This window comes from Urocitellus parryii, chromosome 12, assembly GCF_045843805.1.
Source record: "Urocitellus parryii isolate mUroPar1 chromosome 12, mUroPar1.hap1, whole genome shotgun sequence".
In the NCBI taxonomy this organism is placed as follows: Eukaryota; Metazoa; Chordata; class Mammalia; order Rodentia; family Sciuridae; genus Urocitellus; species Urocitellus parryii.
Window position 1 is genome coordinate 60,741,755 of NC_135542.1, and position 144,179 is coordinate 60,885,933.

A 144,179-nucleotide genomic window follows, 5' to 3' on the forward strand; every position below is an offset into this window, starting at 1 on the left:
AGCCCTTTCTAACTCCAAGTCTGTGAATTTACATACACTATAGAATCTTAAAGCATAGATGGGAACAAACTGCATCTCCTATAAAAGCAGTGGACTGAACATAATTGGAGGTAAATTGAAATGCATGCTAAACAAAGATGGAAATGAAAATGCGTAAGTTCAAAAGTTTGAAGACATTTCACAAAAACTTCGCATCTCTACAAGCAACCAGTGTTTTTCTAATTATTTATTAATAAAGGATAACATTTTTATTCTTTAATATTTTAAAAGTTTTATTTTCCAAGTTAAATAAATAATGCACAATGAGGAAACTGAAACTGAACTTCTTATTTTGTGCATTAAAAATTAATTAGCAGTGTCTTACCTTTCTGGGCCCTCACTGTCTGAGCCTAAGCTTGCTACCTTGAACATCAGAAATGAGCATCCTGAATGGTTTAATCCGTACTTTACAGCAGAGCCTTATGATTGAGAAGTAGATAGTCCACCTCTTAATACCTCACAATGAGGATTAAATTTCAATGTGAGTTTTGGTGGGGAAATTCAAACCATAACACTCTATTTGGGAGGAAAAAAAATTGTTGGAAGAACTCTAATAAAGTTCCAAAATTAGAACTGCATTTGTCCCTTCAACGTGAACTTTTAACTATTTTTTTTATAAAAACGCTAAAAATGAATGAAGAACATATTCAACAGCGAACCCTCCTGATTTCCTTTTTACTTTAGAAATTCATCAGTAGATCACCAACTACATGGTTACATGCAATGTTTCTCAAAGAGTGGCCCATGCAGCATCTGTTCGGGACACTCTTGAACTGAAATTTCTTGGGCCCCATCTCATTACTAAAAATCCAAGGCTTGGTGGTCAAAGGAGCTAACAATCAGCAATCAATCCAGTTGGTTTATATGCACAGAAATACCCCATCTTTTAGTTTGCCATCTTGATTACAAATACTCTCTAAAATATTTAGTAGACCTTGCAAAGCAGAACTTGTGACACGAAAACATTTTAAAGTACTGTATACATATTGAGAAATAATTCCAAATACTAGATAATAAATTCTGATGAGAAAAGTTAGCTTAATAAACAGGACTGGCTTTAGCAAAATTTAGATTGCAAATGTGAAGTCAAAAGTTTCTGTTTATTCTTGGAAACTTCATTTCTCCTTTCTCAGCTTCCTTACAATTCCATGTTCTCCAATGAATGGGTCTTCTTCCTCTGTAAGCTATCTTATGCAACATCAGCCAATTAAAAATAAATGTAATCATATAGGCTGGTCACATTTGGGAAACTTGCCAAACCTTCTAGTTGAAAAGTGATGAATGTCAAATACTGAGGTCAAAAAAGAGTAAGATATGGCCCATGCTTTTAAGAAAAATTAGACACTTAGAAATTAAGAACTGCAGCATATTCTTCCAAAACTAAAGCATCATTTAATTATTTAATTATCTGTCCTACCCAAGCATTATCTCATTTTCTAGAAGAATGGACCTGTGTTTATACTATTGACTGTTACTTATGGATTCAGCTTCTCTGAAGTTACATGTTGACTTATAGCTCTGTCAGCAACTGATGGGTAGAGGCCAAGAATGCTACTAAACATTTGACAGCACAGAATTTGCCTTTCAGCAAATAATTTTCTGGTTGAAAAAGGTCAAGAGCACTGAGATTGAGAAATGCCGATTCGAAGAGATCAAAGCCTAGTTTGGGAAACCAGGAGACTTTGACCTTTAGTAGTTAGAGCAGCTTTAGTAGTTTCTGTTCAAGGGTAGAACGTCAGGGAGTGAATCCTGAGAGAGGAAACTCTTCAAGCTTTTGGTAGGGAAGGATGTTAGAAACACAAAAGAGGAGGCAGCATTACTGGAAGTGTTTTTAGTAAGGATATTTGGTGATACTAGAGTATTTGAATTACTAATTCCATTTTTTTCATTTAGATGTTTGATGCCTTGAAACTTTAACCCCAGCCATAGTTGAGAATGTATTCTAATACATTGTATTATTTTATAATTTCTACATCTTCAAAAGGGGAGAAAATATTGCTGCCTATTTGTGATCATATCTCATAATTGCAAACATTTAGAGCAAAGGAAAACGAAAGCATTTTGATGTCTAAAGCTGTATTCTCATAGATAACTATTTTATGAACATCATTGAAATTATTGTACTGTCACTCTCATAAAGTCTTACTGCATTTCTGTACATAAATATCCAAATTATTCAAACTAGATTATTAACAGTTTCCCATTTCTTAAATAAGATACTCCTGAGGTTACACTGCTTGTGCTGCAAGAAAGATTTCTTCTTAACCTCTCTGTTTGAGAAATGTGAGGATTCTGATGCTAAGAGAAATAATGTAAAGTCATTACAAGAAAAGCCCTTGTTCTAAACAAAAATACTAGAACTATGTTGGATCTCTCTCTCTCTCTCTCTCCATATATATACATATATATAATTAAAGAACATCATTTTATGAACATCATTTAAACTATTGTACTATCACTCCATAAAGTCTTACTGCATTTCTGTATATAAATATCCAAATTATTCAAACTTAATTATTATATATATCCATCTGTAATAGATTAATATATATCCATACATATATGTAGATAGATACATACATAGATAGATATAGATATAAAGATATAGTTTTATGAGACAGGCTTTCTTCTAAAATCATTATAGTGGTGAATTTCAGTTTCTATCTTTTTCTAGATTCATTTCTCCCAAGGAGGATCTAAATACATGTCTTAATTATAATGATAGGAATGCAGTTTTAGAAAATGCAAAAAGTTTTAACAATGGTTAGTTAGTTAATGTGTTTCTATAGCAACATTGAAAGTGGATTTACTGTATAGATTTATTTATATACCAAGAGGCTCTATCTACAAATAATTTCTTAAATTTTAACTAATTTTTGCTTACATGTATTATAACAACAGTTTGTCTGATGAACATTCCATTTTACTTTTAATTTGCTATAAAATTGACCTAGTTTGTGAAGTTAATGTGTATACTGTCAAGGATGTCCTTGAACATTTTCTCTCAAGATAAAGAAAGAATGAGGGAGGGGCAAAGTTACTCTTTACTCTGCATCTGTTGAATTTCATTTTGGAGTGTATCCAAGGCTGTTCTTTGAACAGACTACCAAAACTCAATGTAAGAATGTGACTTCTGCGATTTCTGAAGAAACTTTGTTCTTGTCTTGAAATGTCACAGAAAAACTGTTGATAACCATTGAGCAAGATTAGTATCAATCCGAGAAGGTACTATATATGCTTTTCTAAAAGTGACTACTTCTTCATCAAACACAGCCAGAATTTTTAACAAAATAGAAAGTTCCTAACAATTCTATACCTTAATAAGATAGCTGTATTTGTAATAAATTGATTTAACTTTCAACTGCTAAGTAATATTGCATACATATTGTTACTAACTTATCTTTCATATATATCTTTCTAAATTACCATTTTTATTTATTTAGTTTAGGGCAAACAATTTTATCATATTTAAGTGATTAATAATTTCTTGCACTAATTGGTCTTACAGAAATATTCAACAATAAGCATATCCTCATATGTTTTTCATATAAAGCATTTTTCTCTTATAAGGTCCAATTTAGTCATGATAATCTTTTCAGAAAAAAATAATTTGTAATTTTCTTGTATTTTAGAGATCTCCTAATTTTTTAAACAATTTTCCCCCAAACTCTTTGCCTAGCCAAACCTGAATATGGCGGGCACAGAGTGGCTTAGAAAGCATGGCCCTGAGGATTATGCTCCATGAAGTAAGTACTCTGAGCTGAAGGTCTGGTTCCTCTTCCAACCGAAGCAGTGAAGGCTGAGTCCTTGGTAGTTGAAGTGGAAGACACAGACATGTGTGTCATGTGAGGGAAATAGTCCCTTCGGGTGCTCCATCAAAGATGGAAAGGGCTGGCTGCGTAGGCGGAGCTTGCTGGGAGTGGTGAAAGGTTTTCAGACACAGTTGTTTACTAATTGCCTCTAAAACTGGTTCACTGCTTGGTGTGGGACTCGTTTTTCACCTCTCAAAGCCTCCATTTCCTTACCAGTCATGTTATTCTCCTCATTGGACTATTGAGAAGATGGAGTAGACTGATTCATATAGATGAAGTGGGAGAAGTGGGAATAAGACTCAGATGTTCTTGCTATGGCTGTTGCTACTGTTGTTTGCAGGCCTGACTGTGGCTTCAGTTACACCTGATTGACTCCTACTCCTCCCTGGTTCTTTGCCTGTACATTCAGCCTGTGGATACCCCGCCACCAGCACATCTCTTTGAAACTCTCTCAATAGAGAGGTTATGCTGTTCTAATTAATTTTAAAAATAATTTCTTCACCTGTTTAGCAATAAAGTAGTTCCTTAAGATAAATTGAGTTAATTTTGCTGTTTTGAGGTAGGAGTTTGTGGTTACATAGTGGTGCTAATTATATTCAGGGTTCATCCCTTAGCTTTCAAATTAAGAAATTCGGGCTATAAATTTAAAAATCTGGAAGGCAAAAGAAATAAATAAATCACCCTGGATTGTAAGTTGTATTATCCGACCATTACCAATCCTTAAGCTTTAAAGTAAAACTCATATCAAATTTCTAACAAAAAGAAGACTATCTTCTCAAGGAAGTGGAGAAAAAAACTTTGGATTGCCTTCAAACTAAACAATTCATTTTCCCTTAATCTGTTCACTTGGTCATTTGATAGGTGATTAAAGGATTTAGAAATAAACAAGGAATTATAATACAGAAAGTTAACTATGTGGTATATTGGGAGCTGTTGGAGGTCAAAAACTAAATTAATTGCCTCCTAGAAATAGAACTATTCAGATACAACCCCAGAAACAAAAACATAACAAAGCAAAATGTAAGTCGTTGACACACTACTACTACCTGAAGGACTATGAATTTTCTGAGTGTTTTCCCCTCAAGAGTATATATTACTTTCAAAGAAATGTTTTCAAATATTTACCCACTACAAAGAGAATACAGGTTGTGCCAAAGCGCTGGGAAGATAAAGTTAAATATTGCCTCCTTCCTTGCCTTGAAGATGGGCACAGTGTCATGGACATAGTAGTCACTGGTGAGCAGAAATTACACAGTGTATGTGACGCATGCTGAAGAACAGTATGTGTGGGGGCGTTGCATTTGTTTAAATTCCATATCTTTGCACAAAAGTTTCAATGAGGCATGAATAAATACTTCTTAAGGGGCCAAGGGAAATGTGCACAGTACCTTCTCCAGGGAAGCAGATCAAAGTAGATGAATTAACAGGTGGCAAGGAGCAGGGTATTCCAAGCACAAAGGACAGTATGAAAAGGACACAGCTTGTGAAGGGAAGATCAGGTAGCTTGGTTGTAGGTACAGGATATAGGCTGGCGGAAATGGAAGGGGGAAAATTAGACGTGGAGGTGAGACAAACTCAGAAGGGCCAGTAGTCATTCCTGACAAATGTTTGTAATGCTGTGTTGGTTGTGATGAGTAACAGCAACCTGAGATTCTTAGTGTTTTGTTTTTATTTTTCTTTAGATGTTCCTTTTAGATCAAATACTCCTGTTAGGGGTAGAGTCATATTTTGTCACTCCTACTACAGTGCCTGACCAAGACAATGACTCTTTGCTATTTAACTTTGCCATGTATAATGGCTATCAGTTTCTGAGTTTCTACCCCTCAGATAATTTTACTGCTTAAGGAATAGAATCATAGGTATTTAGGAGGCAGGAACAGATGTTATATAGGAAAAGAGGAAAACTCCAATTATTTCTCCATACTTGAAGATCAAGTATCAGCTGGCATCCCTATTTCCCTCTCAGAGAAGAGTTGACACAATCCCTCAGCCTGCACTCCATATTTTTGTTATAAGCCTCTTTTGTGCTGTGTGAGAGGCTGCAGCAGTGACCTGGAAATGCTTAAATTGTCTTTTAAGTCTTTAAAACAAAACAAAACAAACAAACAAACAAAAAAAAAAAACCATCCTAGTATTACTGAAGAGAGAGTACAGTTTCTTTTGTATTTAAATCTCTAAAGAAGAAACTATCACTCCACACAGGTTTACATTATACTGTACTCTGGTTAAATAAAGAAAATACTGACATTAGATGGAAATTTTCTTTGCAAACCATAATAAAACAGGAGTTAAAGTGGTTCCCTGTAAAGAAATGTTTTACTAGTTTGGAATCTGAGAGCATAAATATTAGCCTGCTCTTTAAATAAAATGTGGCTAGGCTTCAATGCAGTTTGCTTAAAGCTAAAAAATAAATTACATAAACATACAATCCCCAATTTCCATCTGTGAATACGGATTGTACAATCAGTCTTCTGAAGAATCCTTATGGGGAAGTTTGGATTTTGTTTTTATAAACAGGAGTGTACCCATTTTTTATTCTGTTCAGTATATTGGTGGGGGATTTAGTAATTAAAATAAGTTTTCAATACAAGTCTAAGCTTAAATCAATAATGCTGAAGGTTGAGGGCAATACAAAAGGGGCGTGTGAGCAATATTTAACAGTTTGCCATATTATTCTCATTTTACAAACCACAGAAACTGAAGTTGGGCAGAACCTTGAACCATGGTCATTTGAGAAGATAAGTGATTTTTATCTAAAGGCGACTTGGACTGGTGCAAGGACGAAGAGATTGGGAATTTTGCTCATTAAAAAAGAATGTGAGTTACAGTGAAGTTAAGGAAAAGGGGCTGTGGACACCATTTGCAATAGATGCAAACTGTGACGTTTGTTTGCCATGCAGAATAGGGTTCAAGGTTATGCCAAAAAGGGGACAACACCGGGGAGAGGGGGGAAGGTTTGGGAGTTGGAAGGAAGCAGAGTCGGGGTGAGTTTGGAGGCAGTGATGGCAGAAGGGGACGCCGGGGAGCAGGCGCGGTGGCCCTGAACTCGGGTGGCAAGTCAGGAGAGGGGACGAAGTGACTGGAGCCGCAAGGTACTGTGCGGGTGAAGGCTGGGCGGAGCGCCACTTTCCACTCTGGTGGAAAGCACGCGGGGCGCCCGTCCCGGGTGAGAAGTCCGGGCGGGCGGAGGCGGGAGCCGCGGGCCGAGCAGCCACGGACTCCTCCCCCGGCGCCTAGACTTTCTGGGTCAGGACACGGCGGCGCGGTGCTGAACCGTGGGACCCACGGGCGCCGCCGTCTGCCGGCTGCTCCCCACCCGCCCGCAGGCCCGGGTAGGCGGCCGGCGGACCGCAGACAGCTCCGCGTAGCGAACGCAGGTGCGTACGGAAGAGGGGAAGGGGCAACTGGGCGGACCGGGGCCGACGCTGTCGGGGACGTGGGGAGGCAGCGGCAGTACTTCCGGCAGCGGCGACTGCACTTCCGGGGTCGCTATTTTGGGCCTGGCTGCTGTCTGTTCCTGAAGCAGGAGAACCTTGGGCTCGGGTTTCCAAACGCAGTTTTTGCGGAGCTCATGCCTCAGAAGCGGCGTCCTGGAAGTGGCCGGCCTTTCCACGCATTAACCCCAGGGTCGGGGGAGTGGGCACCATTTCCCCGCAGCCCGGCGGGTCCCTGCGAGCCGCCAAGTTCCAGCAGAGACAAGCCGGGCGCTCAACGCGGTGGCGGATCTTTCCTCGCCGCCTAGCGCCAGCGTTGCGTTTTGTTTGCGTTTCTTTCCCCCCCTGAAATGCAGATTCTTTGCCTGTTTGGCACAAAAACGAAGGCCAGGATATCAGTACTGACATTTGCAAATAAGCCAAACGCCAGGGATCCCTAAATTTAAAATAAATTCTAACTAAGTAAAACCATGAAAAGGTGATGACAATGAGTAGTAGAATTCACTTTGAAAGTAAACCGAGTTTTCTGGGTCGCATCAGAATCTGATCACTTATTCAAGGTCTCAGGACAGTTCCCTTGGGAAACTTAAACCTCAGGTTGGTCTATAAGACATTAATTTTTCTTTAACCTTACTGCAAAAGTCTTCATTGATATTCCGAGTTTATCAGGACATTTTATACTTTTTCCACTAAGGATCAGCTGATGAATTACAGGAATATATATACATATATATATATATATATATATATATATATATACACACACACACACACACACACACACACTAGATATGTACTGTAAGCATTATTATAGTTATGTGGTAAAGCATAATTTTCATGTCTAAAAATTAAAATTTGAAAATGAAATAATTTTATTCAGAAAGTATATTTTCATGTTCTAGTTTTCTTTAGCAACATTATGATTTATCTTTTCACTAGAATTCTCATTTTACTAGACGATTCTGTAACCTTGGATTAAGTACTAATTTTAGATGCCAGTAATTTATATTAAAATAAGTCTAATTTTCTGGTATTACTGCCTTAAAATTTTAACATTGTAACATTAACAGTACTTTGCACTGAGTATTAAAATATTAGAGCTCTGAAGTTTGCTCAGTGAAATTCTTAATTATTGTATTTTTATTCTATAATAGAAGTAATTACACTGACGAAAATTAAAAAGATATGTAAATGACTTCATACAATCTTTGAAATTATACTTAAGGCAAGAAGTATTCTGGTTATTACTTTTGTATTTCAATATTTTTAATTAGTGTCATTTTTCAAATTATTGGTGTAAAAGCACATTGATTTTATAGTGATATAAAATTCAAACATAGCCTAAACTATTTGTTTATAATTGTAGTTATTTAAAACAAATACCAGCTCCATTGATTCTAGTTTTTTCCGCAGCTAAATTTCATGATTCTGAAGTCATATTTCACCTATGGACATCTCTGCCCAGTCAGCATTCTCCTTCATGTCCTTGTTGATGCTTTCTGAATCTTTAGCATTCAGCTAGGTGCATCCAGGGAGTTTCCTCACAGGATGTTAAGGGTGACATTTTCCACTTCCTAGTTGGATGACCCTCAGGGTAAATGACTTGGTAGTTGCTGGTGCCTCAGCTTGCTTATCAGCAAAATAATAATAGTACTATTATTATTTATATATTTTTGTAGTTACTGAAGATTGAGCCAAAGGTATTTTATATACTGAGCTACATCTCCAGACCTTTTTATTGTTTATTTAAGACAAGGTGTCACTGAATTACTCAGGCTGGACTTGAATTTGTGATCCTCCTGTTTCAACCTCCTGAAGTCATTGAGATTACAGGTGTGTACCACCACTCCTGGCAGGACTTGACTTTTGTTTTACTCTGCCTCCAGCAGATAATTTGAAAGTGGTGTAATTACTAAAGAAAGGTTAAGCAAAGTATATTCCTCATATGTTTAAAGGTGGTTCTGTCTCAGGGATAAGGTTTTTACCCTAGGGAGATTTTCACATCTAGTTACTTATGAAATGAAAAAAAAAAAACTTTTAAAACCAAACTGTTTATTAATGTAAAGTTCAAAGAAACAATAGAGGAATGGACAAAAAAAAATGCAGTAAGTATAGATCTTTTTAGTAGTCATCTAGACCAGCATATGGATCCTAACTTTATCTTGTATGTAGTTTGGGGGTGGGGCTCTAACCCAGGATCTTGTACATGCTAAGTATGCACTGTACTAGTGAACTACATCACCACCATTGATCTTTTTATTGAAAAAAAAAGATGATCAACCTTGATACATTATTATTAACTGTGATGTAAATGTAAGTTGTAGGTATATAGTGGCTTTTCTTAGATCTATTGCTTTTTTGCAATAATCTTCCAAGTAAATTTCTGATACAGTATAATGTTTTGTGGAAATAACAACTAATAATTACCTATAATTTCAGCTGAAGTTACAGATTGATTGAAATATGCTGTTGGCATTTCTTCTTGATATTATGGGAATAGGCAGATAGTTAGATTTATAAATTCCCAATTATACTGTTAGGGGACAGATAGATGCAAATGACAGGAACATGAGGTTAAGGGAAAAAAAGCTATAAAATGGGTCCACTGTGCTAACCCCCACATGCTTTCTTTTCCAAGAAGCAATTTACCTGCAACTCTTCCTGGTCTGAGTGGACAGGTTATGTCACATTCCTCACCAAACTACCTGTTAACTACAGGAGAATTGCAGGCCCATGGTAATGTTGATAAGAGGAACTCAAATTACCTTGAATGGAGAGACTTTTGTGACTAGATACTGAAACTCAGGAGATGGTTAGGGTAATTCCTTCTAACCATAAGAATTTAAGGTTAAGAATCCAATTAGGACTGGTCAGCATGGGCCAAGGTGACCTACAGTTGTCCTGGCAGTGGGGATTTGAAAGTCTTGATGTCATCCTAATGTGGGACTCTGTAGAAACTTCTATGGAAACCCCAATAAAACTGAAGTGCAAGAGAGACACATTGTTCCTCGCCTATCTGAGACGACCCATTCTCCTTTTACAGTGATCCCTTTCCCTTTGCCTATTCTTTAAATAAATTCATTCCTGTTTCTCTGAGTGACATTTCTGAAATCTTTCTGAGTTGATCACAAGAATCAGGGTTTGAACAGGAGTCTTCACGTTGCCTTAGTTTCCAGGAAGTCCCCAGCTCTGTAACAATACCAAGTAGGTAAATGTATCTAATCCCAGGCAAAATAATCTGTCATTCAGGCCAGCTTAAAGTTGCAAGACTTTCTCTGGAATTCTTGATTTAGGAGATAAACCTAAAACCTCTTCAAGATAATATTCACTGACATCTGAAGTAATTTCTAGAATACTATTTTACAGTTGGTCCTTCTCATTAACCTTTCAGCCAATAATGAGGTAGAACATCTAAATAGGGCAATTGCTGTAATCATGTATGTAGTGCAGTATAACAAATCTAAAAAGAGCCATTCTTTTAAGTAGTCTTCTCAGAATAGATTCTTGTTCCTTATTCTTTGAGAACCTCTTTAATAGGTCATATGACACATTATATTAAATTGGCCATTTAGTGTTTAAGGAACAACGATTTGCTAGAATATGTGGAATCATAGAATATAAACTCTAGAAAGTCAAGTTTTTGGTATACAACCTAATTTAGAATTTGCATATTTCCAATATTTCTGCCTGGATTCTTAATCCTAGCTGTTTTACTATTTCACTTAAGAAGCAATCAAAGAGAACCTCCATCAATTTTCACCACAACATCTACCCACATACCTGAATCTCTGCTCACATAATCTGCCTTGTTTTTGTTACTGTGAATGAGTGGTTTGTGTTCCCATCAAAGGTCAACCCTTGAACTTTTGCACTAGAGCCCACCCCATTGGCTTTCTCAAGTTTATTGTTGTACAGTTCTCTAACATTTCTTCCACTTTTCCTTTTTAATTGGGTTTTTTTGATTGGCAAATAAAAATACTGTTATTTCTTCATTTCTTAATAGAGTTACGGCATCATTTCTCTTTTCCTGGTTGTTTTCTGTTTGTCTGTTCTGTTTTCCCCCTTTCCTTGAACTAATAAATATCTTCAGTATTACATTTTTGTCTCCACTACTTGCTTATCTATATCTTTGCATTTTTCCCTTTATTCTTGTAGTAGCTATTCTAGAATTTATAACTGTGCATCTTTAACTTGATAACACTATTATAATTTAAGATATTTACAAACACTTTTACTTATATGTACATTATAAACCCTATGGTACATTATTGTCATCTTTGATTTAATAAGCAAACATTTTATAAAGAAATTTTAAAATGAGAAAAATGACTTTGGGGTGGCGTAGCAGGACTTGAACTCAGGGGCTTTGGACCACTGAGCCACATCTCCAGCCCTATTTTGTATTTTATTTAGAGACAGTGTCTTACTGAGTTGTTCAGTGCCTTGCTTTTTGCTGAGGCTGGCTTTTAACTGAGATCTTCCTGCCTCAGCCTCCTGAGCTGCTGGGATTACAGGCATGTACCACCTTGCCTACCTAGAAAATGACTTTTATATTTATCCATGTGTATTTTCCACAGCAGGATTTTTGTTTTGTTTTTGTTTTTGAGAGAGAGAGAGAGAGAGAGAGAGAGAGAGAGAGAGAATATGAATGAATGAATGAATCTTTTTTGTAGATAGACACAACATAATGCCTTTATTTTTATGTAGTGCTGAGAATCGAACCCAGGTCCTGCCCATGCTAAGCGAGCGCTCTACCTCTGAGCCACAGTCCCAGCCTACAGCAGGTATTCTTCATCCTTCAAACTTTTCATTTTTCTTCTGCTTTAAGAACTTCTGCTAGCATTTCTTTCTCTCTCTCTCTTTTTTTTTTTTTTTTTTTTTTTTTTTTTGGTAAAAGAGATTGAACCCAGGGGGATTCAACCACTACATCCTCAGCTCATTATTTTTATTTTTTATTTTTTATTTTGAGACAGGGTCTCACAAAATTGCTTAGATCCTTACTAAATTGCTGAGGGTGGCCTTGAATTTATGATCCTCCTGACTCAGCCTCCTGAGGTGCTGGGAGTACAGGTATGTGTCACCACGCCTGGTTGTTAGTGTTTCTTATGTCTGAATTGGTGATGAATTCCCTCAGCTTTCCTTTGTCTAAAAAAAAAAATTAAATGTTTATTTTGCTTTCAATTTTGACAAGATATTTCACTGGGTATAGTAAGTTGACAGTTCTTTCACCATTTTAAATATGTCACTTCATTGTTTTCTTGCTTAAACAGTACCTGAGGTTTATATACAATGTGTCTTTTTCTCTGATGACTTTTTATTTATTTGTTTATTTATTTATTTATTTTGGTACCAGGACTTGAACTCAGGGGCATTGGACCACTGAGCCACATCCCTAGCCCTATTTTGTATTTTATTTAGAGACAGGGTCTCACTGAGTTGTCCAACACCTTGCTTTTGCTAAGGCTGGCTTCGAACTCCCGAGCCTCCTGCCTCAGCCTCCCAAGCCGTTGGGATTACAGGCATGTGCCACCCTGGTTGGCCTCTGATGACTTTTAAGATATTCTTTTTGTCACTAATTTTTATCAGTCTAATAATGTTATGCCTTATTTTTGTTTTCTTATTCTACTTGGATTATGTTGACCTTGGATATGAGTTTGTGTGTTTTCTCTAATTTGGGAATGTTTTTGGTCACCTTTTCCCCCCTCTAACTTCATGTGTTTTTTCAGACTGCTTGATATTGCCCCCTGGCTACTATTTTTCTGCTTAGTTGCCTGTTTAGTAATTTTTATTGGTATTGAGCATTTTAATTTTACATGGTTTTATATTTTGATCTGTTATATGTTTATCTAACTTGGGAATTTTAGGTCACTGTTCCCCCTCTAATTTGATATATTTTTTAGACTGCTTGATATTGTTCCATAAGTTTTGTTTGTTTTGTTTGTGTACTTTATTTAGAATGGCTGTTTTTGCTATGTCTTCAGGATCACTGATTTTGTTTTTTGTTCCATGGTGATTTTTCTATTAATCCCATTTAGTACAATTGTTTTCAGACATTTTATTTTTCATGTCTAGAAATTCCTTTTGGTTTGGATTGATACCTTCTTTTTCTTTCCCCGTGATGTTTATGTTTTCTGTTAATGTATTTGTATATGTAATAAATAGCAAACACATTTGTAATCATTCTAACACCTTTGTCTTCTAATTATCTCTGTCAGTGTCCTGTGTCTTTCCATGTCTAATAATTTTTATTGGATATTAGACATTTGATTTTATGCTGTTGAATTCTGGATTTTCTGATTTTTCAAGTATTGGACTTTCATCATCATGGCAGTTAAAGTATTGTTGAATCAGTTTAATCCTTTGGAGGCATATTTTTAAGTCTATTTTAGGGAAAGCTTAAATAGCCTTAACTCTAGAGTTACTTTAGTCCCACTACTCCCTATGTTACCCATCTGGGGTAACTGCTGAAAGCTTCATGTATTCTATAGGAATTCTTGGGAACTTGAATACTTCCCAGTTCTGTGTAATCTAAAGGAGTAGTTCAGTTTATAGCTTCCTGGTGATTGTTTTCTCCGTACAAATTGTTCTTTGCCAGTCCTGATGGGGTTTCAATGTGTATTTCTAGAGCTCTTTCTCTGAATATACCTCCCTCATCTCAGTACTCTGACACACAAATTCTGGGTGCTTCAGTTTGTATGAATTCAGATCTCTGTCCATTCTGTCCATTTAAACTCACTGAGACTATCAGTCTGTTGGTTTTCTCCTCTTTGTGCCATGGCCCAGAAATTGCCTCCAGGTGGAAATCAAGGAACAGTATAGGACTTTCTCCTAACCCCTTTTCTCAGGGCTCTAGGTGGCAATGCTGTAATTATCTGCTCCTTGATAAAGTTTCAGGAAAAATGAATCCAAAAAAATTACAAATTTCATTTACTATATTGAACAACTTATTACTATTTGTAACATTTCTCCAAAGTCATTAGTAAAAATTTTTTTTCAAAGAGAGAGAGAGAGAGAGAGAGAGAGAGAGAGAGAGAGAGAGAGAATTTTTAATATTTATTTTTTAGTTTTCGGTGGACACAACATCTTTGTTTATATGTGGTGCTGAGGATCGAACCCGGGCCGCATGCATGCCAGGTGAGCGCGCTACCGCTTGAGCCACATCCCCAGCCCAGTAAAATTTAATATGGGTTTTTACCTGTTATAAAATGGGTTTCACTAAAGGTAAAACAATTGGGGGAACTTTGAATTTATAGGATTTTTTAAAAAAACTTCAGTATACTTTACTATAGTTTCAAAAGTTTAGTAGAGCACTAACATATTTATTGCCATTTTAAGTCTCAGATAAAAGCATATATCAATGGTTTCCTTTACTTGTCTTGTGATTTTAAGAGTAGGGATAAGCCATAGAACTACTGAAGTGAGATTTACTAGAGAATAATTTTATGTATTTAGTTCAAGTAGCTGAGTTTATGTGGAATGAGGTGGGGGATAGCTTGTGCCTTGAATGCAAAAAGGTAAAAGGTCAGAAAGAAAAAGGAATCAAATCAAAATATTTTTAAAAGTGAAAATATAAAATAAAACAAAAACATTAAGACTTCAGATATAAGCAGAAATATAAGGAGAGAGAAATTCTGGGTTAGAAGATGAACAATACTTACATATATGTTAGTGAGTCAGAAAGATAGACCACTATAGGCAGCCAGGAAAAGGGTCTCAGAGAAGAAAAGGAGGAAGACACCATGCTATCTTAGTCTGGAGAACATTCTATTGCTTCCCCTGACAACTTCAACCACAAGGGCTCTTCCTTAGTTACCCCTACCCCTACCCTTAGCAACAGCCAACCACAAAATCTGTATCTACCCCAAGCACTTCCTCTTGAGCCAACAAACCCGACCCCCCACCCCGTGCCAATAAAGGCCTAAAAAACACTTTTCTCCAGATTTGCTGAAGAAGACAAAATAAAGAGAGCTGATTGGCCCCTTTCTGAATCCTGTATTTACATATCATCCAACCAATCACCTATAGGGACATATGAAACCATAAAAACCCTAGACAACAGAAGTGCATTGGCAGCCGTCTCTTGGGACCCCTCCCTCTTCAGGAGCTCTGCTTTCTCTCTCTTATTCTAATAAATCCTGTTACTTTGCTCTCTCTCTTGTGTCTGGAGATTTCATTTTTCAAATTTGTGGGATAACCCACCCATCCATGCTGTATGTTACATTATCACTTCTGCTTTCCATGTTGAATAAACCAGAGATGAGGTGAGTTATAAACTTACCAAAACTCTCTAATGTATTTTTTTTTCTTTAAGTCCTGGACTTTAAAAACTGTATTGTTAATCACTCTAAATTTAAGTCCTAATATGAGTTAGGTGCCAGGGAAGAGCTTCTTGGCCTTCTTTAAAAACTAGATAAGACCAAGAAATCCATCAAATTCATTATGTATAAATAAAATTTCAGAGAAAGTTAATAATAACTTGAATTCACAAATAATTTTCTCAGAAATTTATAATGTAACTTTTGCTTCTATTTATCAAATCCTTTACAAATATAAATAAAAGGTGAATTTCAAATAGGTCATGCAGAATACAAATTCTGGATTAGAGTCCATACTTTACACTAGATTTCAGTAATTTTTCTTAAAGTAAATATTTCCATTGGGTCATATGTATTATTGAGGTACTTACTCATAATACACATTAGATTATGATTTCTGAAGATTTTTTTTATAATGTAGACTTGTCTTTTATTGATTGCAAATGCACTAATATTTTTGTCTTGGACAAAGACAAACAACATTCATTTACATTTATGCTTTTAATTTTAGAAACAAAACCCAAGAAATGCTTCATTCCACAAATAAGGAACTGATACTTGGCGTCATGGTGGGAACTGCTGGGATTAGCTTGCTGGTTTTGTGGTATCACAAGGTCCGTAAACCAACTACAACATTGAATTTACCTAAATTTCTTTCTCTGGGTAATATGTGTAATTCAATAACTCTGCAAGATGAAATGCATACTGGCCAAGGAACAGCAATAATTGTCCAACGAAGACAAATTCAGATACTGGAGAAGTTAAATGAATTACTGACAAATATGGAAGAACTCAAAGAGGAAATCAGATTTCTTAAGGAAACCATTCCAAAGCTGGAGGAATATATACAAGATGAATTTGGAGGGAAGATAACAGTTCATAAGATAAGTCCTCAGCACAGAGCTAGAAAAAGAAGGCTGACTACAGTTCAAAGTACAGCAACAAGTAACAGTTCTGAGGAAGCAGAAAGTGAAGGAGGGTAAGTTTCCATAAGATGTTTCCCATCTTGAATTATTTTTTGTATTATTGCTATTATTTAGGTATTTATATATTTCCAGTCATATATTATGATAGTAACAAGAAATGAAAAGGAATTATTATTTTGAATGAGATTATAATTAAAACCATATTCAGTATTGTCATTATTTTAGGCTGTTTAGATCACATTAACAAAAGGAATGTAAGTAATTAGTAGTAGGTGACATTATGTAAGTATTGAGAAAGATATAATTGTTTGCTGAAATGGATAACCTATTTTTTAATGTGGTCACTGTGTGATCTTGTATGTAAGAACTCTCTAGATAGTGCTATCTAATAGAGCATCTGTGTTGATGGAAATATACTATATCTATGCTGCCCAATATGGTAGCCACTAACCACATGTGGCTCTTAAGCACTTAAAATGTGGCTGGTGAAAGTGAAAAACTGAATTTTAAATTTTATTTCATTGTACTTATAATATTTTTTAATCAAATTTGAATACCTCTTGATGATAGTGGCTACTGAATTTTAGTGCAGTTCTAAAAAAATTTGAGAATGTGTGATTCAGTTTCATCCTTACACAGATTAATTTATTGAATTCTAACACCAAAAACATAATATTCTTTAAGGAAGACACAAATAATTTATAAATTAAAAAATTGTGCCTGACTAGTGTTTTTAAGAGTAAAGTAAATAGGTTAAAATTTTAAAAATCACTGGATATGGTACAGTTTATAATTCTTTTTTAAAATTTCTTACATACATGACAATAGTGTAATGCATTACATTCATAATCACAGCACAATTTTTCGTAACTCTATGTCAGGGCCACTGGGTTTCATTGTTGTATTTCTAACACCTTACTTCAGTACCTCACACAGAATAGATTCCAGTAAAGAGTTCTTGAATGAATGAGTGTTTCCAAAGTTGCCATGGAATTGAGAGGAGGGATATGAAGGGAAGAAACAAAGAGTAGGGTATGGATAAAAGGGTGATTTCATAGAAAGAAGTATAAATAGTTGAGAGATCAATGCCAGGACTGAATTTGTTTAGCACCTTTTATATGAACTTGGGGAAATGACTATGAAAAGTTTTTCAGATTGGGAAGAGCCACAAATGATGGATCTAGATAATAAGAAGGTCTGAAAAATTTGTGTCCCTGAACACAAAAAACAAACAGTTTTAAAACAGGCAAGTGAAATGTTTAGAAAGAATCTAAAATAGTTCTAAATCACAAAACTATAACTCATAAAAGAGACCTGTTAGTTACTATAGGAATAGGTCATATCGGTTTAGTACTCTGATAAAGACAAAAATTCCACCATAACATGGAACATCATTGAGAATTATTAAATACAAATCATCTGGTTATTCTGCCTGCATATAAAGCTGTGGTATTTCCTCATCAGGAGTCCTATGTTCATTTTTTGACAAACACGTCATAGGAAGAACATAACAGAACTAGGAACTAGCCAGAGAAGAACTTCTAGGCCAAGAGGAAGATTGAAAGTCTAGGCCCAAAGCATGAGTGGACCTTTGCTAAGTGAGCATAAGCTTATTCAAGAAATGATAACACTCTAGAATTTAGGAAAGATAGAAATAAGATAATTACAGGACTTATAACTTCAAATAATGTCATAGGCATACATTTTTAATGTGGGTTCAAGAAGGATTTGTGAAATTTATGAGTGACAGTCACATGCAGCTAGTGTGGAAAAGTAAGCATATGACAACTGATAGGAAGTAAGACATTCCCTCTCTTGTTTGATCCTGGTGTCTTTGTTAGTAATAAAATACTAGAGTAAATTAATGCAGCCCTAATGGCAGAGTAAGCTACAGTAAATGGTACCAAATATAGTAGAGGGAAAGTCATTTTTCCTATTTTCTCCACATTTAAAAAATTTTTAAATAAGTTAACCCATACTGAATTTGATATATTTGGGGGGAAAGGAATAAGATATAGAAAAATTTAACACATTTCTGAATAAATACCAAGAAACTAACCTTATAAATAAAATAGAATAATTTTTAGAAACAAAGTCTTTATGAACTATGTTATAGATTGCCTGTTCTTTTATAAATTCTTATGTGTCTGAGATGATTATTGGTGGTGAGATGTAGTCAATATCCCTTTAGCACTTTAAGATGGGATGCATCCTACATACACTATGTCCTTGATGACAGAATTAAAACATCAAATGACAATTACATATTCCATATGGAAAACTGATCTTTTATGAGAGGTGCCTAGAAATTTTTACTACTTTTAGCAAAATAGATACCAGCTACAATTTTCTAATGCTTTTAGTTTTACAAAAGAAGGGAAAATATAATCTTAAGATTAGTTGCTGATTAAAACTCAGTGTTAGTACTCGTAAAATCTGTATTCAGAACAGCTCTGTAGTTTAAAGGTCTTACAGTCTAGGTGCCACAGGGTGAGGGTAGGGTTTTAGCTTCTATGTGAGTGGGCTCTTACAGGAGAAGGGGTCAATTCCACACAGTGTCTCTTCTATATGAGTGGGCTCTTATAGGAAAAGGGTTAACTCTGTAAGGGTCTAAGCAAAATGGAGACAACTTGACTTAATTTTTCAAATCAGCACATAACATTACATGGGCCTTCTATTAGGACAAAATTTTCACTTGCCAAAGTGTCCTAGAGTGAGCTAGATTGAGACTCCCTTGAAGGTGTAGTATCCATACCCTTTGTGTTAGTTCTGTTTTTGCTGTAGCAGTGGATGTCTGAAGGTAGGACCTGGAGGCCTATCCATAGCTGTTTCTACTTGGGGCCTGGTCATTAGTTTGGGGTTTTGTTTCTCCTGTATTCTTTGCATACAGTATAGCTGAAGATTGCATGGGGAGCAAGATGTGCTGTCTTTTGATTGAATTTAGTTGAGCAGCAGAGTCTCTACCCTATAAACTTATAATATGTCCCTGTAGGTTCCCAGTATACCTCACAGAATAGGGGGAAACAAACAATAACAAAAACTTATATAAACAGTGTATAGTCTTAAAATAAATACCTGGTACTTAACATGATATATACAATGTTAATTTCCACACAAAACAAATGGTGGGGTCAGCAATTACCAACAGCTAAAACAGTAAGTAACCATAAACTAGACATGGCATTAAAGCAAATAACAGCTGTCAACCATGTCATCCATAGCAGTAATAATTGCAACATTACTGTGGGGGCAGGAATTATATAAACCAATTATTTCTAAGAGATGGCAAAAATACAGTTAATTTAAAGAAAAGAAAATGTGATAGGAAAATAGAAAAGAGTTTACAATTTCAAAAAATGAGCAGAGGGAATGTAGAAGATATGGACCAGTGATGATTATAAGGAAAGAAAAGGAAAAAATGGGAGAAAAAAGTGACGGGAGAGAGAAAGAACAATATAATTTGGGTGTTAGCAGAAGAGAGAAAGAGGAAGAAACAAATGAAACCATACAAAACAAAACCAATATATACAAACCAAAAATCCTAACCCTCAAAAGACAAGGTAAAGAAAAATAACTACATTTTTAAAATGTTAAAAATGAGAAACAAATATGTACAAATTTAAGAATGTTCATATCAGCATAGCACAACAAAGGGGGGAGAAAAGAAAGAAAGAAAAAAGGAAAATAAAAAAGTATTCTTATTGGAAAATGAAGGAATTTTTTCCATGAGTGAGGTGGTCAAAATTTTTGATGAGAATGAATGATCAATTTCTATATCTGACTATTTCCTTTGTTTCTTGATCTATGTACTGAGAGCAAGAGTGAGGGCTGGAGGTTGTTAACCCTTTCCTCTTTTTGAGTTGCCATCCAAGCTGTCAGTTGGAGTGACCTAAGACTAGAGCTGGTTGAAATAAGTCCCTTTTCACCAGTATGAGATAGGATGGAATGGGAAGTTGGAGTTTTGTCTCTACAGACCAGACCTATGTACTCCCAGGGTAGGGCTGCTGCAGAATTCTATGAGGGAAGTTATAGAGGATAGGTTTTAGGGGCTTTGCTGGGTAGTATCTGCTCTGAGATTAGAGCAACATACTGGTAGGGCCTGGCAGTTGCTGAGCTCTATTGGTAGTCTGGATTTCAGGAGCCTCCCAAGAATTCTACTCATGAAGTAGGAGAGCCAATTCTCCATATGCTCTGCTGCCCATGAACACAGCCTTCCCAAGCTTAGTCCCTGAATGTATTCATCCTTCCTGTCACACTTCTGACTCACTTCAGCTGGTCTCATAAGCCACCAGACTCAAAAGGAGAAGTCATTTGGGCTCCCTTTCACTTTTCTGACTTGAATCCTCCAAAATAAAATCTTCTCTGTGCCTGTTTCACTCTTGTTCTGCTAGGTAAACCCTAGGCCACCTGATAGGGGCTTGGCAGAACAGAGTGGCAGTGTTTTCTCTGATCTCTGGCTCCTGCAGCAGCAGCTACAGTGTGGCTACCTCAAGATGGCTCCTGTCTCAGCTCTCCATGGCCAGCTAAGAGAGAGCACTTTTCAAGTATCAGTGCACAGTGCAGCCTCTGGGTCACCTAAGTTCAGGCTACTTTTCTGATTTCAGGTTTTTATCTGAAACAAACCTATCTGTTGTGTTTCTCTATGTGTTCTCCTTCCCTCTCTGGTGAACCAGTGCCACTACCACTGCAGCTGCTGCTACTGCAACTGGCATGGCTCCAAAGTAGTCTGTCCAATATTAAATTTTAGTGAAATCTCTCTTTCACCCACCATGCTGAGAAGCAGTACTCCCACTACTTGAATTCTTAGCCATGGAGCCTTCCTCAAATCTGCCATCGTGAGTCTCCCATGTATGAGAATTCTTATAGCCCTATTCAAAATCTGATGCTATCAGACTTTTTTTCATTTTATGACTCACATGAACTGTTAAATAATAATTTTTTAATTTGCATTTACTTAAACACAAATTAAGCCTGGTCTTCTCTTCCAATACAGAAGAAGAAGGACATCATTGACAAATGAAACTGCTTTATTGATTGAATGTGTGTCTACACTGTGCCAGGCATTGTTTGGGTCCTGGAGAAACAGCCAGGAACAAAATAAAGTTTGAAAAATTGAAAAAATTTTAAAGAAATGTGACAGGATATTAAAGAGGGATGCTCTCAGCATGTTTTAAAGCCAGATCCTCAAAGGCCAGGAACAAAGTACAAAAGTGCCAAATACATTAGCATCCTTCAGTCAGGTGCTCTAGCACCTTCTTGGCAAGAACCTGCCAAGAGACTGCCATTACCATCTTGGGCACTCACCCATCTGTAGCCTACATATGAAAGGAGGTTGCTGAGAGACACATTCCTTCAGGGAAAGTTATTCATGTTTTGGGCATCCCACCAGTATGTGTACAAAGCTGGATGCTGTGGGAATTAATGTCATTGTTCAAGCAGAATGTGTAATGTGGGAAGTGAAAACATAGCCTTCTAGAACTAGTACTGACAGAGTGGGTGGAGATTGGATGAGCCTGCAAAAGAAGAATGATGACTGGTTAAAGTGAGAAAAGAACCAGAGGCCAAAGGTATCACAGAAACTAAGAAAGGACGAGGTTTTGAGAACAGTGATTAAGTCCACAGGTTTATGGATTTAACTAGCTGTGTAATATCAGTTCTCTTAACCTGAATTGTTTATATTAAAATGTGGTGCATGTCTCATGTTGTTTTACGTCTTAAATGGCATAGGAAGCTACTTTGCACTGTGTCTAATTTGTAGTGAATTCTTTAAAAAAACAAGTTATTTTACCAAAAAGAATGAAATGATCAAATGTATCAAATGCATTAGAACATGAATAGATAAACTTTTTCTACAAAAGTTTTAGGCAGCCCAGCACCGTGGTACATACGTGTAATCCCAGCGGCTTTGGAGGCTGAAGCAGGAGGATCGCAAGTTCAAAGCCAGCCTCAGCAAAAAGCAAGGTGCTAAGCAACTCAGTGAGACCCTATCTGTAAATAAAATACAAAATAGGACTGGGGATGCGGCTCAGTGCCCCTGAGTTCAATCTCCCATAACATCCCTGCAAAAAAAAAAAGAGTTTTAGGAATTGAGGACCATACAGTATATGTCTCAACTTTTTAGCTCTGCCACTGTAGCATGAAAGCAGCCATTAACAATAAGCATATGGCTGTGTTCCAATAAAACTTTATTTATGAAAACGGGTGGCAATTGGATTAGGCTCCCAGTGTATAGTTTGTCAAACCCCAAACCAGAAAAATACATTTAATAGTAGCCTTTCAGTTATAATGCTTTTTAGTCAAACTCAACAAGTTCTGGCCTTTATTTCCTGGATTTGGGGTGTAGAAAGTCATTTTTTTAAATAAACTTTGCAAGAGCAATTGTTGGATAGTGATGAGTACAGAAACCTCAATCTAGGCCTACATAGATGGATGAGCAGTAGAGATGTAGACACTAGGAAGGTCGACCCTTATTTCAAGAAAATTAACTTTGAATGAGAAAATATATAAACAAGAAGGGGCTATTGGGTTCAGGGAGCATATATAATATTTTGCTTTTTGACTTGCTTATTTTTTAACCTGAGGGGTACTTGAGCTTATTTATATGTGTCAAGGAAGAAGCCAGTACAGATATGTTATAATAAAAGAAAACAGAGGTAACCTGGAACTAATTGAAAAATGAACATTACTATTACTGTAAATGATTAGATACACTTGATAAGCCATTTATAGAAACTAATAATGTAATGAATTGAATATATGATTATTATTGGCTAATAACACACACTTGGATCAGCTAAAGATAAAACTGTACATTTCTTTATTACTAAATTCAGAGTAGCTCACAATCCCTGTTTTGCAAAATTTGGGAAAACTTGACTTTATCAATTCAAGTTGATTGAGCCACTTCTAGTTTAGAGTTAGTTCTTTATGTTAAAGATTCAGTCCCCATTAGGGTTTTCCCCTCTTTATGTCTCCTGCTTCTCTCCAGCTGTAATGTAGATGCCCTGAAGGGACTTAACCTAGGCACCAGGAAGAGGGAAATTTGTCCTGGTGTACTCACTGTCCTCCTGTGACTCCAGCTGAGTTATGAAGGTTCCTCAGAAAGCTGTTCTGCATTAACTCTGGAGGTCATTTGTGCCCTAGATAATCTGGAACAGAGTTGGTCAGAATGTGGTCTGTGGGCCAGCAACACGAGTATCCTACCTAACTGCTGAGATTATTGGAAATGCATATTATCAGGATCCACCCAGACCTGGCAAATCAGAATATCTGTAAGCCATGCCTAGGAATCAGCATTTTAATCAGCTCTCTTGATGACTCTGATGCACCCTGAAGTTTGAGAAACATTATTCAAGAAAATTTTGTATTATTCAGCTGAGCTATCACTATGAAATTTTAGTTTTAAAGAGTAACCATTATGGCTACAGATAAACAAGATTTTCATTGGGCATAGTGAGGTACAATGATGGAATATGGTCCTAGTAGAACAGAGTGAAGAAGAAAGTTTAGGTTGCCATAATGCATGATGAAAATAGAAGATACATGGGGGACTGGAATTGACAGAGTGAAGAGAGTTAGATGGATTGAAGGAGGAGTAGATGATAGGTATTTGACACTATAAGGAGTTATCACATTCATTTGGGCAAAGTCTAACTTTTTATTTAAGTCTAAGCAAAGGGGGCAATTTTAGGACATCTAGAGATTTTTGATAAGTTATCTACACAGAACAATATTAAGTAACTTCTAGGTCTTATCCATACTCTTGTGAGTTCCTTTTTTTTTGGTGGGGGGTGGATAATCATAGATTCACTATAATTGGGTAGGGAGTAGGGACCTTTCATTACCTCTCAAGCAGAAACGATTGACAGTATTGAGATTTAGTCACAAACTTTTCATTTCCTTTGTGGTATCTCAGTAGCCACATGCTTTTTTTAGAGCCCTTTCATGGGAGTATTCATCAACAAGATGGCCCAAAGTTGCCAAGAAAAGTTCCTTGTAGAAACTTCATAAGCTTTACATATTCTATTCTTGGGAGTATGCAAAAGGAGTCCTTTTTAAAATTAAATTATTCATTCCAATGTGTTATATATGACAGCTGAGTTCATTTCAATTCATAGTACACATAAGAGCACAATTTTTCATGTCTCTGGTTGTACACAAAGTAGAGTCACACCATTCATGTCTTCATATATGTACTTGGGGTAATGGTGTCCATCTAATTCCACCATCTTTCCTGCCCCCATGCTTCTTCCCTTCCCCTTTGCTTTATCTAAAGTTCTTCCATTCCTCCCATGCACCCCCTCCATCCCCATTATGAATAAGCATCCTCATAACAGAGAAAACATTTGGTATTTGTTTTTTGGGGATTTGCTTACTTCACGTAGCATTATATTCTCCAATTCCATCCATTTACCTGCAAATGCCATGACTTTATTCTCTTTAATGCTGAGTAATATTCCATTGTGTATATATACCACATTTTCTTTATCCATTTATCTATTGAAGGGCACCTAGGTTGGGTCCATAATTTAGCTATTGTGAGTTGTGCGGCTATAAATGTTGATGTGGTTGAATTACTATACTATGCTGTTTTTAAGTCCTTTGGGTATAAACTGAGGAGTGAGATAGCTGGGTCAAATGGTAGTTCCGTCCCAAGTTTTCCAAAGAATCTCCATATTGCTTTCCAGATTGGTTGCACCAATTTGCAGTCCCACCAGCAATGTATGAGTGTGCTTTTCTTCCCACATCTTCGCCAATACTTATTGTTTGTTTTCTTAATAGCTGCCATTCTGACTGGAGTGAGATGAAATCTTAGAGTAGTTTTAATTTGCATTTCTTTAATTGCTAGAGATATTGAACATTTTTTCATATATTTGTTGATTGATTGTATATATCTTCTGAGAGGTGTCTGTTCAGTTTTTTGGCCCATTTGTAGATTGGGTGATTTGTTTTTTTGGTGTTAAGATTTTTGAGTTCTTTATATATGCTAGAGATTAGTGCTCTGATGTGTGTGGTAAAAATTTGCTCCCATTCTGTAGGCTCTTTATTTACCTCACTGATTGTTTCTCTTGCAAGAAGAAGGTTTTAATTTGAATCCATCCCATTTATTTATTCTTGATTTTAATTCTTGCACTATAGGGTTCTTATTAAGGAATTCGAGTCCTAATCTGACATTATGAAGATTTGGGCTACTTTTGTTCTATTAGGTCCAGGGTCTCTGGTTTAATTCCTAGGTCCTTGATCCACTTTGAGTTTTGTGCATAGTGAGAGATAGGGGCTTAATTTCATTTTGTTGGATATGGATTTCCTTTCTCCAATATATATCTGGGCACCTTTGTCTAATATAAGATATCTGTAATTGTACGGGTCTGTCTCTGTGTCCTCTATTCTGTACCACTGGTCATCAAGTCTATTTTGATGCCAATACCCTGCCATTTTTGTTACTATTGCTCTGTAGTATAGTTTAAGTTCTGGTAAAGTGATTCTACCTGCTTCACACTCCTTGCTAAGGATTGCTTTGACAATTATGGGTCTTTTATTTTTCCAGATAGATTTTATGACTGCTTTTTTTGTTTCTATGAGGAATATCATTGGGATTTTGGTTGGGATTGCATTAAATCTGTACACTGCTTTTGATAGTGTGGTCATTTTGACAATATTAATTCTGCCTATCCAAGAACAAGGAAGATCTTTCCATCTTCTAAAGTCTTCTTCAATTTCTTTCTTTAGCATTCTGTAATTTTCACTGTATAGGTCTTTCACTTCTTTGGTTGAGTTGATTCCCAAGTATTTTTTTTTTTTGAGGCTATTGTAAATGGGATAGTTTTCCTCATTTCTCTTTCAGAGTATTTGTCACTGATATACAGAAATGCCTTTGATTTATGGGTGTTGATTTTATATCCTGCTACTTTGCCGAATTCACTCACTAGTTCTAGAAGATTTCTGGTGGATTTTTTTTGGATCTTCTAGGTTTAAAATCATATTATTGGCATATAGTGATTGTTTGAGTTCTTCTTTTCTATCCATATCCCTTTAATTTCTTTCATCTGTCTAATTGTTATATTATATTAAAGAGAAGTGATGAATCAGGGCATCTCTGTCTTGTTCCAGTTTTTAGGGGGAATGTTTTCAATTTTTCTTCATTTAGAATGATGTTGGCCTGGCGCTTAGCATAGATAGGTTTTACAATGTTGAGATATCTTCCTTTTATCCCTGGTGTTTTGAACATGAAGGGGTGCTGTATTTTGTCGAATGCTTTTTCTGCATCTACTGAGAGGATCATATGATTCTTATCTTTGAGTCTATTGATGTGATGAATTACATTTATTGATTTCTGTATGTTGAAACAACCTTGCATCCCTGGGATGAACCCCACTTGATTGTGGTGCACTATCTTTTTGATATGTTTTTGTATCCACTTTGCCAGAATTTTATTGAGAGTTTTTACATCTATGTTCATTAGAGATATTGGTCTGAAGTTTTCTTTCTTTGATGTGTCTTTGTCTGGTTTTGGAATCAGGGTGATATTGGCCTCATAGAATGAGTTTGGAAGTGTCCTTCTTTTTCTATTTCATGAAATAATTTGAGGAGTATTAGTATTGGTTCTTCTTTAAAGGTCTTGTAGAACTCAGCTGTCTATCCATCTGGTCCTGGGCTTTTCTTGGTTGGTAGGCTTTTGATGGTGTCTTCTATTTCATTGCTTGAAATTGATTTGTTTAAATCTTGATTTATATATCATCCTGATTCAATTTGGGCAAATCATATGAATCAAGACATTTGTCAATGCCTTTGATATTTTCTGTTTTATTGGAGTACAAATTTTCAAAATAATTTCTAATTATTTTCTGTATTTCTATAGTATTTGTCATATTTCCTTTTTTCATCACATATGTCAGTAATTTGAGTTTTCTCTCTCCTTCTCTTCATTTAGCATGGCTAACGGTTTATCAATTTTATTTATTTATTCAAAAGAACTTTTTGTTTTGTCAATTTTTTTCGATTGTTCCTTTTGTTTCAATTTATTTGATTTCAGTTCTGATTTTAATTATTTCCTGTCTTCTACTGCTTTTGGTATTGATTTGTTTTTCCTTTTCTAGGGCTTTGAGATGTAATGTTAGGTCATTTATTTGTTGATTTTTTTCTTCTCCATGCAATGAACTTTCCTTTTAGTCCTGCCTTCATAGTGTCCCAGAGATTTTGTTATGCTGTTATCAGTGTTCTCATTTACCTCTAAGAATTTTTTAATCTCTTCTTTGATGTCTTTTGCAACCTGTTGTTCATTCAATAGCATATAATTTAGTCTCCAGGTGTTTGAGTAGCTTCTATTTTTTATTTTATCATTGATTTCTAATTTCATTCCATTATGATCTGATAGAATGCAGCATAGTATCTCTACTTTTTGTATTTGCTAAGAGTTGCTTTGTGGCAAAATATATGGTCAATTTTAGAGAAGTATCCATGTGCTGCTGAAAAGAAAGTGTATTCAATCATTTATGGATGAAATATTCTATATATGTCTGTTAAGTCTAAGTTATTGATTGTATTGTTGAGTTCTATAGTTTCTTTGTTTAGCTTTTGTTTGGAAGATCTATTCAGTGATGAAAGAGGTATGTTAAAGTCACCCAGAATTATTGTGTTGTGGTCTATTTGACTCTTGAACTTGAGAAGAGTTTGTTTGATGAATGTAGATTCTCCATTGTTTGGACATATATATTTATAATTGTTATATTTTGTTGATGTATGGTTCCCTTAAGCAGTATCCCTTTTGATTAACTTTGTCTTGAAGTCTACTTTATTTGATATGAGGATGAAAAAGAAACGCCTGCTTGATTCTACAGTCCATGTGAGTGATATGTTTTTTTCCAACCTTACATCTTCAGTCTGTGAATGTCTTTTCTCTTGAGATGAGTCTCTTGAAGGCAGCATATTGTTGGTACTTTTTAAAATCCAATCTCCTAGTCTATGCCTTTTGATTGGTGAGTTTAGGCCATTAACATTCAGGGTTATTATTACTGAGACATAATTTGTATTCCCAGTCATATTTGTTTACTTTTGGTATTTAACTTGACTTGGTTTCTTCTTTGATTAGTATTTTCTTTAGTGTAATACCTCCCTTTGCTGATTTTCATTGTTGTTTTCGTTTCTTCCTCATGGAATATTTTGCTGAGGATGTTCTGCAGTGCAGGCTTTCTAGTTGTAAATTCTTTTAACTTTTGTTTATCATGAAAGGTTTTAATTTCATCAGCAAATCTAAAGCTTAATTTTGCTGGATATAGATTTTTTGTTGGCATGCATTTTCTTTCAGAGCTTGATATATGTTGTTCCATGATCTCCTGGCTTTGAGGGTCTGGGTTGAAAAATCTGCTGAGATACGTATTGGTCTCCCTCTATAAGTGATCTGATTCCTCTCTCTTGCAGCTTTTAAGATTCTCTCCTTATTCTGTATGCTAGGCATTTTCATTATAATGTGCCTTGTTTTGGATCTGTTGTGATTTTTACATTTGGTGTCCTGTAAGCCTCTTGTATTTGATTTTCCAATTCATTCTTCATGTTTGAAAAAATTTCTGATATTATTTCATCGAATAGATTGTTCTTTCCTTTAGTTTGGAACTCTATGCCTTCCTCTATCTCAATAATTCTTAAATTTGGTCTTTTTTATGTTATCCCATAATTCTTGAATATTCTGCTCATGGTTTCTTACCATCTTCACTGTGTGGTTAACATTCTTTTCAAGATTATATATTTTGTCTTCATTGTTTGAGGTCCTGTCTTCCAAGTGATTTAATTTGTTGGTGATGCTTTCTATTGAACTTTTAATTTGGTTTATTGTTTCTTTCATTTAAAGGATTTCTGTTTGTTTTTTTTTTTTTAGAACCTCTATCTCCTTATTGAAGTAATCTTTTGCTTCCTGTATTTGCTTATGTAGCTCTCTATCGAAATGATCTTTTGCAGCCTGTATTTGCTCTCTTATATAATCCTTTAATTTACAGAACATTTTAATTATGTACATCCTGAAATCTTTCTCTGCCATTTCGTCTAGTTTGCTGGTCATGAATTCTAATAATGTATTATCTTGGTTTGTTGGGGCACTTTTTTTTTCCCCCTGTGGTGCTGAGGATTGAACCCAGGGCCTTGTGCATTCGAGGCAAGCACTCTACCAACTGAGCTGTATCCCCAGCCCTGTTCCCTTGTTTTTTTTTTTTTTCATGTTGTTTGTGTGTGTCTTCCCTTCTAACACTGCAGATCCGAGGCATTACAGTTTTTACCCCATAGGCTAATAGTGTTGGTACAGGTTTCCAATACCTGTCCTTTAAGGGGGAGAACAATGTGAACAAATCCCAATACAAACAATATACAACATTAAACCAAATAGCTGCTATTAAGATGTTTATGGTTTTGTCCCAATATACAGAAATAGTACATTCAATTATTATCTACAATATAAACAGTAGGTTTGCAAAAGAGTCTACAGTTTCTGATTATGGACAAAGAATTAGGTGAGGTGTAGGATGAGATGTTGAGGGTTTAGGAGGTGAGGATATAGAGTTTTTCAATTTTAGAAAGCATGGAAGAGGAATATAAATAAGTTGCTCAGTAGCAGGAGAAGAGAGGAAAAAGTGATTTTGGGGAGACAAGTAAGTGGCTAGACAGTAGAGTACAAAAACCAAACAAACATATATATTAAGAAAAGTAAAATGTGTAAAAATAGGAGATAAAAGAATATACAACACCACTGTAATATACTATTCAGACATCCCAGTCCTCAGTAGCCTAATTCATGTAAAGCACTTGGTTTCACAAATGTTGGGGAATGTGATGGCAGGAGAAGAGAGAGAAAAAAAAATCTCAAAGGAAGACACAAGTATTGTTTTGGTTGGAGATCAGTATCTTTCCAGCTTTCCTTCTCATCCAATAGGTGGGGTTGTCTGTTGTTTGCTGCTATCTCTAACCTCAGGATGGTGACGGTTATTAGGGTGGGAGGGTTGGTCCAAGGATTTCTTTTGGGGCCTGTTCCTGTGATGTGGGCACCTGCTCTTATCTTCTTATATCACCTGTAGACCTCACAATTCCTGGTCTCTATTTTAGTCTCCAAACTGTATCTCACTTACCCTCTCCCTCTCTACTTCCCAATAAGGAACCTTTCTCTAAAGGTTTTAAGGGGTGTGCTCTGGGAGCTGTACACCTATTGTGCAGAGCTGTTTTATATTGGGCAGCTCAGGACTGGATTTTGCTACCCAGGTTTGTGACCTGGTTTTGTGAGCTACAGACTGGCCCTGTGCCACAGGCACTGTGCCAGGTTAGTGGCTGCCAGGGAGAGGTGGGAGTTGGGGACTTTCCGTACTTTGATAATAACACCCTGCTGGTTATTACTTTCCGTACTTTGATAATAACACCTTGCTGGTTTCCAAGCTGGGAGTTGTCCAACTAAAGATGGTGAGGAAGGTGTCCCAAGATGGAGGTGGCTGCTTTAAGCAATGGGGTGTAGGGGGTCACGTAGGGCTAGGCGGGCGGTGACGTTGAGCAGCATGTACAGAGAAGCAGCTCTGTGGCGTTCAGTATTGTGGCTGGCGGCTGTCTCTGTACCCAGTGCAATGACCCCAGTTGTAGGTAGCCACAAGTAGGGGACTGTGCAGTAGTTGCAGTGTCCCAAGTTGGAGGGGACCAGAAGAGTCCCACATGGGGATCACACGGGAATGGCGGCCGGGTGTCCTGCATGGGATCAGTGACTGGGATTCCTGTGGGGGTGGGCATCCAGAAGTCCTGTGTGGGTGCTAATGCCGGGTGGTCCTACTTGGGCACTGGAGGACCTGTGTAGACGTGTGGCCTTGAGTCCTGTGCTGATGCTGAGGCCTAGAGACCTGTGCAGCATGGTGGCGGCAGTGTTTCCTGCACAGGAGCAGCTGTCGGGGTCCTCTAATCACTCAAAGAGAAACATTATTCCCACTGCTTGAATCCCAAGTCCATGAGTGACCCAGAATGCAGCCTACCTCTAGCCTGCCATTTTACATCCTTCAAAAGGAGTCCTTTAGCAAAAGGTAACCACAGATCTTAATATGACTGAGGAACAATCTTCAGCCGTACCATTCTGAATGTACCTGATCTCATCTGACTGAAGAAAAACAGGTAACAATCTTACAAGAAAGAAAAAATAGTGTCAAGCTGGTGGTGCAGGCCTGTAATCCCAGCGGCTCAGGAGGCTGAGGCAGCAGGTTCGTGAGTTCAAAGCCACCCTTGGCAACTTAGTGAGGCATTAAGCAACTCAGTGAGACCCTAAATAAAACACAAAAGAAGGGTTGGGGATGTGGCTCAGTGGTTAAGTGCCCCTGAGTTTAATTCTCATACCCCCACCCCCCAAAAAAGTTGGGGGAAAATAATAGATTGCTGCACTAAGAGACAGAATTTCTTGGGCTTCCTGTACTCCTATATATCTTTGTAGGTCTGTCAAGAACAGTCCTGACCATTCTTTATTTGGGCCACTTTTCAGAGAAAAGAAACCTTTAGGAAGGAGGGAATGTTTTCCTCTAGGACTTAAAGAAGATTAAGCCAATTTGCTTACTAGCCATAAAAGTGTTGGATCACCTAAACTCACTGTTTTTTCTCTCAGGACCCTCTATATTGCCCCTGTGGGCAATATGGAGCTAAGGAGGACCAACACACAACACAAATAATCTAATGGTCAGGCTTCTTGCTGTGCCATGAGTAGTATAAACCTTCTGTTTTTGACCTAGGAATTTTATGTCTTCTGTAAGAGATTGACCTATTAAGTCCCAAGTTTTCAGTTCTGTGAATATTTCAATGAAATTGACATAGGTGCATTAAAATAGGTTGGAAATCCTAATCTAGAACTTATGTATCCTTGATTATTGTTAAGATAAAAAATGTGGATTGTCGTATAAATAGGACACTGGAACAATATATATAAACTATCCTATAATAGGACATTGGGCAAATATGATATCCTTTCATACATTGCATAATATACAAAGAAGTGACTTTAATGATTATTCAATAATTAATTTTGGTGGAAATGAGCAAAAAACTTCAAACAAAAGGTTACATTTTTGATAAGTTGTTGCCAGTTTTACATGACATGACTTGTTTTGACATCATTCTTGCTCTTGCTATTTCAGAATATTATAGCTTCTCATGTCAAATCAGATGTCATCTTAGCAGTAGTACATCTAGGAGTATTAACTTTTCTTTCTACTGATGGTTTTCATTGCATCATTCCAGGTATGCCAAGCAGGTCTCACTTTTGAAATCCAACAAATTTATGAGATATTTCTTATCTTTGTTCAAAAATTTGTGAATAATCCATGCATTTATGACACATATGTTAATTATTCAAGTGAAAATATGACAGTACCATCTCTTACTTTTATAGAGATGGAATATTTGGAACCCAGCCATCATGTTGATACACACCACTATTGATATACATTGTGGTTGAAACACATTGACTCTGCTCTTTAATTTTTTCCATTGTTGAACTTTGCCAAGTGGTTCCTTAGTATGGTAGTTTGTTCTAACAATGATATATTTATTATTCAGCCACTTTACAGGAAAATGTCATTATTTTTGCTGCATCTGTTATTATATGACCCTCTTGCTTGTATTTTCATTACTGTTGTCAGTTTCAGAGGACATTTGTTTAGTCTGTTTTCCCTCATGGTGCCTGTGGCCTGAGATTCAATTCCTAAAGTTTTATCAACAAATTATAGCCAGTGAATAGACTGTTGAAGATCACAGTTTGATTGTAGATTATTTATTACTTAAAGCGTTTATAAAACTACCTTATTCCCAATGCAAAAGGTCATCATGGCACAGTCCTTCTTATGTACTTTTTCCACAATACAAATCAAAGTTATAGCAATATCTCAATACTCTGCACAGTGCCTGGAATTTATAACCAAATATTATGGGCTTAGCTCATAAACTGTTTTAGCAAATTATGTCTATAATGTCTAATAATCATTGCTTCTTCTGTCAAATGTTCTTCAAAGATATCAAGTTTCATGAATGACTTTTGAATCATATTTATTAGAGGATCAATTTTAAAATATTTTCTTGTCCTTCATACTGCAAAAAATATAATGTTAGCAAATGATTTCTTGACATTTCATTTTTAATGATAGATATATCCAAATCTTCAACATTGACCAATAGTTTCATGTGGAGGGTAATTTATGCTATCCTGAAAACATAACAATTCCTAAAAATGTTTTAACTTATTACATTAAGTACTTCAAATTAATTCTTATGTTTTGCAGAAGCGCATACAGTTTCTTTAACAATATAATTGTATATTTGGGGCTTCAATATTTCTTCAGAAATCTCCACCAAGCTTAATACTCCAAGAATTTTTCTCACTGAGAATTCATAATAAGTGTTTTCTCTAAATATTATTTAAAGTTTTTGGATGCTATTGATTGCCAAACAGGTACTGACTTGTATAATTTTCACTTTTTACCTAGTGATACCTGCCAATTTTCTTTTTTCCCCGAGGACAGATAGAAGAATCAATAGCAGTAACATGAACATCTTCACTATCATCATACCTTCTATTTTGGCAGCTAGGTCAGATGTTTCGATATATAACTCAAGAGGACATGGAATATCTTTCACCATTGGTTCACCAGTTTCACTATCCCATCAGCTTCATTGTTGTCAGTTAAATTATTTACATCTGATAGAATTATTACTGTATCAGATGCTTCAATATTCTCATCTTCAGAATATTTATTCAGCAGTTCCTCAGTTTCTTCTAGTGTTAGCACTTGAACACATTCTCACTTGTCAACACATTGTAGACAAGTCACAAGTAACAAGTTAGAGTTTGCCAGGCATCAGTGCACTACACTACAAATGACTATGCCCTATACATGGTCCCAGTGTCCTAATTATAGGACAAGTCTTTTCAAACATTGATAATTTGAAATACAGTGCATTTCTTAAAATAAAATGACAGCCTAGTTCTAGAAAATATTTTCATGATGCATTATTGTATTACATATCAGTTACATACATGATACTTTGTTCAGTTGAATATTTAGCAAAAGGAATTTGTGCAGTAAAGTTTGTGCCATTATAAGTATAAAATATTTTCTTTTTTTTTAAAGAGAGAGTGAGAGAGGAGAGAGAGAGAGAGAGAGAGAATTTTTTTAATATTTATTTTTTAGTTCTCGGCGGATACAACATCTTTGTTGGTATGTGGTGCTGAGGATCGAACCCGGGTCGCACACATGCCAGGCAAGAGCGCTACCGCTTGAGCCACATCCCCAGCCCAAGTATAAAATATTTTCAAACACTCTAATCATCACCTATTTACTTTTCTCAAAAGAATAGAACTCAGAGATACCATAAATGGCATATTTATATATAGACAATGGGACTGAATGTGTTAATGTATTAGTATATATGTAGGGTAAAATCAAATCACAAATCTGAAAATTGTGCGAGACAATTAAGCAATTAAGAACTTTAGGCCTCTTAAAAGGAATTTGTTCAAGGGGTTTCTGAAGCAGGCTATTAGGGAACAAAGGTAGGAGGAAACAGAGGGTACAGTATCAGGATATTGAACAGTGATTAAGTGTTTGAGAGGTGTTTAATGTCACAAGTGGGTATGCACATAAATACATCATGGAGACAGTATTCCAAATTGGGTTGGAAAAAAATTAACAATGTTCCTTTCCTACTAACTCTGTTAACTTCACCATTAGATGAATATTAAATTGTTTCAAGAATAATAAAAGTGACATATCACCTCTCCATAATCTTTTCATGTGGCTCAGACAATCACATGACACGTTTTACTGTCAGTGTGGATGAAGCTTGTTGCGTTTGGGAGACAGAAGTAACATTTGGTACTTTTTAAATCTTTCCTCCCTGTTTCAATATATCTTCAGACCAAAGTTTGTTAATAGTCATTTTTCATTTCACTGAAGTATGTAAAATCCTGCTGTAAAGTATGTTTAAGTGAAAGAAAAATTAGTTAAACCAGGGTGTCGACAGCTGCTGGTGAGAGAGACACTTCCAAGGAAAGAATTGCGGCGATACCATGTTTGTTATTGCCCCCATCCTGCTGCTTTTTCATCCCTTGATTTGTTGACAGACTCTGAACATAATGAACTCAGAATACGAATGCTACAGCCACACAAATTGGAGCTTTTCAAAAAGGTGAGCCACAAAATAATTCTATTCTACATTGATGTCATTAAATTCTAGAGTCTGCTGTCATCACATTCTGTGTTGTTGCCATGTTAGTTTCACATGCAGCTTAAGCATTCATCTTCTGACTTTTTCCACCTACACAAGGCATTTTATGGCTTAAGGATGATGATCTAGAAAGGAAGGGAAGACAGTTTGGATTAAAGTTAACATGGGGAAATGCTTAAGGTAAGCCCTTAAAAACAAAACAAAATAAAACCAAACATAACACTTCATGTGTTTCATGCTTCGTGTGCTAAAGAACATTGAAAATATTCATAAGACAAGCGTTAGTGCTTGCTTTAGTTTCCCACGATAACAGGAGTGTCTCTATATTTAGTTGGAACATCCTCTACAGAGAGGTTCTGCTTCTCCCACAGTTAATATTTTAATACAAATCAGTAAACAGGATATAAGAATATATTACTTCTTTAAATATGCTAGTTTAATAGTCTTGAACAGATGTTGTAATTTATTATTTTTAAAAACATAAGTTCTATTTTTCTTCCTGGGGATCCTTTAGTTCTGGGGGCCTTTCATGGATCTCCTTTATCTTTCTTTCCACCTTCTCCTCTGAGTCTTTCAATTTCCTTCCCCAAGCTTTAGGAGAAGTGGGCAGGTACTTACAGAGGTGGTCTTCTATCTATACATGCCTTCTTTGGGGTACATCTGTATGACCACGAACTTCAGCTACCTTATTTTTCTTATTCCCTATTGTTTCCTTGTTGGGTAAGGTGGATATTATTCCTCAGGAGGCTTGGCAGGTCTCCACTTTGCTCCCTATTTTTTTTTCCTCATTTGACCCTTTTTTCACTCTAGCTGCTGCAAAGAGGACCAGAACTTCCAACCAAATTGTACTGAAGATCAAGTTACTTCACACCCCCAGCATCATGAAGCCTCTTCTATTTTACGACAACATAAATTTCTTAATCTTAAAACATATCGTCCTTCTGCAACATATGAAGTCAGTTCAGCCACAGGAAGTAGAAAATTATCTCATCCATCAGATACATCTACTCATTCAATTATCTATGCAAGAAGACAATCTTTATCTGATAGACTTAGAAAAAGCAATCTTTCCCTTTATCAGAGACAAAGTAGAGCTAATTTTGATTCTCAAGAAGATGAAGATGATTCAAAATCTTCAGGCCATTTTGGTGCCTTTAGATACCGAAGACGTCTTTCTTCCCCTAAACTCAGTATAGTTTCCTATTATAATTCTAACATGTTTTTTGATTCTCAACCAAGAAGTCGGGAGAAGTTTAACTCAAATGAAATTAAAATATTTTCTAGAAGACAAAGTCATCCTGGTACAGAAAAACGTATAAGCTTCTCTAAGCCTGAATATAGCTTTTTCAATTTAGAAGCAAAAACTATTTCTTCACCTCATGGTAACACTGCTGACAGAGCCTCCCTTCAACAAGACATGGCATCTTTCTTTTCTCTTCCAACTATTAATTCCTCTGCCTCTATAGCAAATAAATTTGCCATTGCTATTGAAGAAAGTGACCATTTAAGTAAAGAGTCAAAAGACTCCCCTCATTTCAAGTCTCATAGTCACAGCACCAGTCATTCTCCAAGTATGACTCAACAGCGTCTTTCTCAAACTTCCCCTATCTTCCATAAAGTTGGATATTCTTCATCTTATAAAAATTCCAATAGCTTTGCCCTATCTCAAAGTGAAGTTACTTCAGGCCCCTTTGAAGAGGAAAACATTTCTGTCTCCTCCCAAGATGAAGACAAACCTTCGCCTATTGAAATTCCTAAGATAAGGTCATCTCAGATTTTATTCTGTCTTAGAAGGGCAGCTTAAATCAGATTTCACACCAGTTACACACCAGAGTCTGTAGAAATCAGTGGTTGCTTTTTTTAGAAGTTTCCTCTCCCCACTAAGCTTCACTGCATTTTCCGAAAAAGATTCCTACAGTATAGTCTAATTACAGTAATTTTGAAAGTTAGTTTATTGACATTATTGGAATATAGAAGTAAAAAATGACTGTCTCAGAATTTTTTAAGATTATTCCTTAAAGGTTGACTAGTCCCAAATTTCTAAGGGATACATTTGTGGTGTGAAAATAACAACAAACTTATAGGTTGTATAAATGAGTACATTTCAGTGCCTTCTTTTTTCCTACTTTAATCATTAAACATAATATTCTTACATAACTTATAGAGCTATGTTGATCAATTCACACAATTAAATTTTTATCAGGCTTGCTAGCTATACATCTCATGCCATACTGATAATGTTTTTATTAACTCAAGAATTAAATTATAGACAATCATGGTGGCACATGCCTGTAATCCCATTAGCTTGGGAGGCTGGGGCAAGAGGATGGCAACTTTGAGACCAGCTTTAGCAAGTTAGAGAGGCAATAAGCAATTTAGGGAGACCCTGTCTTAAATTTTTTAAAAAAATAAAAAGGGCTTGGGAATAGCTCAGTATTAAAGTACGTCTGGGTTCAATTCTCAGTACAGCCACCCCCACTGTTAAATAATCAAGTTATAAGTAAACAATATTTAATGCAAATATGTAGAATATTTAGAAACAAGATATTTTAAGTAAATTTTAAATATACATTTTAATATGCCTTCATATACGCACAAATCTGAAGGTTCAAAGAACTCTGAAATCAGAGATAAGAAGTATGTATGTCAGTATCCCAAAATGGTATTTTTAAAAGTATTTTACAGATTTCTTTCATTAAACAAAAATTATATTTATCAAAATAACTAAGTGAAAATGAATATAAGCAATTAAAGATATTGAAGTTAGAATATAGTTAAGGCTTTTTAAGAGGAAAGGAATTTGCATTATTTTCAATGATTTATCATAATAAATTCTTTTTTTTTTAAAGAGAGAGAGAGAGAGAGAGAGAGAGAGAGAGAAATTTTTAATGTTTATTTTTTAGTTCTTGGCGGACACAACATCTTTGTTGGTATGTGGTGCTGAGGATCCAACCCGGGCCGCACGCATGCCAGGCAAGCGCGCTACCGCTTGAGCCACATCCCCAGCCCCTCATAATAAATTCTTTCCAAATCTATATCCTTAGGCTAAGATGTTGTTTTTATATTTATGGTTTTCTCTTCCCCTTAGTATATATTCTTTTAAAATATTTTTTTCAATTTTAAATTTTTTTAGTTGTGATGACACACATATCACAAAATTTATCATTGTTACCATGTTTAAATGTACAGGTCAGTGTCATAAATACATTTACTTTGTAGTACAACCTGCACCATCATTAATCTCTACAATTCTTTTCATTCTGCAAAAATGAAACTGCACTCAGTAAACAATAACTCTCTCCATTCTTCTCTCCCCCAGTTCTTGTCAATAGTCATTCTACTTTCTAAGATTCTGATTAGTTCATAGTGCCTCATATAAGTAGAATTGTATAGTATTATAGAGACTGCTTTGTTTCACTTAGCATAGTGTCCTCAAGGTTTATCCATGTTGTAGCATATGTCAATGTTCTTTTTCAAGGTTGGATAATTTTCTATTGGGTGTGTGTATCACATTTTGCTTATTCATTCATCTATCAATGGATAATCTGAGTTGCTTTTATGTTTGAACAGTTGTGAATAATATTGCTATGAACATAATTGTGCTAATACCACTTTTAGACCTTACTTTTAATTCTTTTGAGTCTATACCCAGAAGTGAAATTGCTGGATCATCAAGTAATTCTATTTTTAATTTTGGGGGAACACATTGTTTTTCATTGTTGCTGCACTATTTTATATTCCCACACAGAGTGCACAAGACTCCAATTTCTCCTCTACTTTGCAAAAAATTGTTTTATTTTATTATAGTGGCCATCCTAATGGGTTTAATATGGTATCTAATTTTGGTTTTGATTTACATATCCCTAGCAATTAGTGGTGCTGAGCCTCTTTTGATCTGATCACTGGACTTTGCAGGTCTCCTTTGGAGAAATATCTGTTCAAGTCCTTTGCCCATTTTTTAAATCAGGTTCTTTGCTCAGTTTTTGTTGTTGAGTTTTTTGAGTTCTTTGTATATTCTGGATTTTTGGCCCCTAACTACAGATATATATGACTTTCACATATTTTCTACCAATGTGTGGATTGCCCTTTTACTTTGTTGATCATGTTCCTTGATGCACAGAAGTAGTTTTTGATGTAGTTCAGTTTATCCATTTTTTTCTTATATTGTCTGTTCATTTGTTCTTTTTTTTTTTTTTTTTTTTTTTTTTTATTGGTCGTTCATAACATTACATAGTTCTTAATACATCATATTACACGGTTTGATTCAAGTGGATTATGAACTCCCGCTTTTACCCCGTATACAAATTGCTGTATCACATCAGTTACCCTTCCATTGATTGACATATTGCCTTTCTAGTGTCTGATGTATTCTGCTGTCTGTCCTATTGTCTACTATCCCCCCTCCCCTCCCCTCCCCTCCCCTCCCCTTTTCTCTCTCTACCCCTTCTACTGTAAATCATGTCTTCCATTTGTATTCTCTTGACTTACCCCTCCTTACCTCTTATATGACATTTTGTATAACCCTGAGGATCGCCTTCCATTTCCATGCAATTTCCCTTCTCACTCCCTTTCCCTCCCACCTCTCATCCCTGTTTACTGTAAATATTCTTCTCAAGCTCTTCGTCCCTACCCTGTCCTTGTTTACACCCCTTATATCAAAGGAGTCATTTGGTATTTGTTTTTTAAAGATTGACTAGCTTCACTTAGCATAATCTGCTCTAATGCCATCCATTTCCCTCCAAATTCTATAATTTTGTCATTTTTTAATGCAGAGTAATACTCCATAGTGTATAAATGCCACATTTTTTTTATCCATTCATCTATTGAAGGGCATCTAGGCTGGTTCCACAGTCTTGCTATCGTGAATTGAGCTGCTATGAACATCGATGTAGCAGTGTCCCTGTAGCATGCTCTTGTTAGGGCTTTAGGGAATAGACCGAGAAGGGGAATAGCTGGGTCAAATGGTGGTTCCATTCCCAGCTTTCCGAGAAATCTCCATACTGCTTTCCAAATTGGCTGCACCAATTTGCAGTCCCACCAGCAATGAACAAGAGTGCCCTTTTCCCCGCATCCTCTCCAGCACTTATTGTTGTTTGACTTCCTAAAGGCTGCCAGTCTTACTGGAGTGAGATGGTATCTTAGGGTAGTTTTGATTTGCATTTCTCTGACTGCTAGCGATGGTGAGCATTTTTTCATGTACTTGTTGATTGATTGTATGTCCTCCTCTGAGAAGTGTCTGTTCAGGTCCTTGGCCCATTTATTGATTGGGTTATTTGTTATCTTATTGTCTAATTTTTTGAGTTCTTTGTATATTCTGGTTATTAGGGCTCTATCTGAAGTGTGTGGAGTAAAGATTTGTTCCCAGGATGTAGGCTCCCTATTTATCTCTCTTATTGTTTCTTTTGCTGAGAAAAAACTTTTTAGTTTGAGTAAGTCCCATTTGTTGATTCTATTTGTTAACTCTAGCGCTATGGGTGTCCTATTGAGGAATTTGGAGCCCGATCCCACAGCGTGTAGATCATAACCAACTTTTTCTTCTATCAGATGCCGTGTCTCAGATTTAATATCAAGCTCCTTGATCCATTTTGAGTTAACTTTTGTGCACGGCGAGAGATAGGGATTCAGATTCATTTTGGTGCAAATGGATTTCCAGTTTTCCCAGCACCATTTGTTGAAGATGCTATCCTTCCTCCATTGCATGCTTTTAGCCCCTTTATCAAAAATAAGATAGTTGTAGTTTTGTGGATTGGTTGCTGTGTCCTCTATTCTGTACCATTGGTCCACCCGCCTGTTTTGGTACCAGTACCATGCTGTTTTTGTTACTATTGCTCTGTAGTATAGTTTGAAGTCTGGTATCGCTATACCGCCTGATTCACACTTCCTGCTTAGTATTGTTTTTGCTATTCTGGGTCTTTTATTATTCCATATGAATTTCATGATTCTTTTATCTATTTCTACAAGATATGCTGTTGGGATTTTGATTGGCATTGCATTGAACTTATAGAGAACTTTTGGTAATATCGCCATTTTGATGATGTTAGTTCTGCCTATCCATGAGCAGGGTATGTTTTTCCATCTTCTAAGGTCTTCTTCTATGTCTTTCTTTAGGGTTCTGTAATTTTCATTGTATAAATCTTTCACCTCTTTTGTTAGGTTGATTCCCAAGTATTTTATTTTTTGGGGGGATATTGTGAATGGAGTAGTTGTCCTCATTTCCGTTTCAGAGGATTTGTCGCTCATATACAGGAACGCCTTTGATTTATGCGTGTTGATCTTATATCCTGCCACTTTGCTGAATTCATTTATTAGCTCTAATAGCTTCTTTGTAGACCCTTTTGGGTCTGCTAGGTATAGAATCATATCATCTGCAAATAGTGATAATTTAAGTTCTTCTTTTCCTATTTTTATGCCTTTAATTTCTTTTGACTGTCTAATTGCTCTGGCCAGTGTTTCGAGGACTATGTTGAACAGAAGTGGTGAGAGAGGGCATCCCTGTCTTGTACCAGATCTTAGAGGGAATGCCTTCAATTTTTCTCCATTCAGAATGATGCTGGCCTGTGGCTTATCATATATTGCTTTTACAATGTTGAGGTATGATCCTGTTATCCCTAATTTTTCTAGCGTTTTGAACATAAAGGGATGCTGTACTTTGTCAAATGCTTTTTCTGCATCTATTGAGATGATCATATGGTTCTTATTTTTAAGTCTATTGATGTGGTGAATAACATTTATTGATTTCCGTATATTAAACCAGCCTTGCATCCCAGGGATGAATCCTACTTGATCATGATGTATAATTTTTTTGATATGTATTTGAATCCGATTCGCCAGAATTTTATTGAGGATTTTTGCGTCAAGGTTCATTAGAGATATTGGTCTGTAGTTTTCCTTCTTTGATGTGTCTTTGTCTGGTTTCGGAATCAGGGTGATGTTGGCCTCGTAGAATGAATTTGGAAGTTCTCCCTCTTTTTCTATTTCCTGAAATAGCTTGAAAAGTATTGGTGTTAGTTCCTCTTTAAAGGTTTTGTAAAACTCTGCTGTATACCCATCCGGTCCTGGGCTTTTCTTAGTTGGTAGTCTTTTGATGGTTTCTTCTATTTCCTCTATTGTTATTGGTCTGTTTAGGTTGTCTATATCCTCCTGGCTCAATCTGGGCAGATCATAGGACTCAAGGAATTTATCTATGCCTTCAGTATCTTCTATTTTATTGGAGTATAAGGATTCAAAGTAATTTCTGATTATCTTCTGTATTTCTGAAGTGTCTGTTGTGATATTGTCTTTTTCATCCCGTATGCTAGTAATTTGGGTTCTCTCTCTTCTTCTCTTCGTTAGCATGGCTAAGGGTCTGTCAATTTTATTTATTTTTTCAAAGAACCAGCTTTTAGTTTTGTCAATTTTTTCAATTGTTTCTTTTGTTTCAATTTCATTAATTTCAGCTCTGATTTTAATTATTTCTTGCCTTCTACTTCTTTTGCTGTTGTTTTGCTCTTCTTTTTCTAGGATTTTGAGATGAAGTATGAGATCATTTATTTGTTGGTTTTTTCTTTTTTTGAGGAATGAACTCCAAGCAATGAATTTTCCTCTTAGAACTGCTTTCAATGTGTCCCATAGATTCCGATATGTTGTGTCTGTGTTTTCATTTAACTCTAGGAATTTTTTAATTTCCTCCTTGATGTCTTCTAAAACCCATTGATCACTCAGCAACCTATTGTTCATTCTCCAGGTGATGCTTGCTTTTTCCTTTCTTCTTTTATCATTGATTTTCAGTTTCATTCCATTATGATCAGATAAGATGCATGGTATTATCTCTACCCCTTTGTATTGTCTAAGAGTTGCCCTGTGACATAGTATATGGTCTATTTTTGAGAAGGTTCCATGTGCTGCTGAGAAAAAAGTGTAGCTACTTGATGTTGGGTGGTATAGTCTGTATATGTCAATTAAGTCTAGGTTGTTAATTGTGTTATTGAGTTCTATAGTTTCCTTATTTAACTTTTGTTTGGAAGATCTGTCCAGTGGTGAGAGAGGTGTGTTGAAGTCTCCCATGATTATTGTATGTTGGTCTATTAGACTCTTGAACTTGAGAAGAGTTTGCTTGATGAATACAGCTGCACCATTATTTGGGGCATATATATTTATGATTGTTATGTCTTGTTGGTGTATGGTTCCCTTGAGCAGTATGAAGTGTCCTTCTATATCCCTTTTGATTAGCTTTGGCTTGAAATCTATTTTATTAGATATGAGTATGGACACTCCTGCTTGTTTCCGCGGTCCATATGAGTGATATGATTTTTCCCAACCTTTCACCTTCAGTCTATGTATATCTTTTCCTATCAAATGCGTCTCCTGTAGACAGCATATTGTTGGGTCTTGTTTTTTGATCCATTCTACTAGCCTATGTCTCTTAATTGGTGAGTTTAAGCCATTAACATTTAGGGTTATTATTGAGATATGGTTTGTTCTTCTATCCATATTTGTTTATTGATGTTACTAAACCTGATTTGTTATCCTCTTTGACTACTTTCCCCCCTTTACTGTCCTACCTCCCATTGTTGGTTTTCAATGTTGTTTTCCATTTCCTCTTCCTGTAATGTTTTGCCAAGGATTTTTTGAAGAGATGGTTTTCTAGCTGCGAATTCTTTTAACTTTTGTTTATTGTGGAAGGTTTTAATTTCATCTTCTAACCTGAAGCTTAATTTCGCCGGATACACAATTCTTGGTTGGAGCCCATTGTCTTTCAGTGTTTGAAATATGTTATTCCAGGATCTTCTAGCTTTCAGAGTCTGTGTTGAGAGATCAGCTGTTATCCTGATTGGTTTACCCCTAAATGTAATCTGCTTTCTTTCTCTTGCAGCTTTTAAAATTCTCTCCTTATTCTGTATGTTGGACATCTTCATTATAATGTGTCTAGGTGTGGATCTCTTATGATTTTGCACATTCGGCGTCCTGTAGGCTTCTAGGATTTGGGATTCTGTCTCAATCTTCAATTCTGGGAAGTTTTCTCGTATTATTTCACTGAATAGACTGTTTATTCCTTTGGAATGGAGCTCTGTGCCTTCCTGTATCCCAATGACTCTTAAATTTGGTCTTTTGATATTGTCCCATAATTCTTGGATGTTCTGCTCATGGTTTCTTAGCAGACTTGCTGAGCTGTCTATGTTCTTTTCCAGTTGAAATACTTTGTCTTCATTGTCTGATGTTCTCTCTTCTAAGTGATCTACTCTGCTGGTAGTATTCTCAATTGAGTTTTTAAGTTGGTTTATTGTTTCCTGCATTTCTAGAATTTCAATTTGTTTGTTTTTTATTACCTCTATCTCCCTGTGAAATTGATCTTTTACTTCCTGGATTTGTTTGTCAATGTGATCTTTCATTGTCTGATTTTGCTGTCTCATGTCTTCCTTGAGACTCCAGATCATCTGAAGCATATATATCCTGAACTCTTTATCTGATATTCCATCTGTTGCAGCTATTACCTCTTCTAAAGTTGAGTTGACCTGCATTGCTTGTGGACCTTTCTTTCCTTGTCTTTTCATACTGCTCGCGTTTCTTTCTGCTTGGTGCAACTGTTGTGTTTTGAAATTTACCCCCTATTTATTTATGTTGCTCTTGTATACTTGAAAAGTCTCCCTTGCAGGTGCAGGCGGCGGCTGTGCCCCTACTCCAATTGGGGTGACGTGTCTACCACGCTGGCGGCTCTCTGGGCCTGTTCCGGGAGTGGAAGGCGGCTCTGCTCTGTCCCTATTCCAATTGGGGTGTCGTGACTACAATGCTGGCAGATCGCTGGGCCTGTTCCGGGCGTGGGCGGTGGGCTTGGCTGGCGGGATTCCACCTAATGGCAGTCCCTAACCTCCCTGCTTGCTAATTAATGGCTTCTCTGAGGCGCCACGCCTTCTGTAGCTGCGGGGCAGGCTGCGCGAATCAGTTGGCCTGGATCTCCGGGGTCCTGCTGCTGGCTGTTTTGATGTTGCAAGCTGTTGGAGAGTGGTGGTGTATTCTTCAGCTTTCCCGGATGGTGTCCACTGACTGCCTGGATGGAGTGTCCGCTGTTTTGATGTTGCACTCTGAAGGAGAGTGGCGGTGTATCCTTCAGCTTTCCCGGATGCTGGCCGCTGACTGCCTCGGTGGAGTGTCCGCTGTGGGGGATGGGACTGTACCGCTTCCTTCCCCTTCTGAGAACCCGTGCTCGGCCCAAGGGTCCGTGTGGGCTTGGCTGGTGGGATTCCACCTAATGGCCTTCCCTAACCTCCCTGCTTGCCAATTAATGGCTTCACTGAGGCGCCACGCCTTCTGTAGCCACAGGGCAGGCCACGCGAATCAGTTGGCCTGGCTCTCCGGGGCCCTGCTGCAGGCTGCTGGGATCCCTGGCACTCTATCACTTTGATTTTTTCTGCTTGCCCCTCCCCCAACGCTGGCTAGCCAGGTTTCCTTTTGGCTGCTACTGGGAGGAGGGGTTGGAGGTCAGGTGTCTCTGGTTTCCCCCTGGCCTGTATGGAGGCTCAGCTTGATACTCCCTCTCCCGGCAAGCCTAGGAGAGATTTTATGCGAATTCCCGCTGTCTGGGGGGTGAGCTGAATGACACCGACCTGTTTTGATGTCGCACTCTGAAGGAGAGTGGCGGTGTATCCTTCAGCTTTCCCGGATGCTGGCCGCTGACTGCCTCGGCGGGGTGTCCGCTGTGGGGGATGGGACTGTACCGCTTCCTTCCCCTTCTGAGAACCCGTGCTCGGCCCAAGGGTCCGTGTGGGCTTGGTTGGTGGGATTCCACCTAATGGCCTTCCCTAACCTCCCTGCTTGCCAATTAATGGCTTCACTGAGGCGCCACGCCTTCTGTAGCCGCAGGGCAGGCCACGCGAATCAGTTGGCCTGGCTCTCCGGGCCCTGCTGCAGGCTGCTGGGATCCCTGGCACTCTATCACTTTGATTTTTTCTGCTTGCCCCTCCCCCAGCGCTGGCTAGCCAGGTTTCCTTTTGGCTGCTACTGGGAGGAGGGGTTGGAGGTCAGGTGTCTCTGGTTTCCCCCTAGACTGTATGGAGGTTCAGCTTGATACTCCCTCTCCCGGCAAGCCTAGGAGAGATTTTATGCGAATTCCCGCTGTCTGGGGGGTGAGCTGAATGACACCGACCTGTTTTGATGTCGCACTCTGAAGGAGAGTGGCGGTGTATCCTTCAGCTTTCCCGGATGCTGGCCGCTGACTGCCTCGGCGGGGTGTCCGCTGTGGGGGATGGGACTGTACCGCTTCCTTCCCCTTCTGAGAACCCGTGCTCGGCCCAAGGGTCCGTGTGGGCTTGGTTGGTGGGATTCCACCTAATGGCCTTCCCTAACCTCCCTGCTTGCCAATTAATGGCTTCACTGAGGCGCCACGCCTTCTGTAGCCGCAGGGCAGGCCAGGCGAATCAGTTGGCCTGGCTCTCCGGGCCCTGCTGCAGGCTGCTGGGATCCCTGGCACTCTATCACTTTGATTTTTTCTGCTTGCCCCTCCCCCAGCGCTGGCTAGCCAGGTTTCCTTTTGGCTGCTACTGGGAGGAGGGGTTGGAGGTCAGGTGTCTCTGGTTTCCCCCTAGACTGTATGGAGGTTCAGCTTGATACTCCCTCTCCCGGCAAGCCTAGGAGAGATTTTATGCGAATTCCCGCTGTCTGGGGGGTGAGCTGAATGACACCGACCTGTTTTGATGTCGCACTCTGAAGGAGAGTGGTGGTGTATCCTTCAGCTTTCCCGGATGCTGGCCGCTGACTGCCTCGGCGGGGTGTCCGCTGTGGGGGATGGGACTGTACCGCTTCCTTCCCCTTCTGAGAACCCGTGCTCGGCCCAAGGGTCCGTGTGGGCTTGGCTGGTGGGATTCCACCTAATGGCCTTCCCTAACCTCCCTGCTTGCCAATTAATGGCTTCACTGAGGCGCCACGCCTTCTGTAGCCGCAGGGCAGGCCACGCGAATCAGTTGGCCTGGCTCTCCGGGCCCTGCTGCAGGCTGCTGGGATCCCTGGCACTCTATCACTTTGATTTTTTCTGCTTGCCCCTCCCCCAGCGCTGGCTAGCCAGGTTTCCTTTTGGCTGCTACTGGGAGGAGGGGTTGGAGGTCAGGTGTCTCTGGTTTCCCCCTAGACTGTATGGAGGTTCAGCTTGATACTCCCTCTCCCGGCAAGCCTAGGAGAGATTTTATGCGAATTCCCGCTGTCTGGGGGGTGAGCTGAATGACACCGACCTGTTTTGATGTCGCACTCTGAAGGAGAGTGGCGGTGTATCCTTCAGCTTTCCCGGATGCTGGCCGCTGACTGCCTCGGCGGGGTGTCCGCTGTGGGGGATGGGACTGTACCGCTTCCTTCCCCTTCTGAGAACCCGTGCTCGGCCCAAGGGTCCGTGTGGGCTTGGTTGGTGGGATTCCACCTAATGGCCTTCCCTAACCTCCCTGCTTGCCAATTAATGGCTTCACTGAGGCGCCACGCCTTCTGTAGCCGCCCATTTGTTCTTATATCCAAGAAATCATTGCCAAATCCAATGCCATGAAGTTTTTTTCTGTTTTCTTCTAAGAGTTGTATAGTTTTGGCTTTTGAAATTAGGTCTTTGAAAAAAAAAAAGAAATTAGGTCTTTGATATATTTTGAGTTGATTTGAGGGACTGATGTTAAGTAAAAATCCAGCTTCATTTTTTTTTTTGGCATGTAGATATCATTTCCCAACACTCTTTGTTAAATGTACTGTCTTTTCTTCATTAATAGATCTTGGCATCCTTGTCAAAAATCAGTTGGACAAATATGTGTGGGTTTACTTCTGGGATCTATATTATAATCCATTGGTCTACATTTTTGTTTTTATGGCAGCACCAAACTGCTTTAATTGCTGTAGCTTTGTTGTAAGTTTTGAAAAGAAGAAATGTGAGATCTTCAAAGTTGTTCTTCTTTTTCAAAGATTGTTTTGACTACTGAGGATCCCTTGAGATGCCAAATGAATTTCAGAATAGATTTTTCTATTTCTATCAAAAAATTATTGGTATTCTGAGAGGGATTGCATTGAATATGTAGATCACTTTGGGTAGTATTGACATGTAAATAATATTAAATCTTCAAGTCATAAAATGGTGTATCTTTCCATTTCTGTCTTCTTTAGCATTCTTCCAGCAATGTTTTATTGTTCTCAGCATACAAGTCTTTCCTTAATTAAATTTATTTTATGCTTTATAAATTAGATTATTTTTAGAATCCTTTTTATATAACTTATTGTTAGTGTATAGAAATACAACTGAATATTTTATATTGATTTTATATCCTGAAACTTTGCTGAATTTATTATTTTTAAAAAGTTTTATTGTGTATGTGGAATTTTTAGGGTTATTTTTTCCCCTACATGTAAAATCATGTTGTCTGCGAAAGGAAGATTATTTTGCTTCTTTTCTTCATCTTACCTAATTGCTCTGACTCAGACTTCAAGAACTATGTTGAATGAAAATGCAGGCACCCTTGCCTTGCACCTGTTTCTAAAGGAAATGTTCTCAGTATTTCTCCATTAATTATGATATTATCTGTGGGCTTTTCATATGTAGTCTTTACTATGTTAAAGTTGCTTCTATTTTTAACTTGTTTAAAATTTTTATCATGAAAGGGTGCTGAGTTTTGTTAAATGCTTTTTCTGATTTAAGGGAGATGATAATGTGGCTTTTCCCCCATCATTTTGTTAATATGATATATTATTTTGGTTTGATTTTAGTATTTTGAACTATCCTGGCATCCCACGAATAAATCCTACTTGGTCATGGTGTTTACTCATTCTAATGTATGTTCTGTTTGCTAGCATTTGAGGACTTTTTGCATCAATATTCATCAGGGATAATTCATCAGGGATAATCATCAGGGATATCTCTGGCTTTGGTATCAGGATGATGCTGACCTCATAGAATGAATCTGGAATTGTTTTCTCCTCTTCCATTGTTTTGGAATATTTTAAGGAGGACTAATGTGTATTCTTCTTTAAATGTTTGGTAGAATTCAAGAGTGAAGCCATCTATCTAGTCCTGGATTTTGCCTTGCTGGATGGTTTTTGATTATTGATTCAACCTTCTTACTAGTTGTAGGCCTGCTCATATTTTGTTTCTTCCTGATTCAGTCTAGAAATATGTGCGTTTCTAGGAATCTGTCCATTTCATCTAGGTTGTCAATTTATTGACATACAATTCTTATAATCCTTTTTATTTCTATAAAATGAGTAGAAGTATTCCCCTTTAATTTCTGATTTTGATCAAGTTTACCCTTTTTTCCTTAGTCTAGATTTGTCAATTTTGTTGATCTTTCTAAAGAATAAACTCTTGGTTTTGTTGATTTTTTTTTTAGTCTTATTTGTTCTAATCTCCATTTTATTTAGTTTATTTATTCTAATCTCCATTTTTTATTCTTTCTATTATCTTTAGGTTTAGTTTGTCCCTTTTATTTAGTTTCATAATGTGTAAACTTAGATTTTTGATTTGTAATCTTCTTTTGTAATGTAAGCATTTACAGCTATAAATTTTTTTATTGTCACTCACTGCCTTTGATGCATCCCATAAATTTTGGTATGTTGTGTTTTCATTTGTATTTTACTCAAGATAGTTTTCTAATTTCCATAAAGGTTTCTTCTTTGGCTCATTGGTGGTCTAAGAGTGTGTTATTTAATTTTCACTTATTTATGTGTTTTGTTCAGTTTTCCTTCTGTTGATTTCTAGTTTCATTTCATTATGATCAGAAAGATAGTTTGTATGATTTAAATATCTTTAAATTCACCAAGACTTTTTTGTGGCCTAACATATTATCCTTCCTGGGGGGAATGTTCCATATGCACTTGAGCAGAGTGCCTATTCTATTATTATTATGAAGCAAAGACTGTGAGTGTCTCTTAGGCCTTCTAGGCCTATAGTAATGTTAACATCATCTGTTTCCTTATTTATCTTCAGACTGATTGTTTTATCCATTGAAATATGGCATTGAAGTCTTTTTATTATTATTCTACTATTTCTTCCTTTAATTCTGTCCAATTTTGCTTCATATATTTCAAAGCTATAATGTCTTGTAAAACCTTACATTTTATATGGCTATAGGATGTAGATATTTATTATTATTATATCTTCTTGGTGAATTGATCCTTTTGTTATTATATAATGTCCTTTGTCTCTTGTCACAGTTTTTACTTAAATTCTATGCTCTGTGATATTTGTATAGCTACTCCCACTTTATTTTTTGTTACCATTTTCATAAACTAGCTCTTTCTATCCTTTTTCCTTCAACCTACATGTGTCCTTAAAGTGAAATTCTCTTATAGACAGCATATAGTTGGATACTTATTTTTTAATCCATTCTGTCAATATATGACTTTGGTTGAGAAAGTTAATCCATTAATATTTGAAGTAGTTAATGATAGGAAAGGACTTACTATTGCCATTTTGTTATTTGATTTCTGTATGTCTTATGCATATTTTTGTCCCTTACTTCCTCTACTACAGCCTTCCTTTGTGTTGATTTTTTTTGTAATGATGTGTTTTGATTTCCTTTTGCATATGTTCTTTATGTATTTTGTTTGTGGTTGTCATGGAGACTAAATACAACAAAAGTTATAACAATGGACTTTAAACTGGTATCAATTTCAATTGCATACTAATATTCTACTCCTTCATAGTTCTACCCTTTCCCATTTGTGTTGCTGATGTCACAAATTACATCTTTTTTGTTTTGTAACTATTAATATAGACTCACAATTATTTTAACACTTTTATCTTTAAGTCCTAAAAAATAACAAAAAGTGGAGTTTCAACCCAAAATTATAATAATTCTGGTTTTTGTATTTGTTCAATTACTTACCTTTACAGGAAAATGTTACATTTTTATATGGCTTCAAATTACTAAGATCAACTTGAAGAACTCCCTTTAATACTGCTTATAGAGTAGGTGCAGTGGTAAATAACTTATTTTTGTTTTTCTGAGAGTAGGTTGATTTCTACCTCATTTTTGAAAGACAATTTGGAGTTGTTATAGGATCTCAGTTAACTTTTTTTTTTCCTTTCAGTACTAAAAATATATTATTCCATTACCTTCTGGCCTGCAAATTTTCTGCTGAGCAATTCACTAATAATCTTATTGAGGATCCCTTACATGTGATAAGTTTCTTTGGCTACTTTTGAAATTCTCTTATGTTTTTTTCTTTCAATAGTCTGAGTATGGTATGTCTTGGTGTGGATATCTTTGAGTTTATACTACTTGGAGTTTCCATCAAGTGTCTCCTATTTGTATTTCCTTGTCTACCCTCAAATTTGTTTGTTTGTTTTTTGTTGTTGTTGTTGTTGTTGCTTATTTTGTTTTGCTTTTATTTTTTCAAATAAGCTCACTGCCCCTGTACCTCTCTTCTCTCCTTCTAAATCTCCATAATGGGTATTTGGTCTGCTTCGTGGCATCCCATAAACCGCTTAGGCTCTGTCCACACTTCTCCATTTTTTAATTCTTTTTGCTCCTCCTAATCAATATTTTCAAATGACCTGTCTTCAAGTTTGTCTATGCTTTTTGCAGTTGTATCGGAGACTTAGATATTCAATTGTATTCCTCTGCCCAAAATCTCTTGGACCTATGCACCCACAAGCCTGTGGTCCCTCTATAATTCACATGTACTACAGTGCCCATTCACTGCTTTCAGTAGCCTCTAACATGAATCCAAACTATGCCTTGCAAGACAGAAATCCATTTCTTAGGAAGCTGCCATACAGGCCATAACACTGCAGACAAGTTCCATTATTTTTCTTCTGTCCTGAGTGAGAATCCAGGAATAGGACAGCTTCTTTTCAGCCATGCCACATGAGAGAAGGGGTGTGACAAAAATTAGGAAAAATGTGAAATTTCCATCCATTTCAGCCTTTTCTTGTTTGGACATTTACTTGGTTGTTGCAAATCCTGTATCTAGATCTCCTGCAAAGTGATTTCACTGTGTTTTTACCTTTGGTGTTTCCAAGGGGGAATTAAGGGCCTGTTCCAATGCATATAATTACTGATATACTTCTATAAATCTATTTTATTTTCACAGAAAGTAATTTCCTTTTCTTTTTTAATAATGCAACTATACCTTAAAAGATGCTGTTGTTGCTAGGGAAATAAGTAGTTGATCATGCATAATTGAAATAAGGAACAAGATACAATCCTTCTTAAAATTCACAGCAGAAAATAGGACAAGAAAAGTAATAAATTTGACATTTTAAAGTGATCTTCTTCAGACCTGATAAGAGGCTATTGAAAAAAATAGATTTGACATTAGATAATCTATGAAATGCCTTTTGGGAGTGGTTGAAGAGGTAGTAAAAATCCAATCCCTAACCCAAAGTTAATAGATATAATTAAATTTTCCTGGTCATGTTTGTGTGTGTCCTATTGTTTAAAAATTGGCTTTCAGAACTCTCTCATAGTTTTCTGATAAATGCCCATTTTTAAATAAAAGATCTCTGTCCAAAGTAGGAAAGCAGTTTTCTCTCACTTTGTCTTTAATGTGGAGAAGAGACTTTCCCAGATGTTTCCTTTGTTTTTTGATCCAGTATGCATATTGCTATGCCAATACCATATTGACCTAATTTCCATAGCTTCATCCTTTTTACTGTGACCCTGCTATCTGTTATTCAAGATTGTCTTGGCTCTTCTTGCAATTACCCTTTCATATTAATTTTAGGGTCAGGTTAAGTTTCATAGCCAAATTTCATTGTGTTTCTCCTTAAATTGTTTTAAAAGTATAGCTGAATTTGGGGTCATATGAAATTGTTTAATATTAAATTTTTCTGTCCATGGATATATTTTTCCACTTAGGTATTTTATAACATCCTCAGATGATAATTTTGTCATTTTCTCCAGAAAGATTATTAAAAAACTGGAATTTTATATGAAAAACTGTGCTATATATGTATGATATATGTGCCCTATAGTATAATATATATTCTGCTGTAATATATAACAGATTTTTAAAAACTGGAATTTTTTCATAGATACCTTTTATTTTATTTTTTGCTGTCATAAATGCTATATTTTATAAAACTGTATTTCTAACTTGCTTTATAGAGTTTAGGAATACAGTTGTATTTCAAGAATTGATTAGAAACCTTTACTTTACTAGTTAATTACATATCTGTAAATTATTTTAGATTTTCTATTCTATTGAAAAATCTCCAAATAGTGACAATCCTGTTTCTACTTTCCCAATTAGTATAATTTTTATTTCTTTTTCTTTTGATTTCATATGACCAGGCCCTCCAGTATAATGTCGAAAAGAAACAGGAATATTGGAATTGTTGTCTCCCTGATTTTAAGGCTAATGCTTCACACCTTTATCATTAAGCATGAAATGTATTACAGTTTTTACAGCCTTTATCAGGTTTTGAAGTCCCTTCTTGTTTAAGGGGTTGTTATTGTTGTTATTGATGATGATGGTGCTTTGTTGATGGTTGTTGTTCTTCTTTTGTTTTGTCCTGAGATTGTATAGGGGTTTGTTGGGGTGGGGAGATGTGGCAGAGAACTATGGAAATGATCATAGCTATTCTTATCTGTTACACTAGAGAAATTTCCTAATTTAAAGTGTGCTTGCAATTCCTAGAATAAACCCAGTGTGGTTATGATGCATTCTTTCATGTTTGATTCTATTTTATTGAAGATTTTAAAATCTATTTTATATGACATTGACCCATAATTTTAATGTCTTATAACATATATATTTGATTTTTAATTATTTTTATTTTTATTTATTCTAATTTGTTATATATGACAGCAGGCTGCAGTTCAATTTATGTTACACAAATAGAGCACAATTTTTCAATTCTCAGGTGGAACACAAAGTAGAGTTTCACCATTTGTGTTCTCATATATGTACTTAGGGTAATGATATCCATCTCAATTCACCATCTTTCCTACACCCATGGCCTCTCCCTCCCCTTTGCCCTATCTAAAGTTTGTCTATTCCTCCCATGCTCTCCTCCCATCCCCATTATGAATCAGAATCCTTATGTCAGAGAAGATATTTGGCATTTGGATTTTTGGGATTGGCTTACTTCACTTAGCATTATATTCTCCAACTCCATCCATTTACCTGAAAATGCCATGATTTTATTCTCTTTTAATGATGAGTAATATTCCATTGTGTATATATACACCACATTTTCTTTATCCATTCATCTTCTGAAGTGTATCTAGGGTGGATCCACAATTTACCTATGGTGAATTGTGCTGCTGTAAACATTGATGTGACTGTGTCCCTGTAGTATGCTGTTTTTAAGTCCTTTGAGTATAGACTGAGGAGAGGGATAGCTGGGTCAGATGGTGGTTCCATTCCCAGTTTTTCAAGGCATCTCTATACTGCTTTCCAGATTGGTTGCATCAATTTGCAGTCCCAACAGCAATGTAAAAGTGTGCCCTTTCCCCCACATCTTCGCCAACACTTATTGTTGTTTGTATTCTTAATAGCTGCCATTCTGACTGGAGTGAGATGAAATCTTAAGAGTAGTTTTTATTTGCATTTCTCTAATTTCTAGAGATGTTGAACATTTTTTCATATGTTTGTTGATTGATTCTATATCATCTCCTGAGAAGAGTCTGTTCGGTTCCTTGGCCCATTTATTGATTGGGTGATTTGTTGTTTTTGTGTTAAGATTTTTGAGTTCTTTATATATTCTAGAGATTAGTGCTCTAATTGATGTGTGTGTGGTAAAAATTTGCTCCCATTCTGTAGGCTCTCTATTCACTTCACTGATTGTTTCTTTTGCTGAGAAGAAGCTTTTGATTTGAATCCGTCCCATTTATTGATTCTTGATTTTAATTCTTGTGCTATAGGAGTCTTATTAAGGAAACCAGGGCCTAATCTGACACGATGGAGATTTGGACATACTTTTTGTTCTATTAAGTGCAGGGTCTCTGGTTTAATCCCTAGGTCCTTGATCTACTTTGAGTTGAGTTTTGTGCATGGTGAGAGATAAGATCTTAATTTCATTTTGTTGCATATGGATTTCCAGTTTTCCCAGCACCATTTGTTGAAGAGGCTATCTTTTCTACAATATATATTTTTGGTGCCTTTGTCTAATATAAGATATCTGTATTTATGTTGGTTTGTCTCTTGTGTCCTCTATTCTTTACCATTGGTCTACAAGTCTATTTTGATGTCAATACCATGCCATTTTTGTTACTATAGCTCTGTAGCATAGTTTAAGGTCTGGTATAGTGATGCCACCTGCTTCACTCTTCTTGCTAAAGATTGCTTTGACTATTCTGGATCTCTTATTTTTTCAGTTGAATTTCATGACTGCTTTTTCTGATTTATTGGAATTGTGTTAAATCTGTATAGTGCTTTTGTAGTATGGTCATTTTTACAATATTAATTCTGCCTACCCAAGAACAAGGGAGATCTTTCCATTTTCTAAGGTCTTCTTTAATTTCTCTCTTTAATGTTCTGTAATTTTCACTGTACAGGTCTTTCACTTCTTTGGTTAAATTGATTCCCAGGTGTTTTGTTTTTTGTTTTGTTTTTTTAGGCTATTGTAAATGGTATAGTTTTCCTCATTTCTCTTTCAGAGGATTTGTCACTGACATATAGAAATGCCTTTGATTTATGGGTATTGATTTTATATCCTGCTACCTTGCCATGTTCACTCACTAGTTCCAGAAGTTTTCTTTTCCAGAAGTTTCCAGTGGAATTTTTTGGGTCTTCTATGTATAGAATCATCATCAGCAAATAGTGCTCATTTGAGTTCTTCTTTTCCTATCTGTGTTCCTTTAATTTTTCTTTTCTTTTTTTTTTTTTTTTTTTTTTTTTTGTCTAATTGCTCTGGCTAGAGTTCAAGAACTATGTTACAGAGAAGTGGTGAAAGAGGGCATCCCTGTCTTGTTCTAGTTTTTAGAGGAAATACTTTCATTTTTTTCTCCATTTAGAATGATGTTGGCCTGGCGCTTAGCATAGATAACTTTTACAATATTGAGGTAAGTACCTGTTATCCCTAGTTTTTCTAGTGTTTTGAACATAAAGGGGTGATGTATTTTGTCGAATGTTTTTCTGCATCTATTGAGAGGATCATATGATTCTTATCTTTAAGTCTATTGATGTGATGAATTACATTTATTGATTTCTGTATGTTGAAACAACCTTGCATCCCTGGGATGAACCCCACTTGATTGTGATGCACTATCTTTTTGATATGCTTTTGTATTTACTTTGCATTTTATTGAGAGTTTTTGCATCTGTGTTCATTAGAGATATTGGTCTGAAGTTTTCTTTCTTTGGTATGTTTTTGTCTGGTTTTGGAATCAGGGTGATATTGGCCTCATAGAATGAGTTTAGAAATGTTCCCTCTTTTTCTATTTCATGAAATAATTTAAGGAGTATTGGTATTAGTTCTCCTTTAAGGTTTTTGTAGAACTCAGCTGTCTATCCATCTGGTCCTAGGCTTTTTGTGGTTGGTAGGCTTCTGATGGTGTCTTCTATTTCATTGCTTGAAATTGATCTGTTTAACTTGTGTATATCATCCTGATTCAGTTTGGGCAAATCATGTGACTCTAGAAATTTGCTGATGCCTTTGTAATTTTCTATTTTAATGGAGTACAAATTTTTAAAATAAGAAATTTTTAAAATTATTTTCTGTATTTCTGTAGTGTCTGTCATGAAATTTCCTTTTTCATCACAGATGTCAGTAATTTGAGTTTTCTCCCTCCTTCTCTTTATTAGCATGGCTAAAGGTTTATCAATTTTATTTATTTTTTCAAAGAACCAGCTTTTTGTTTTGTCAATTTTTTCAATTGTTTCTTTTGTTTCAATTTCATTGATCTCAGCTATAATTTTAATTATTTCCTGTCTTCTACTGCTTTAGATGTTGATTTGTTCTTCTTTTTCTAGGGCTTTGAGATGTAATGTAAGTTCATTTATTTGTTGACTTTTTCTTCTTTTGAGGATTGAAGTCCATGCAATGAACTTTCCTCTGAGTACTGCCTTCATAGTGTCCCAGAGATTTTGATTATGTAGTATCAGTGTTCTCATTTACCTCTAAGAATTTTTAAATCTCTTCTTTGATGTCTTTTGCAACCTGTTGTTCTTTCAATAACATATTATTTAGTCTCCAGGTGTTGGAGTAGCTTCTATTTTTTAATTTTATCATTGATTTCTAATTTCATTCTATTATAATCTGATAGAATGCAGGCTAGTATCTCTACTTTTTTGTATTTGCTAAGAGTTGCTTTGTGGCATAATATATGGCCAATTTTAGAGAAGGATCCATGTGCTGCTGAGAAGAAAGTGTAATCGCTTGTTGATGGATAAGGTATTCAACATATGTCAGTTAAGTCTAAGTTTATTGATTGTTTTATTGTGTTCTGTAGTTTCTTTGTTTAGCTTTTGTTGGAAGATATATCGGTGGTGAAAGAGGTGTGTTAAAATCACCCAGAATTATTCTATATCTGATTTTGTTTACAGATATACTAACTTTATAAAATGAGATGAATGATATCACTTTTTTTTTCCATAGAAGAGTTTGACTAAGTGTGGAAAGCCACCTGTGAAGTGAAATGTGTAAGGACCTTTTCAACATTGAAGCCAGTGAAGGGGTAGATCCAGTATTTGGGAACTTATAGTGGCACTCGTACTATTAAGACCACCCAATACAAGTGAACTCCCCCTCAGCTCTTCCCTTAAAGGTCCTGCGCAGCAAGGGAGATGGGTGTGACCTGTTAGAAACTGAGCACCCTACCTGCCCCCACCTGTATCCTCTTTTGGTGAAGAACTTTCTATCAAATCTCTTTGATCTGTTCTGATATAAATAAACTGGGTGTGGGCCCTGTTCTTTGTCAGAAGTTGTACCCATCTGGTCAGATTGGCCCGTGGTTGTCCCCATTGTGAAACTATATTTCTGTTTTCTGTGGTTATTTCATAGTACTACTTTTCTTAGCTTTTATTTCTTAGCCAACCCATCCCTCTGGAGGAGAACCCTTTCCCTCACCATGCAGGATGTGAGCGAGAACTAAGTCTAATTCTTTGGATATTTGGTAGAATTTGTTATACAACTGTTTTGTGTGTGTGTGTGTGTGTGTGTGTGTGTGTGTGTGTATGGAAGGGGAGGAGAAAGAGAGTAGATTTATAATTCTGAGTTAGTTTATTTAATGTCTAAAGGAATATTCAAGTTTCTATTCTTATAAAGAATAATAGATTTACTGAGATATTATATACGTACCATAAAATTTCCTGTTAAGCATACAATTAATTGGGCAGTTTTTATTTGGTCATGGAGTCGTCCATTTTTAAGTTGGTTATTTCTTTATTGTTGAGTTGTAACAGTTCTTTTTTAATATATAGTCCTTTCTCAAATATAAGATTTATAAGTATTCTCTCCTATTCTGTGGAGTATCAGATTATTAATTTATATGGTTTTTTTCCTAAGAGTTTTTAGTTTAGATCTTATATTTAGTTTTTTGATACATTTTGAGTGAATTTTTATATATAATATAAAAGTTCAATTTCATCCTCTTGCATGTAGATATTCATTTGTCCCAGCCCAATTTATTGAAGAGTATTGCCTCCTCTGCTAAATTGTCTTCAAAATCTTGTCAAAATAATTGACAAAAAATGTAAAGACTTATTTCCAGACTCTTAATTCTTAATAGATTCTTAATGTCTAGTCCATATGTCTATCCTTACGCAGGTACCACACTCTCTTGATTACTGTAGCTTTGTAGTATATTTCCAAATCAGAAAGTATGAAGCCTCCATTTTTTTTCTTCTTTAACAAGAATTTTGACTATTCTGGGTCCTTTGCATTTCCATAAGGGACACAAACAAACACACACACACCACACACACATAACATATATATCTGATATATATGTTAGATACACTTTGAAATCATTGTAATGGAATATTTTCTTTAATTATGCTTTTTAGGTATATTTGGTATTTTTTAGATATATTTGCCCTTTTTAAAATATTTTATTTAGAGATAGAGTTTCACTAAGTTGCTCAGTACCTCACTAAGTTGCTGAAGCTGGCTTTGAACTCATGACCCTCCTGCCTCTTGAGCCATTGGAATTACAGGCATGCACCACACATGCCAGACTTCCATAGGAATTTTAAGATCAGTTTTCCAATTTCTGGGGGGAAATTCCAGATGAAATTTAATAGGAATTGCTTTGAATCTGTAGTTAAATTCAGGAGCATTTCTGTCTTAATAGTACTATCTTAATAATCTTATAATGCTACTTAATAGTACTGTCTTTCAATTCACAAACATGAAATTTCATTTTAGACTTATTAGATCTTATTTAATTTCAACAATGTTTGTAGTTTTAATAAAGTCTTGTAATTCTTTATTAAATGTATTTCTAAGAATTACTTTCTTTTTAAAAAAAATGTTTTTGTAGTTATAGATGGACAGCATGCCTTTATTTTATTTATTTATTTTTATGTGGTGCTGAGGATTGAACCCAGTGCCTCACACGTGCAAGGCAGGCCACTGAGCTACAGCCCCAGCCCCAAGAATTGTTTTCTTATAAATCATATCACAGATCAAATTGTTTTCTTCATTTCGTCTTTGGAATGTTCATTGCTTTTTAAAAATTCAGTTCATTTTGTTCATTGATCTCATATCCTGTAACCCTTCTCAACTTTTTATTTGTTCTAATAGGGGGTAGGGGTGATGTGTGTGTGTGTGGTTCCATAGAATTTTTTGTATACAAGGTGATGTTACCTATGAATAGAGATAATTTTACTTCTTTCTCTTCTAATCTGGGCACTGTCCCAATACCACACTCTTTCCTTGTTATTGCTTCATAATAGGTCCTATTATCTGGTAAAGTAAGTTTTCTACTCTTGTTCCTTTTCTTTAATAATGATTTGGCTGTTCTAGACTCTTCACTTTTACATATAAGTTTTAGATCATCTTATGAAATTCTATTAAAATTCTTATTAGACTTATAAAATTGGCCTTCGATTGAATCTGTATATTGCTCTGAGAGAATTCAAATATTTATGATGTTTGGTCTTCTTAGCCATGAATATGGTGTTATTTGTCTCTGAGCTTAGGTCATTTTATAAACATCTTTTAATGCAACTTTTATAAATTTCCATAGTATTTCACATTGTTTTTTATTACCTTTATTCCAAGATGTTAGATACACTCTGAGATCATTGTAAATGGAATATTTTCTTTAATTATGCTTTTTGGGTATTTTTATGTTACTGATATATATGAATAAAATTGATTTTCATATGTTAATTTTATATCCAGCCAATTTATATCCAGCTGAACTCATATATTTTACAATTTGCAACTTATTTGGGGTTATTATGTAATTAATCATATTGCCTACAATAATAAGGTTACATTTAAGTAAACAAGGATGTGAAATAGTCCAAGAAGTAAACTATGTGGATATTCAGGGAAGAACAGCAGGCAGAAGTAAAAGCAAGTACAAAAATCTTAAAGCAGGAAAGTGACTATGTGTTCAAGGAAGTCAAAGTTCCTGGAATGCTAAGCAAACAGAAAAGTGGTAGATGAGGTCAGAAGTATTGGACCAGATTATGTAGGGCCTTGTAGACTACTGTACAGACAAGTTTTACTCTGCTTTGGGCATCTGTGAGAGGAATTTAAGCAAAGGGTGACATGATTCAGGTTTTTGAAAATCCTTCTGTCTACTCTATTCAAAATAGACTAATAAAAGTCAAGAATTAAATCAGGGAGACATGATAGAAGGCCATTGCAGTAATTCAGGTGAGATGTTGGAGGTTCAGATCAGGGTGACACTGGGAGAGGTGGTTAGAAATGGCTAGATTCTGGGTACATTCTGAAGATAAAATCAACAGAATTTGCTAGATGTTGCTTAGGAAAAAAAAAATCAAGGATGAGTCCAGGTGTTTTGTTTTGAATCATTGGGAAAACATGGTTTCCATTAGTAAAGAATGTTTTTTTAAGAAGTTAGATATCAGTTCATAAAATGTCTTCTTTATAAGGCCTTTGAAAGAAATTTGAGTCAGCATTTGGTAATAGTTGCAATTTTCCAAAGAACTCACTTTTATCTTTGTTTATATCTAATGAGAACTGCAAATTATATGACTGATTGCATTAGCTGCTCAAAAATGAAGAACCACATTTGTGTTCCTTATAAAAAGGAAAAAATCTTTTATTGACTTCATTAATCTTTGACCTTTTTTTTTTTTTTTTTTGCTTTCCTCACTATTTCTAATTTGTTTTCTTATATATTATAAAATATAAGTGCCCTGTTTGGGCACTCGACACATGAGTTGATGAACCCAACTATCAGGAAGCATTCATTCTTATGGAATGAATACTGACAAATTACAGCATATGTAGTAGATTAGTAAGCTATACAGTATATTAGAAGATAATATGTACTATGTGAGTGGGGAGTCAAACATGATGAGGGAGATTGAAGGTGAGGAGTGTGTGAGTTCCTGTATTAAACAGAGTGACCTGGAGGGGCTACACTGAGGAAACGACATTGGTGCAAAGATTTGAAGGAGGTGAGGGTGTAGTGTAGCTGTCTAAGGTAAGAGCATGGCATCAGAGCAGCATCAGAGCAAAGGTCCTGAGGTAGGACATGCTTGGCAGGCTTAAGGAACAGCGAAGAGGCCACAGTGGAGGTGAATGAGTGAGAAGAGTGGTGACAAATGAAGTTAGAGAGGAATTGGGGTTGGGAGGCAAATTGCACAGGAACTGTTATTAGATCTTCAGCATTGTCTCTGTTGTCTACAGGGCACCAATTATAGTTCTATGTATGATTCGATTTGCATTTTAAAAGTATCACTCTGGCAATTATGCATAACTTTCATAGGAGTTAATGGTCATTTCTGCCATTTTAGGTATATTACAGCTAATACTGACACAGAAGAACCAAGTTTTCCAGGCACTAAGGCATTTAACACACATGTAGAAGAATTAAAGTTAGATGCCCTTCTTCAGAAGGCAGATCATTTACGTATGAATGAGTCTGGCAGGACGGAGGGTTTTGAACTACTTTGTGACTACAAAGAAAAGGTAAGAACTTCTGGGTTATGGCTCAGTGGTAGAGTGCTTGCCTAACATGTGTGAGGCACTGGGTTCAATCCCTGACACCACATGAAAAAACTAAATAAACAAAGAAAAGGTAAGAACTTTTTGACAATATGTTGTTTTCATTTTTTATTTTATCTATCATCTTATTTATGTTATGTCACAGTTCATATAATGTAAATGATTGATGTGAAGTTTTTTAATAAAATGACTAAAATTTTTAAAAACTTAAGTATAAGAGTTAATTAATAGGATATATCAAGATGGCAGAATAGAGAAGGTCACTTTCCTGGCTGTTCTGTGGTATGAAACCAAGAAAGTAGATAGGCAGTGTCTCAGCAAAGTCAGTGAATATAAAAAAAAAAGGCAGTACTTTACTGGAATTTAATACTAGATAGTCAAAGCAGATCAGAAACTCAGGAGGTTGGTTATAGTAAAGTTAGAAAGAAATCCCCATGCCACAGCCACTGCCACAGCCAGAGAGGTCCCTGTGTGAGCAAAGTGGAGGGATAAAGGAATTAAAGGAACCAGCATTTTTAGGAACCCTGAGACATGTCTAGGTATGGAAAGTTTATAGATCAAAAACACTGCCTGATTAAACTGAAAGGCATACTGCACAATATCCTCATGTGGGAAAGAAGCTGATTCTCTCCCTGTGGCATGTGGAAGACAAAGGAAGGAATAATTTTGCAGCCACTTCATGGGGGCCAGCAGCTGGGGGAGAAAATTCCTGGTAAACCTGAGTTTGGCCTGAAATACAAGTCTTGCAAACCCACATTGCATGACATAGAGAGTGCCTGTGTGACCAGGAAAAAATCAAATGTGGAGAAAGGTTTACACAGAGGAATATTGGTTGTGGAAACCTACCCAGCACTCCCTTTCCCTGTCCCAATCCAGCTGCTTGCAGGATCAGCTGGGAGAGACATGCCTGGCCAGGAATTTGAAAGGGCCAGAGCAGGAGAGATTGAGTTTGGAGACTGAGCCCAAGACCAGGAAATGTTGGGTCTGCAGGTGACACAGTGGACTAAGAATTGGCTCCTCCACCCACAAGTGGAACCCAGGGGAGATCACTGGGGGGAAATCTTCCAGTGAAGACTCGAAATTTCTGAGCCCAGAGGTGTGCTGGCTTAAAATCTCCAGACCAATTTGCATTCTATGAAGAGCCTCTAGCATATCTAACCAAATATTTGGTTGATTCCCAAATATTTTATTTTCTTTGAAGCTACTGTGAATGGGATAGTTTTCCTTATTTCTCTTTCAGTTGATTCATCACTGATGTTTAGGGAATGCAATTGATTAATGTGTGTTATTATATCCTGCTACTTTGCTGAGTTCATTCACTAGTTCTAGAAATTGGTGTTTTTTGGGGGGCTTTTAAATATAGAATCATGTAAGCAAAGTAAGATAGTTTGAGTTCTTCTTTTCCTATTTGTATCCCTTTAATGTCTTTCTTCTAATTGTTCTGGCTAGAATTTCAAGGACTATGTTGAATAGAAATGGTGAAAGAGTGTATCCCTGTTTTTTATTCCAAGTTTTAGAAGGAATGCTTTAAATGTTTCTACATTTAGAATGATGTTGGCCTTGGGTTTAACATATATAGCTTCCACAATGTTGAAAGATGTTCTTTCCCTAGTTTTTCTAGTATTTTGAGCATGAATGGATTTTGTATTTTGTCAAATTCTTTTTCTGCATCTATTGAGATGATCACATGATTCTTGTCAAGTCTGTTGATGTGATGAATTATGTTATTAATTTCTGTATGTTGACCCAACCTCACATCTCTGGGATGAACCCCACTTGATCATGCTGCACTATCTTTGTAATATGTGTTTGTATGGGATTTGCCTGTATTTTATTAATAATTTTTGCATCTATGTCCATCAGGGATATTGGTCTGAAGTTTTCTTTCCTTGATATGTCTTTGTCTGGCTTTGGTATCACATGCTTCAAAGAATGAGTTTGGAAGGATTCCCTTATTTTCAATTTCATAGAATGATTTGAGGAGGATTGGTGTTAGTTTTTCTTTGAAGGTCTGGTAAAACTAGGTTGAGAACCCATCTGGTCCTGGGCTTTTCTTTCTTGGTAGGCTTTTGATGACATCTTCACTTTTATTGCTTGAAATTGATCTGTTTAAATTTTGTATGTCCTGTTGATTCAATTTGTATAGGCCATATGTCTCTAGAAATTTGTTGATGTCATCACAATTTTCTATTTTATTAGAGAATAAATTTTCAATATAGTTTCTGATTATTGCCTGTATTTCAGAGGTATCCATTATGATATTTCCTTTTTCATTATGAATTTCAGTAATTTGTTTTTTTCTCTGTCTCTTCATTAACATGAATAAGGGTCTATCAATTTTATTTACTTTTTCAAAGAACCAACTTTTTGTTTCATTGATTTTTTTGGATTATTTTGGTTTCAATTTCATTGATTTCAATTCTGATTTTAATTATTTTCTGTCTTACACTGCTTTTGGTGTTGATTTGTTCTTTTTCTAGGGCTTTGAGATATAATGTTAGGTTATTTATTCAGTGACTTTCTATCCTTTTAATGAATGAGTTCAATGATTTCCTCTTGGCATCTCCTTCATAGTGTCCTAGCAATCTTGATGTGTTGTATCACTATTCTCATCTACCTCTAAGTAATTTTTTAAATTTCATCCTGATTTCTTTTTCTATCCATTGGTCACTGAAGAGCATATTATTTATTCCCCAGGTATTAGAGTAGATTCTATTTTTAATTTTATCATTGATTTTTAATTTCATTCTATATGATCTGACAGAATGCAGGGTATTATCTCTCTTTTTTGTATTTGCTAAGAGTTGCTTTGTGGCATAAGATATGGTCTATTGTACAGAAGGATCTAAGGGTTGCTGAGAAGAAAGTATATTCAGTGATTGATGGATGAAATATTATATATATATATATATATATTAAAGTCTCTCTATATATATAAATTATTAATTGTATTTTTTAGTTCTATAGCTTCTTTTTGTTTGGAGAATCTATTCAGTTGTGAGAGAGGTATGTTAAAGTCACCAAGTATTATTGTGCTGTGGTCTATTTGATTCTTGAAATTGAGAAAGATTTGTTTGATGTATGCAGATGCTCCATTGTTTGAGCCATAAATATTTATGATTGCTAGTCCACTATGTGAAAGACTTCCACAATGAAAACTAAGAGAACACTAAAGAAAGAAATTGAAGAAGACCTTAAAAGATGGAAAGATCTCTCACATTCTTGGATAGACAGAACTAATAATGTCAAAATGTCCATACTACCAAAAGTGCTAAACAGATTTAAAGCAATTCTTACTAAAATTCCAATGACATTCTTCTTAGAAATAGAAAAGGCAGTTATAAAATTCACTTGGAAAAACAAGAGGCCCAGAATAGTCAAAGCAATCTTCAGTGAGAAAATTGAAGCAGGAGGCATCACAATACAAGACCTTAATTTATATGATAGAGCTATAGTAACAAAATCGCATGGTGTTGGCACCAAAACAGACATGAAGACCAGTGGTACAGAATGGAAGACACAGAGACTAACTCACATAAATATAGTTATATCATATTGGACAAAGGTGCTATAAACATACATTGGAGAAAAGGTAGCCTCTTAAACAAATGATGCTAGAAAAACTGGAAATCCATATATAGCAAAATGAAATTAGTCCCCTATCTCTCACCCTACACAAAACTCAAAGTGGATTAAGGACCTAGGTATTATCCCAGAGACCCTGTGCCTACTAGAAGAAAAAGTACACCCAAATCTCCATCACATTGTCTTAGGAACCAAATTCCTCAACAATACTCCTAAAGTGCAAGAAGTAAAATCAAGAACCAATAAATGGGATAGTATCAAATGAAAAACTTCTTTACTGCAAAGAAAACAATCAGTAATGTGAAGCGAGAGCCTACAGAATGGGAGAAAATTTTTGCCACATGCACCTCAGATAGAGCATTAATCTCCATATAAAGAGCTCAAAAAACTTAACACCAAAAAACAAATAACCCAATCAATAAATGGAAAAAGGAATTTAACACACACATCACAGAAGAAGAAATACAATCAGTTAGCAAATATATGAAAAAATGTTCAACAGCTCTAGCAATTAGAGGAATGCAAATTAAAACTACACTGAGATTTCGTCTCACTTCAGTCAGAATGGCAAATATCAAGAATACAAATAACAATAAATGTTGGTGAAGATGTGGGGAAAAAGGAACACTCATACATTGCTGGTGGCACTGGAAATTAGTGCAGCCACTCTGGAAATCAGTATGGAGATCCCTCAGAAAACTTGGAATGGAACACCATTTGACCCAGTTATCCCACTCTTCAGTCTATACCCAAAGTACTTAAAATTAGCATACTATAGTGACATGGCCACATCAATGTTTATAGCAGCTCAATTCATAATAACTAAACTGTGGAACCAACCTAGAGGTTCTTAAACAGGTGAATGGATAAAGAAAATCTGGTACATACACAATGGAAAATTACTCCACCATAAACAAAAATGAAATTACGGCATTTGTCAATAAATGGATGAAACTGGAGACTGTCATGCTAAGTGAAATAAGCCAATCCCCGAAAAACCAAAGGCCAAAAATTCTGTCTAATATGCAGATGCTAACTCACATTAAGCAGGGCAGAGGAAAGAATAGAAGTTCACTGGATTAGACAAAGGGGAATAAAGGAAAGGGGGATAGGAATAGGAAAGACAATAGAATGAATGGGACATAAATTTCTTATGTTCTAATATGAATACATGACCAGCATAACTCCACATCACATACAATCACACAAATGGGAAGTTGTACTCCATGTATGTATGATATGTATGATATATCAAAACACATTTTACTGCCAGGCATGGTGGCACATGCCTATAATCCCAGTGGCTCAGGAGGCTAAGGCAGGAGGATCATGAGTTCAAAGCCAGCCTCAGCAAAAAAGTGAAGAGCTAAGCAACTCAGTGAGACCCTGTCTCTAAATAAAATACAAAAAAGGGCGTGGCTCAGTGGTTGAGTGCCCCTGGGTTCAATCCCTGGTACTAAAAAAAAAAAAAAAAAAAAAAAAAAAAAAAAAGGTTACCATCATGTATAACTAGAGAACAAATAAAAAATTTTAAAAATGAAAAAAAAAGAGTTAATGAAACTTATCTAAGGTGGTAAAAATAGGTACCAGACCTATAAGGATTTCCTTTTTTATTAATTTATATACATAAATGATTAAGAATAAGACATTATGTCAAGGCATATAGTACCTGTTCTCTGGGGAGAGGAAAAACAATATTTTAATTTTTCTATTTTGTTATTCGTTTGATGGGACTATCAATATTTAAAGGTATTTCAACCGGTGGTCATTTTGCAATCTTTAATGTTGGACCTGAATGGAAAAACTCATCCCTTTTTCCACTACCAGTAAAGAAAAAGGTGTCAGGGGAGGATATTGCAGTATCCTCAAAAGAAAAAAATCTTTCCCATGAGCAATTTAAGCCTAACCTCTAAACACATTGTCTATAAACCTAAGTATTCTGAGTAGAAATATACCAAAACATCACACTGTACCCCATAAAAAATACAATTACTATCTGTCAATAAAATTTTAAAACCTTAAAAAATCTTCAAGATTATATTTGGAAAGTTTAGGTTAAAGTATGATTACCCTTTTGAGTATATATACCTAAGTAGACAGATATTATTCATAATGTTCACTGAGCTATCTATATTGATAAAATAAATAACTTAGAAAAATAAGAAGGTACCATAACTCACAGAGAATTTATGGATTCTGATACCTGTCAATTCTCTCTTCTACATACTAAGACCAAGTGCCTAGGTAATATTAATTAGGTTTAAGATTCAATAATACATTAGGTCACATTTCTTAGTCATAGATATTTGGATTTAAAATGTTAAATACTTAAATTTGTGTATGCATAGATTCAGTTACTTAAAATACCAATTGTTAAAAGTTGCAGTTGGAAAACAGTTTTAGTCTGAACAAATATTGAGTACATCTAATGGGCAATTTTATCTTTTCAGTTTAAAGATGAAGCAGAGTATATGTGGCGACTTGTTCGTGCTTATGGAGACATGAGTGAGTTGTCTACAAACACACAAGAAAAGAAACATTATGCTAATATTGGTAAGTATTTTTTCAAGACTGGTTATTCTCAAGTGGCAATTAGGATCTAAAATAAACTGCTAGTGAATTATAATTAAATCTAAATAATCTTAATTAAAATCAATATGTTTAATTTACTTTAGTATATCCTAGTAGCAAAAAATACACACAGTCTCAGGACAGTTTTCTTAGAGCTAAAATATACATTGTTTAAAAATATTTGAGCATATTAGAATAGGCAACTGAAAAAAACCCTCACATATCACCTTCTAAAGTTTATATAATCACAGAAAGACATTAAGTGGTAGTATTTGAGGAACAATAATAGGCAAAGGACTATTGTCACCAGTAGTAATCTACCACAATTAAAATAACACACCTTACATATTCAGGGGAGTACTCTGGAGACCATAAGGAAAGAAACTCATGGTTTTTTTCAAAATATATCTTGATAAATCAAGATTAATCTTGAGTTAATAATGTTAAAGCTAACTGATAAATACATCATGATCTTTTATACTGTCATCTATACTTTTTTGTATATTTTTTTAAATTCCCTAATAACAACAAACAATAGCCAGAATGTCAAATTGTTGTTCTTAGTGGTATCATTTTTATATTTCACCTTGACTCTCAATGAATGCCAAAACACTTTCTTTTTTTTTTGATGTTATTTATTTATTTTTTCTAACAATGGAAAACAAACAGAGACAATGTATTCCCAGTGATGCAGAGATAATTAGCTGTCTGTCAACATTCCCATATTAGCTGAGGTGAAATAATTAGCTATCAAAATTTAAAACTATTTTTGAAGATGTGTGAAACCAGCCTTACAATTTACCTTAGAACCTTTAAAACTTTATTTGGTTTTAATTCATATTTTGTTTCACTTTTAACGTAAGTCTCATAACCATGAATAATAAGTGAGGGCATTCTCCTCTTGCCAATTAGAAAACCCTGAACCTGAAAATGTCTAAGATCTTTGACCAGAGATTATTTTACCCAAGGGCTGACTCTTACTGTTGCACTAATAATGAAATAAGTTATGCCAACCAACAACACTACTAGCAGCACTAAAAGGTATAACAAGTAAAACCCCCATGCCTATGCATTATACTTAAACAGCCAGTGGACCACAGCGTGGACATTGCCATGGGTTACCATTACTCATGAAAATGTCATTTCCCAGCAGAAACTGGGACATTACTTTTGTGAATTTACAAATTTATCTAGGACCAAGAGAGATAATTCAAAGTCTTATTTCCTTAGGAATGTAGAAAACTCTACCTAAAAGGCTTGGAGGTGTGTGTGTGTGTGTGTGTGTGTGTGTGTGTGTGTGTGTGTATAGACATATGGAACTGAAAAGGAAAGATATTCAACTCTCAACATCAGCTAATATTTACTGAGTGCCTGTAGAGTATAAGGTAAAAGAACCCATAAGGATCTAAAGGCCGTATTACTTAAAAGTCAAAAATGCTGATTGTTGCTTTATGAAATATACATGAAATGTGACCATATTTTCTATTGAGCTCTACTTATACGTACATAATAAAGTAGGGTGCCTGTGTTTCTTTGAATCAGTAGGGAGTGTTTACCTTTAACCCACACTCACTAGACAACAGCTGTTCTTCTCTCCAAGTATTGACAATACTGTGCAATAGTGTCTGAAAAATATGACTGCCAGACACATTGTATTGTTATAGGACAGTAAGGGATCAATTCATCTTAAAAGCCTCGATTTATTCTGGAGGAAGAGTGTTAATAATGCTGGTTAAATTAATAGTTAAATCTTTAGATCAGTAAATATAAAGGACAGTGTAAAATTATACTGAGGAATTTTTTCTTAAAGAGAGAGAGAGAGAGGAGAGAGAGAGAGAGAGAGAGAGAGAATTTTTAATATTTATTCCAAAACACTTTCTTTTAAAAGTTCCTAACTGCCATCTCTCTGAGCTTCAGCATTATAATTTGGCATCATGACCCCTAAAATTGTTCTTTTATTCCAAAGCCAACTCTTTTCCAGGCCTGTCTTCTCTAAGATAGCATGAGGAAGAAATGGCAAGAGAGATCTCCTCCCCGTCTAGTTCTCTGTTGTATTTATTTCTACAAAGGAAATATTACCAAACTCTTTGTGATACTTCAGCTTGGAGATATGTTTATGGAATGACCTCTGCACTTTAGTCTTCCTGCAGAGGGAGGAAAATAAGAGGACCTCCCTTCTTGTTTGTCATATTCATTATCAGCTTTGTGGATCAGTTTGTCTGGAGCAATCCAATTTGCAGGCTAAATACAAAGTGGAATTCTAGAGAAGAGATTTATTAACTTCAAGAAAAATAGAAATTTAATCAAATAGAACAAAGTATTTAATTTTCATATCTACTGAGAAAATATAAATATATTTATGTAAAATGTTTGATACTTTCAGAAATTAGATACAAGTTTTTCTTAAGCACTTGCCCTAACCTGGGCTTTATATTAGCAGGTAGCAGGTGAAGATCACAAAAATAAAATAACAGAATACATAGAGTCTCAAAATAGACTATGGGGAAGCTTACAACTGATGGGAAGGCACTTTTATTCAAATAACCATATGTATAAGGAACCAAACTGGAATAAGCTATTATCAAAGAAGAGTGCAGGGTATTAACCCATCTAGTCCCAAGTTTTTAGTTCTACAAATATTTAAATGAAATTGACACAGGTGTATCACAATATGTTGTAAATTATAATCTAGAGCTCAGTACATAATTTTTTATCTTTAATAATAGTAATGAATGTTATCACTATTCATTCCTGTTACTTTCCTCAAAAGAACAGAACTCTAAAAGCATCAATATTTATTTCAAAGTTACAGAAGTGGTGTATTTGTTTTTCTACGTAAGTTTTTTAGGTGTTTCATAAATGGGATGATTGTACATAACGGATTGTGAGATTGTATACCGTGGAGTATGTGATTGCAAGGATTGGAGTTTGATACGGGGAAGTCTTTCTTATGGAAGTTAACAGTTCCCCACAGAGTAAAATTACTTTGAATCTCTATTTTTAAATGGTTCAGGAGTTTAACTGAATTAATGAAATGGATATATGCTGGAGGAAATCCCAGGGTAAGATGCAGCATAGAATTAAAGTAGAATATATAGGAAGAAAGGAAGGAGGGAGGAAGGAAGATATGGAGGGAAAAGGAAAAAGGGAGGAAAGAAACGAAGGAAATTTTATCATGTCAAAGAAAAAGGAGAAATACCTCAGATATTGAAATAATTAAGAAGACTTTATTGAAATAAGTTAAAAATGACTTCATTCCTTTTTTTCATCCATATAAGAAATATTTATTCAGGCTGGGGATGTGGTTCAAGCGGTAGTGCGCTCGCCTGGCATGCGTGCGGCCCGGGTTCTATCCTCCAGCACCACATACCAACAAAGATGTTGTGTCTGTCGAAAACTGAAAAATAAATATTAAAATTCTCTCTCTCTCTAAAAAAGAAAGAAAGAAATATTTATTCAAAATTATTGTGTCTAGGAGCAATGTTAAAATGAGGGTTAGAGGAAGGCAGAGGAAAGACATAAATATTATCAAGACAATAATACACTAAGGAACTTACTATGTGAAAAATATCAACAAAGCATCCGTCAATTATAATTTAGTGTATGTGCTTAATAAGGTTATGAACAAGTACAATGGAGTTGAGAGCAAGGATTCAGGCCAGCTATTGAAGAATGGTGGATTTGGTATAAGGGAAGAAGTATTGACTGTTTTTTTTTTTTCTCAAAATAATGTGTTTGTTGTACCAAGGAAACTTTGATCTTTGAAAAGTACAGAATTCTTTTATAAAACTCACAGTGAATATATCATTATGCAGTACCTTTTTGAAGCATTATGATTGACCCTAACATATTCCAAATAAAATAGAAATCTTAACATTTAAAGGAATGTTACTATACTCTTCATAATTAAGTGATCTATACAAATGTCTCAAAAAAGAGTACAAAATACAGTTCTGTGATAGAAATAGCTTTCCTTTTGGGCTCCAGCTACTTGGGAAACCAGCCTGTAAATTTCCCAACTTTCTTTTGTATTCTAAGAGTGATGGAGTCACCTCTATTTTAGTCATGTGGTAGTACACTAAAAGTTTTATTTAGCAATGTTTCTAAATGTTGATTTAGTTTTTAATATTTTTACACTAACAAGTATGTTTTCACCACTCACTTAAAAGTACTAACTCCTTTCATATTTGTACATAATGTAATATCAGTTATTATTAAAATACTTTACTTTTTAATTCCCTTTGGATAGAGCTATATAGTGCTACCTAACAAATCAACAAATGGGAGAATAGTTTTAGAATTGAAGATTCTTTATCATAAAGGTTATCTCAACCATTTATATAGAAAGGCATTTTCTATATCATTGGATAGTCTTTTCAAGCAAAAAAATAAAAATAAAAAAAGAAGTGGGGGAGTGGAGAAAGAAGGTATAAAACAAAATGGCCTCTTTGAGAAACATTCTGAAAATGTGATTTTCTTTAAAACATTTTGATTTTTTCAAAGTATTAGACACACCTCTGCCCAAAGTAATTACTACATGATCAGAGTTATTCTAAAATTAAGTGAAATAACTTAGGGAAATAATTTCTGTCACTGAGCCTCTTCATTATTGCAAGTGACTCAGTAAGAACATCATCTTCCTTACTCCTTTAGACACTCATTCTACTGTGTTCTGTTTTCCTTCTCCTTGCTCTTTTTTTTTTTTTTTTTTTTTTTGGCAATTTACTTGTTTATATACTTGCTACCTTCTGACCTGTGAGCCCTGAAAGGTCAAGAACTGTGTCTTATTTGACATTTTATTCCCAGATATAGCACTTATTAGTTATTCAGTAAATGTTGTTTGAATTGATTACAAAAAAAAAAATTCTACTATGCTTTGAAGTAGTGACTGAATGATTTTCTTGTGCTTGGTTAAGTCTGTGAATCGAGTGGGTCTTGAACCTTAGCACACATCAGAATCATTGGAGGAGAGTTAAAACGCAGAGTTTATGATTGAGTAGTCTCCCACATGTGCTTTTCTAACACATTTCCAGGTGATGATAATGCTTTTGGTCTTGGGATCATACTTTAGGAACCACTGATATAATTACAGAATCCACCTCCTAACAACTCACATGAAAGTTCTAAAAGCACATTTATCTTTCAGGAAAAACTTTAGGTGAACGAGCTGTTGCTAGAGCGCCCATGAATGGATACTGTCACCTGTGGTAAGTATACAGGATTTGTGCAGTATTTTGTGTTCTAATATGCTATTTATATTTTGCAATGGATTAAAGCTACAATTGACCCAATGAACTTGTCAGCCATATTCACTGGAAAAAAAATGTGTTTAGGAGATAGTACAGCAACTGTGCTATTTTTTATTCTCATGTATTTCTTTTTAAGCATATTTTAAATACATTTAATTTAAACTTTCATTGAAGACTTCATCAATGAATCTACTAAGTCTAATGCCTTTGCAGATGATAAATTATAATTAAATCTAACAACATAGCATTTTGTTTGAAAACATACTGAAATAATGTCATGTTCTAAACAAAATATAGAAAGTGCTTCAAATAATAAAAAAATATGTTAGCCATTTTCTTCTGAGTTGCTGAGTCATCAGATACAATTTCCATAGGTCAAAGAAAAGCCAGTTATAATACAAGAAAGGCCAAATACAGGAAAATTTTTATTTGTTTTCCTTAGTTATAAATGACAGTAGAATGCACTTTGATACATCATACATAGATGGAGTATAATTTCTCATTCTAAACACAGGGAATTTAATTATTTGGGTGGCATGCATGAATATCCTTGGGGCAAGAAAAAAACTATTCAGGATTTGTTTCGGACCCTTTGTATATTTAAAATTGTAAAACACAAATAAGAAGAAATACATTGCTTTTAGTTATTGTTCTTCCTTTTAGTTGCATTTAATTCCTTAGTTCCCCCCCCCCAACAATACAGATAGGTATTTTAGATGCTAAGAAGATGAAATAACCATTTATGACACTTTCTTCAGTCTTAGATTTCCATAAATCCATCCCGTCTCTGGGTGTATTTGATTCCCTCCTTACACTGTTATGTAAAAAAACTCTCTCCAAATAGCTGCTTTTCCACAGGTCCTCATTTGACCTTCGGCAAATCATTTTTGCCCACCTAACTGAAGTACAAACCGACTTCCCAGATCATGCTGTTTCTTTGGCTTGCTGTCGGCAGGGGGCGCTCCATCACAAAAATCTCATTTAAAACTCCGTGTGCAGGAATCCCATAACGTTTCCTAAATCCCCCAAATTTTAAAAACAAAGGCTGAAATATGAAAAGGTTTTTAGAAGCTGCCCTTATTTGGCCTAAGATGAGCTGCAATCCTGGTCCCTGACTTCTTTCATGACAGGGTGGTCCATATCTCGCCCACCTCACCATCTCTTCCTTCCTCCTGTGAAGACTTTGGCTTCCCACATACATCCTAGAGATGGCTAAGGCACAAAGCCTGCAGAATTTGTGAATGATTTCCCTAGCATGGCTTGCATGGATAGAGCATCTTGACTTAGGAACTGAAGCACCTAGTAGAGAAAGTATTATTCTTACCCATGGTGCTTCTGCAAAAACTCTAGGAAAGGGATAGTTTTGCAGTTACATCCTGGTAGAGATTTTTAAGATCATTTCCCTAGTATATAAGAGTGTTGGTTATTATTTCCATAGCCACATTTTCCTAGATAGTTTAATTCACATAGTATTAAAATATACTAATAAACTAACATGTGTATGTGTTAAGTACTTCCTGTCTTCCATTTTTATGAGTTACTGTAATCAATTTGTACTGATCAAACATCTCTTCCCCCATCCCCGCCTTCCCTCCATCTCTCTCCCCTCCACCCCACTTTCCCCATTCCATAATAATTGGAGGTGTTTGGCATTTGGTTAGCCAGATTAGGATGCAGAAAGAACACACATTTTGCTCCTAACTCTGTCTGAGCTTTTTCCCTTCCCCACTATTTCCCTTTTCCTCCTTCTGCCCCTCCCTAATCCTGTCTTCTTCCTCTGAAGCTCTTCCTCTTTTGTTCTCATCCTTTTCCCATTCATTGATCTGTATTTATGAAGAATCACATTTAAAATGTACATTTGATGTAAATCCTCAACCTGAGGACATTTACCAATGTGAGTTTCCAATTTTCATAGAGGAACAATATTGAATCTTGTCTGAGGGTTTCCTAAGTATCTTGAGATCCATTTTGTAAGCACAGATTATGCTGAACTCACCCTTAGTAGTTGCTGTAGTCTATCTTCCACCAATCTGGTTACTTCTCCATTATCTATCTTTTTTTAACTTTTTGTTGTGAAATAAATGCCGTATCTGTAACAATGAGGTTTAACTCCAAGATTAAATCTCATCGATACATATGCAAAGCAATGATCCAAATGTGTTTCCCATGATTTTTTATTTGGTATAAGTTTTTAATTTAAAAATACTCAAATGTAATTGATTGATAAATATTAATAAATTTGAATGCAAAAATTATTCAGTTAAACAGTTGAGGTAAAAGGTGATATAAGAGCAACTTAAACTTTGACTTGAGAAATAATGGGTGAAATTTAGGTAAACCTATTCCATACTTAATTATAATAGAACGTTGAGAAAATATCTTCTTTTAATGAAATCGTTTTCAGTATCTTAAGATGTTAAACCTTTTCTCGTTCATTCAGTATGAGTAACAAAGTATGGCCTGCAGACCAAATTTCTGACTGCCTGTTTTTATAAATAAAGATTTACTGGAGCACAGCCACACCCATGCATTGTTCATAGCAACAGAGTAGTTGTAAAAGAGATTATCTGGCTCCAAGCCTAAAATATTTACCATCTAGTTCTGCAGCAAGTTTGCAATGTTATATGATGTTCTATAAGTCTTTACTTTAAAATAAAAGATGTAATCGTTAAGAATAATTTTCATTAAGAGTTAATAATAGGTAACAACTAATAAATCAGGAATCACTTTAAAGATATAATTTTCATCTTTATATTTTCCAAAATGAATTGCTTTGTGACTTTAAGGCTGCTTAAACTTTCTATGTTATTCTGTTGTTTTTGTCAGACCAGGCTAAAATACTTCTGAAATCAAGAAAATAAAATGACCAATGGATTTGCAGCTTGTAGGTCAAACAGGGATGGCCTTAATCATAAATAATGTCTTACATATTTGTTGTACTCTACCATTTGCAAATTATGTCCACATGCTCTATAGCATGTGATTCACAGAACAGCCTGTTTTCATTTCTAAGTAGGGTAAACAAAGCACAGTGTGTATGAGTGTGCGTGTGTGTGTGTGTGTGTGTGTGTGTGTGTCACACAGTAAGTAGAAAAATAGGAACTAGAACTCAGATCTGGTATTATATGATCACTCTTTCTTCTGTGAAGTATACTGCCTTTGCTTTCTCAAACCACATAAATTGCATTTGCATTGAATTAGAAAACACTGCAGGGAAACTAATGGAGTTGTACTTGATAAAACAGTATAGTTGTCAACTATTAAGAATATCTTTAACATCAATGCAAAGAAAATACAGAACTCTTGTCAAAGCTTTTACAGTTTAAATACCTCTAGATGGAGATAATACACCACATTGTTAACTTTCTTCAGAGTTCCCATCAACCTGAGAGTTTGGGAAATAAAACATTAAATTATGTTTTTTAAAAATTAACAATATTATAACTTAGTGAGGCCCTAAGCAACTTAGCAAGACCCTGTCTCTAAATAAAATATATAAAAAGTCTAGTTCTGCAGCAAGTTTGCAATGCTATATGATGTTCTATAAGTCTTTACTTTAAAGTAAAAGATGTAATCTTTAAGGATAATTTTCATTAAGGGTTAATAATAGGTAACAACTAATAAATCAGGAATCACCTTAAAGATATAATTTTCATCTTTATATTTTCCAAAATGAATTGCTTTGTGACTTTAAGGCTGCTTAAACTTTCTATGTTATTCTGTTGTTTTTGTCAGACCAGGCTAAAATACTTCAGTGGTTATGTGCCCCTGGGTTCAATCTCTGGTACAAAAAAAAAAATATATATATATATATATATATATATATATATATATATATATAAAACAATATTATAAAAGACACTTAGGTAGAATTGATAGAAAAGAATTGATGACCTTTTTGGTAGAAGGTAGCCACGTGACCCTGAATGCATAATATGTAAGAAGATAAATAATGTTTTAGATTTGAAAGAAACAAATTTCCAAAAAAAAAAAAAAGACTCAGTGACAAATTATTTAAAAGGGAAAATAATATATAATAATATTTATTTATAATATATAATATTTATGCAAACCATGGGTTTTTTGTTCTTTTTTCTTTACTTGAGTAACTTGGAGAGAATGTGTTGAGAAAGCAAAATAAAAGCTTAGAGATGTGCAGAAGTAGTTCTGGTTTCCAGAAAATACAAAATCAAACCCATTTCTATAAATTATTTCTTTAATTTTAGCACAACGAGGTAGTTGAGTTGTTTTATAACTCTCTAGATGAGAAAGTAAAATTAAGTAGACTGAACGCAGATATTCCTAAAATGCAACATTATACACACACACACACACACACACACATTTATTTATTTATTTATTTATTGCTGTGCTAGTAGTTGAAGTAGGGAAATCAGCCTAGTATATGTGGATTTAAGCAAGGCATTCTATCCCTAAGACAAGAAATAGATGTGTAGGCAAGTTGATGAGGTTACTCATGCTACCTGAAGGGTTTGAGCTCTGTTTTTTAAAGATCATTGTGAATGTGGGGGTTATTCTAGGTGAAGTCTATATATCTTAGACCCTAAGGTGTTTAGAAATTTTGTCAGTGGATTAAGATATAGAAGGTATGCTTACAAAAGGTTATCTGCAACCTAAAATAAAGGAACAGAGTATATGATGGATGGCAATAGTAATTCAAAATATTTTGACATGATTAAAATTATAACCTAATCTTTTCACCTAGAGATATCCCACATTCTTCTTTGAATGTGTATTCCTCCTTTTGATCCAAGAGATATCTCTTGGGATTGTCCTTAATCTCCTTTGAATATATATCTACTTACCTAAATAAACCTCCTTCTATATCTCTGAAAAAAAAAACATCAAAAATTTTAAAAATTATACCTAATAGAATGTGAATTAATAGAAATGTGGGTGGAGAGATGGAGAGAATAGTGTCAGAAATGCCTAATAACATTAGAGAAAAACCTAAATTTTAATAAAGTATGCAGTTTAATTGATAATAGCATATTAATAAAGGTATATTGTGACAATTTCCTATCAATGTTGCATAAAAATATTGGTGCAATTATGACAAATTTACTATAGTAATGTAAGGTATTAACAACAGGGACAACTATGTGTGGGTTATATGGGAACTATCTGTACTATCTGCAAATTTTCTGTAAATCTAAAGCTATTTCTATTGAGAAAGATATATTTAATAGGAAGTGACCAAAGGTTTTAAGTGCAAATAAGTTGGAAAATCATAATTCTTATAACAACAAGAGGGAGCTTGTACAGGTAGTTATGGGAATTTTGGAAGGATTGGGATTACTCCACAATCTAGAACTCTTTGTGGTGGTATGATAACAGGGGGCATTTCAAAAGAACATGATAGATAGACAATCTAAGTAAGCCTATATCTATATTTAAAAATGGAATAAATAATTAATAACCTTCAAAAAGAGAGATCATTAGGCCTGGATGAGTTCACTGGTAAATTCTACCACATATTTAAGGAAGAAATTACTACAATTTTCTACAATCTCTTTCAGAATAAAGAAGCAGATTATATATTTTCCAATTCATTCTATGAGGCCAGCACAACTCAAATGTCAAAATCAGACAAAAACATTATAAGAAAACCACTTGTTGGTATCTCATGAATGTAGATCCAAAATTCTCAACACAATATTAGCAAATTGAATTATATACTACAACCAAGTGGAATTTATCCTCAGGGATATGCAAGGTGGTGATTCAGAATTTTGAAATCAATTAATATATCACATTAACAGATCAAAGAATAAAAATAACATGATCATATAAATAGATTCAGAGCATTTAACAACATCCAACATTTATTCATGTAAAAACCTGAAAACAGGACTAGGGTTGTGACTCAGTGGAAGCAGCCCACCTGATAATCAGAAAGGAGAGAAAGATATCTCCACTTGCCAGATACAAATATATACTCTAAATCCATGGCCCCAAAGACCCACCTGTTCTGGCCATACCTCACTTGCCTCTAGTTACAACTCAGTTAATCCCATCAAGGGATGATTCACTGATTGGGTTAAGGCTCTCACAACCTGATCATTTTCCCTCTGAATGCTCTTGCATTGTCTCACACATGAGCTTTGGAGGACACCTCACATCCAAACCATAACAATAATGAACATCAAAAATCCTACAGTTAACCTCATACATAAATGGTGAGAAATTTGCTTTCCTGGATTAAAATAATCTACTATTAGTAACAAGGAAAGGATGCCCCTTCTCACCAGTTTTTCAACATTCTATTAAAAGTTATAGCTAATGCAATAAGACATGAAAAGTATATAGATTGGGAGTGAAGAAATAAAAATGTCTTTATTTCCTAATGACATAATTGTCTTTGTAGAAAATCCAAAAGAATTCACAAAATAGCTCATGAAATTAAATAGTTATGACAAGGTTGCAGGATATAAGGTTAAGTACAAAAGTAAATTGCTTTCCTGTATACTGGGAATGACCAAGTGAAATTTGAAATTAAAATATATTAACATTTGTACTATCACACCTAAAACCGAAATATTTGTAAAAATCTAACAAAATATGTACAATATCTATATGAGAAAGACTATAAAACTCCAATGGAAGATATCAAAGAATGAAAAAAATGGAGAGATATTCCATCTTCATGAAAAGAGACTGAATATTGTCAAGATGTCAGTGTTTCCCAAGTTGATTTATAGATTCAACACAATCCCAATCAAAATCCCACAAGTTATTTTATGGATATCAACAAATTTAGTTTATATGGAGAGGAAAAAAGACTTAATTCAATACTGAAGGAAAACAAAGCCAATGGACTAACACTGCTCAACTTCAAGACTTACTATAAAGCTATAGTAATCAAGACAGCATGACATTGCAGGGAAAAAAAAGATCAGTGGAACAGAACAGGGAACTCAGGATAGACTCATATAAATATGGTCAAATAGTGTTTTACAGAGAAATAAATATAATCTTCCAAAAATAGTGCTGGAACAACTAGATATCCATATGCAAAAAATAATGAGAGTGTAGACTTTATATCCTTCACAAAAACTCAAAATGATTATAGACCTAAATGTAAAATGCAAAACTTATAAAACTCATAAAAGATAACATAGGCAAAAACCTAGATAACCTTGGGTATAGCGGTGGCTTTTTATATACAACACCAAAGATTCACTCCATGAAAGAAATAATTTATAAACCAAGTTTCATTGGAGTTTAAAATGAAAGACAACTTAAAGAATATTAGAAAACAGGCCACAGACTGGGAGAAAATATTTTTTAAAAAATCTGACAAAGAACTGTTATACAAAATGTACAGAGATTACTTTAAATTTCACATTAGGGCAACAAACAACACAAGTAAGAAATAGAAAAAAAATCTGAATGGACACTTCACCGAAGAAGTTGTATAGATGGTAAGTAAGTAAAAGAGGTTCAACATGATATGTCATCAGTGAACTTTAAATCAACAGTGAGATACCACCATATACTTATTAGAACAGCCAAAATCCAAAACCCTGACTACACCAAATGCTGACAGGGATGTGAAGCAATAGGAATTCTTATTCACTGCTGGTGGAAATGTATAATGGTACAGCCATTTTAGAAGACAACTTGGAAGTTTCTTATAAACTAAATTGTTGCCATAATATCCACAGTTATACTCCTTGGTATTTATCAAAGAATTGAAAATGTATTTCTATACAAAAGTCTGCATATGAATGCTTATAACAGCCTTATTCATAATTGCCCAAACGTGGAAGTAGCCAAGATATCTGTCATTGGGTGAATGGGTAATTATATTGTAGTACATCCAGGTAATGAAATATTATTCATCACCAAAAAGAAATGGTCTGTCAAGCCATGAAAACCTGGAGGAAGCTTAAGTGCATTAATAAGTAAAAGAAGTCAATTTGAAAAGACTGCACACTGCATGATTCCAGCTATATGACATTCTGGAAAAGGTCAAACTTTCTGGAAAAGACAGAAAAATGTAGAACACCAAGTGTGAACCCTAATGTAAATTATTGACCTTGGGTAATAATGATGTGCAAATGTATCATGAAATCAACGATCATTGATTTTAACAAATGTACCTCATGCAGGATATTGCTAATGGAGGAGTTTTTTGGTTTTTGTGTTTTACATGGGGAAGTATTTGGGAACTCTGTATTTCTGCTCAAGTTTGTTATAAACCTAAAAGTGTTCCATAAAATGTGTATTAAAATTTTTTATGTTTTAAAAAGATGATGACAAAAGAAAACACATTGAGGCCTAAAGTTACCATGGCTATTTCATAAAGGAGTTTGAGAGACTTTTTCTGGGAATCTGCTTTTCATTTTTTCCCCCAAGAGTAAATAGGCAAATTGCTGAACAAATATTATGTTCAGTTTGTTGTCACATAATCATTTATGTATTTTTTTTATTTTCAGAAGAATAAAGTACATCATTCATGGGATACACAATTCTAATAACACTATTTCCAGGAAAGGTTGAGGAAAATGACCTTATCTTAATGTCAAGTATTTATTGTTTTCATGTTAAATATTAATGAATGCTTTAACAATGCTTTTTAAATGTTATGTTTTGGTAGTATTTGATTTAAAATTTTACTTGAAAACCACTGTTTTGATCCTTTTCAGGTATGCAGTTTTGTGTGGCCAGGTGTCTGAGTTTGAGGGCTTACAAAACAAAGTCAACTATGGATATTGCTTCAAGGTATTTATCGACATTAAAAATGCTGTAATGTAGTTATATGTTTAATTAACAGATATAAATCAGATTATTCAACAAATTAAGCTCTGGGAATATTTATGTTGTTTAAATTGTGAGCAGGAAATGAAATGGCACTCTTTAAGCTGTACTGTGACAAAAAAGAATCAAACTATTTGGGCAATTAAATATTATTATTATTCCAAATCCTGGAAATAAGTCACATAGGAAATGAGTGCTATTTTTTTTCAAAGATATAGGGTTAACCTCTTAGTTGTGAGCTAAGTTATCAACATCATAAGTAGACTGAGCGTAATTACAATCTACATATGAACTTGGCAGGAGCAGATAGGGTCCAATATAAAGTTTAACCTTGCAGCAATAGATGAACAAAATAAGTAATTCACGCACACATCACTTATTATTTGCCTTTAGTTATTATAGCCCAATAAATAACCCCTCAGGGTCATCATTTAATTATATTAATGGTTGGGGTAAGGAAGCCTCTGAGACAACACTCTAAGTCACTTTAGAGTTTACTTTTACTAGGAGTTAGTACAGCTCCATTCAGTAATATCTGAAACTTAGAAGATGACTTTTCCTTTGGATATTTCTTTCAGGAACATCTAGATATAGCAATCACACTTTTACCTGAAGAACCCTTTGTGTATTACCTCAAGGGAAGATACTGTTACACTGTAAGTTGAATGCCTATATTTATAAATCTTATTTAAATGCACTATGAGTGTATGATAGAGAGATAACTTATTCATTATGTTTACTGGGTGCCAATTGTAGGGAGACTATAAAATCAGCATAAATTTTGTATGAGTGCTTATGTTTTTATAATTGTGCATAAATGTATAATTTGTATACTATTTTAAAATTGTAATGCATATGTTATAACTTTAAAACTTGAAATTTGTTTATATATGTATAAACATGCATGATTTTTGTAGTTGTCTCACTTTGTGATCTCTTGGGTTGGCATCAACCACCCATATGCATTCACTTTGTATATAGGAACACTACTTGTGGTTCTGTGGGAAGACTTCTTTTCATCCAGCAGTGTTTATTGAACATAAATTATGTTCTGGCTAACTGACCAAAAGATGAATAGAACACTATGTTTGTTTTCAAGGAACTTAATTTAGAAGAGATATGAGACAGTGCTCAAAGAAAGCAGCTGGTCAGCCTTAGACCCAGTGTCTAAAATGGCATCATTAGTTTACAGAAGTAACTGAATGTGGAACTGTATCTTAACAGGTACATGGAAAAGTTACCATGAAAGGGAAATGCTATTTGTAAGTGTGAACATTAGGGTGGACAAAAGAGGTGATTTTCTTTTTAAGACTGAAAGAGGAATAGAGGTAAAGAAATTTGCTTTTATTGCCCACCCGCTGAAGATTAAATGTATATTTTATAGTTTATTTTTGTTGCCTTAATCCTTAAATAGTCCTGTAAAGCAATTATTCTTCCAGTTCTAAACAGTTCAGAATTTGAGTCTTTGTGATGTTAAAAACTTCCCCACAGTCCTAATTTATTAGTCTATGAAAAAGCCAACATTGAAATTAAAATTTGCTTAATTCCCAAAATCACATTCTTTATATTATGTAACATAGGAAGGAAACTTACATTTTAATAAAGAAAAAGGAAAAAAAGTAAATAACCCATTTTTCCCATTTTAGCCTAGTTGTGAGACTGCAGAGTCAAATAGAATGATTTTTAGCACTCATGTTTTTATAAATCAATATAATGTTTTAAAACACAGGATGATGTCTCCATTCCCTGTAGTACTGCACTATTAAATATACCATTCTTTTGCTAGGCTGTACTGGCTTTTAACAACTCACATTTTTATTTACTATTTACTTTCAGTTGATCCTAAGTTATCTGAACTCTCCTTGAGTAGAAAACCTACATTTTACACTTCTTGATATCCTTTTCATCATCAAGCTCAGTTCTTCACACTTAAGCTTCTGTACAAGTATTTGTTTTTGAATAATTGATTGATTCACTTTGTATATAGGAACACTACTTGTGGTTCTGTGGGAAGACTTCTTTTCATCTAGCAGTGTTAATTAAAAGTAGAGAAAAATACTGAAAACCAAGAATATTTAAAAGCAATAGTAATAAGGCTAATATTTGCATGGTTCTTATAAGCATTTTATACATTTAAAAATAATTTATTTATTTTAGCTTATTTATTTCTTCCAACACCCTGTAAGGTAATTGATTTGCCCAGGGCCATTTAGCTAATAAGTGATACAGAATAGGATTTGAACAGAGGCAGTTTGTTCCCAAAGTCTTTGCTTTTTAGTAGTATGTTCTCCTACAAATTGTAAGTACAGGTGATAAATATGAGTTGCGCAAGAAATAAGTTGGAATTCATTCCAGCAGGGGAAATAGAAGTGTGAATAAATGTATAAAGATCATTTCTAGCATATATAGACTAGAGAACTTAAAACTTTCTGGCCACAAAATATCTTAAAGTATGTATATGTGCCGTGTGTGTGTGTGTGTGTATGTGTGTGTGTGTGTGTATGTGTGTGTGTGTGTGTGTGTTTCTAATCAGATCAGTAAAAGAAAAAGAAAGAAAGAGAGAAAGGTAAGGGGAAAGGGAAAGGAAGATCCAGAGGCCAAGAACACCAGCTCTGAGGACAGGTAAAGCAGCCATGAAACCACCTGATACCCAAAAGTATTTTTTAAGCCTGGTGAGCAGATCTTTGTTGGGGATTGAGGGACTGTGGGCCTAAACAGAGCAGAAAGTATATGAAGAGTACCACAGTTTATCTAAGACTCAAAAAATGCTTTTCCTAGGGAAAATAAAAAGGTGAACATGAATAAAATTCAGCAGAAGCAGAAGCTTATAGCAATGACTATTCATTCTCAGTCTTGACAATGGGGAAGAGGGAAGGGAAGGAAGGAAACTCCTGAGACTTACAAGCCATTGACCCAACCTCACATGAGTCTGGGGCTTGAATGTACAAAATTTGTTTAGGCTTAAAAACCCAAGAAAGAATCTTTAATTCAAAACAAGCCCTGATCCATATGCCAATGACAGAAGCAAATTCTGTTCCTTCCTGAAAATTGTACTTTCACAGAGACTTTGTAAAACTTTCACACAAAGTGTCCCAACAATGATGAGCTCACAGTCAAAAATTATAGACTATAAAAGGAAATAAGCCAAGAGGAATAACAATCAATGGAAACAAAACAAAACAAAAACCAAACAAACAAACCAGAACAGTAGTAGATCTAAAAGGACTTTAGATTTTGGAAACATAGAATACAGGATATTAATCAGCAATATACAGTGTATTCTTTTTAAATACAGTGTATTATTTTTAAATAAGAAGAATTAAAGGGAAAATGGATGCGCAGCTTTAGTAAAATTCAAAGCTATTTTCTGAGTATAAGCTGGGTTAGTTTATGGCTTTGCAATAAGACAAGCTAGAACTCACTAAAGAACTTGATAAATCTTTTCTCTTACTCTAGGATAGGAAGTTTGTATAACATTACCTCTTCTAATTATAGCATTTCATCCAACACTGGATGTTTAATTTTATCCATAAAATTAAATGAAAAATGAGTAAATTAAAAGTATTTCCTAATGCACTAAAAATGCATATGTTTGTTTTCTAGATCAAATTTCAATTTAATCACTTTATAAATAAATGTTATGGAGTGGCAGGTAAACACATTAGAAGATAATTATTATTATTATTAGTTCTTGGAAAACAGAGAACCTCTATATACTCACTTAAAGGACTCAAATTAAAAATTCAGGCAATAGCAAGTGTTGGCAAGGATATAGAGCAACTAGAACTCTCACATATTGTGGTGGGAATATATGAATATTAAATAAATTCATTCATGAATGGTAGAGCAATTTTTAGGTATTTAATAAGACAAATGAAAATATATATTCATAAAAGACTAATACATGAATGTTCACAGCAGCTTTAGCAGCATAACAACATGGATGAATCTTCAAAGAATTATGCCAAAAAGACTCATTAAAGAGTATATAATGTATATTCCATTGGTGTGAAATTCTTGAAAAGACAAACTGTAAGTCATAGATCAGTAGTTGCCTTGCGGCAGGAACTGGATAAGGAGATTGACTGCAAAGGGGCATGAGAGAACTTTTGGGGATGATGGAAGTGTCCTATATATTGATTGTTTTGGTGATTTAGGATTATATACATTTAGCAGAACTCATTGAGTGATAGACCTATAATAGATGAAATTTTAGTTTATTTAGATTATACTGTAATAAAGCTGATTTCATTTTTCATTTTTTTTAATTTATAATTCTTGTTGTTTGTATTTTGTTTTTGTTTTGTTTGGGTACTGAGAATTGAACTCAAGGGTGCTTTACCACTGAGTTACATTCCCAGTAATTTTTGTTTTATATTTTGATTCAAGGTCTCGTTAAATTGCCAAGATTGTCCTCAAATTTGCAATCTTTCTTCCTCAGCATCCCAAGTCACAGAGGAGGCTGTGAGCCACCACTTTTAAAGCTAATTTTAGAAACACATGTGATCATAAATTATAGAAATTAAACCATGCAAAAATATATCAAATAGCAATCAAAATAAAACTGCTAAACAGGCATGTTTACACCATATAAATTTTAAGGCAAAATTATATCTAGAGATAAAAAGAATAACTATACAATAATAAAAAGTTCAATTCACCAAGAATTTCTAAACTAGTATGTTCATAATAACAGCCTCAAAATTATAAAATGAAAGCTGACCAAATTATAAAGATAAACATACAAACCTACCATCTATTGATAGACTTCATCTACCTCTTTTGTTAATAGAACAAGAACACACTCATAAACATTAGAATTTATGCATATTAAACCTCACATTTTAAAAGTTATTTAATGGACTGGATTTCTGTTACTCTAATTAACTTGGATGAAATTTTAAAACCATAATATTAAGTGAGAAAAACCACATCATAAAAGGAAATAAACAGTATAATATCATTTTTTACAAACTTCAAATCAAGTGAAATAAGCATATCAATAAGTAAAATTATATTGAAATGCAAATAATTTTTAAGTAGAGGGTAATTATTACCTAGAAATCTAGAAGATGGGAATAAGAAAGAAGTTGTTCAATGGAGTTTAGGAATTATCAGCTACATCAATACCCTTCAAGTATTCATTTCTGAACGAGCTTAATCTTTAATTGCAAACATCTAATATCCATATTTGAAAAAATGAAAAACTTTTAAGAGAAAGCAAAAACTATATGGAGTATGAAATTTGTTTGTTTGGTTATTGGTTTAAATAAGTATACCGGACCCTCCCTCTGCACCATTTCTGAGTTGAGGTTCCTTATTCTATTTCCATTCTGAGATGCTGCTTCTGATTTAGGAGGCAGGTGGGCAGCTAAGAGTAGGCAGAAAAAAAGTAAGGCTGAGCTTCATAGCTAGTAAGTGCTAGGCAAAGAAGTACTCTGCACTTATATCAAATCAGATGAACAAAGAGGATTGGATATTATTCTCCAATCTATATGAGTATTCCAATCTGGTTTCAAAACCAGTGCTTCTGGCGCTCATGGCTTGTTAGGATTATGAAAAGAGGCTTGGGATGTTGCTCTGGGGTAGAGCACTTGCCTATTATGCATCAGGCCCTGGGTTTAATCCCCAGTGCCTGACCAAAAATAATTATTGGAAAGGGAAGCAAAATTAATATTAATATCAGAAGTGTGATATCTCTCATGTGTTATTTATGGGTATTTTTATTTATAAGTACATACATATACATACATACATATAACTGGGGAGAGATTAACCATTCAAAAGGTGAACAACTTTTGAGAGTAATGTTCTGTACTTGCAGATATCAAAACTCAGCTGGATTGAGAAAAAGATGGCTGCTACTCTTTTTGGAAAAATACCATCTTCAAATGTACAAGAAGCTTTGCACAACTTCCTTAAGGTATATTTTATCTATCTGTTATTTTGGTATCAAATTGGCTGCCATCTGTACCAGTCCCTGTGATCGTTGTTGTCAAGGAAGTCTTCCTCTTTTCCACGTGTAGATCTCCAAATGAAGCTTCAGTTTGAATCCTAGACTTGGAATGTTCTATTTTTAAGCCTTTCATGGTACAAGTTACATTTCTACTCAAACTTCTAAAGCAGCTGCATATACCCTAGATCCTGGTAATGACAAGCTGCTTTATAAAAATAATTTAGCAGCTTAAATGAAGGTTTAAGTATAGCAGCCTTTACTACCAAATCCAGAAGCAGCTCCCCAAATCATGTGAGCATGTGCAGAAGCAGTCATACCTGATTATCAGACTTGTTCCCAGTACTCCCGGTGAGCCTAATATAGAACCAGTTTCATCTTTTCAAAGCACTAAAAGATACCAAAAGGAAGTTATTTTTAATAACCACCTTCTAAGCTGCAGACACACTTCTAGGGAGGATTCTCGGGGCATCAGATTCAACCAGTATTTTTATTCCAGTATTACAATACATTATTGCTATGCTAATACAAATTTAAATAGTATGTAAATATGAACATATGTTAATAAATGTGTAATATATCCACCCATATAATCAACTTTCTATAGGGCTAATCCTTTGCCTTTCTTTGGAGCAAATTATAAAATCTTATAGTTACAGGTTGAGCATCCCTAATTTAAAACTCAAGAGTTCCAAAATGATGCAAAATCCAAAATTTTTGAGCACCATCATATCATTTCTCAAAAAGTTTCAGATTTTGGAGCATTAGGGATTTGGAGTTTCTGGATTATGGATACTCTACTAGAAGGTAAAGTCTATACACGTTTTTCAAAATTTAATAAAGAAATCAAAGCTAAAACACTCCTGGTCCCATGCACTTTAAATATGGGATACTCAGCCTGTACTAAATGTTGTTTCTTTCTCCACCAACCTAATTCAGGATTTATAAAAATATAAGTAAAACCAGGCTCTCAATTGTATTGTCCAGTGCCAGTATTTGCATTGTATTTTAGAGATATATTTTGTAAAATAGAAAGGGAATTTAGACATCAGGAGTCTGAGGTGGCAAATAGGCTTTCTTTCTTTTGCCATCTCTGACCAATGGCCAGTGGCTACCTGGAGGGCTTTGTGAAAAATTAAGTGTTCTGAGATCAAACACAAGCCCAACAAAGAGAGTGTAGTAAATAAAAGCACACTGACTACTCTTTTATTTTTTATTTAAGTGATCTTTTTGTTTTAGGAAAAGGGAATCAAGGAACAACTAATTTGTCCAGTTTCACACAGTGACGATTGAAGACTCGATTTAATATATGAATGAAGTCAAAGAGTACAACATCTTCATTTCTTTCATATTTTTATATCACTGAGAATTAGTTCTTTCATTTTAAATTCTATAAGAATATGTATCATGGTAGATTTAAGATAGATGATTTATACAAAAGATACCAAGTTAATTAGAAAAAATGTATTTGAAATTAAAACTCATTTCCTCATAATATCACAGTTATGTTTGGAAATTAGATTTTCATAACACTGTAAAAAAGTTCTTAGAAGATGCTAATATGCCTGAAATAATACACAGATAAAATCAAACATGGTTATCAGCACAATAGCATAGAGATTAGTAGTACAGATTCTGGAACTAGAGTACCTGGTTCAATCAGCTCTACCACTTATGGGCTGATTAACATTTGGCAAATTATTAAACCTCTGTCTCTTTCAATTTAATCAACAGCATGGAGATAATAGTACCTACCTGATAGTGGTGTTGTGAGGATTAAATACATTCATAAGAGTAAATTGCTTAGAGTGTGTCTAGCACCTAGTATGTGCTTAATTTACTAAAAAAAAAAAAACTCTCAGAATTTTAACCTTATTAAAAATTTTAAACATCTGGGAAAACTATCTTGGGAACCCTACCATTTGATCATTATTTAGATTCTATATAAAAATGTGTTCTATAGTGTTTGTCAAAAAGAAGGGAGAAAGCACAAGGAATGCTTCTCTCCATATTTACTTCAACAGCTGAGGGTACTGAAGAACAAGTGCTGAGGGGTAAGGCTATGAAGGAAAGAAGGAACTCATCCTGGGAGTGGTTGGGAGGACAAAGAAATAGCACAGGCCTTGGATTCTACACCTAAGGAGAGTCCCACAGGAGTCCCTGGTTCCCACAGAAGCCCATGTTGGAATTCCTGTTCCCAATCCATTCCTCCACAGAAAGTTCACAGGTTCCAGGAATGGGTCTCCAGAGCCACCCAATAGGGTGCAGTAGAGGTCAAGAACACTGACTTAGAGTCAGACAAATGAAGCTAGGACTCAAGCATTTTCCTGTCTGTATGATCTGAAACACATTTTTTAAATTTCTCCTACTCTCAAATTCTTCATCTGTTAAGTGGGCATGGTAATACCTACTTTTTATGGTTTGTGTAAGGACATAAAATAATACATCTAATGATCTTGGCCCAGGGTCTAGCATGTTAAAGGTTCTAACCAAATAGAAATATCAGCTACAGTTATTTTACTCTCATAATGGGAAATCTGATCCTCCTCAGCTTCCAAGAATCTTAGACTGATCATCATCTGTGAATCCGTTATGGGAATTCTTTTAAGCTGTAGAATGTTTCCCACCTCATCCAAAATTCTGGCTGATTCTCTGGGGCAGTGATTCATACCCTGGGCAATGCATTAAAATCACCTGAGAGCTTTGAAATACGTATCCAATGCCATTACTCAGACTATTAGTTTCAGAATCACTGGCTATGTCAAGATATGGTTTATAGACAATAAATCACATTCATTTTAAGTATACAGTTCAGAGAAGTTTGACAAATTTTTATCCCCATATAGCCATCACCATTTTAAAAAATAGTATTTCCATCACCCCAGTGAGTTATCTTTTACACTTTGCTGTCAGTATTCTTATTCCCCACCAAGGTAACCACTAATCTGCTCATACAACTTGTACTTTTGTGTATATCTGGCTTCTTTCACTCAACGTATTTTTAGATTCATTCATTTTATTGAGTTTATCAGTAAATCTTTTCATTGCAGAGTAATATTCCATTATGTAGATATACCACAACCTTTTATTGGTCAATATTTGCCTTGTTTCCAGTTTGGGCCTATTATGAATATTCTGTAAATTTTCATTTATAAGCTTATGTATAGACATGTTTTTTTTTTTCTGGGGTATGTACCTGGGGGTAGAATTGGTGGATCATATGGTTTTACAACTTGACCAGTTTTTTTAAAGCTTTCAAGGTGATGTCAGTAGTAACCTATAGGAGGGTTGGGAATTACTAAACTATAGGGTGAATACATATAGGGAGATGTGGCAATATTGGTGAACAGTATGTGAAACATGATTTCACATACTTTTTGCAATCATATAATCCATGAGTCTTTATTAGTTGTTTTACCAGCTGTAGAGCTTTCTTCTATGTCCTGATATGGTATAAGGCAACTTCCTGAAATTATGAGATGTTTTAAAGCAAAATTTATTTACTCAACAGTGTTTATTAAGCACATAGTGCTTAACACATTAGACAAACACACTAATGTCAAACACAGTTAGATGCAAGAAATACAGAAATGACCAACACAGTTCCTGCCCTCAAGGAACTTGGACAGCCAGGTAAACATGTACAGCAGTCTTTGCCAAGTGTTGTAATAAAGAGTGTTATCAGAGCCTCTTTAGAAACTGCTCCTTAATTAGAACATAATACTAAATGTTGTTTCCCTTCTTGTAATTCATCTAAGGGCTTTAGTAAATGGTTAGAATCTGTTCCAGCTTAGGAATTCAGTGTTGCCAATAGTCTGTATTCCTTTGGGTTTCATTTGTTTTTAGCTATGAGAACAAAAAGAAGTATTTCAATTTCTAATCACTTTGGCTAATTAAACACAGGTGTTAAAGTAAAGTATGCAGAATTAAAACGCCAGCATTGAAGAAATAAACTGCCTACGTGCATACTATTAGGACTAGTGTTTCAATCCCAGATGGGATTGGACAGAGCTGACACAACTACTGAACATAGAAGCAGGTACAGTTGGACAAAGTTCATTCTATCCTTGTTAGGATGGCTCAAGAAATGTATTTACTAAACTAGAAATGTTGAAGTGAAAATAATTAGACAAGAGAAGAAGCAGGAGAACCAGAATCCATCAGCATCACAGATGGCTCTACATTCAAAGTTCAGGCTAGAACTGAATTGACAGCTTCCTTTAATCTGTTGGTCTCCCTTCTACACAGGTCCACACATTGGTCAACTACTTGATCTTTAAAAATTGTACCCAGGCTGAGTTCCCAGCCCGGGAGATACGGTCCTCCTCCTCCTTTTGGAATAAAGTGTCTTAATGGTGTCTTTTACAAGGAATATGCTCTGTTAAGATATTGCAGCACCCTTCAGCACCCTAACTTGGTCACACACACACACACACACACACACACACACACACACACCTTCTTCAACTCAGCAATTCAACTTCTAGAAGTCTCTTCTATAGACATAATCACACATGTACATAAGCACATGGGTACAAGTATGCTCACTGATTGTTATTGGGGATAATAGAGAATAAATCTAAATGTCTACTGGGGAATCCTTCATTTAATTAAGGCATATCCACAGTATGAACAATGGAGTAGGTCTGTATATACTAACATTAAAATGTGTCTGATTCTTGTAGGTAAAATAAAGTTTTGAACTCATGTGCAGAAAATGATCCCATTTTAAGTTTTCTTTCAAAAACCGTTTTTTTTCCCTCTACTTAACAGAAGGTCTGGTAGGATGCATGTCCTATTTATGTAGGTAGTCTACTATTAGGACTAGTGTGTCAAGAATCTGTTTTTCCTTCAAAAGGACTTGCTGTGATGGACTTCAAGTATTATCCAACTCATATAGACTGTGTTGAAATCATAAAAGTTAAATATTAATCTCATGGAAGATGCTTGCCATTGTTACCAATCATGCTCTTCTCTCATTACCTCAAGTGTGTGAAATGTATAGGACCTGCCTTGCAGTGAATATATCACCAGTTGCTTTTGTTGTTGAAAGGAAAAAAGAAAGCATAGACAAAAAAGAGTGAAGGTAATGATTATGTTAAGGAATTTAAAAACTTAAAGTGTCTCAATGCTTTGTCAGCTTTATGACCATACTAATCAATTTCATTTTAATGGTTAAATGCAAAAGCCATGTTTATGCCCAAAAGACACTTAAATTGATAAGATGATTCAAATGTGAACAACCAGCCTAAGTTCTTAGAGCAGTTATGTTAATAATCTTACTTATTGAAATATATCCTCATCACTTGTGGCTGTTGTTGTAATACTGTCCTGTTATCCTCTTATCTGTTTTCTCTTAAATTAGGCTGAAGATCTACACCCTGGTTACTCTGTGCCCAATTATATGTATTTGGCTAAGGTAATGAAGAACACTATTTAAAGATCACTTTGAATCCATTACATAAAAATGCAATTACCTTTAAAATGACTTTTTTCATTTCCAGTGTTATATAGATCTTCATGAAAATCAGAATGCTTGGAAGGTCTGTCATTTGGCATTATTACTTCCTGTTGTTACCAAAGAGGTAAGTCTAGTGACAATGAGTGATGGTGTCTTATCAGTACTATTCAAGCTTAAAATAAGAACAACTGACTTAGTATATTTAGAATTTTCTTTATTTATTAAATTTGAAAAAATAAAAAATAAAAATAAATTTGACATTTTTAGCCTTATTGAGGTATAATTGGCATATACAAGTATTTGTATGTAAGGTGTACAACTTGATGTTTTGATATATGTGTACACTATGAAGTTCTTGCCACATTGAAGCTGATATTTCCATCGCCATACAGTTACCTTTTTTATTATTGTTTAAAATACTTACGATGTGCTCTCTTAGCAAATTTCAAGCATACCCTACAATATTATTAACTACAGTCACAGGCTGTGCCTTAGATCTCCAGAACTTATTCACTTTCCAACTGAAAGTTTGTACCTTTTGACCATCCCAGAGGAAATAGGGAGATGCTGACAATCACTCTTACATTTTCTGCTTCTGTGATGGCATTTTCTTTAACACTAAGACATTTTGACCTGGATTTTACATGTACTGTGAAGTTTTAAAATTTGCAATGGTTCTGAAAATTAACTATCACTAGAAGACCACTTGAATCTTTTAAGGGACATGAAAGTCATGGGCTAGCAGATAAAACATCCTGATGCTTGCTAGTTGTAAAACTACAGAGAATGGATCAAGCCCAACTGGGAAGGAGGGCAGACAGCACATGAGCTAGCGATCAAACTGTGTAGGCAGCAAACAAACTTAGATTATTCAAGGCCATCAAAAGGATTAAAGGTGTGTATTAACATTTTCTTTGTTTTTTTGACACCTTCCACTAATGGAAAAGTAACTACAGCATTGCCTCTTGACTTTTTATCCTAAAATTCAGACTTCTAGGTATGCTATGTGGTTTAGGCATGCTTCAGGATTCACAGTTCAGTCTCTGCTTCTCTGAGTCATTGCCTGGTGTTGTGGGAACAGATGGAAATAGGTAAAGGTATTCTTGTTCCCTTCTCATACCACCAAACATCATCATCCTCTGATTCATAAAAAAAAAAAAAAGATATCTGGAAAAACTTTGCTCTTCTGTGTTGAAGGAGTGCAGGTTCCACTGTTGGTCATGATCTGGAATGTAAACAAGTAAGACTCCTGTTGCCCTCTAGGAGCTTGTGGCCTGAGAGAACATATGGTGTACATCCAAGTGACTGAGATTTAAAGTAGAAGGCATGAAGTGCTAAGAGAGGTACAAATAATTGGTTATGGAAAGTTTGAAAATGGGAAAATTATTTCTCCTAGAAGAGGTTAGGTGACATTAGAGGTGGTTTTTAAAAGGTTTGTGTAATGAGGAAGTGTTAGTAAAGCATGTTGCATGTCATGAAAGAGGCACAGAAGTGAGAAAGCTAAGATTTGTTTGCCTGGGGTGGAAGGAGTGCTCAGGGCATTTGTAGGAAATGAGGCTGAAAATGGGAAGTGACACAAGATCTGCCAAGGAACCTTAGGGTTGGGGGATGTCTATGTCTCTAAAGAGGATCACTGAGTCCCTTCCACAGACACATGAGCAAGGTCCTGGGCTGCAGATATATATTTTCTGGATATTAGGAATTCCCAACAGGGTTGATTGCCCTTCTAACTCAAATCCCTTATTAGGTTCTGTAAGTCAATAGGGGGTACAAAATGGTACAATCTCAGTAGCAGTTTTCCAGAAGACAAAGTTTTAGGTAATTTTTTTCAGCAGAAATCAGATTTTTGTCCCTCTAGTTGCTTGCTGTGTGTTGGTGATGGGAACCCTACTGTCTTTCACATTTTTCCTGAATGATGTCAGTTACATACAATCATTCATTCATATTATAATGTAATATTAGAATACAGTATGATAATGCTATATAATCCCTGGTTTGACTTACAGATTTTATGCATGAAATTTAGAGCTCTCACAAGAGGCTAAATATTGACATTGCTCAGAGTTTGGTCCTTGATCTGTAAGTCTCTTGTCTTCTCTCCTATTTCTTCCTCTCCCCATCCCCAAGCCTGTCCTCCTTGGCTTCAAATGCCATACTTATGCCAGGGGTCCTCAAATTTCTATCTCTAGACCTCTCTTCTGAGCTCTAGCACAACTTCCTACTTGACATCTCCACTCAGATGGCCTCAGACCTCTCACACTCAACTCACCATCAGGCCTTCGCATCTTCTGTTCCTCCACCTTCCTCCTTAGTAAGTAGTACCTCCATCCACCCAACAGGGAAACCTGAAAATCATTCTTAATGCCTCCTTCTCCTACTCCCGCCCCAAGCGCAGACATACCCCCGGGCACCAAGTTCTCAGAATCCCTCTTTTAAACCACCCCACTTTTCACTCTCTCCACTGCTGCTGCTCAGAGTGCCACCTGCCTTCACCTGGCCTTCAAGGCATGAGAGCCTCCTAGCTGTCCTCTCACAGCTTCCTTGCCTCATGCCTTTTTGAGAGAGTGAAGTTCCGCATTTTTAGCATGTCCTTCAAGACTCTGATTTAACCCCTACCAGTCTCATGTCTCCCCTCCCCTTTGCCCCATGTTCATCCCTGCCTTTCACCCTTAGAGCTTGCCCTTCACTCTTCCTGAAACACTCACTTCCCACACAGCCCCTCACCCCTTTCACTCGCTTTACTCCTACTCATCCTTCAAGTCTCACCATAAATACCATGGCTTCAGGAAAGACATCCATGATACCCCCTGGCAAGAAAGGCCCTCATGATTTCCTTCATATCATTTAGTGCCATTGTGATTATACGTTATTTGTTATTTGTGTGATTGTTCCATTAAAATAGCAAATAAGTCTGCTTCATTCACCACTTTATCCCTAGTGTTAGTATGTTGCCTAGCATATTACCATTCAGTAAGCACCATTCAGTAAGTATTGGTAGAAAGAATCAAGACACTAATTCTACACAAATAAAAATAATAGTGTGAACACTAATAATAAGTAGGACTGTTAGTAAATATAACTAAGAAATTTGGATGCTGTATGAGTATTTCTTTAGTAAGCAAGATAGCATGAGCAGATATTTCTCACATTACCTTCTTCTTTTTCTTCCAGTGATGTCTCCACTTATAATCTTAGTAATTTTTTAAAAATTTCTTTTCCAAAGAGATCAAAATGAAGTGAATTACATATCATTCTACCTGTCTCTAAAAAGATTGTTCATGTTGAAATATAGCTCATTAATGATTTTGCTAATCATCAAAATGATTTATCAGTGCCACAAATTAGAATTAAGATCACCTGGAATTGGCTGGGGATGGTGAAACATGCCTATAATCCCAGTGGCTCTGGAGGCGGAGGCAGGAGGATGCAAGTTCAAAGCCAGCCTCACAAATTTAGCAAGGCACTAAGCAACTCAGTGAGACCCAGTGGTCAAGTGCCCCTGAGTTCAATCCCTGGTACCAAAAAAACGATAACTTGGGCCTTAGTTTCCACTCCCTCATGAACTTGCTTAACATACTTGCCTCTTTCTTGTGGCATTTGTAACTTCTTCCTTGTCATTTATAGACATGTCTTTTGTCCCCTACCAGGGAGCTCTAAGCCCATCACACTCCTATTTGATATTGGGAATGTCAGCCAAGGTCTCTGGAGCACAGTTTGGCATGTGTAAGCAGCTTTACATTCCCAAAATTTGAAATTGCAGTATTTTTATTATTCATGTGGACTTTTCTTAACCCTAGGGAGGTAATCTCAGATCCTGAGAAACGTTCCTTTTTTTTTTTTTTAAATAAAAGGGATTTCTATGTCTAAGGCAGTGTGAAAATATTGCTGAATGAAATAATGACTTCACTAGTAGCTTGAAAGTTGTTTGCCTAGAGGCCGTATTCATGTTCATTGGCCTGAAGTGTACTGAGAAAGCTTAAATATAAAAAGTATTGTGTAATTTGTTTTTAACAATGATGGATATGCTAATCTGGGGAGGGACTATAGTTTTAATTGCTGTAATATTTTAAGTGACATTAATCACCCTTCTAAAACAGACTCATAAGATAGTTGTCTCTAATATAAGTAAGCTACTTCATAGGTAAATAATGTGTGTGTATGTGTGTGAGTGTGTGTGTGCACACATGCACACACGTGATTTTTCTGGCTCTTAGTTTTCTTCACATTTTTCTGGTAGGGCTAGGGCTTCTTCACATCTCATAGTTGAAGAAGAAAACAGTAATACTGTTAACATGCTGGTGGATCCATTGTGTCAGCTTGCATGGAAGGCTTTCCCCTTCCTGAATCCTACCACTCCAAATCTGGTGCAAGAAGATCATGGGAATAATTGCCCACATTACCCATATCTTCATATATCTGGATCATGCTTGGCCATCAGAAATCCACAGTTTCTTTGTAATGACCTTCCAAAAAAAATATGCCTGCACTGAACAATAATGTATTTCAAAGTACCAAAAATTATCGGAGTAAGTGTGTGAAATTTCATTGTACACTTGTATTTTCTTTATAGGACAGAGAGGCAAACAAAGAGGTGAAAAAAGTAATGACTTCTTTGAAGAGGTAAATAAAAGAGCTTATTCTTCAACAAATCCAATGTGGTCTACTAAAATTTAAGTTTCTCAGAGTTATATTTTTATCATTTTTTTCTTTTTTGCTATAAGTGTAATGTGTTCAGATTTGAAGGTACAACCATGTTTCTGCAGAATTCATTCCACTAGTAGCACTACAAAACAAATCAAGTTATTTTGAAAATCTATTTACATAACTATCTATAAACGTGTGCTTTTTATTTTTCCAATCAAACTATAACTTTCAGAACATTTCTTTAAATAAAATGTTTAAATCAATCCAATAAAATTAATTTTAGTGTATATTTTATTGCTGTATCAATGGAGACTTTATAAAACAAAATAATTTAAGTAAGGTCCATGGAAAAATAAAACAATATATATTACAATATATTGTATGTTACAATATATTGTTATAATATATTATAATAAATTCTATATATTATAATATTATAATAAAATTCTGTTTTGCTACTGAATTTACAAGAACTTTTCTTCTTTAAGGAAACAATATTGCCATGAGATGTAATATTCTTATACTGCTAGTAGGAAGGTACAAACTTTTGGTAAAATGTCTAGAGCCTTAAAAATATATTAACACTAATATTGTAATTCCATTTCATAAACATATCTTAAAGAGAAAAGTATGAATTATTTACATGAAATGTTCATATCAATATGAGACTATGTCCAACAATAAGAAAACAGCTAATCACATTACAATTTAACTACAATAGCGTATCATTTTGACATTAAAAACAATTGTTAAAAAAATACAAAGAAATGCACAGAATATTTTAAGTACATGATAAAATAGAACATACATATAAGCTCAACTTTATAAAAATGTGCACAGAAAAGTCATCTAGTAGAAAATATATTAATATGGTAGTAGTTTATGTTTCTGTGAGGCTGTGCTTTATTTCTCATATTTTCCAATTTTAAATAATAAATTGCTATAATTTTTTAAAAACTGAATTAGCTAACAATAATTTTAAAGATTCCCTGGTATCCTTTAACTAACCTTTATCCTGGAAATCAGACCAAAACTTGAATACATGGATACACACACACACTCAAAATTTTCAAGCCCTGACTTAGAAATGCCATTGAATCAAATTGATCTTGTTCTCCCTTCTCATCTTTTATAATGGCCAATAGAGAAACTGAATCAGTTCAACCTCCTTTACAACTCGCCTAACACTAGAACTGTTGACAAGATGAGGTAGGAGTATTGCAGGTCCTCTCATGGATTTTCGGAGTCTGTATTGCTATGGATACCTCTGATAGCTCTAAGCCACTAAAGGAATATGCAAGTTAAAACAGACTATTCCAGCTAGCAGCAAATGACATAAAACCCATCATGTTGTAGGCTTCATGGGAGCAACTCACTCAAACTGAAGGCAATTAGACTTTCTCCAGGAATTATGAGAAATATAGAGGAACACTGGTAGATATCAGTGAGACTTGGGACTCATAACTAGAACATGACAATGTTCAATTATTTTAATGAAATTCCTCTTTGGTCCCTGCAATCAACATGTCTTCAATTGACAAGTGGATAGGACTTTGCCTAATAGAAGAAGTGTAACGCTTCTACATCAATCTTCAACGTATTAAGAATTTCCTAACCATTGGGCAATAGCATATCATTTTGACATTTCCCCAACAGTGTGGTAAAAGGAACAGTCCCCTTCCCCATAATGTCATAAACCTTCAAAATAGCACCAAATTGTATAATCATAAGAGTATGTGTGACGAGGCCATCTAAAAACAGTTTCTCCATTAAATATCCCATCTTGTCAAAGCTGACAATTTTTCTTGTATGACAGTGTTATATGTAGAAAATTGCACTTACTTCAGGAAATTTCACACAAAGTGAGCCATGGAGACTCTAATTTTTTTTTTTTTTTTTTGATTACTTCACTCATCACTCAGGTTGCTTGACTTTGAAGAAGCCAGAAAAACTACTGAGTGTCCTGATTGAGGATTTCTGCTACTGGGTCACTAAGGCCAAGCTATAATGATATTCACCCTTCACTCACAGAGAAAGTACACAAACTGCTAACCTCTCAAGCGACTCCATGGACAACTTGGGAAAGGGGGGTTCGGATCCAAAACTTTAAACATGTTCAGCTTCAGGAGATAGGAATCAACCTGTATGCTACAATTCCTCATGAAACATTTAAAGAGTAACTTAGTGTTCCACAAAAATTTTAACGATTGTAACGTCCATATAACTGCATTGATAGCTCTTACTTAACAAATAGCTTTCATTATAACATAAAAATCCCATCTGTTGCCCCTAAAAAGTTGTCAAAAGGCTTTTCATGTGATACTATTTTTATACTCTTGAATTACATAGAACAGTGGTGAAAACTGGAAGAGACCTTAAATATAAGCTCTTATACCAAACTTCTTATTTGCATTGATGCATAAGTAGCACAGTGAGGGTCAGAGAATTGTACTGGCCGAGCCAGGGCTGTGTCCAGGCCTTGCACTCTTACATCTTCTGCATCCCTCTTTGAGCCAAGGACTCTTTACATGCAACTGATTGGAATCCAATGTGCCTGGCACGGAGCCGGGGCTCTCAGAATGGTAACTTACATGGTGACTACCTATTCTAAATGCTTTTTCTATCTCAGCCCATTTCATCCTCATAACAGTCCTATGAGGAAAGAACATTCAGTTTTACTCCATTACTCCCCTATGCAGGGGAGCTAAAGTGAGCTTTTAGATAACATGCCTAAGACAGTGAGCAAAGGATTTGAAATTGAGCAGACAGCTCCAGAGTGCATGTTGTAATCTGGGCCACAGTGCAATTCTGCCAGCCAGTGGGGGAAACTATGGATAGGGGAGGAAATGATAGAAAGTGGAAGGAGAGCATAAGAAGAGGAAGGAAGAGAAAGGTAGGAAAGAGGATTTTTTTAAGTGGAGAGGATCATAAGGAAAGAAGGAAGATAAAGATAGGGAAAAAATGAAAAGAAAAATCTTATATTTATTTTTTGGATACTAGCATGCATTTTCTAGTTTCACATCATAAATTTCCAATACACCTAATATTCTTACTTATTTTCCTTATATTAAATCTTTCTTATATGCCCCAGTGTCCCTACCCAGATAAGGAAAGAGAGGCAAAAAAAAAAAGAGGGTGGAGAAGACTAATTTTAATAACATGATCTTACTTGGTCTGTTTATGTTAGGAGAATCTCATTGTAGGCTCTATAATCAATTGATTGATCAATTAACAAAACTAGTTTATTTCACAGTGATAAAATACATTTTAGAGGCAAGTAAAGTTAGTATCTTGAAGTTCTGTGATTTTGGAGCTCCCGAACCTGTATTTTTCTATAGGAACCTGAAGCCAAATCATTAAGGTTGAGTTTTTCAGGTTTTATTGAGATGTAATTGATGTATAAATAATTGCACATATTTAAAGTGTATAATTTTGATAAATTCTGATACATATATACACCCACAAAAGCATCACCATGATTAAGATAAACATTTCTATCACTTCCTAAGCTTGTTCATGCCCTTCTACAATCTCTCCCTCCTGACCTTCTCTGTACCCCATCCTCAAGCAACCACTGATCCGCTGTCACTATAGATTGTATTTTTTAAAATTTCATATTAAAAGAATTATGTATCCTTTTCTGTATAGCTTCTTTCATTAAACATAATTATTTTGAGATTCATCCAGGTTGCAGCTGCGCCAATAATTAATTCCTTTCTTTAATTCCAAGTTGTACTTTTCATTATATGGCTATGCCACAGTTTGTTTCTAAATCCCCTGTTGATAGATATTGGAACTGTTTCCAGTACTTAATTATTACAAATAAATTTTCTGTGAACATTCATAGAAAGTCTTCAAATGGGTATATACTTTCATTTCTCTTGAATAAATACCCAGAAGTAGGAAGTATGGTTGATGTATGTCTGTCATTTGATAACTGTCAAACTTTTACAAAGTGGTTTTGTCATTTTACATTTTCACCAATAGCACATGAAAGTTTCACTTGCTTAATCTAAATTTAAAATCACTTGGTTTTAATTAATGTTTTTAATTTTAGCTACTGCACTAAGCATGTAGTAATATCTAGTTGGGGTTTTAACTTGTATTTCCCTAGGGACAAATTATGCTGAGCCTTTTTTCATACACTTGTCATTCATTGATCTTCTTTGTGAGATGTCTATTCAATTTTTTGCCCACTATTTAAATTGGGATGTTTGGTTTTTGCATATAGCTTGATGTATGGCTTGACATTCATTTGTTATGTTGTTTGGAGACTTAGTTATTCTAACACCATTTGTTGAAAAGACTGTCATTTCTTCACTGGATTACCTTTGTACCTTTGTCAAATATCAGATAGATATGGATTTATATTTGACAGTTTCTGGAATTTCTATTATGTTGCAGTGATTTATTTGTGGACCTTGATGCCAATACTATATTGTGTTGATAATGTAGTATAAACCCTTCAACTTTTTAAAAAGGCTATTCTAAGGTCTTTTGCATTTCCTTATGAGTTTGAGAATCAGTTTTTTACATTTCTACCCACAAAATCATGGCTGAGATTTTGATTGGTGTTGTATTGATCAGATTGAAAAGAATTCACGTCTTATTATTGAGTATTTCAATCCATAAATATACCTCTTTATTTATTTAGGTCTTTAATTTGTTTTGCAATGTTTTGTAGTTTTTAATGTACAGGTCTTTCACATTTTTGTCAAACTTACCCCAAGTATTTCATATTTTAATGCTATTATAAATTACAATGTTTTAAATTCAATTTCTGATTTTTCATTATATAGAGAAATACAATTGATTTTTGTACAAAGGTGTATCCTGCAACCTTCTTAAACTCACTTATTATTTCTAGTAGGTTTTATCTAGATTTCATTAGATTTTTCTTTACAAATGATCATGATGTTTGTAAATAAAGACATTTTACTCTTTATTCTGGATGATTTTGTTTTGTTTTTGCCTTGTTTTACTGTCTAGAACTTCAAATACACTGTTGGACAGAAGTAGTAAGAGTGAACATTCTTATTTTGTTCCTGATCTTAAAAGAACTCATTCAGGATTTTGCTATACATTATAATGTTACCTCTAGATTGCTTGTAGCTTCCCTTTCTTAGGTTGAGAAAGTTCCCTTTTTATTCTTAATTTGCTGATTTTTTTATGGAATGAATATTGATTTTTGTCAAGTTTGTGTTCATTGAAGTGATCATATGGTCTTTCTGTTTTAGTTTGTTTATATGATAAATAAATTGATTTTTAATATTTAGAAAATCTTGCATTCCTGGGATAAACCTTAGTCTTAATTTATAATTATATTAATATACTGGTGGATTGCTAACATTTGTTTAGAATTTTTACATAAATATTTACAGTGGATATTGGCCTGGGTTTTCTTGTAATTTTTTTTCCTTTGGGCATTGGAGTAATCCAAGCCTCATAGAATGGGTTGAGAACTTTTACCTCCTCATCATTTTTCTTAAAAAACTTTGTGTAGAATCAGTATTATTTCTTCCTTAAACATTTTGTAGGATTCACTAGTGAACTCCTCTACGCCTGGAATTTCTTATTGAGGTGTTTGTAGATATAGTTTCAATTCTTTTAATAGATACAATTAACAGGATATTTAGTTTATCTTTCTTGAGTGAGCTTTGGTAGTTTACATATTTTGAAGAATTTGTCTTATTTCACCTAAGTGGTCAAATTTATTAACACAAATTTAGTAATATTCCCTCATTATCCTTTAATTATCTATAAATCTATAGCAACACTACCTACCTCATTTCTGATAATGGTGATTTCTCTTCTGTTTTTTTCCTGACCAGAAACTTAGTGTTATTGAGCTTCTCAAACAAACGGCTTTTGTTTTCATTTATTTTTCTATTTTCTGCTTCATTCCTGCTATAATCTACTTCCCTTCCTCTATTAACTTTAGGTCTTATATTGTCTTCTTCTAATTTCTTAAGGTGAAAGCCAAGGTCATTGATTTGAAACTTTGCATCTTTTCTAATGTAGGCTTTTATTGCTATTAAATTCTCCCCAAATACCACGTTAGCAGTATACCACAATTTTTGGTGTCGTGTTCTCATTTTCATTCAATGAAAAATAAACTCTAATTTCCACTTTTATTTCTTTATTGACACATAGATCATTTAGAAATCTGTTTGGTTTGCAACTATTTGGGGATTTTGCTGATATCTTTCTGTAGTTATAGTTTACTTAAATTTTCTTGTGATCAGAAAACATTTTGTATGAATGGAATCTTTTTAAACTTACTGAGGCATGTTCTATGGCTCAGAATATTCTCTGTCTTGGTTAATGTTCATTATGTACCTGTGCCCAGCAGGTTCAAAAACCTAGAAAGACATGGTGTTCTTTGACTAGGAAGACAGCATATTAAAATTCTCAAGTATCCTTCAGTTAATCTACAAACAGGATGTAATTCCAACACAAATGTTAACAGGATTTTTTTTTGTGTTCTAAGACTCAAATGGAAAAACAAACCAGTAAAAGTGATTGTGAAAATGCTGAAAAAAGTCAAGGAAGTCAAGTAATAATACAGGCAACCACATCTACTAGATAGGAAAAAAAAAATGTAAAACTAATATTCTAAGAAATACTGTGGATCTGGGGTGCTGCATGCTGGTATCAAGGAGTGGTTTTTTGAAATTGCAATGTGTGATTATAGATGGACCATTGATGTAAGAGAGAAGGGATGACTGGGATGAAATGAAGCTCTTGGTGGCTATGAAGGACATAGTAAAAAGAGAATTTAAAGTACCACCAGCTGAGAGAGGCTATTGAACATGTGTTTGATGCTGGGTCTCTCAGTAGTGCATTTTTCTGTTTTCTTTAGGGCCGTGTGGAACCTCTTTAGCCCCTGTAAGCAGTGGGTCCAAAGGGCCCATCAAAACAGAAGTAAACTCCCCCAAACAGCAGCACCTGCAGGCACTGAAAAGTCCTATTCCCTCTGATTTGACAGGAAAGACAGTCTTGTAATTGTAAATTACATTCTGCCTCTGAAGAGTTTAGCTAAGACATTTCTTTTCATTGAGAGTAACTGAATTATTGCAGAATGACTACAGAAGTAATATTACATTATCCACCATACCAAAGTGATCCCATACAATTGCCAAAAATTAATTCAAAACTTCTACTCATCATCATCAAGATCTGTTCTTTGGTTTCCACATGATAGGTCCAAACCTCCACTCCAACCTAAGAGATTGCCACCTGTAATTTCTGGAAAGGCAGCTGAAGATGCAAAACAGTACTTAACTATTTCAGAACATTACATTAAATCACAGAGTTATGATTACACAGTAATCTTTTGGACTTCCAACCTAGTTTGAAAAAGCAGCACTTAATCTAGTCAGACACACTGAATGAACAGACTAATTTGGAAATTTGGATTTTAAAGTCCATAAAAAAGGAAAGCAAGACAAGAAGAAATCTTGGAATGTTTTACTTGTCAACAATAATTACACTGGAAATATTTTCCTTTGTCTAAAAAATTTCAATATAGTTTAAAGGCACTAAATTTGTATTCACTCTATAGAGTAAGAGGGACAACAGAACACAATGTTTGTAACATCCAAACCTGGAAGACATTTGGGCAAAACTTGACTGAATTATTAGGCATGAGGAAATTCCATCTTGTAGTGCTATAATCCAGACATTTAGGTCAAATGTAAGAGTTTTGTGATGTTAGGTACTGTGAATATGTGGTAAATGTTTTTAAAGGAAGATGAGTTCTTAATGGAAAAATGGAAAATTGTGCATAAATATGGTGTTCTTTTTATTAAGTAATGAATTCTACTGATTGTCAAAAAGAATATTTTGAGTGAACTGAGCATGGACTGAAAGAGTGAAATGAACTTTTTTACTGGTTTTGCATCTTAAAGACTTTTATTTAGAAGTCTGATGCTTCCATTATATAGCCTATTTATCTTTAGATTGTGGATAAGTTACATTGTGGGTAATATATGTACAATTTATGTCCCAGAAATGAATAAGTATTCAGGGAATATCTAAGCATGTTAATTATGTCAAGAACTTTCTGGATTCTACTTATTGACAGTATTATTTTAAATTAATTGTAATAAGTGTTGTTTATACTGGAAAAAAGAAATATTGTGAATGAATAGGCAGATACATTAATGACATAGAAGAAAAGAAGTCTATAAATATATTCAAATACACAGGCAAACAATATATGTTAAAAGTGGCAGGAGTAAGGTTGTGGCTCAGAGGTAGAGTGCTCGCCTAACATACGGGAGGCACTGGGTTCGATCCTCAACACCACGTAAATATAAAATAAAGATATTATGTCCACCTATAACTAAAAATTAAGTATTAAAAAAGTGGCATGTAGAATGAATTTGATTCAATGAATAAGCCCCTAGAGAGTAAGGAGGGTGGGAGAAAGATGGAATGCACCACAAAGTGTTAACAGTTTAGATCTAGATTCATCAGCAAGAGTCAGGAGCATCTTCACTTCAGACTTCCCAAAGCACTGATGTGTCTTACCCATCATTATATTCCAAGCACTCACAACTGTATCCAGACATGGTAACTGTACTAAGTAACAACACAGTAACTACTCAGCAGAGTAATAGGTGCATATCCTATTTAGTTCTGAATATCACAGCAAGGCAGGATATGCCAAGTAGGAAGAAAATCAAGAAGAAACAAGGACAAGTAGGAAAAATAATGAGAGGAAGAAAGTAGCCTAGTGGGCAGATACTCAAGGGATATGCCCTGACTGTTCTTGATTTCACTGAGATGCCTCCTTCCTCTAACAATTTACTTAACACTCTTTCAGTTTGTTTTTTACTAATTTCTGATCCCATATTTCTACTATAATACAACCCAACAAGATAACGCCTAACAAAACTGAAACAGAGTGAAACAAAATTGGAACAACACAAAATCATTATAATAGCCTCCTGAAATGTCCATCCGTCCTTTCTCCCTATCTGTTCCTTAGATGTGAGCGGTTTTTCTTCCACCTTACACATCTCCAGGGACAGGCAACTTAAAACAAAAGTGAAGCAAAACAAAAGAATAATCTTAAAATGGCTACCCATCCTCTCGCCCTGCCCTCAGGGGCGAGCAGTTTACCTTATCACTTACCCTCAGTCGCTCCCCTGCGGCCCACCAAATGCCGCAGTCTGGCTGGGCACAATCAGGAGCCACTTGTCAAAAGAAACAAACTTTATTTTTAGAACCACACACGCCAAACAAAACTGCTCCTCAGGAAAAACCTTCAGAGACCAACTGCCACCACCGGCTTCCCACAAGCCTCTCAACCTCCCCCACTCCTCCTGCTCTTGAGGCTGATTGGCTGGGTCGCATGGGCGGAGCCAAAAAAAGTCCCCCAATGAGCAGCTCCATGGTCTGAAAGGGCGGGGAAACAGCCCAATGAGCATCACGGCAGAGGAGCCAATCAGTTGGCAGCTAGAAGTTGCTGGGGCCGCTGTGAGCCAATCATCAGCTGGCAGCTGGAAGTTTGCTGGCAGCTGTAAGTTTGCTGGGGCCCCTTCGGCTGTGGCTCTCAACAAAGGGAAACTTGTTGATGTGGGTCAACTTGAAGATAAAGAAGTACCTATGATCAAGAATCAGAGATAGCATCAGAGAGATGTCTAATGTGTGATCTGGGAGGGGCACCCCTGATGCAGAAGCACCACACCAGGGGCCAAGAGGCATGGTTCTGCATGATCTTGAGCCCAGCTCACAGGGCTCACACAGGAATGACTCGAAATGACAAATGTGAGTATAATTTTCAAACTCTATTTGGTGGTACTCAATCAAAAAATAACTGTGCACTTTGAGTTGAGCCTTGTTCGTGACATGCACAAACTTCACTGTTGTCACCTTTTATTTCCATAAGAGCCCTAGATGACATGGACTATGTAGACCCAGCCAGAGTCCTCATATGTCCTATCAAAGGCAGTTAAGGCTGGGCACCATGGAGTTAATCAGCATCTTCTTGCTCTTTGTCCATATGCAAGTCATGGGTAGCAGAGTTTTGCCTGTGAACCTCCTGCTTTATTTGCATTCATCTTTGCAGGCATCTTGGGAATCCTGATGAAAGACACAGAGTTAAGCCAGACTGCAGCAGCAACAAGGCTTTCCTGGATCCTGGGCTCACATCAAAGTTCTGTTGTTCTGTACTCACATATGCATCTCGTTAGCTGATTTGATACAGACAGCAAGGCAAATCCTTAGGTGCCTGCTGGGGAGAAACAGGGTCAAAGGTGTGCTATAAAGAGCTGGCAAATACAGCATCCTCTTTGCTGAGGTCTCATGGGATAGCAAAGAGACCAAAATCCACTGTACTCACTCTGATGCAAGGTGACCAAGACTACCTCAGGTACCTTGGTGGCTTCAAGATATATTTCCAGGGAAAGATTAGACAGGGATCAAGAGCAAAGAACATGGGCGGATGTGCTGCTTTGTCACCAAGGTCCACTTATTTCCTAGAAATCTATGCATATAAACAATGGCAGCATGATATAAAAGAGAAATAGGTACTGGATTTGTGACCTGATTCAAATCCAGACCTGGTACTTGCTACCTGTATGAAATGAGGTAAGTGACTTAAGCTTTCTGAACCTCAGTTTCTTCATCTGAAAAAAAAATGGGGATAAAGATTCCTACCATGAACCAGGCACAGTGGCTATAATCCCAGTAACTCAGGGGACTGAGGCAGGAGAATGGTCAGTTCAAAGCCAGCCTAAGAAACTTAGTGAGATCCTGTCTCAAAATAAGAAATAAAAAAGAACTGAGGAAATACCTCAGTGGTAAAGCACTCCTGGGTTCAATCCTCATTACCAAAAATTAAAAATGGGTTCCTACTGTGAAATATTTTGTCAGAAGATTAAGTGAATGCACATTTAAAAAATTGGCTCCTTGAAATGGATAATATTTTCTCAGCTTCCCTTACTGAGAGACAGTGGTTACTTACTACCCAGACTTTTATGCATCATCTTATATTTCTAATACCCTTGCTGCACTACTAAAGTTGCCCACATACAAGAACTAGGCAAATGTGTCTTATTCTCCTAGATTCTGCTTTTTTCTGTTTTTTTCTTTTTTTCTTTTTTGGATATAAATATTATTTACACTCTTATCTACTGTTATTTTACATGATATAACAGTAGATAACAAAATTATAAGATACTCATTATAAGGCAAAAAAATTTACACCACACTAAGAGTCCATGCTTAGATCCATAGTTAGAAATGCTTGACAAGAATTTTTTTGCTTTTTCAAAAATTTTAATTTGTTTTGTATGACAACAGAATGCATTTCAATTCACATTACACATACAGAGCACAATTTTTCATATCTCTGGTTGTACACAAAGTAGAGTCACATCCTTCGTGTCTTCATACATGCACTTAGGGTAATGATGACCACGGCATCCCACCATCTTTCCTATCCCTATGACCTCTCCCTTTGACTGCCTCCCCTTTTCCCCTTTGCCCTATCTAGAATTCATTTAATCCTCCCATACCCCCCTCCCCCCTGACATATTATGAATCCGCATCCTTAAATCAGAGAGATCATTTGGCATTTGGTTTTTTGGAATTGGCTAATTTCACTTAGCATTATATTCTCCACCTACATCCATTTACCTGCAAATGCCATGATTTTATTATTTTTAATGCTGAATAATATCCCATTTTGTATATATACCACATTTTTTTATCCATTATCTACTGAAGGGCATCTAGGTTGGTTCCACAGTTTAGCTATTTGTGAATTATGCTGCCATAAATATTGATGTGGCTGTGTCCCTGTAGTATGCTATAATAAATATATGCAAAAACACATTCAGCAATAGGCTCACTATCCAGAATCCCAGAAGTGCATAACCACAGAAAAGGAGATTCTGGTGCCAATCCCCAGAGAGGAGCTGTCACTCAATTCTCATACATTGCCTTGTCCCAGCAATGTGCTGCCCACACACTATATGACGAATGGTGCTGGTTTTCTTGACTCAATTGAATCTCAAGACAGAGTTCAGAACCCTGGAGATACATTCTTGAATTTACATTTTTAGTGTGGTTAAAAGTTCTCAGCTTCCCATTTGCTATTGAGAAATTGAAAGAAATTCAAGGATGAAAACACCCAAACTGCCTGTAGAAGATACTGTGTGAAATGCTTTACACATTTGGGCTTTTATAATCCTCTCATAGGTCATGATGCCCATTTTACAGTTGATAAACACAAGCTTCCTGAAGTTAAATAATTCATATAGCTTGCCAGAACTAGAGTTTGCCCCAGCAATTCACATGCAGATAGACAGTTGAGAATGAGTAAGAGAATGAGACTTTAAGATTAAAAAAAAAAAAAAAAAAAAAAGCAGTGGTCTCAGACTAGCATTAGTTCGCTCACCACCTCCTTTCTCCCTTCTCATCTCCATTTTCCCTTCCTTTCTTCCATTTCTTCCCCATCTAGACCATCGAAAAGCTCTTGCAGGTTTCATTTTAGCCAACAGAAATCTCAAGCCCAGGAATTGGGGACTTTCCACTCTGGTAGCCCTTGGGGAAGGTTAGCCCAGCACTCTTAGGCCCAAGGGGAATCCAGCCCTGTGGACCGCTGAGGCGACTCTCCGCATAGCATCTTTGTCTTTCTTTCCTTTGAGGTGTTTTGGATTTTTCCCACAATCAAGCTAAGTTCTGTTTTACTGACTCGGTTATCTTGCTGCTTGGGGGAAAGGGCCAAGTGGAAACCTGATCCCCCGCGTTGAGTAAGCTGTTTTCTGGGAAATTCTGAAATGATTCCTGCATGGTTCAAGGTTAGTTACCGCTGTCTGCAGCCAGAGCCGTGAAACTGGCATTGCCTTTAGCAAACACATCCGTGTGGGTTACGTTCTTATGCTATAGCCAAACGGAAACTGCACATCTTCAATCTGTGCATCCACAGCATCTAGAATGACACCTGCCACAAGGCAGGCACCTAGTACATCTTTTGGAATCAGAATGGAAGGTGAGTTGAGGACTTCTCACAAGCCCCCAGGGTTGGAATTAACAGGTGTATGGTGGATAGGTAGGGCCAGACCTGATTGTGGAGTCTAAACCTCAGGACTGCAGGGTCATTTCTTGGCATCTGTCTCTCATGCCAGCATTTCCCTCAGAGGTTCTGCCCCTTTTGCCCTACTAAGAGGTCCAAGTCATGGGTTCCCTTTGAGGTGTATCCCCAGCAGTCTCAACAAGGTGCAGAATTCCCTTGTGGTCAACTCTGATTGGAGTTTTACAAGTGACACTGAAAATGCCCTTATCTTTGAGCAATATCTAAAAGCCAAATAATACTAAGAACTTCATATACATCTTCATGATTCGTAGAATTGTCCTGCAGAGACAATCTTTATTCTTAGGATTGTCCTTTAATATTTCAGTCATTTTCAACTGTCTTTATTCTACAAATGAGAAAAATTGTATCTTGGAGAACTTAAGTAATGCTTAGGGTCACACAACTAGTAACAGAAACTGGATTTTAACTCAGACCTGTCTGGTTCCAAAGTCCATAGACTGGCGGCAAATGGAAGCTGATATGCAGTTGGTAAAGGTTTTTGTGGCCCCTTTTCCAAAGAGCACATTTTATTACTTCTCCCAGAAATCCCCCACTCTTCCTTTACTCAAGCAGCACAGCTCCTTCGATCTGAATCACGGGCTCCTCTGGAAAAGCATGAGTACTTCTAATGCATGCTTTGATGGGAGCATTCGCCCGCACCTGGATTTTGTCTTTTTGCGCCTATCGTTAATTTAATTAAATTTTGAGGATAGATCCCTCTCACTCCCCTGACAGAAATCAGCCAATGTCAAAGGCTGAAACACAGGTTTCCCTAAATGAGTACAAGACAAGCACAAGGTCAAGAACAACAAGAGTAGTCCTGGACCAGGCTTGCCATCCCGTGGACATGACTTCTCAAGTTTCACCATGTGCCCTAGATGCCAAGGATTGGACCACACTGTGAAGATGAAATGAAAGCAAATGTAAAGGTGCCCAGTACAACATCACAAGCGCCCACAGCACCCCCTACCTGCCCCCTCCTACCACTTCTTAGCATCTCCTCCTCCTTGATTTTCTTTCTTCTAAACGTTTTATACTTTTGTGTTTCACTGAAGTCCACCACAATGCATTTTGAATTAATGTTTATGACTGGTGTAAGCTCTGTGTCTACATTCAATATTTGCATATAGTTGTCCAGTTGTTCCAATACCATTTGTTGAAAGACCAATCTTTCTCCATGGAACTGCTTTTACTCAGTTGACTATATTTGTAGGATTTATTTGCAGACCCTCCACTGAAATATGCATCTGCTATTTTATCAATATTATGTGTTGTGATAACTTTACAGCTTTATGGTTAGTTCTTGCTATGGTCTGAATGTTAGTGTCCTGTCAAAACTCATATATAGGAACGTAATACCCAAGGTAATAGTATTAAGAGGTGGGGAATTGGGTAAATGATCAAGTTGTGAGGGCTCCATCCTCATGGATGGGATTAGTACACTTATAAAAGAGGTTCCAGCAATTTTCCTTGCTCCCTTTGCCATGAGCGGACAGCTAGAAGTCACCATTTGTGCACAGAGCAAGCCCTCACTAGACACCAAATCTAATATCACCTTTGTCTTGGACTTCCTAATCTCCAGAACGAATTAATCAACACATTTCTGTGGTTTACAAATTACTCAGTCTAAAATATTTTTTAATAGCAGTTTAATGAACAAAGACAATCCTGAAGTCAGGTAATGTATTAATCTTTAACTTTGTTTTTTTTCCAATATTATATTATCTGTTCTTTTTTTCTTTTTCATATAAATTTTAGAATGACAATGTCAACATCCAATGATAACTTGCCCAGATTTTGATTTGAATTCTTACAGATCAAGTTAGGAATCATTGATATCTTGGCCAGGAGCAGTGGCACACACCTGTAATCCCAGCAGTTTGGGAGGTTGAGACAGGAGGATCACAAGTTCAAAGCCAGTCTCAGCAATTTAGTGAGGCCCTAACAATTTAGTGAGACCCTGTCTCTAAACAAAAAAAGGGTTGGGGATATGGCTCAGTGGTTGAGTGAACTGGGTTCAATCCCCAGTACCAAAAAAAAAAAAGAAAAAAAAAAAGAAAAGTGGGGGGGTTTGATATCTTAACAATAGTGAATCAACTCATGAATATAGGATAGCTTTTCATTTATTTAGATCTTCTTTGTTTTCTTTCATTGGAGTTTTGTACTTTTGGACATATAGATCATGTATCTTGCTAGATTTATATCTAGATATATCACTTTGTGATAGTGAACTGATTTTTTTTATGCTGTTTTATTTTTGGTTCCAAATTCCAATTGTTGTTCATAGGTAACAATTGACTGCTGTATATAATCTTGTGTCCTGGTAACTTGCTTATTAGGCTCAGGAGTTTTTCTGGCTAAGTTTTTGATTTTGTACATAGACTATGATGTCATCTGCAGACAAAGATGGTTTTCTTTCTTTCCTAATTTGTATGTTTTTTTAAAAAAAAATATTTATTTTTTAGTTGTAGCTAGACACAATATCTTTATTATAATTTATTTTTATGTGGTGTTGGGGATTGAACCCAGGGTTTCGCCTGTGCTAGGTGAGCGCTCTACCACTGAGCCACAACCCCAGCCCAATTTGTATGTTTTTTATTTCTTTTTCTTATCTTATGCTAACTAGGACTTTTGGTATATTGAATAGGGAGTAGTAAAAAGAGATACCAATGCCTTATTCCCAATCTTAGAGAGAAAGTATTTCAGTTTTATGCTGCAATAACCAAAAAATCTGACAAGAACAATTAAGGGAGGAAAGGTTTATTTGAAGCTCACAGTTTTAGAGGTCTCAGTCCATAGAAGGTCAGCTCTATTCCTGGAGCTCAAGGAAAGGCAGAATATCATGGCAGAAGAGTATAGGAAAGGAAAGTAGCTCAGAACATTATCAAGAAGCAGAGAGAGTTCTGCTCAACAAAGACAAAACATATACCCCAAAGGTACTGTTGTAGGGACAAACAAGGCAAGGCACCGAAGATAGCAGAAAACAGTTTTATTTGGCTGCAGCCAGGTTCAGAGGGCACAACTTTTGCTGTAATCACTTAATCCCCTGAACCCCGAGTTCAGGGAGTTTCAGAATTTTATACCCAGCATGTAAGGGGAGGGGCTCAGAAGTTCACAGTCTGCAGAAGTTCACATAAAGCAACTTTTTCTTTCACTGTTCTGAGCAAGTTAACCCTTCAAGGACAACATTTGAGAAGGGGAGCGATTCATCTCCCCTTTCTTTCCTCCCCCTGCCAGCTATTACCATGGAGCCCAATTGTAAGTTATCTTAAAAATGTAGACATCTCTGTGAAGCCCAGCTCAAGGCCAGGGGCCTTGTTTGCACATTTCTTTAAAGTACCATACTGGATTCATTTGTGAAAAACTAGTAAGGGGGTGTCCAGCACCTGGAGTGCTGGTATCTTCTTGACCAGTGGCCAAGTAAACAGGGCGACATGAAAATAGGAAGTTTATCTACATTGAATTCTTTGGCAGAGACTCTTTTGCTGACAGTTCTAAAATCAGCCATGGTAAAGAGGGCTTTTCTGTGGAGAAAGGGGATGCCACTTCAGTACAACCTCATGGACCCACCTTCTTTAGCCACAATCTATCTGCCTTCAGTTACCACTCAGTTAATCTCTATCAAGGATTAATTCACTAATTGGGTTAAGGCTCTCATGACCCATCATTTCACTTCTAAATCTTCTTGCATTGTCTTACACATGAGCTTTTGGGGGGCACATATCTAAACCATAACGAAAAGTATTCCATTTCTTACCACAAACTATGGTCTTTTGTATATCTTCTTTATCAAGTTAAAAAAAATGTCCCTCTATTCCTAATTTACTGAGAATTATCAAGAGTTATTGCTGGATTTTGCATTCAATAGAATTCATTTTGACATAGTTATAAAAGCGTGGAATACAATTTGTTCTAATTCAATCCCCTTCCCCTTCCATCCTCCCTCTTCCCTTGCCTCTGATATTTTGCTATTTACTTAGTTTCTTTTTAGTGTCTTGTGGATGTACATGATGGTGAGATTCACTGTGGTATATACATAGATTCACATAAGAAAGTGAGGTCGATTCATTCCACTGCTTTCCCTATCCCATCTCGTCTCTCTCCCTTTCATTCCCCTTTATCTCCTCCACTGATCTTTCTTCTATTCTTTTTTAAAAATAAATAAATAAATAAAAAATAAAGAAGTTTTTTACTTCATTGATATTCTCTATTATTTTCCTTATTTACAACTTTATAGATTTCTATTCATGTTTGTATTGTTTCCTTTCTTCTGCTTTCTTTGGGCTTTTCTTTCTGTTGTAATGTGGAAGCTTAGATTACTGACTTTGGATCTTTATTATTTTCTAATGTATGCATCAGTGTTATAAATTTCCCTCTAACAAATGTTTTTACTGCATCTCACAAATATTGAGAAGATGGATTTTCATTTTAATTTAGTTCAAAATATTTTTAAAATTTCTCTGGAGATGTCTTCTTTAATTCCTGTAGGTGTTTTGCTTTATCCCCAAATATTTGGGGGAATTTTCAGCTATCTTTCTCTTCTGGATTTTTAGTTTGATTCCATTGTGGTCTGAGAATATACTTGTGTATTATTTCTAATTTTAAAAATGTAAGGTACATTTTATTGTTTATAGTGTGCACTCTCTTGGTGAATGTTCCATGTGACTACAGACGAATGTGCATTTGGTTGTGTTGGATGGAGTTTTCTATAAATAAATATCCTTTAGATGTGGATGATTGCTAGTGTTGTGCCAATCGACTATATCCTCACTGATTTTCTGATTGCTTCTCCATCCATAAGGTGAACAATTCAGCTATAAAAGTCCTATCAGATTTTACCTAAAGTATTTGCTATTCCATTGTTGGATGTACACATTAAAAATTGTTATATCTTCTTGAATAACTGATTCCTTTAAAATTATGTTTATCTTTATTTGATAATTTCCTTTTTCTTGTATTTGCTTTGTTTGGAGTTAATATAGTGACAGCAATTTTTTTAATCAGTGTTAGCATGGTACATATTTCTTTATCCTGTTATTTTCAACCTTTCTGCGTCTTAATATTTAACACAAGTTTCTTGTAGACAACATATATTTGAGTCTTTTTTTTAATCTACTCTGACAGTGTCTGTTTTCTAACTCGTGTACATTGAACATTCACACTTAAAATGATTATTGATATAATCGGATAGATATCAGCTGAATTCATAACCTTTTTTTATTCATTGTATTTGCTCTTTGTTCCTCCTCTTTTTCTGTCTTCTCTAATTCTAACTGAGAATTTTATATTATTCCATTTCCTCTCTTCTTTTAACATGTCAATTATACTTCTTTTCAGAAAAATTTTTGTGGTTGCCCTAGAATTTGCAACAGGTATTTACAATTAATCTATGTATACTTTCAAATAACACTATACTATTTCATGGGTATGGCAAATATATTGTATTGGTGTATCTCAAATTCCTCTGCCATCTCTTATAATATTGACGTCATTCATTTCCCTTATCCATATGCTATAATCACCCAATACATTGTTGTTATGATTACTTTGAGTAGTTATCTGTTAGATAATTCAGAATAATTCAGTTATTCTTTTTCTGATGCCCTTCCTTTCTTCATATAGACCCAAGTATCTTTATACTATTTTCCTTTTCTTTGAGGAACTCAAAAAATATTTCTTACAAAGCAGGCCTACTGACTATAAATAATTATAGCTTTTGTTTGTCTGAGATAATCTTTCTTCTTCACTTTGGAGGAAGAATTTCACTGAATATAGAATTCCAGATTGTAATATTTTTTCCTTTCAATATTTATTTGATTGTTTACTGTGGTACTGGGGATTGAACCCAAAAACTTTACCACTGAGCTACATGTCCAGCCCATTTTATTTTGTATTTTGAGACAGGGTCTTGCTAATTGCCCAAGCTGACCTCAAACCTGTGATCCTCCTGCCTCAGACTACTGAGTAGCTGGGATTAAAGGCGTGTACCACTATGCTCAATTTCTTTCAACACTTTATATATTTCACTCCACTCTCTTTTTATTTGGTAAGAAACAGGATATAGTTCTTATCTTTGTGTCTCTATAGGTAAGATATTTTATTTCTTTTCTCTGACTTCTTCCAAAATTTTCTTTTAATTTCCTACAGTTTGAATATGATATTCTATTTGCAGATGCTTTGGTATTTTTCCTTCTTGGTATTCTTCAGCTTCCTAGATCTGTTATTCTGTGTCTATTGTTAATTTGGGGAAAGTTTCAGCCACTTTATTTCAAATGTTTCTTCTGCACCCTTTGTTTCTTTTCCTTTCAGTATTTCCATTATGAACATTTACAGTGTTTATCATTGTTCCACAATTCTTGCATATTGTTTGATTTCCTTTTTCCATTCTTTTTCTCTTTGTATTTAAGTTTTGGAGGTTTCTGTTGCCATAACTTCAAGATCACTTATTGTTCTCTCAGTTGTGACAAGTCTACTGATAAGCTCACTGAAGGCATTCTACATTTATGCTAGTGGTTTTTTTTCCTAACACTTATTTTCTATTCTTCTTAAAGTTTCTTTCTATTTATATTACTTATCTGTTCTTACACGTTGTCTACTTTCTTGGTAAAAACCATTGTATAAATATTGTGGAATTCCTTGGTAATGTTGGTGTAATGTAGGAGTAACACTCAGGTAATACTTTAATCCTATTATAGTAGGTGTTGTTGAATAAAGTTGTGTTTTGGTTGCTTGACTTGATAGATAACATATCTAAATTGTATAGAAAAAATACAACTCTGACTCATTTGAGATATTTTTAAAGGTAGAATTGTTCTCTTTTATTTGTTAAATGGTAATTGACATGATTATGTAACCTTATGTCTTCCTTTTGGTCAAAAGTAAGCTTCCAAAACTCCGTATGTCAACTCTTTTTGGGGAAGGGGGTTACTGGGGATTTAACTCAGCGGCACTCAACCACTGAGCCACATTCCCAGCCCTGTTTTGTATTTTATTTAGAGACAGGGTCTCACTGAGTTGCTTGGCACCCCTCGGTTGCTGAGGCTGGCTTTAAACTCATGATCCTCTTGCCTCAGCCTCCAGAGCCCCTGGATTACAGGCGTGCACCACCTTGCCTGACTCAACTTCTTGAAAGAGAAAGGTCCTGGTGTACATCTAAATCTAATTTTGAAAACAAAGCAAGAAAAAAATGAATAATCTAAGTAGGTAGTGGCTTAAGAGTTCCCTGCTGAAATTTTCTGATTTTTCTCTTTATTTGTTTTCCTCTAGAAGAAAATTAGTAAGGGCTCTGCAAGAATTGAATCAGGTTTTTTATTTTATGAGGATCAAAGGAGGCCATGCCTGGAACACTCTAAACATAACATTTCAGCATAATGGTGGAGCAAGAGCCTTGAAAATTTTCTCCCCACAAAATAATAATAAAACAAGACACAATTGTAAAAAGAGCCATCTCAGAATGAAATTATCAAGGAAGTCAATCAAAGGCAAACAACAAATTAAAAAACATTAATTGAGGAAAATTCTACTGAATCTTTGCTAAGAATAGTGGTAGTCAGGAACTACTGCCTAGGGTTGTGCCCATTTACCCTCACCCACCCCACCCAGCTTAGTTAGTTTGGTAGTTCTACTAGGGTGTGGCAAGTAATGAAAACTAATAGTTTCATTTGTGAGGCTGCTGACTTGATTTGGAACAAAGCATGGAAAAACCCAATGCCACTGGGGTATTGCCATAAACAATAGCAATCTCCGGAGGAAAGAAACAGGGAAGGCCAACATTGAAGCTAGCTTGAGGTCTTAAGCCTGGTTGAGACAAGAAACAGAGACAGACTGCTTAGCAAGACGATTGATCAAGGGAATGAGGCAGCCATAGTTGGTTACTACATATCCTTGGTAGTGCCCAAGGTGGCCTTGTAGAATTTGTCGGAACTTTGAGTGCTTTTCCCAGTCCCACAAAAATTCATTTGCAAAAGAGGTAAAAGTATTTGAGTGCAACTTCTGACCATGCACTGGCTAATCTATCACAGGGGAAACTCCAAGAAAACCAAACTTAAATTTTAAAAATAATAGCAATAATAATAATTTTTAAAACTAAGCAGAGATAACAAAGGGCAGAAAAGTATTTGATGAAATAATGACTATAAATTTCCAAAACTGATGAAAAACATTGAATATTAAAAACCTCAAGAAACCCCAAATAGGATAAATACAAAGAAAACCACACCTAAGTGCGTCATAGTCAAATCATTAAAAACTAAAAAACGAAGAGAAAACTCTTAAAAACAAAGAAGCAGAAGAAAACAAATTATTATATTCAGAGGGAAAAATTGTAACAGCTGTTTTCTCACTAGGAAAAAATAATAGAGGGAGAGAGAGACCAGATGGAAGTGAAATTGACCATCATCCAAGGATTTCATATCCAGAATAACTGACCTTTAAAAATGAAGGTAAAATACTATATTGTGCGCATGTACAGATAGGTAACAACAAATCCCATCACTATGTACAACTATAATGCACCAACTGAAATGTAGAAAAAATGAAAGTAAAATAAAGACAAAAGTATTTGATGAAATAATGACTAGAAATTAACTAAATAAGACTGAATTCATTGCTCACTAAGCTTCCTTACAAGAAATTCTGAAAGAAGTTCTTCAGATTGAAAGAAAATAATGCCAGATAGTAACTGAAATCCATCCACACAAAGAAATAAAGAGCTCCAAAATTAATGCTAAAATAAAAGTGATTCTGAATAAATATGTTCCACAAAGACCTGTATGTGAATACTCATAGCAGCAATATCTATAATGGCCAAACAATTCAAATGTCTATGAACTTGGTGATATTAAGAAAATGTTGGGCTGGGGATGTGGCTCAAGTGGTAGCGCGCTCGCCTGGCATGCGTGTGGCCCGGGTTCGATCCTCAGCACCAAATACAAACAAAAATGTTGTGTCCACCGAGAACTAAAAAATAAATTTAAAAATATTAAAAATTCTTTCTCTCTCTCTCTCTCTCTCTCTCTCTCTCTTAAAAAAAAAAAAAAGAAAATGTTATCTATCCATACATTGGAATACCATTCAACAACAAGAAGAAATGAGCTACTGATACGTACTGCAACACAGAAGAAACTTCAAACCATTATGCTAAGGGAAAGAAGCTAAATACAAACCAACCAACCACTTGTGTATAAGTCTTTTTGATTCTTCCCACTTATTTAGATTTTCTTTGATTTCTTTATGTATTTATACATGTTTGTACCTCTTTTGTTAAATGTGTTCCTAAATATTTTATTTTTCTTTATTTTTCCCCTTCCCTCTGTTACACTGAGACTGAGCCCAGGGACGCTCACTCACTGAACTACATCCTCAGTCCTTTTTACTTTTTACAACTCACTGAGTTGTTCAGGCTCTCAAAGTTTCAATCCTCCTGGGTTTGTAGGCAAGGAGCACCCTGCCCGATTTAAATATTTCATTCTTTTTGATGCTATTGTAAATCAAAACAAAAGTTGACTTTCCATGCTCTAAACTTCGTTCAAGAAACTCTCCTGTGACTATTGGCTCCTACTTGTGAATCCTTGAGCTACTGATGCTAAGTCTTTATAGCAGATACTTATGGCTCTTCTTTCTCTTTTCGCTTCTTATTCTCATTTCTTCCATTTTCCCATATGTCTCCACTTCACTCCTTCCTTATATGTTCCTTGTTCTTGTTAGGGACAGGAATTATGTCAACTATTTCTTATAAAAAACATACTTTGCTCACTCTGAGTTTAATCAGAAAATTCATGGAGATGGAGGACTGTGCTAACCACCTGTAATAGTTGACTGACTACAACACAACCCCCTTTTGCTGGAAGAAAAGATTCAAATGGATCATCCTGAACTATAGCTTGTCTTCATTTGGCAGATCTCTCTGAGTGTGTAATCCATTTCTAGGACATACGGTGTGTAGTAAAGGTAGCTTTGCTCTAATCCTCCCTGCCTGGGACCCCTGTATGTATTATTTTCCTACCTGTTCCCCATTCTTCCTAAAGTTAGAGTGAAAAATTTGGATTCATTATGGTTTTAGTCTATATAGCAGTGGCTAAAACATGAGCCAATGCCAGACCTGGGATCTGAGCCCCCGTAGAGCACCAAGCTTTGCTAAAGTGGCTACTCTTTGGGCAGGATCTTACAAACTCCACTTAGGTTCTCTCCTGTCTCCTCTATGACTCCAAAAGAAGAAGGGTTAATTAAAGTCAGCATGCAGGGAGTCCAAGAGGCAGGCAGGCTTACATGTGGCCTCATTTTCCAGAGGGAGGTGTAAGAGGACCAATGTGTCCCAGAAAGTAGGCAGTATGTGACCAGCCCCTGCCTGTGGTACAAAAGGCCAACAGCTGAGCTGTTAAACCTGGAACTTGGCCCCAGTTGAAAACAGAAATCTGAGAATTCAGAATTAGAGTCAACATCTGGAAGAGGGTCTCTAACAATGACAGAATTACCAGATGCCAGAAATCCTGACTGAAAGCTGCTACCTCTGAGGCTAATCTGCAAAGGAAGCAAGCCATAGAAACAACAACAACAGCAAAAACATCTGTAGCACGTGCTGGCCACCCACATGGATGATGGGCTGGGGGGCTTTATTAGTATCATTGCAACTTAAGATACAGGGAAAAGTACAGAGCTATAAGTTTTCAGGCCTGAATTCCATTTGTAGCTCCACAAGAGATTTTATGTATGTCTTTAATAGATTAACTCATTCCCATCACTCAACAAAAAGTTATTGAATATCTACTTACTGTCAGGCTGTGTTGAGTGATAGTAAAAGATGAATAAAATTTAGTCAATGCTTTTGAGGAGCTTGCTTTTGGCATAAAATATCTTGTGGTTATATTATCTATTTCTATAAAATCTGAGAACATGGTCCCAGCCTGTTTCCCAGGAAATTGCTTATCAAAGGGGATGAGTTCCTTCATAGTGGGAAGGATTACTTATAACACTGTCATCAGGGCTGGCCCAAGTTAGGGCTTGAAAGTCTATCTGGTTAGCAGGCTTCTCCCTCCATGGGGAAGAAAGAAGTGGGAGTAGGGAGGAAGGAAATGGAGATGGAAGGGAAATACAGGGTCATCAATCAGCTAGAGGACCAGCAAGAACCATCACAATGGGATGGAGCATCCTGCTGTGAAGGGGGGGAGGCAGGAAGGCCAAGTTGACACCTGGGAGCCCAGGCCCTTGTCCTAGGCTTCCCACAGGCCTCCAAATCCCTGCCCAGAGTGAAATGTGAAGACTACTGAAGCAGTGACTTAATTCTGCTGTATACCCTAGCCCACACGTGTCTCTCACATTGCATTTTCAAATCCTCAAAGGCAGACCATGGTTTATCTAGCTCATATAACAGTTATACAATATAATTATTATCATTACAGTTAATCTTTGCTACATGCTTACTTTATTCCAAGTACCATGCTAAGCTTAGCATGTATTGTTTACTTGAATATGCATAATGGCCAACGAATTTGGGACCTTATTACCTCCATAGTACTCATGAGTGAATGAATGACCACTGACAGGTTAACTTGCACAAATCTACACATTTCTACTAATTGGCAGGGACAAGATTGGAAGATTTGAAGAAAGCCTACATTGCATGAGCTCCATAAACTTGACACCATGTCTCAATGTGCTGTGCATCCCGTCCTTTCCCTTCTCAGGGACTTCATTCTTACAATCACCTCTTTTCTGTCCTGCCTCATCCTTTTCTCTCTCCCTATTGGACCGTTCTCACCAGCAACCACACATACTTGAATATCACATATTTTGACACAAATACCTCCTTTGACCATATCTCCCCTTCCATGTATCTCTCTACATGTAACCCAGTGTCTCTGGTTTTCCTTTCATGTTCCTAAAAATGTAAGTGATATAACTAGCCCATTACATTTATTTCAGTTCTCAACCATTTATGAAGAACCTTAAAAAGTCCATAGGGCCTGTGCCCAAGGTTCTGTTAAGAAATTAAGTAGGAAGGTGGATTCTGGATAGACACCAACAGTATCTGCCACACTCCCGCACCTTGAAACAGACTTGAATTTGAATCCCTCGACAGCCCCTGAAATTAGGAAGTTCCAGATGCTCGTCCCAGGCAGTCCTGTCTCCTTTTGATGTGATAAGGAGGCTCCAAGGACTACAAAGGAAGTGAAATTCCTGTTTTATGTTCTAATGCACGCCTTCCCAGTTTTATTTTATTTTTATGTATTTATTTATTTTCTTTAGTTGTCACACAACATGGGTCTGGATATTGCCTTCTATCTTATCATTGTGTTCTGTAGTTTAAAATAAAATGCCAACATTTTTGAACAATCTGGAATACTGCTTTTGTGGGGAAAAAACAACAACAACAACAACTTTGATCTGGTTTTGTTCCCTTATGTCTCCTTTGTGGGTCCTGACTCTCTGTGAAGCCTTATTAGCCTGCCAGGGATCTAGATTAGTCCACGGCCCTTCTAGTCAGGAATGAAGCATGTAGAAGTGCTCTGTCAGCCTCAAAGGGCTAAAGGGGCATGAGGAGGTTGCTATTCTCATTAGCAGGTGCCTTGGGTAGTTGATAGTAAAGACCAGAGTTGACTAACTTTTTCTATAAAAGGCTAGATCATAAACATTTCAGGCATTGCAGGCCACGTGCTCTGTCATAACCATTCAACTCTGCCACTGTGGCATGAAAACAGCCATAAGAAATAAGTGAGCAAGTGAATGTGTCTGTGTTCCAACATAATTTTATTTATGGATGTTAAAATTTGAATTCTTAAAATGTTCGTGTGTCATGAACTATTATTCTTTTAAAGTGTTTTCAACCATTTAAAAAATGTAGAACCATTCATAGCTCCCAAGCTATGGAAACACAGATAGTGGACTGGATTTGGCCCATTGGCCATGGTTTGTGGACCTCTGGTGTAAACTATAGAAGAATCATCTACCAAGATGGCTGGTGGCCATGGAGCCCACCTAGGCTGTCTGAGCAATATCAGAAAGGTGTTCAGTTTACACTGGCAACATTAGAGAGCCAATTTCACTATTGGAAATTAAGTTTTCTTTCTTTGGTAAAAGTGTTCCTCATATGCCTTGTTACTTTGACTTGAGTTTATTTTCCAGTGGGGATGTTGGTTCTTGCTCTTCTGCCTGTGGATGAAGGCCAGGTCAATGTGGGTCATTTTATGGGCTAGGAGAAGGGATGACGGAGCCCAGGGTGGAGAATCTCAAGAAAAAAAAATCACTTTCAACCATTCATCATCCCTCAATCTAGCTCTTTAGGTCAAGGCCTCACACTTTGCCCTGTAAGAAACCATGTTAAGAGAATCCCCTCTTTGGACTGCAATTCCCAGCCCTGGTGGGGAAGGACTGGAGAAGCAATTATCCAAATTATGTTAGTCCCATGTGTTTTCCAAAGTTCTGTTCCTGCAGGGTCATCAGGACAAGAAGTCTTCATTGCTGCAGATGTGGGGGCTGCTTCTCCCAAGGAAAAGGTGAGGGAGAAGCAAGAACAGAACCTCAGACACACAGAAACCCTAACTTTCAGTCTCCTCTTTGGGAGTTATCTTTTTCACCAGAATATTACTTTTTACAGGTTCTCATTGTTATTATTTCTAGGCATTGAGTGTTCAGTGCTTCAAAACTGGGGTAATGGGCAGTTTTCTATTTCAGATTCAATTCCTCCAGGAAGTTTTCCTTGATTGCCTCCCCTAAAGTGGAAAACACAAATCTCCCCTTCCTTGATTTCCTGGAAAGCTTTATCTGTACCTACTTAAGGCTCCTGAATATGTATTTTTCTGTTATATTGATCCTCAGACCCATATGCTCAAAAAGGCTGCCAAGTCTCTGAATACTTCTTCAGAAGCTTGTATTTCTTATCATGGTGTCTTATGCAAAATGGATTCTAAATAAGTAGTTACCGATCAAATAAAAGTTAAAGACCCAATAAATTGATAAACTGATCCATTTATAGCAGAGCTGTCCAATGGAACATTCACTGAAATGGAAGCATCTGTGTAGTCCACAATGGTAGACTGCTAGCTACTGAGTACCTAAAATATGGCTGGTATAACTTAGGAACTGAATTTTAGATTTTCTTTAATTTTAATTCATTTAAACTTAAAGAGTCCCATGTGACTAGTGGTTACCATATTTGACAGCACGTGTCTGTAGGACAATAAACAGCTAATTCAACAATTGGTTTTCCAAGAGTGGATTGTTCATTTCTTGTGGAATTCACATTCTGGGGAGCAGGCTAAGAATGGAGACAGATAATAAACAAATCTATAAGGTTAATGTTATATTGTATTAACAGGAGATAAATGGTGGGAGGATGGGGCAGAAAGAAAAATTCAAGCAAGGTTGAGGTGTCGAGAGAGACTGAAAGAGCAAGCTAAATATTAAGCAGGGTGGTCAGGGTAAGCTTGTTAAAAAGGCAGGATCTGGGCTCAAGCCAGACAGCGGTGAGTGTTGAGCAAAGAACATAAGAATCATTCTGAGCTGTGCAGAGGCAAGGGCAGGTCTCTATGATGACCTGACCTCTCTGACACATTGTCACAAAGAAAATGAGCCCTGGAGGGGCACTGAGGAAGGAGTGCCTTAACAAAGCCTTGGTAGATATTTCCAGGGCCAAATCTTGAAGTTAGAAATTAAGACAAGGGGGCATAATAGCTTGCCCTGTTCTTACAGCAATAGGTCCCTGGAAAACACAGTGAAAAATCAGCCTTATTCTTCCAACTGCTTCGTCCATTTTTCCTCAGTGTCAATGCCAAGCTCTTGCATAGATGCATGCCAGCTGGATTTGTTTGGGGCCCGTGGCAGTTGCAGAAAGGGAGTCATAAAATGTCCTTGGCTGGGAAGGGCAGTTAGAGAACAGAGGTGGCCCTTTGTCCTGACTGGACAGGAGCAGCAGTGAAATGTGAGCCTAGAGGAAAACAGCAGGGCTTAGGAAAGGGCGAGCACAGAACAGCCTGCATTTCCTGAGCACCCACCAGGTTCAGCAGAACCGCTCTCGCTGTGTGGGCTGGGGAGCCAGCTAACCACGTGACTCCTCAAAGCTGGGTAACCTGACTCCAAGGCCCAGACAAAGCAAGGAATGGTTGCTGGACCTGCAGGGTCCCAGAAACAGTAACTCCAGCTGCCCATACTTCCCAGCAGCCCCACTGAGGAAATCCTTTTCAACTGGATTAATGGAAGCTTTATTCAGGTGCTGGAGGTACAGTCTTGGAGATATTTCAGAAGCTCCACTAGGCGCTTCAAAGAATCAACTCGGAGCCCCTTAGTACATGTAAAATAAAGAATCAGCAGGACACTGAAACACATTTTAAAAGACACTTTTGAAAAGTAAGTTAGCTCCAAGAGCCTGCTCTCTGGTTCTTCCGAGGGAACAGTCTCTGTGCTCCAAGAGGACACCATCGGGAATGAGGTCAGGAAGCAATGTCAGGGAGTGGGCTGGGCCATCTGAATGCCATTTAGCAGAACCAGAAGCCAAGGCAGATGGAGGATGTGCCTGAAACATCTGCCATGGGGTATGCTGAGATTGTTTTACTTGAAACTACCCAGACTTTAAGTGATCATGAAATCAATTTAATGGATTGCAACCAAACCAGATGCTTTTTGCTAATTGTTGTTGATGATTTATTTATGGTCTGATAACTCAGTGACTGTACTTCCTTCACATAGGATGTAAGAGGATGCCTATCCTTAATATCTAGTCCTTGGTGTTGCTTCCTTCAGAAAGGGTTCCCTGACTACTCATTCTAATCATTCCCCCAAAACACACACACACACACACACACACACACCTACATCTGTTTTATTGTTTTTACAGCACTTAAAATTAACTGAAATCTTGTATATTTTCTTTCTTCTTACCCATCCTCTAGAATATCAGTTCCACGAGCATAGGGCCTGAACATTCATTGTTATCCCCTGCCCAGTACCAGAATAGTTCCTGCACCTAGTAGGTGTTCAAATAAAATTGCTCTGCTGGGAGGTTCCAGCCCATGGCTTTAGCTATTATTGCTTATCCCATAAGCTGATGGTCTGTTTCCTGTTGTGCCCTGAGAATCTGGCACCACCTTTTCCTCCCCAGCCTACAATGATATCAACACAGGCCATGACCTTTATTCACACATCTAGGCTGAACTTTCAGTGTTTCTATCTTGGTTCCTTGTTGGCCAATAGCCACCATGCTACCTGCTAACCTCAGATAAACCTCATTGAAGCTTAATTGCACCAATTTCCTTTAAATGCATTTTCAAGTTTTAATCACATCTTGGTGTAGGTTTATGAATTTTTCACACAAGTATACATTCATGTAAACCCGACCACAATCTGGAACACCCCTCCCCCCAAAAAATTCATTGATCCATTCTCTTTCTGCTCTAATCCTTGGCAACCACTAGTCTGTTCTCCACCACCAAAATTTTTGTCTCTTTGAGACTGGTATATAAATGAAATCAGACAGCACATAACCCATTGAGGCTGACTTCTTGTATCAATTGTCCATTCCTTTCTACCACTAAGTAGTATTCCATTGTGTGGAACTACCACATTCTTTTTAGCCAATAACCCTTGAAATTTAGATTGTTTGCACTTTTTGGTGATTCTGAATAGAGTTGCTATAAACATTCCTGAATAACTGTTATGTGATGGTGTTTTAATTTCTTTAGAATAAATATCTAGGGCTTGATGATATGGTACTATTTTGCACTCTCCTTAGCAACGTAAGAAAGTTCCAGTAGTTTTACATCCTCCCCAAAAGTTATTATCATCAGTTTGTTTGCTTTTTAAAAAATATATTTCACTATAGTAGGTTTGCAGAATTATCTCACTGCAGTGCAGTGCAGTGAGATACTTCTGCAAACCTACCATAGTGAAAATTTTGCTCTAAATTTATTGTATTTTTAAATCTTCAAAGATTTAAAATAAAATAAAGCACAATTTTTTATATCTCTGGTTGTATACATAGTATATTCACATCCATTTGTGTCTTCATAACCTGTACTTTGGATAATAATGATCACCACATTCCACCATCATTAATTACCCCATGCCCCCTCCCTTCCCCTCCAACCCCTCTGCCCTATCTAAAATTGTAATGCATTCTGCTGTCATATATAAATTTTAAAAAATTTTACATTAAAAATAAAATAACAAAAAAATTAGGGGCTGGGGATGTGGCTCAAGCGGTAGCGCGCTCGCCTGGCATGCATGCGGCCCGGGTTCGATCCTCAGCACCACATACAAACAAAGATGTTGTGTCCGCCAATAACTAAAAAAAAAAGAAAGAAATATTTTAAAAAATTCTCTCTCTCTCTCTCTCTCTCTCCTCTCTCTTTAAAAAAATTAAGTGAAATAATAACAAAAAAACCACAAAACTTATTTTAAAATAAATTGCATCCTAAAAATACAATGGCAAAAACCATTGCCATATATGTATGACATGTATGCTATGTGCATGTAATTTTACACAATCACATACATAGATAGGGATTAAGTCATAAAATAAAATACACTTTATTTTATGGGTTGTGGCAAAAAAGGAAAAGAAAATTAAGCCATTGTTCAAGGGATGGAAATCCAAGGATTGATATTTCTCCTTGCTTCATAGTGAGTTAGCAGAAATCCACCTGAATACACTCAATACTATGGCAGGGAGAGGAAACTGAGACTAGACCTAAAGGCACTACTATAGTTTAGGTCTAGAGTGTCCTCTAAAGGCCCATGTGTTAAAGTCTTGGTGCCCAATCTGAGGTGCTCTGGTGGGGGTAGAAGTTTTGGGGGTCATAATGGATGAAAGTTAAGTCATTGGGCATGTGCCCTTGAAGGGGATATTGACACCCCAGTCCCTCATCTCTTTTTCTTTGTTTCTCAGTCACTGTTATTGGAGTCCTTGAATAGAGGCCCTGGTTCTCAGGGTCCCAACAGACCAGGCTCTGTTGTGCATCCTAATGTGCCCATCAAGGAGATGAGCTGTGGTGAAGGGCAGGAGAGGAACTTCATTCAGTGTGGCTGCTGAAACAAGGATTCAGGCATCAAGGATCTGTCTTCAAGGGGTTGAAAGAAACTTTGAAGTTTTATAGAAAAGGGGCACTAAGTTAAGGGTTTATGGGGGCTTTCATGGTTGGGGATTTGTGTGGCTGGAAGGGTAAGACATCTTGGTCAGGCTATGGTCTGACTGCTCTTTATCTCAGGATTGTTTCTGCAGAGTTCTGGGAAGTTTACCATCTTTGAAAGGGTGAGTTGGTCCCCACTGTGAGATGATTGTTCCTGCTTAAGGGGCAGCTTCAGTTCTATCATGGAGTAATTGCTCACACTTAGGAGGGACACTCTCATCATGGAGTGACCTATGAGACTTGCTATTGCTTCTTGTTTTGATCCCATGTCATAAAGATGCTTATCAATCAGATCTGTTTTCCTGGAATCCAAGATAATTGCAGAAGAAAGTGGTTTCAAAAAAATAATTAAAGAGGTAAATAGAATCAGAGAGGGATTAAATTGGCTAGGTCAGTGACTGGACCTCCTTTACCACCATGAGGCAGGTGAGCAGCTTCCCCCACTATGCACTCCCACCATGATGTACTGCCTCACCACAGACCCAAAAGCAATAGGCCAACCAACCATGAACGAAATGTGCAAAATTGTGAGCCAAAACAAATATTTTCTTCTTTAAGTTGATTTTCTCATGTATTTTGTCACAATGATGGAAAGATGACTAACAGAGGTACCAATTTAAAACCGAGTCGAGATAAAGGTGAAAATATTGTCCCATGCCACAAAGCATATTCAAGGAAACTCCTCTTTCTTTACTCGTTTCTATATATACAGTATCATTCAGTAACAAAATGTTTTTCAATGAATGCATCATGTAACAGAGGAGATATGTTGTAAACATGAATTAACTACAGGAAGTATTGAAAATTGGGCAATGATGTCTTTTTTCCTTGTTAAAAACATTTTTAACTGAATGTATTATCTCTCCCAAAAGAATGTATTTCATATAAGTTCATGTTGTGTGTTGGTGGAGAGGTACAGGCAGAGGAACGCTCGTGCACAGCTGAAGGGAGCATGGACCACTTTGCCATTCTGGAGACAATTTGAGCCTGGCTTGTGCTGTGGTTTTGCTCTCTCCCTCTAGCCAGTGCTCAAGGGTACCAAGAGAAGAAAAGAAGGGTTCTGATTGGTCAAATAAGTGCATTCCTAACAGATGGACAGAGTTCTCCCATCAGTCCTCATGGACCAGCCTTGTTGATATCTTTTGGCTCGGGCATGGTCCAGGCAGGCTCTAGGATAAAGGTTTGGGGATTTTAAAACAAAGCCTAATTTTTTTTTAAATAAAAAAACAGCTTGAGGAGGCTTTCCTCAGAAAAGGGCACAGTTGGGGGCCTTCCTGTCATCAACTCTTAGACTTCAGTATGGAATGTGCTCTATGCTACTGAATGAACAATGGTTTGCAAAAGACATCAAAGAGGAGATTAAAAAATTCTTAGAGGTAAATGAGAACATTGATACAACATAGCAAAATCTCTGGGACACTATGAAGGCAGTACAAAGAGGAAAATTCATTGCATGGAGAAGAAAAAGTCAACAAATAAATGACCTAACATTACATCTCAAAGCCCTCCAAAAGGAAGAACAAATAACACCAAAAGCAATAGAAGACAGGAAATAATTAAAATCAGAGCTGAAATCAAATAAATTGAAAAAAATGACAAAACAAAAAGTTTGTTCTTTGAAAAAATAAATAAAATTGATAAACCTTCAGCCATGCTAATGAAGAGAAGGAGAGAGAAAACTCAAATTACTGACATCTGTGATGAAAAAGGAAATATCATGACAGATACTACAGAAATACACAAGATAATTAGAGATTATTTTGAAAACTTGTACTCCAATAAAATAGAAAATTCCGAAGGCATTGACAAATTTCTAGAGTCACACGATTTGCCCAAACTGAACCTGGATGATATGCACAATTTAAACAGATCAATTTCAAGCAATGAAGTAGAGGACACAATCAGAAACCTACCAACCAAAAAAAGCCCAGGACAGGATGGATACACAGCTGAGTTCTATAAGAACTTTAAAGAAGAACTAATACCAGTATTCCTCAAATGATTTCATGAAATAGAAAAAAAGGGAACCCTTCCAAACTCATTCTATGAAGCCAATATCATAGACAGGCAAAGACACATGAAAGAAAGAAAACTTCAGACCAATATCTCTAATAAACATAGATGCAAAAATGCTCAATAAAATTCTGGCAAAGCGAACACAAAAACATATCAAAAAGATAGTGCTCCACAATCAAGTGGGGTTCATCCCAGGGATGCAAGTTTGTTTCAACATACAGAAATCAATAAATGTAATTTATCACATTAATAGACTCAAAGATAAGAATCATATGATCCTCTCAATAGATGCAGAAAAAGAATTTGACAAAATATATCATCCCTTCATGTTCAAAACACTAGAAAAACTAGGGATAACAGGTACTTACCTCAATATTGTAAAAGTTATCTATGCTAAGCGCCAGGCCAACATCATTCTAAATGGAGAAAAATTGAAGGCATTCCCTCTAAAAACTGGAACAAGACAGAGATGCCCTCTTTTACCACTTCTCTTTAAAATAGTTCTTGAAATACTGTTCAGAGCAATTAGACAGATGAAAGAAATTAAAGGGATACAGATAGGAAAAGAAGAACTCAAATTAGCACTATTTGCCAAGGATGATTCTATGTATAGAAGACCCAAAAAATTCCACCAGAAAACTTCTAGAACTTGTGAATGAATTTGGCAAGGTAGCAGGATATAAAATCAACACCCATAAATAAAATGCATTTCTGTATATCAGTGATAAATCCTCTGAAAGAGAAATGAGGAAAACGATCCAATTTACAATAGCCTCAAAAACAAACAAACAAACAAACACCTGGGAATCAATTTAACCAAAGAAGTGAAAGACCTGTACAGTGAAAACTACAGAACACTAAAGAAAGAAATTAAAGAAGATCTTAGAAGATGGAAAGATCTACCTTGTTTTTGGATAGGCAGAATTAATATTGTCAAAATGACCATATTATCAAAAGCACTATACAGATTTAATGCAATTCCAATCAGTCATAAAAAGCAGTTATGAAATTCATCTGGAAAAATAGGAGACCCAGAATAGCTAAAGCAGTCTTTAGCAAGAAGAGTGAAGCAGGTGGCATCACTATACCAGACCTTAAACTATACTACAGAGCTATAGTAACAAAAATAGCACGGTATTGCCACCAAAATAGACTTGCAGACCAATGGTACACAATAGAGGACACAGAGACAAACCCACAAAAACACTTATCTCATATAGACAAAGGTGCCAAAAACATATATTGTAGAAAAGATAGCCTCTTCAACAAATGGTGCTGGGAAAACTGGAAATCCATATGCAACAAAATGAAATTAAACCCCTATCCCTCCCCATTTACAATTCAACTCAAAGTGGATCAAGGACCTAGGAATTAAACCAGAGACCCTGCACCTAGTAGAATAAAAAGTAGTCCCAAATCTTCATCATGTTGGATTAGGCCCCAAATTCCTTAAAGAGACTCCTAAAGTGAAAGAATTTTAAAATCAAGAATCAATAAATGGGATGGATTCAAACTCAAAAGCTTATTCTCAGCAAAAGAAATAATCAATAAAGTGAATAAAAAGCCTACAGTGAATAGAGAGCAAATTTTTACCACATGTACATCAGATAGAGCACTAATCTCTAGGATATATAAGTCAAAAATCTTAACACCAAAAAAAAAAAAAATCAAATCACCCAGTCAATAAATGGGCCAAGGAACTGAACAGACACTTCTCAGAAGATGATACACAATCAATCAACAAATATATGAAAAAAATGCTTAATATCTCTAGCAATTTGAGAAATGCAAATCAAAACTACTCTAAGATTTCATCTCACTCCAGTCAGAATGGCAGCTATTAAGAAAACAAACAATAATAAGTGTTGGCGAGGATGTGGGGAAAAGGGCACACTCTTACATTGCTGTTAGGAATGCAAATTGGTGCAACCAATCTGGAAAGCAGTACGGAAATTCCTTGGAAAAGTGGGAATGGAACCACCATTTGACCCCGGTGTCCCACTCCTCAGTTTATACCCAAAGGACTTAAAAACAGTATACTATAATAATGCAGCCACATCAATGTTTATAGCAGCAGAATTCACAATAGCTAAATTGTGGAACCAACCTAGATGCCCTTCAGTAGATGAATGGATAAAGAAAATGTGGGATATATACACAATGGAACTCAGCAATAAAAGAGAGTAAAATCATGGCATTTGCAGGTAAATAGATGGAGCTGGAGAATATAATGCTAAGTGAAGTAAGCCAATCCCAAAAAACCAAATGCCAAATGTCTTCTCTGATATAAGGATGCAGATTCATAATGGGGATGGGGGGAGCATGGGTGGAATAGAGAAACTTTGGGTAGGACAAAGAGAGGGAGGGGAAGCAGGGGCATGGGGGTAGGAAAGAGGGCAGAATGAGACAGTCATCATCATCCTAAGTACATGTATGAAACACGAATGGTGTGAAGCTACTTTGTGTTCAACCAGAGACATGAAAATTTGTGCTCTATTTGTGTAATATGAATTGAATTTCATTCTGCTGTCATATGTAACTAATTAGAATAATTAAAATTTTTAAATTACAAAAAAAAAATCCAACAAACTGATTGTATAACCAAACACAGGCAGGTTGAGAAGTGAACTCTGGTACAAAGATGAGGGGCTTTGAAGTCAATGCATCTTTAGGGAAAATCTAGACGCTTCTGAAGGCATAATTTTGGCATATCATCACCTCCCTCATAAGACCATTGTATAATAATGTGTTAAAGAGTTTATTATAGCTAGGTACAGTGACCCATGCCTGAGGGTAAGGCAGGAGGATCACAAGTTCAAGGTCAACCTCAGCAACTTATAAAGGCCCTAAGCAACTTATTGAGACCCTGTCTCAAAATAAAAAATAAAAATGGGAATGTGGCTCAATGGTTAAGTACCCCTGGGTTCAATTCCCAGTACCAAAATAATAATAGTAATTAAATTTAAAAAGTAGCACAGTGAGTGATCCAAAAAATCATAAGTGTTTAACATTTTTTAATGCCTCTCATACCTGACACATATTGGGAAGTATTAAAGAAGATCTGTGCAGTCTTCCTCAAAGCATATAACTAATATAGCAAATAAAGGAACTGCAAGCATTTTAGCTATGATTTGCCCATATCTAGTTAAACTAGATTCTTTCTCTCTTTTTTCCCCATCTTTTCTTTTTTTTTTGGGGGGGAGTTATTAATTTTTTTCTCTTTCCACATAAGCACATAGATTATTTTCCTCCAGAATTTCATCCTTAAAAACGAACAGCTCTCCAATGTATTTGAATATTTATTTTTCTTCTTTTCCCAAAGGGAAGAGCAGGAAGTGAGAGTCACTGAACCAAATCGAGAGAAATCTGACAGCCGATTAATTTCTGCAGCACTAGTACAGAACACAGGACTGGCTTTGAGGTCACAGAAATGACCTTTGTGAACTTCCAGTGACCACACCTATCTTAGGTGCAAAGTTGCATTCACACCTCAGCTGCATCCCACCTTACATTATATTGGCTTGACAGGGTTGAATGCAACCCTGCCTGATAGTTTTGCAAAAACCTGACCCCATGTAGATTTTTTAAAGGAATTCCCCTCCCCATTAAAATATTGTTTTCACTTGTGTTGAATCCATATGGCCATTTCCAAGATCCTTTTGAAGTACATCTGAAAAACGAGCATTCTCTAAGACCAATTCATAGCCATTCCTCTTGGCTGCTAAAGTGATGTTCCCAAGCCAAAGTAGCAATGACGTTGAGTACAATTTTTACTCCACTGCTCCTTTTCCTATTTTCACAATAATAGGAGCTATAGTCTGGAAGAAATAAGGGCCTTTGGCTGTACATAGCCTACCACCTGTGAGCATGGGGCAGAAAAGGCCGGAACCCCACTGTGCAGGGCCTGTAATATCAAGTCATTTACCAAGTACAAAAGCCAGCAGAAAAATATTCCATGTAGTATATTACAGAACTCTTTTATCCATTCTATTGCACTGGGCATGAATTGCACTTATTAGTTAAGGCACATATACCTTGAAAGTGAATGAATGGAACAACACTCAGAGGAAGGATTAGTATGTTGCTGAGGGGAAGAATGTGTCCTACATTTTTTAGAGGAAGTAGAAATATTAGGTCAGCATCTTAAAGTCTCAATCCATTCAATCTTTCAAAATTGCAAATTAATTCTTATTTTGCTTGGTTGTTTGCCATTGAAATTTAACTCCTTATTTGGTTTTTACGAATTAAAAAATAGAGCCAGGCGCACTGGCACACGCCTGTAATCCCAGCAGCTTGGGAGGCTGAGACAGGAGAATCGCAAGTTCAAAGCCAGCTTCAGCAACTGTGAGGCGCTAAGCAACTCAGTGAGACCCTGTCTCTAAATAAAATACAAAATAGGGCTGGGGATGTGGCTCAGTGGTCGAGTACTCTGTCCCTGGTACAAAAAAAAAAAAAAAAAAAAAAAGACGAGGGGGCGGAGGGAGAGAGAGATATCAGGAATTTGGTAGAAACCTTGTTGTTTAAAAACTATTTAAAAGAAGAAGAAGAAGAAGAAAATGTAGAACAACCAAATAAAATGCTTTAGTGCAATTTTTCTTCTCTCTCTCATCATGTCAATTGATAATATGCTGATGCCATTATAAGATTTGAGGAAAGCACATCTCACACAATGGCATAAAAACCCAATTCACACTTAGGAACCACAAGAGGATCTTATGATGAAATATTTTATTCAAGGATATATAGTAATAGTAGAAATAAATGGATACATTTAACTATCTTCATTACAACATGAAATGAAATTTCATAAGACTATAAAAGTGATTTTTATTATTTTGGTAATACTGTCCCATTATAGATAATCCCAGATACATTTTTTTAATTTGGTATATCAAACTGTAAAAGCTATATATTAATGTTGTGCCTCCAGAATCTATTTTGGTTACACCTATGTACCATAGCTGCTATATGTATACACTAAAAGCATACATGATAAAGTATAAAAATATGAAAAGGTTAAATAAGGAGTTATTCTTGAGTTATAATCACATCTACTAAAGTATACTTTTCTATCACACAGTTGTGTCACAGCTAAAAACATACAAATTAATATATATTGCTATGCCACTATTTGATCTAATATAGATCTACTATGAAAATATTAAGGGTGTGGTAACATTTCACAGGTAAAGGCTAAGTTCTGGGACATGAAAGCTTTTAGATAATACACAAAACAAACCTGAGACATCTTTTTATTTTGGAAAAATACATTTCTTACACAGTCAAAGCTTTAACATATAAGTGAGGCATTTAATAAACAATATACTTTAACTACTATGATAACCTGAAGTAGATGTTCTGACTTTAATGGTGATCAGCAAATAACTAACTCTGGCAGAAATAAAATGAGGTTTTCTGATTAAGCCAGTAATCTGATTACCATAGTCACCAAATTTGGTTATTTTTATTCATTTTTGGTTTTATTTTCCTTCCTTTAACTAGGTTATAAACATACTAAATAAGACAGGAAACCTCCAAGCACCTAGGTTTTCTCATATAAGCCCAGCTTTCCCTTTGCCTCAAGCATCCAGGGACAACTGAGCTCAATATAAAAAAAAAACAGGTGATCACATTCTGGACCTGGTTGGTAATGAGGCATCCAGATCAGTGCCTTAATATTTTTGCTATTACACATCTCTCAGAATAAATTGGCTACAGGAGGCCAGAGTTATTGTCTGCTGGGGCATAACTTTTTGAAATAGTGCCTAAAAACTGAAGTGTATTGGGTAAGCCTAATTTGTTTAATTGGCTTTAATGCCTTTAAAAATACTGGCACAACTTTTCATCTTCAAAAGATATAATTATGAAATTTTAAAATAAAAAATTGTATTAATATGATATTCCAAACTACAAAATAGATCTGCTATATTACAGATTTTTTAAAAAATCTAGAGATTTAATGCTGGCACACCAAACATCTTTTTTTCCTAAATGTTCGTGCTTCAAATTTTGTGCTTCAGTTAAATTAATCTGGAACGGTGGGAAGATGCTTAGCCATCTTTCTGTTTCTCTTCCGACCACCCACATATTAAACCATTGTACACTCCTTCCTTTGAATTTTGATTTTAAAATTCAAAAAAAAAAAGCTTAATAAAAGAGAGCAAACAGTAAGCTCTCAGGATTCTGTAGAATTTGTTTTGGAAGTTCCACTGCAATGAAAATAAAAACGTGAAGCCTCCTTTGTATACTTTTGTATTCTTTCCATCTCTTTTTAAAAAATGTTTTCAGGTTATTTCATAATCCATACATCTTATTCAAGTTTCTTTTTTTTTTTTCAGCTCCCAAAGCAATTTATCCCAAATAACACAACCGATGTGATCAGCTCCTGTGTCTTAGAGTGCTCCTCTCAAAACAGCCTCCAAAGAGGCTGATCCTGATTCTGACATTTAAAAAAACAAACATCAATGCTAAACTGCTTAATCACTTAAAAGAGAAACTAATCAGTTATAATGGGAATTCCCCCCTTGTTACCTATGAAAGAGAACATCCAGATAATTCATGGTATTTTCATTCTCCTCCCAGCAAATGTTAGATTGTCTCGATTTCCAAATGATTGTCAGATTCCTAATAGTTTCAATTGGAACTCAGTAATCAAAAAAGACTTTAAATTAACTGAAAATTTAACATGCTAAGAGTTTGAAATTTCAACGTATTAACTGCATCAATTTCAAAAGGAGAAACTATATTGTGAATACAATTTTAATAAAACATTATAAAATAAGAATACATCTTACTAACCTAATTTTGGGATCTGTTCATTGTCCAAAACTTGGATGAGAAAAGAAATCTTGCTTTGACTTGATTTTTCATGTCAAAAAAATAGGTGGTTGATTTAATCATGCTTATTTAAGGTATTGGAACCATACCTTGTTGAACTGATTGTACTTTTTGATTTTCAATATAATATGAGACATACTATTCCACCTTTTCATGATCAAAATAATTAATATTAACATACTGTTTATGAACGATTATGTAATGTGTATATATCTGTGCATAGATATGTATATATACATATATGTTAAATACTATTTGGTGACATGGGTGTGTTTTTTTTTAGCTTATAAGACTTGCTGACATCAGAACATTACAATCATATAACTGAAAGTTTAGCTGAAATGGCAAATATTTTTTTTTTCTCAAAATTGAAACACTGTACCTTGGCAACCAAGAGAGAGGTACAAGTTCAGCTTGGAATTTTGCAGTCAAATAATTTACACTTTAAATTTCATGATAAATCTCTGAAATGCACTCCAATAATTAATTCAACTATTAATTTCTTTTTAAGCAACTGACTTTATGATTCATCCTGAAGTAGGGAAGCAAAAAGTTAAATCTACTCAGGGGTACTACAGTCTCTCCAAGCCGTTTTGCTAAAAAGGTAAGAAGGGAATTTCTGGTCTTTACATTTTCTCTTATCACCCTCAGTCATATACCTTACACTGAAATCACTTGCCTTTGCATCTTCAATACATCCTGAAATTTTGCTTAGTACAATTTTCCATGAAAATGATTTCTGCACATAGAGGCTCAACCTCAGATCCACTAAAAATGCATAATTACTGAAATACTTCATTAGATAACTGTGTGCATATGTATATGTATCTGTTAACTCCAAAGAATACTCCCTTAAGAAATTATTATTACCATGATCCAATATAAATTCCTTGTGTCCTATGACTCTGTGATTCAAAAACTTTTCCCAGAGCTCCTGCACCTCACAAGGAGCTACTCAGTGGGGAACAAGCCTCTCCTACAGGCTTCTTGATTTACATACATCTTAGAGGCTAATTGAGAAGTGGCATCAAAGAGGAATTGGAGGGGGGGAACAAAACAAAACAAACCACTAAATTTTCCTCCTCATCCCCCGAGACTTCAATTTCGGCTTGCTTTCTGGCTTCTCATTGGCCAGCTTCCTCGGTTTGCAACTTTTGGACAGCACTATCGAGGAGCTCCATGGACTCTCTGAGAGCGACGTGAATTTTAAAGAACTTGGGTTTAATGGTCAGGCCATAACTGAAGCTCATTTTCGAGGGCTCGTTTTGGTTGGCCTTGAAATTGCACTGGTGAGCCAGGATGGAGATGAAGAGAAACAGCAGCATCTTAGACAGCTCTTCGCCGATACACCGCCGCTTGCCCACGGAAAAAATCATGACGCTGCTGGCCAGCTCCTTGTTAATGAAGCCGTCTTTGTCCAGGAATCGGGCTGGATCAAAGTCCTCCGGGTTAGGCCACTTCACCGGGTCATGATTCACAGACCACTGGTTTACAAAAATCACCGTGTCCTTAGGGATGTAGTAACCCAAAACGAAGGTGTTGGCAGTGGTGGCGTGGGGGATGGTGACAGGCATAAAGCTGGAGAACCGCATGGTTTCGTAGAGAAAAGCCATAACGTAGGGCAGGTTAGGCTGGTCACCCATACAGGGCAGGCGGTTCCTCCCCACCACCTGATCCAATTCGGCCTGCACGCGAGCCTGCACGTCAGGATACCTATTCGGGGTTTTAATGTAAAGGAGGAAAAAAAATTGAGTAAGCAAAATTAATTCTTCCTTCATTTAGAAGTACATTACAATTTAGTTTAATTCCACTGTCTTTAAACAGGCTTAGTTAATGACTGAATGGATACTTCTGGGCCCCCCCCCCAAAAAAAAATCTAAAACAGATTGCTAATTTTTCTATAAATTTCAAGATGGACTTTAACAATTATATTTTCCGTAGTAAAACTTACATAACTAAAGCTCTCCCCCATTATAAGTCAAAAAATTCTTAAGTTTCCTTATTTTGAAAATGCACAATAATGGCCAACCTGACTTCTCCATTAAACACTAAAAGCACAGGGCCTAGGGCTCATAATACTTTGGAGGGGCCTTAAAAATGTTTTCCTGACTTTAAAAATCTTCAGACCTAAAAAAATAAACTTTTAGGTAGAAAAAAAGTCTTAATATATAATTTTTAATGTGTCCAGTTTTATATATAGTTTTAAAGCATTTTATAGAATAAGGAGTCCACAAAGACAAAAGTTTCCAGGACTCACAAAACTTATGATGCAGACCTAAAAGCAGATCCCTTTTCTTGCCCTCATTTCCCTGGATAATTCCTTGTTCTTAATTTATAAAATATTTTGGGTATCCTGGTAGAAAAAGTTGTGCATTTTCTAAACTTAAAAGCAAATTCCCAATGTTTGTAAGAATGTGGTACAAATAGTAATAATTATGCACTGCTCTTAATACAAAGTGGTACAAATCTTTTAAAAGACAAAATCTTAATTCAAAACAAGCTTCACAAGGTAACCACCCCCCCCTCATTTAAAATCCAATAATTTATACCTAATAATGTATTTTCATTAAATAATCTGACAGGTACAATAACATATAACCACAACAATAGCTAAAATTGAAAATGCAATCAAAGTCAGTGACTCATGTTAAAGCTCAAGAAATGTTCATACACACACATATACTATTATGGCAATTTATTGTGTAGCTATAAAAATTACTAAAATTAACATTAAAAGATGTGAAATGCCCACTAAAACAAGTAGAAGTCAAAAAAACACATACTCATTTTGTTGTGATCCTGAAAAAAATAATTAAGCATGTATGGGATGAAATTATGGAAGATTTTAAAAAATCTCTTCAACATCTCGATGCAGAGGTCTGCCAATTTTTTTCATAAAGGGCCAGATGAAAATGTTTTAGATGTTGTGAATCAAATCTCCTCTGTTGCAACTATTCAGTTTTGCCTGGATACAACTATTTCAAAAAAGTATACAAAAACTTTAGTACTTTGCAAAAGTGACTGCTGAGCTTTATCCTGACTTTTTGCTCTCATTCCTAGCGCGGCATTTATGAACCCAGCATGGCCGGTTGGTTTCTGGCCGCCTCTGGAAAGCTTCTGCATGGGTTGGCCCACGCAGGCTGACCTCCACAGTCTTCCTTTGTCTGGGAACAAAGCCCTGACCAGCAGCTCACTTTTAGTGCCAGGACTGGGCAGCCTCTGATCCGTACCGATTACGCGGCTGTGTTTATTTAACTTATTTGCTGCATTTCCCTTTCTTCTGGAGCCATTCCAATATTGCTTCTATTGCACCAGGATGAGACCTATCAGGGCTGATCTGTGGACATTTTAGACATCTCCTGTTTGAGGGATTTAACAAATTTGTCGCCACTCGCAAGTGCGGGAAGGGAGGGGAAAGACAAGATCCGAGATACTGAGAGATCACTGCAGTTCTACGTGGAGTGATCGCGTGCAAATCAAAGCCTACGCTACGCATTTCTGGGCGTCGTTTTAGGGAGGCGATCTCGGTTTTGAGGAAAGCAGACCTGGAGCGAAACTTCAAACCCTATGAGATGCTTGTGACCTCAACATATTCTAGCCCACACCGTCTTCAGAGGAGGAAAGAAAAGCCCAACCCAGGCCTCCTGGAGGATTTACCTGGTGAAGAAGATAAGCGGCCACAGTAGCGCAGTGGAGAGGGTGTCCTGGCTGGCTCCAAAGATGTCGGTGACAGTGGCCGGCACGTTCTCCAAGTCCAGCCGCGCGAGCCCGTCTTCCGAGTCCTCAGATACCTTCTTTTCTGCGGAGAGGATGAAGGCATCCATCATGTCGCGGGGGGTGGACCCAGGACGAAGACGCTCGCGGTGTCTCCGGAACTTATCCAGGACAAAGTTGCTGAAGTTGCGGTTAAGTTGCTCGAACTCGCGGAAAGTGGTGCGCAGCGGGTTGGGAAAAAGCTGCAGCCAGGGCAGCACGTCCACTAAGCTGCCGGCACCCACTGTGCGCCCGAACTCCTCGTTGTGGCTAAGCAACTCGAGGAATTCGGCGTCGTCGTGATTGTAGCGACAGCCGAAGCACACGGCGCTCATGACGTTAGCCACGGCCACGATGATGGGCTGCGTGGGATCGAGGAAGTTGCCTCCAGCGCTGCCGCGCACCAGTATTGCCACCAACTCGCGCGCCTCACCCAGCACGTGGCCCTCGAGGATATGTCTGCTGCGCGGCTGGCGCGTGGAAAAGGCGCGCATTATGCTACACGCCGAGCGCCGCTGCGCCTTCCACTGCTCGGTGTAATGGCCGAAAGCCAGGCTGCAGCCGCCCGACACTACGCGGAAGGAGGCAAAGGACGGCCGGTCAGCAAAGGTGGCACCCTGCTGCACCAGGGCCTGGTGGATGGCGCTTTCGCCATTCAGCACCACCACTGGACAGCTGCCCAGGCGGATCTGGAAGACGTCGCCATAGCGCTGCGCCAGGCGTGCGAAGGACAGGTGCGACGCCCGGCCCACTGCCGCGGCGTTTCCGATCAGTGGCCATGGGAATGGGCCCGGGGGCGAGGACCAGGGCTGCCGCCGCCTCTGCCTCAAAAGCCACTGACCCACGTGCACCGCGGCCAGCACGGAGAGGAGCAGCAGGAGTGTAGACTGCTGGACAGACAGCGCGCTCAGCTGCCATGGATCATCTGGGCTGAGGCCCGTGGCCATGCTGGGGACAGAAAGGCAAAGGCGTGACACTCAGTGTGAAGAGAAAGGAGAGGGCTCCCCACGCTCCTTTCCCAACTGTCGAACCTTTGGGTGAAGTGGAGGTCATCCATAGGTCTGGACGGGGCTGGCTCTCTGGAGAAGTGGCGGAGGACACCTCTTCCCACACCTACACCAAGCTCCGACAGGGAAGGAAAGGGGCGTGTTTCTCTCTCTGGGATCCAGCACTAGCCTCTGCACCCCCAAACACGTAACGGTTCCTATAATTTCGGGACAACACTACAGGCATCTTGGGATGACTCTTGGTTTCCTTTAAACTGCCTACCACCCCATCCCGGACCTGCAAGAACCCATGTGAGGAGGCCACTGGGAGGCGGCTCAGCGAACAGACTGACCTGTGGGGAGGT

General features: G+C 36.2%; 2 protein-coding genes, 1 non-coding gene and 1 pseudogene across 6 annotated transcripts; 2 read left to right on the forward strand and 2 right to left on the reverse strand.

The window, feature by feature from the left end:
* The first annotated feature begins 6,862 nt into the window (after positions 1 to 6,862).
* Rmdn2 (regulator of microtubule dynamics 2) lies at positions 6,863 to 103,741 on the forward strand. 4 transcript variants are annotated; one of them, XM_077791827.1, is made up of 13 exons: positions 9,104 to 9,118; positions 14,350 to 14,419; positions 16,112 to 16,579; positions 62,559 to 62,733; positions 68,805 to 68,907; positions 74,072 to 74,132; positions 82,847 to 82,922; positions 83,537 to 83,614; positions 88,783 to 88,881; positions 94,277 to 94,330; positions 94,416 to 94,496; positions 98,943 to 98,992; positions 100,939 to 103,741. In XM_077791827.1, exons 2-13 carry the CDS (start codon positions 14,409 to 14,411, stop codon positions 100,985 to 100,987), a joined length of 1,305 nt encoding a protein of 434 aa, XP_077647953.1. In that variant the 5' UTR covers positions 9,104 to 9,118; positions 14,350 to 14,408; the 3' UTR covers positions 100,988 to 103,741. The 4 variants fall into 4 exon arrangements, with proteins under 4 accessions (XP_026261640.1, XP_026261639.1, XP_077647953.1 ...); XM_026405855.2 differs by lacking the exons at positions 9,104 to 9,118; positions 14,350 to 14,419 and adding an exon at positions 6,863 to 6,943; XM_026405854.2 differs by lacking the exons at positions 9,104 to 9,118; positions 14,350 to 14,419 and adding an exon at positions 6,877 to 7,228.
* A 2,356-nt stretch (positions 103,742 to 106,097) lies between these two features.
* On the forward strand, positions 106,098 to 106,831 carry LOC113194671 (shieldin complex subunit 3-like; annotated as a pseudogene).
* A 30,018-nt stretch (positions 106,832 to 136,849) lies between these two features.
* LOC113194696 (small nucleolar RNA U13) lies at positions 136,850 to 136,950 on the reverse strand. Its single transcript, XR_003302330.1, has one exon. It is a non-coding gene; the product is annotated as a small nucleolar RNA U13 (small nucleolar RNA).
* Positions 136,951 to 140,160: 3,210 nt separating this feature from the next.
* Positions 140,161 to 143,775, reverse strand: Cyp1b1 (cytochrome P450 family 1 subfamily B member 1). The gene is made up of 2 exons (XM_026405884.2): positions 142,733 to 143,775; positions 140,161 to 140,788 (listed from the first exon to the last, which is right to left on the reverse strand). Exons 1-2 carry the CDS (start codon positions 143,773 to 143,775, stop codon positions 140,200 to 140,202), a joined length of 1,632 nt encoding a protein of 543 aa, XP_026261669.2. The 3' UTR covers positions 140,161 to 140,199.
* Between the last annotated feature and the right edge of the window lie 404 nt (positions 143,776 to 144,179).

What these genes read in the sequence shown, in the direction of transcription:
- Rmdn2 (XM_026405853.2), top strand. An exon ending in AATGGATACTGTCACCTGTG is followed by an intron (nt 74,133 to 82,846) that starts GTAAGTATACAG and finishes GATCCTTTTCAG; the next exon opens with GTATGCAGTTTTGTGTGGCC. An exon ending in CTTTGCACAACTTCCTTAAG is followed by an intron (nt 88,882 to 94,276) that starts GTATATTTTATC and finishes CTCTTAAATTAG; the next exon opens with GCTGAAGATCTACACCCTGG.
- Cyp1b1 (XM_026405884.2), bottom strand. Translation starts at nt 143,775, where the DNA reads ATGGCCACGGGCCTCAGCCCAGATGATCCATGGCAGCTGAGCGCGCTG. An exon ending in CCGCTTATCTTCTTCACCAG is followed by an intron (nt 140,789 to 142,732) that starts GTAAATCCTCCA and finishes AACCCCGAATAG; the next exon opens with GTATCCTGACGTGCAGGCTC.